Genomic DNA, 144,179 nt, shown 5'->3' with positions numbered 1-144,179 from the left:
AGTCCAGTGGCGGCGTGCTTTACACCACTGCATCCGACGCTTTGCATTGCACTTGGTGATGTATGGCTTGGATGCAGCTGCTCGGCCATGGAAACCCATTCCATGAAGCTCTCTGCGCACTGTTCTTGAGCTAATCTGAAGGCCACATGAAGTTTGGAGGTCTGTAGTGATTGACTCTGCAGAAAGTTGGCGACCTCTTCGCACTATGCGCCTCAGCATCCGCTGACCCCGCTCCGTCAGTTTACGTGGCCTACCACTTCGTGGCTGAGTTGCTGTCATTCCCAAACACTTCCACGTTCTTATAATACAGCTGACAGTTGACTGTGGAATATTTAGGAGCGAGGAAATTTCACGACTGGATTTGTGGCATCCTATCACAGTTCCACGCTGGAATTCACTGAGCTCCTGAGAGCGACCCATTCTTTCACAAATGTTTGTAAAAACAGTCTGCATGCCTAGGTGCTTGATTTTATACACCTGTGGCCATGGAAGTGACTGGAACACCTGATTCTGATTATTTGGATGGGTGAGCGAATACTTTTGGCAACATAGTGTATATACAATATATCTATGTAAGTATTTTATATACATCATTAGTGATGTAATACTTTATTATTGTGCATCATTTATCCATAAAGTATGTGTACTAACAGTAAGTCATGTGACATCATGTTCATGTGATTGTTTGAATATGATCCCAGTTATAAAAGAGTAATTTTAGAATTTTTTTTGGAATGTTTTAGAATTAATTTTTATTTATTTTTGTACATTTACTTTTGACATTTTTAATTTTTTCTATTTTTTTTTTAAATTTTTAAATAATTAATTTAATTTTTTTTATTTAATTGTATGCAGAGCTATACAATCATAGCAAAGGCTTTCTATTCTATTCTATAGTATTCTATTCTATTCTATTCTATTCTATTCTATTCTATTCTGTTCTGTTCTGTTCTGTTCTATGAATACAATAGTTGGGATGTACAATTTGGTAGAATTTTGGATTGTGAAATTTAAAAGCATGTTTTAAACAATGCCATTTTTCTCACTTCTCTTCTTCAACTCTTTGCCATCTTATAACATAGCCTTCCTCTATATTCCCTTTTTCTCTGCATTTAAGAGAAAAGTCTTTAAATAGTATTCTTTTTATAGTAGGTGGGCTTCACTTGTGCTAAGCTCTTGACATTTAGATCTCCCACAGTCCCCTTCTTTTCCACACCGAACTCAAGAGCTGGAGAATTTCTGTTATTTATCAGTTCTGCATTTTTTTTTTTTTTTTTTACTGAATCATTGGCATTTAAAGATGGTTTAAATCTATTTTTTAATAAATGTATAATATTTAGTTTAATAAAATACAGTATGTGTGGATCCACTTGATCCAGATAAGTGAAAAGCTTCAGTTGATTTGCATGAAGGTGATTTGATTCTTATTCCTTTTATTCCCTTTATTTCAGCATTACTTTGCAAAGCTTTCTTAATAACAGTTTATATTTGCTGTGTTCAGAACACGGACATGGAAATGTTTTATGGTGAGAAGGGTGTGAGGTCTGAGTCGGGTCTCCGTCATTAAACGTTCAATGGCTTCACAGGAAGGAATATATGTTAAAACTATGATGAATTTAGAAATTACACTCAGGCTCATACTCATAAGTTGGTCCAGGTTGAGCGATTGATGATAAAGTGTATAGTTATGGAAAGGAAATGATTTATAATCATACTCTCCGGTGTCAGCCAAATGTGTATTGGTTCCCGTTGGAGTCTGGTTTCTTTCAAGATTTCTTTCTCATATTGTCTCAAGGAGATTTTCCTTCCCACTACAACATCTGGCTTGCTCATTAGGGATAAAATAAATTTAATTAAAAAATTATTAATGAAAATAATTTTTAGACTTGTCCAGGGTGTACCCCTGCCTTTCACCCAATGACCCTGTGACCTTAATTAGGAATAAAGTGGGTATAGAAAATGGATGGGAAAAGTATTTTTCACTCTGAATTTCTATGTTTCTGTAAAGCTGCTTTGCGATCATGTCCATTGTAATAAGTGCTATACAAATAAAAGTGAATGGAATTGAATTCAGTAGTAAACCAATAATACAGGAAGAGTTCTTTTCAACAGACACACAGAGGCACAGGAAGGTTCAGATTATTTATCAGTTCCTAATTAAAATCTCTTAACGCTCTCATATTTCAGTCAGAGAGAGTGATTAGTTTAGAAAGCAAATACACATTAATAAAAAAATACGACAACAACAAAAAATATAATTACTCTGAATACAACCTGAACTTCTGCTTCAGAGTCAATAAACAGAGATAAAGACAACAATAATAATAATAATAATAATATTTATAAAATATTATTTCATTGTTGTATGGTCAACACACACCAAAATATATCATATGAAATAATCCATCCATCGTCTATACCCGCTTTATTCCTATTTGGGTCACGGGGGTCTGCTGGAGCCTATCCCAGTGCACATTGGGCGAAAGGCAGGGGTACACCCTGGACAGGTCACCAGTCCATCACAGGGCTACACATATAGACAGACAACCACACACACTCACACTCACTCCTATGGGCAATTTAGAATCAACCTAATGTAGATGTTTTTGGACTGTGGGAAGAAATTGGAGCACCCGGAGTAAACCCACGCATGCAAGCTCCACACAGAAAGGCCCTTGCCTGTTCGAACCAGGATCTTCTTGCTGTGAGGCAACAGTGCTAACCACTAAGCCACCGTGCTGCCCATCAAAGGAAATAATAAAACATATTTTCCATATGTGTGTATCATAATCTTTGCAGTAAAGGGTTAAATCTGTAACTGTTGCTGTTTTGATACAGTACACTTGAATTCATCACATACAATTCAAAAGGATGGAGTCAGTACTTTAAACCACGAAGCTGCACTAACAGACAAATCACGCTTGGTTGTAAGTTAAATTGGTTGTAGAACTTTCTGCAGCCGGAGCCATTAAAAATCTAATAAATAATAAAATCTTTATAACCTCGCTAGCTGCATGTCACAGACTCTGAGAAGTGAGGTATAAAAGTCCACAGCGAATCTGAAGGAAAAGGATGAAGATGATCAAACGCGTGTGTGTGTGTGTGTGTTATGGTATGTACCATTTTTTTAGGAGATGTGAGCTTTTAAGTTGTGCATTAATTACTGCAGGAGTTTATGAGTTGAGCGTTTTAAGATGGAGCCGGGATGTAACTCGGACCAGCTGTTGGGACGGATGATTTGTCCTCGTCTCATCTGTCCAAGCTGCATGCAGTGCTTATCGATTATGATTAAGCCTTCATCCTTTCTGCTTATTATTAATATTGATCGAAGAACAAAAGAAGCGAGGACAGACCAGAGAGGAGTCCGGAAGAGAAGTATGAGAGAGAGGGAGAGAGTTGTAAGTCATTAGTGAGACTATGTTTAATACAGCATGATCACTGAGCCGTTCATTAAAAGTGAGATATCTACTTATTTATATTTTAACACCACCACAGACATGTTACAGTGATACACTGTGTATTTTGTGTGTGTGTGTCATCCGTATCCGTGGCAGTTGGGAATAGCGGAGACTATCATAACATGACCACTTTTCTCTCACATTGCCCTCTTGGGACCCCCTGATCTCTAACAGCCTGTCGGCTGGTTTTATCTCTCTCTCACACACTTGCTCACACACACACACACACACACACACACAGAGAGAGAGAGAGAGAGAGAGAGAGAGAGAGAGAATTACATGCCTACAGTGTAAGTTTCTCTAGAGTTTATCTTAGCAGCCAAATTTAAGTTATGTGATTGGGGTATTATAAACACCCCCAAGACACACACACAAACACACACACGCACACAGACACACACAGACACACACACATTCAGGGATTGGTAAAATAAACAGTAAAACAGCAAAAACTTAAAATTCTTGGAAAGTACAATTCAGTATAAAAAACTAAAGTAAGGATTGTTATTGAGTTATTATAAGGAGTTTAATGATATGTTTGGAGATATTTCTATGTCAATATTTGAATTCTGCAATATAATTAGATATAATATAATCGGAGGCCCTGAGCCGCTCCGCTTTAAAGGTCTGCTTTTAGGTGTGTGTAGGCGGACACAAGATGGCTGTCGCACATATTACGTTGTCGATGGCGTGTCGTCAGAATGAACATTAAGAGTCTGTGATACCGACTTAAATATAAACACTGGGGGAGAGGGATAGAGCATCATGTGACAGTTTCTTTAGTAGACTAAATAATCTAGTGTCTCAACTTGTAAACGTACAAGTATGTACTATTGTGTTTCGTTATACACTTTGATTTTACTTTATTTCTTTTTTTCATTACTCTGTTTAACACACCTAATTCTATAGAACCTTAAATTATTGAATCTTTTTTATTTAATTTTATTTCAATTTCATTTCATTTTATTTGACCCTTTCTTATCTTTTTTATACGTATATATATATATATATATATATATATATATATATATATATATATATATATATATATATATATATATATATATATATATATTTAATTATTTTATTTAAATTTTTATTATTATTTTAAAAAAATGTTTAAGAATTTTCTTTTTTATGCCACTTTATTTGATTTTTTTTTATATGAACAGTCGTAAATAAGCATTTCACTGCACAGTAATGAATAACATTTTAAATTAGAATTATTGAGCATAAATACAACCATTTTCCTGCTAGGGTTAGTGCTTGAATTTTAAAAACCTCTCACATTGCCTTCAAGGTCTGTTCTGGTTTTTCTACAGGAGTGAACCTGCTTTCAAATGTAAGAGCTGGCAGAGTTTTGAACGGAGACACGGTTCATGATGGCAATCACGATGACGGCGATGAACAGAGCTAATCAGATGGTTTAAACGTCGCTGTTGCATGAAATCGATAACCGTTTTATAGTTCCATTGGGAAGGTAGACAGACAGGAAGTCTAGGATTGCTAAGGTCACTAGGTTTGTCGCTAGGCTCTTTTTGGTGTCTCAAATAACCAGACTATAAACTACTTTTGGTAATTATTGAATATTTAAAATGCAAATGTTTGTTATAGAGCAAGTTGGTAAAAAAAAGTTTAGCTTTATATCAGTGCATTTAGTGTGCATATGTGTGTGTGTGTGTGTGTTTAACAGACAACTTTTATTCACAGAGCAGCTGTGGTTCAATAGCATTCTATACCTAATACACTCATACTAGCACCATACACACACACACACACACACAATGATGCCACTTCTGTGCTGAGAAAATAACCAAGAAAAAAGCCAAAAAAAAGTGCTCAGCTGTCATCTGCATGATAGGTGAATCTTAAAACAGACTAATGAGTGTGTGTGTGTGTGTGAGTGTGTGACACAAAGACATACATACACACAATACACACCAGGGGCATCAGAAAACAAGCTTGAAAATATCTTTTTACTTCTCTGTATTCAGCTTTATTGAGTACATCTTTGTCACGTTAAAGCTGTAGTGCTGGATGGTGGTGAGTGTGTGAGGAGAAAGGATTTCAGAAGGTAAAACACAAAGGGAGTGTGAAGCTTTTGTCTAATACAGAGAGAGAGAGAGAGAGAGAGAGAGAGAGAGAGAGAGAGAGAGAAAGAGAGAGAGAGAGAGAGAGAGATGTAATGCTTGTGGTTGGGGAGCAGCCGAGTGGAGAAAGCTAATTACAAGCTCTAAATTTCAGCGCACTCAATTTCACACACACACACACACACACACACACACACGCACGCACACACACACACACACACACACACACACACATATGCAGACAAAATGATCTCAGGTGATGTCATCAGCAATCTCAGTTGTGTGTCTCCCTTTGGGAGGTAGGTATGCACAAATGTGTGTGAGTGTGTGAGAAATGAGGCTGGTGTCATATACACATTTACAGAATAATATCATAGGCACCTGTTTGACCTCCTCCACTGGAGTGAGAGAGAGAGAAAGAGAAAGAGAAAGAGAGAAGGAAAAAGAGAGAGGCAGAGAGAGGAATACAGAAAAATACCAACAGAATACGAGAGAAACACAAAGAGAGCGAGATGCAGACACAGAAAGAAAGAAAGAAAGAAAGAAAGAAAGAAAGAAAGAAAGAAAGAAAGAACAGTTGTGAGAGAGAGAGAGAGAGAGAGAGAGAGAGAGAGAGAGCAGACAGCATGTTTCAGAGACAGAGCAATACAGCATTGTCCAGTCTGCTATTTTGTTATTATTTCCACAGAGACATAACTGCCAGTAGGGAATATTGCTGCCATGAAGAAGTGTACTTGGTCTGCAGCAATGTTTATGTAGGTGGTACGTGTCAAAGTAATATCCACATGAATGCCCGGACCAAAGGTTTTCCAGCACTGACCAGAGCATCACACTGCATCCACTGGCTTGCCTTCTTCCCACAGTGCATCCCGGTGTCTGCTCTTCCCCAAGTAAGCGACACATTATCACCTTGCCTTCCACATGATGCAAAAGATGCCTTCCACATGATGCGTAATTTATGACGCTCATATACCCACTGTAGGTGCTTTCAGTGATGTACTGGGGTCAGCATGACCACTCTGACCACAACCTTTCTATCAAAGCCAACATTAACTTTTTCAAAAGTTTGTTCTACAGTAGCTCTTCAGTTGAATCGGATCAGATGGGCTATCCTTCACTACCCACATGTATCAAAGAGCCATGGGTGTCCATGACACTGTTGCTGGATCACTGCTGGTCCTTCCTTGGACTACTTTTGGTAGGTACGCACCACTGCATACCTGGAAAACACTACAAGACCTGCTGTTATGGACATGCTCTGACCTGGTCTAGCCATGACAATCTGGCTTTTATCAAAGTTTCCAGATCCTTATGATCGCCCTTTCTTCCTTCTTCCAACATGTCAACTTTGAGAACTGACTGTTCACCTGCTGCATCACTTATCCCACCCCTTAAATCTATCTGTAATTTATTTAAACAAACAGAGCCAAGCTCAGCACTCATAATTTGATAAAAATGTAAATCTCAGCATTGCTTAAATGTAACATCATTTTGCTTAATAGAGAAATACTGTCATTTCAAAACTGTACTATATTTTACTATATGCTCCTCTGTAGCTTCTAGGTCCTGGCCATGTGGTTGTGGAGGTGTTTACCAGACCGAGCTGTCGTTGGGTTGTATGGAATACTTGATGATATTTGTTGCTCTGGTCCTGTACTGCCTGATGTAGGTGTCCTGTAGGCTGGAGAGTGCGGACCTGGTGATTCATTCAGCCCATCTCACCAGCCTCTGCAGTCCCCATACCAGGTGCTGATGTTCCGAGAGATGATGCACTATTTAGTGGCAGTATGAAAAGTTTTTTGGATAGCTGAAGAGACGTGCCACTTCCTCAGCTGTAAGAGATGATGTCTTGCCTTTTGTATGACACATCCTTGCTGATGTGTACACCAAGATACCGGAAACTGCTCACTCTTTCCACTGGCATCCCTTTAGATGGTGAGAGCTGTCACCTTCTGAAGTTTACAACCAGTTCCTTTGTTTGCTGATGTTTATGAACATGTTACTGTTCTGGCAGCATTGGGAAGAGAACAGAGAGTGTAGCAGAGGGCTTTGAACACGGTTTTGAAGAGCTCCAGTGTTGATAGAGATGGTGATGAAGGTGAAGATGAAGATGAAGCCACCCATTTGCACCATTTGTAGTCGAAGTCCAGAACCCAGCAAGCCTATGAACAGCTCCTTGAGTTCACAGACTCGGGGGTTGGGAAATGAAAATGCCCTCCCTTATGAATTTTCACCTTAAGAATTGAAATTTGGTAAGATGTTTGCACCGGCATACGAAGCATTTTCGGCATCCGAACAAACTGAACCGAACTCCGGCTAAGGTGCGCGCACGTCCTGGGACCATTCAGAATTTGTTTGCGTCAGTGGAAAGCCAAGCAAAGCCAACCGAAGCCAACGATTTTTTTTTAAAGCTGCTCCGAAAGAGTCAACCCACGATACAAACATTGCCTTCGGCATGCCTTCAAAAGCTACGTGATTTTTCGCACATTTTTTGTTGTTGACAGATTGGTGGCGTGGGTGGCCTGTTCTATTTTTATCCCAAGCTTGGTTGCACAACTTAATGTGAGGACCCTTGACATGGAAGGCTTGGCTTGGGTCAGTTCTTTGTAAGCAGCCATACAGTTCACTTCGTATCGGTTAGATTGGTAATATTTTTTTGGTGGCTGGAACGGATTATCTGCATTTAAATTATTTCTTATGGGAAATTCGCTTCTCAATACAAATTTTTTTACCTTAAGAAGAATTAAGTTTGGTAGCCAAGGTTCCAGTGTATTGTGGTGTTAAGGAAATGGGAGATGGTGTCATCTGTAGATCTGTTTGATAAATCTTGGAACCTTTAAACCAACCACATAGTACAAACCTTTCACTGTTTCTTCTTTTAATTCTTGTTTTTCTTCATAGTTTAGCTTTTATGATGCAAAACACCAAACAACTGGATAATCTTTTTCCAGTAACTTGTGTAACTTGTGAATTCTGAAAAATATTAATATTAAGGGAAAATCAGGATCTTTAACATTACAAAAGGAATATTCACATATTTTGTCAGAGCAGTTAGACGCTGGAAATTTAGCAGATTAAAAAATAACTCCAGCGGATATTAGCCACGCCACGTCTCTTGCATTTTCAGATAATCTCCCACTCATTATGTTTGTATAATATAACTTCTTTATACTCGCGTGCTACTGAATCACATTTCAGTGATATTAATATTAAGAGCTCAATATAATTACAGAGGAATTGTTCTTTTCCTCCTTTATCCTTCAGCTACCACTCCTCAACTCTGCACTCCTCCTGCTCTCAGAGAGAGAGAGAGAGAGAGAGAGAGAGAGAGAGAAGAAGTGCAAGAATGGGCAGAGAGAGAGAGAGAAAAAGATTATGAAATAAAAGAGCAGATAGAGAGATAGAGTAGAGAGAAAGAGAGGGCAGAGCGATAGACAGAATGAGAAAGGACAGGGTAGAGAGATATACATACAGAAAGAAAAATTAGAGACAATAATAAATGGAACGTGGGGCAAAGAGAGAAAAAGAAAGGAGAGAGAGAGAGAGAGAGAGAGAGAGAGATAAAGAGCTAAAGAAAGAAGGAAAATAAAGAGGAAGCAGATACAGACAGAAAGAAATGGATAAAGAAGAAAGGGACAAAGAGAAATTAAAGAAAATGAAAAAAGTGGAAGAGATAAGAAGGACAGAAAGATGAGGGGGCAGAGAGAGAGAGGGAGAGAGGCAAAAGGAAGAGGAAGCAGAAACAGACAGAAAGAAAGGGACAAAGAGAAATAAAAAGAAGAGGAAGAAAGGGGAAGAGATAGAGAAAGACAGAAGGAAAAAGACGAGGGGGCAGAGAGAGAGAGAGAGAGAGAGAGAGAGAGAGAGAATCGGCAGATGCTAGAGAGAGACAGAAAGAAATCAAAGAAAGAGACAGAGAGATATAGAATGAGAAAAAGAAAGAAGAGGGCAGAGAGTAAGGTGAGAGAGAGAGATAGAAAGAGAGAGAGAGACTAAGCAGAAGAAGAGATGAACAGATAGTGATGCTCTTAGCGGGATTGTTATGTTAGATTAATGTGCTGAATAAATAAAGTGGCCTCATTCCTCTCTCTCTCTGTCTGACCGATGAGTGTTATCAATCTGTCCCCGCAGCCTAATGAAATAACCTCACTCTCATCATATTTCTGTCTCTCTCTCTCTCTGTCTCTTTCTCTCTCTCTCTCTCTCTCTCTCACACACACACACACACACACACACACACACCACAGTTCAATCTGATTATGGTCTAAATATTGTGGTTCTCAGGGAAATGAGGGAGATGATATAGAGACATATGGCCTGAGAGACCAAAAACTCTGTATATGTGTGTGTGTGTGTGTGTGTGATGCACTATGATCTTTTTGTGCTAAAAATCTAAGATACTCCACGAGGGCCAAAAATCACAGATGGGAATACCACACACACACACACACACACACAAACACACACACAAGCTAGCTAGTATGTGGGGGTAGTGAATTTAAGTTTATGAGGGAAATCTATTAGTGAGCAGAAGGGATAGGGTCCATCACAGGTCAAATGATGCATGCACACACACACACACACAGAGAAAGAGAGAGAGAGAGAGAGAGAACCCACTCCAGGCCTCTGAGATACAAAAAAGCCCTAATGATCTCCATCCGTCTCGTTCTCATAAACAAGAATATCATCAGGAGGAAGTGACTACCCTTAAGAAGAATATCATTTACTGTAAAACTTAAACTTATTTCAAAATGAGTTTAACATCAACAGGATGATGAAGCATAAACCGACAAAACGTTTGAGGAAATAAACCAGAACACTGAGCCGTTTCTTTATTATGGCACAAAAATAAAAACAGCCCGAATGGCCTTCTTGAACCGTTAACTGTTTCTGCAGAAAGTACAAATTATTAAACTGTCTCATAAAATAATTTCACGTAGTTGTGTATTGTGTCGTTTCCGTCGATACAAGCCTCTTCCTTCGATCCATCTGTATATCAGCAGATACAGTACATTAAACAGGCTGCATAAAAAAGTAGGTCCTCATGGCACTTATATTACATCAGATTTAAATTTAGGGCGTGTCTCAGTCAGCTCTCTAGAACCCTTGCTCATGAATCAATACACGACTTGGAGGCACTAGTTAGAACCCTGGATCACTACACACTAGGACATTGATCACTCGATGTCCAGTGGCATGACTACGTACTAACATTATAAACCCTTATCATCGGCAGTTATAAACAACAGACAGCAGAATGTTGTTCTGTTGCATCCTTGCAATGTTTCTAGCTAACAGAAATCACTTAAGGGAAGTGGTGGCTCAAGCAGTTAAGGTCACTGATCAGAAGGTCAGATCAAGCTACATCAACGCCAAGCTGCACCACAGAGGCCCTCAACCCTTTCCTGCTCCAGGGGCGCTGTATCATGGCTGACCCTGTGCTCTGACCCCAACTTCCAAAGCTGATATATGCAAAAAAAGAATTTCACTGTGCTGTAATGTTTATGTGACAAATAGAGGCTTCTTCTTCTTCTTCTTGTCAAAGTGTACAATAAAGGTAAAAAAAAATCGCTAATCTAAAGGATGGATGAGAGTTGGGGAAATATCAGAAAATATGACATCATTTCCTGCGGAGACACATACTCAGGATCAATGCTCCCTGTCGTTTGTGATATTCTCATTAGAAAGCAGTGAACTGGATTTATTTGTGACTAACTGCTGAACTAAGGAGCTGATTGAGATGCACTCTTAATCAAGCTCACATTCTTGCTTCTTAAAAAAAAAAAAAGTAGCTTCCTCTGTATCTCTAATCAGCAGAGGCGACACACACGGTTCTCTTAAACACACTATTTCTCCCAAGACAATACATTACACTACTACACTAACATGATCAACAGCAAGCCAGAGTGGGATGCAGCATATAACACTTAGAATCAAGTATGAACTATAGTAAATATAATAAAAAATCAATCATAACAAAAAAATACAACCTCTTTTTAAAAATCTCTATATAAATAAAACATTTCCAGATCCATGTTTTCGTCTTAGTTTTTGCTTGATCCTGAGTTTAAGATCGATGGCATTTGGAACTTTTATGGTTTAGAAAATATGTAATATATGAATGACTACAGCCCTGTGATGGACTGGCAACCTGTCCAGGGTGTACCCCTGCCTTTCGCCCAGTGTGTGCTGGGATAGGCTCCAGCAGATCCCTGTGACCCTAACTAGGAATAAAGCGGGTATAGACAATGGATGGATGGATGGATGGATGGATGAATGTCTACAGACACACAGACACCGATCAGCCATAATAATATGTATGTCCATCTTGTGCCACTAAAACAGTTCTGATCTATTGACACATTGGACCACAAAACACCTGAAAGTGTGCTGTGGTATCAGGTACCAGGATGTGGCCTCCATGGATCAGATCATGGTTTAGATTAAGATCTGGGGAACCTGGAGGCTGAATCAATATATAAATCCCCATCATTACATTTAAAAACGCAACCTAGTAGTCACTGAATAGTTTGTTTGAGTCAAAACACAGCTAAAAATGTTCCTGATAAAACATCTTAATACTAGTAAAAATCTTACGAACACCAGCAGATGTAAATTGACTAGTGAAATGTGTCGAGATTAGGATTGATGTCGCCATTGGAGCAATAAAAAAAGGCGGGGGCAGGAGCCAGCCTAAAGGGCGTCTTTCCCCTGTCTCTCTTTGCATTTTGCATAAATTTTTTAGTCACTACTTAATATAATAGACAATGATCAGTCTCTAATCACATTAAGTGTGTGACCGACTGACTCACACAACATGTGAATAAAGTGTGACATTTCTTCATTACTCACCAGCTGATGTCATGCCCTCAGCTCTCAGAGTACTACAGCAGAATTATTGGCACACCCCATTTTCGCCATTATAAAACTAATTACACTGCAGTGTATGTTGTGACAGATATTTTATACCCGTGTGTCAGGAAACGCTTGTTTTATAGTCATACGATAAAAGTCATTTATTTTTAACTGAGAAAGGGAGAAATCCCCAGGATCAGTTGAAATACAAGCAAACATTCTGAAAAGTGCAATTTTCATGTGGATGAGAAGCAGAGAATTGTGCAAACACTGATCCCCAGCAGCACTGCATTATTAAACAGATTTTAGTGATTCCACCGTCATTGGAATGATCCTGCAATCGACACAATATGTTCTTAAAGCTTATCATTAAATACATCAATCATATTGCACTGGTCTCAGGAATACCCTTTGGGCTTTTGCAGATTTAGGATGAGCTTTTAATTGTGAAGTGTTTTGTGTGTTATTTTTTAACAGAAAATATCAGGAGTCTTAATATTACTATTAACACAGCCATTTTGTGGTATTTCTTAAGACTTAGGAGCTATTTTAAACTCTTTCCAGCTTGTAATGTTGGTGCACTCATTAAACCTAATGCACTTTCCATATTCAGAGATCAATATATTAAAAAGTACATTCATTCATGGCATTTGGTAGACATCCTTATCCAGTATGACTTACATTTATCTAAGTATACAACTGATCAGTTAATGGTTAAGGGCCAGGCTCCAGGGTCAAGGAGTGGCAACCTGAAAGTGCTGGGATTTGAGCTCACAAACTTCCAAGCAGTTGACCAACACCTTAACCACTTTACCATTAATGCCAGGACAAGGATATACCCTACATGGGGTGCCAATAATTTTTCACACCTTATGAGTCACCAATTGACCTACCAGGATGAGAATGCAACCAGAGAACCCATACGGAACATAATCTCACCGTGAGAACATGAACAACTCCAGATAGACAGCAACATAAGCTCAACATCGAACACCAGAAGCTCTGAGTAGACAAACAGCAGATAATTAAATACAAGCACTGGTGGTATCTTTGTCTCAAAATCCACTATCAGTAAAACACCAACATCTTGGAGGGTTGCCATAAGCAAGAGACAAATTAAACCATCCCTGTGCTTGGAATCCCCATAATGGACCATAGTGTGACTTATTTGGAAGCAGTATTCACCTGTGTTTTGGACATAAGAGGCAGGATGCATATATTATAGTGTATGACCAGATGGTCTTTAATGTTCTGCTGCTGCTTTGCTGCTGGTGGTCCTGGGAGCCTTTTGAACATCAATAGCATTAATGAATTTATGAATTCTCAAAAGCACCAGGATATTTTGGCCACAAAATGGGTTCTCGCTGCCAAGCTCTGTCTTGGCTGGAAATGTATCTGTCAGCATGACAATAATCCAAAGCAACTAAATATAAAATCTTAGTGTTCTGACATGAGCAATATTGTGAGTATTTGCTGAAAAGTTTTTTTTTTTTTTACATAATCATATACCTTCAAATATTAACGATATGGAGATGTTCTAGGTGGTGAAATAGTCCAAAAAAATCTATCTTTACCACCAAGTTTTAAAGATGAAGACAAACTGCTTCATGCTGGAGAAACTGGAGGTTCTGCCAATAACCAGAGGAATGATCCACTGCCAATAATTGCCTTTCCTTCTGTGCTTAATGAACTTGATATTTGTTTTCTTTATATTTAGGAATGGGAAGCAATCATACCTTAGTCAACTGCATATGCTGGTACAGATGGGAAACTAATGGAAATGAAAAACAATCTAAAGTGTCTTAGTAAGGTGTCACCAACCATAACGAACCACCAAAACACCTTCAAAACACCTTGCCATGAATTCTACAAGTCTTTGGTGATGTACTGATAGATAAACACCATTTGTTCAAAAGATATTCTGTCACTTGGTGTTTTGATGATGATGGTGTCTAACCCTTCACACTCCAAAACATGCCATGGGTAAACAGGGTTGAGATCTGGTGACTGTCCTGGCCATAGGATATGATTATCATCCTTTTCACATCCTTTAGTGAGCCGTTGTGCCCTGTGGATGGGAGTGGAGTCATCCTGGAAGACACCATTCACATAAGAATGGAATTGTTTCACCATAGGACAAAGTGATCTATCAGTAGAATGGGGTTTGGATTCACAGGGATATTTTCCTCTGAGGTTACTTGCATACTTGGCTCCAGGACTGATTCTTTGATCAATTGGTGTTGGGGTTTTTAATGGCAGGTTTGCTTTCACACTGAAGAATTCTTTCTGAATCTTGGATAAAATGTTGGTGGGTTGGTGTGTGGTATGGTGATGTAAAGGTTACCACATTAGCATTGCACCTCTCGAGTTGATGATTAATTCCCTTCTTGAGCTCATGTCCACAGAGTTTGCATGTTCTGCCCGTTTCTTCTGAGTATGCTTCAGGGGTTTCCTCCAGGTACTTCAGTTTCCTCCTACAGACATTCATGGTAGGCTGACTGAAATTAACTGGTTGTGTGAGTGTGTACAATTGTGCCCTGCAGTGGGAACTCCATCTAGGGTATCCCCAGGTTTGTGCCCCCAGCTTACCTTTGACCCTGTGTAGGATAAGAGGTTCAGAAATGGCCGGATTATCTATACTATTTTCTCAAAGTTCCACTACTGAAATAGTGAAAAAGCAGGTGTCATCACTCAGGAATATCTGCAAATGAGGAGACCTTCACGTATAAGACAATTTTTAACCATGAAGGCTGGCCTGAGATGTATTTGTTCTCTTAAAGGTAAGCTAATTACAGTGATCCAGTTCTATGAAAGTCTGGTGTTATATATCAATAGCCATAATAACCCTTTCTCCATTATCACAGAAGTATTAATAGCTTCCACACCTGATGTTCAGTTGATGTGAACCCAGACCAACATTTTCAAGAAGACCAGGGATCAGCTCTGTGGACTGCTCTTGAGCTCAGAAACTGTATTCATACTTCAACAAATGTACCGAATTCCTGGCTCAATTGCCTTGAGTCTAGGGAAAAAAAAGCCTAAGGGGACCTAAGTGGACAAGTGGACCTAAACCATGCCAGCAAAATTTATAAATGCCCTCACTGCATAACAGAGCCACTGTTTTTTTTTTTTCAAATTAGCACCTTTGTTTGAATGGAAATCCACAAGTTCACGTGTTTACATAATGCCAGAGGAAATATATCTTTTATTATCTGTTAATGTCAGTAAAACTAGTCTATCTTTTTGCATAAATGAATGTCTGTCCACAAATATGCCTTTAAGTAAAATATATATATTAAATAAAATATATATTTATTTCGAGGAGTGTGTCTGTAAATCATTGTTTCTGCAAATACTTTTTATGGCACCTCGCTGTTCTCCCTGCCTTGTTTTTCTCCCCTAAAGTGTTGGCAGTGGAGTAGTAATGACTCATCTGTATGAAGCTGTCTGGGCTGCTGTAGCAGCAGCAGTTTACCCAACATTGGCTATTACAATAGACAGAACAGGGAGAAAAAAACTTCTCTCAGTTCCACAGCTCAGCTCTTCCTGCCTCTCTGTGTAGTGAAGAAGTCTCCTTCTGCAGCAAGTTTTTGTTCAGAGCCCAGGAACAGGCACACTCTGCTGAGCTTCACCCAGCCAAGTCGAAATCCAGCGTAAAGCAAATGGTTTGGAATAAAAGTGTTTTGTTCTACATTGGAAATGTCTAACTCGCTGTTCATGGGAACCAATAACCCTGCAGAGTCAGGCTTCAACACTTCTGGCTCTGATATTTAAAAGCTACTGAAGGCCTTCAGGTGTATCAGAGTTTCTTCAGTGTGAAATGAAAAAAATGAGAATTTTTTTGGCGTATCAATGAATGGGTAGGGAAAAAATGACACAGCACTACAAACTGGCTTTTTCTTTTTGGATTCAAATCTGTAGGCTTCGAATTTTATTGAAATTGGATTTCTGGACACGCAAGTCTGTTTGACCAAACAACTCAATGGATCGTCCAGCTTTATCTGAACAGCTGCCAAAACACAGACCGAGCTGGTCAGGCTCGCACCCATCAGTGCCGGTAGAAAGGAAGTCAGAAAACGATGTCAGAAAATGATGACGAAAATGTCAGCAAGGACCAAACCCAAGGCAGACCTTGGGGGGAAAAGTAGACCTGTCTGAGCCTGTAGCAACAAAGATATGGCATGTGTGGTTTGTTGTTTAAAAGCACTTTAGTTGCTATTGTCTGCAAGAAACATTGCACCTTATTTAGAATATAATCCACAACCAAATCTGGCTAATTTTTAAATTTTTGCTAACTATTTTTTTCAAAATCGCGCAAGCTAAGAGCTTCCGAAGAAAGCATTTTAGCTAATGTTGTTGTTGTTGTTGTTGTCCTCCTTCGGCTGCTCCTTGTTCGGGGTCACCACAGCGGACCACCTGATCCACATATTTAGATTTTTGGCACAGATTTTACACTGGATACCCCTCCTAACATAACCCTACCATTTTTTCCAGGCTCGGGACCATCAGTGAGAATTAACCCCTCAATATCTGGGTTCCTTCCTGCCTTGTGGCAGTGAGAGCACAGTATTTTTATCCGTTGGACCATCAGGGACCTAAAAGCATTTTAGCTGATGTGGTGGCACAAATTTAGTCCCAATATCGTTGATCTGACAAATCAGTGCACTGTACCAAGCACTTATGTAGTCTGGGAATTGTCACAGATGCTCAGATATTTTTATGCATGTTTGAGATTCAGAACGATGAGAGAAAAGAAGTGAGAACAGCAACAAGCTGCAGCTATCAAAGTCACAGAGCAGGTGGGAACAACAGAATCAGGTTCTGTCATCCATCGCCTCAAGAGTAACAGCAAAGGCAATTTTTACACACAATAGTAGAAAAGTTTTCTGTTCGAAAATATTAAGGGTGGTAAGAAGAGACAAAAATAATATATATAAACCAACCAAACACTATATGATTTAAGATGACCTACAGTATAAAAATAGCTTGTTTCTTTGCACTATAACTCCAGTTCTTCGCAGAACAGATCATCTTCGCTGCCCTTGTCTCCTTGACTAATCTTTCCTTCACATTTTCCTATTTTTTTTAAGGATTTTTTTCTTGTTTTTGTACAAGATAATGTAGAAACAACCAGCACTCTTTTGAAAATGCTCTTAACGATGTTACATGGTACAGCATCAGCATCAGTATTTTTATAAAAAAAAATTAAAAAAGCAGGATTTATGGATGAGATTGATGAGTTTCATCTGAGATCTCTCTCTCTAGGTGATCCCTCAGACATCCACAAAACAACAGAAGACCAAATCTCCATGTTTACAGTTTTGCTTGATAGCATACCTGCATCGGTATCTCTGTGAACAATCAAGCGCGAGTCGAAAGAAATTCAGATTTGCCAAGGAAAGTGAACAAAGACTAATCATTAGGAATGATTCAACACTTTACGGAGTTGTAGGTGTCCAGGATCAGAGATGAGAATAGATGTTCTCAGCTTTGTGCCTTTGTTGATGCTAGGTATGCTAATTAGTCTAACTAACTGTCTGCTACCTCAGAATCCAGCTGATTGTCTAGGGTTTTTTTGGAGCAAGAAAACGTCAGTGGCTTCTCGGGACTGGAGCCGAGACATTTCTATCTAGAACACGCTGGCTCTGCTCCAGTATGCATGGAGATGAGCCTGGAAGAGACTCCTGTACCTAGAGAGAGAGCTGTGTTAGGACAGCAGTAATTAGATTTCAAATAGTGTCCAGGGTTTAACTGTAACTTTATAACACTAGGGAAAAATCCAGGAAGTAACTTCAGGAATAGGCTAAATTTAGAGGCTGGGAAAAATTCTAAAGTTTTATGAGAAACAGAATGTTTCAAGGCTTCAGGTTTTTTTTTTTCACTCGAGCTTTCGAAGCACTTTGAGATGAAACCAGCTGATGTTCAGGAATTGTCCAACCTTAGCATTTTAGCTAATGTGGTGGCTAAGACTACTGGCGCTGGCTCCGTTGTGGAAAGCTTATTAAAATGGCAGTAAAACACAAATCAAAAGCAGTGGAGCATTAGACAATCCAGCTCCATTAGTCAGCATTTCAGAGAGAGCACAAACACACACAAAGCTGGATTCCCGGTGTTGGCAGGTGTAAGTTACGATAATAGAAGGAAGCTTTTCATACCATCATTTTGCCGTTCTTTGATGTATATTCAGTAGTGAAATAGAATGATGGTAGAATGCTGCAGGAGAGAAAACTAGTGCTGGGTAGCACCCTAGTGGTAAGCATTTTCCAGTTACTCCAATTTGCTCCAGTTTACGCTAGTATCTCTAGTTACTCTAGTTTATTCCAATTAGTACTGCTAATCTAGTTTACTCGAATTATTCCAGAATACTTCAGTTTACTTCATTTACTCCAGTATCTTCAGTTACTTCAGTTTACTCCAGTTACTCTAGTTTACTCCAGTATCTCCAGTTACTCCAGTATTTCCAGTTACTCTACCTTACTCCAGTTATTTCCGTTTACTCAATTTACTCCAGTATAGTTACTCTGTTTTACTCCAGTTACTTCAGTATCTCCAGTTTCTTCAATTACTTCAGTTTACTCCAGTTACTCTAGTTTACTCCAGTATTTCCAGTTACTCTACCTTACTCCACTTATTTCCGTTTACTCCATTTACTCCAGAATAGTTACTCCATTTTACTCAAGTTACATCAATTTACTCCCGTTATTTCAGTTTACTCCAGTTATTCCAGCTATTCCAGTTAACTCCAGTTATTCCAGTTACTCCAGTTTACTCCAGTTAATTCAGTTTACTCCAGTTACTCTAGTTTACTTCAGGTATTTCAGTTTACTTCAGTTTACTCCAGTTTCTCCAATATCTCCAGTTACTCCAGTTTACTCCAGTTACTTCAGTATCTCCAGTTTACTTCAGTTATTCCAGTATCTCCAGTTACTCCAGTATCTCCAGCTATTCCAGTTTACTCCAGTTATTTCCATTTACTCCAGTTACTTCAGTATCTCCACTTACTTCAGTTTACTCCAGTATCTCTAGTTTACTCCAGTTACTCCAGTTTACTCCAGTTTAGCATATTTTATCATATGTGACTTGAAATATTCAACAAATTTCACATTTTTTAAAATCATATTAATCAAATCAAAAGTTATGAACAAATTGTTCTATTGGATCAATTTAACTGAATCGATTCAAATGAATCAGACAAACTGCTTCAGACCAAACAGATTGTAAACTCTGTGGTGTCTTGTCTACAGTGTTAGTTTACTGCTGTAAGAATTCTAATACAACTCTAACAGTTAAACCTGATCTATTCTTCATGTCCAGAGCCTTGACTAGTGAATCACACAATCGACTCACATGATAAGCCAAAGATCATTCATCAGCCACCTTTATCTAACAGACATTATCCCTCTATACTCACTCACTAAACAGTCTGACCAGTTGAATTGAGGTAAAATATTAAAGGTTTAATTAAAATCTCAGAGCATATAAACTACTGCAGTGACTGACTTGTAGGAAAGGTTGTGTTTAATAATTCAATTCATTTCACTTTCACATTTAACAGTGAAGCTTGTCACAAAGCAGCTTTACAGAAATATATAAATTCAGCATAGAAATTATACACTGTAAATAAATTTTAATTTTATCTAGCTAGGATATAGCTATATTATACTATCTATCGGTGTACTCTCTTTCTCTCTCTCAAGGGAAATGTTGTGGTTAAAAGTCAAATAAAAGTCAGTTAAAATATAAGATATAAGCTGGATTCCCGGTGTTGGCAGGTGTAAGTTACGATAATAGAAGGAAGCTTTTCATACCATCATTTTGCCGTTCTTTGATGTATTTTCAGTAGTGAAATAGAATGATGGTAGAATGCTGCAGGGGAGAAAACTAGTGCTGGGTAGCACCCTAGTGGTAAGCATTCTCCAGTTTGCTCCAGTTTACTCCAGCTTCTCCAGTTACTCTAGTTTATTCCAGTTACTCCATTTTACTCCAGTTTACTCTAGTTACTCCATTTACTCTAGTTTATTCCAGTTACTCTAGTTTACAGCAGTTTATACAGTTTGATCCAGTTACTCCAATTGCTCCAGTTACTTCTGTTTCCTCCAGATATTCCAGTTTACTTCAGTTTCTCTAGTCACTCCAGTCACTCTAGTTTACTCCAGTCACTCCAGTTTACTCCAGTTACTCCAGTCACTCCAGTTTACTCCAGTTACTCCAGTCACTCCAGTTTACTCCAGTTACTTTAGTTTACTCAGATGATTTCACTTTACTCCAGTTACTCCAGTTTACTCCAGTTTCTCTAGTCACTCCAGTTTACTCCTCTTAATCCAGTTTACTCCATTTATTCTAGTTTACTCCTCTTACTCCAGTTTACTCCAGTTATTCTAGTTTACTCCAGTTTCTCTAGTCACTCCAGTTTACCTCAGTTACTTCAGTTTACTCCAGTTACTCCAATTTACTCCTCTTACTCCACTTTACTCCAGATACTTCAGTTTACTCTACTTACTCAGGTTTACTTCAGTTTCTTCCAGTTCACTCGAGTTATTCCAGTTTACTCCAGTTACTCCATTTTACTCCAGATCCCCTAAAAGTAGGTAGATGCAAAATACAAATTGCCAGTAGAAGATCTTCAACACGTCATGAGATGCAGCTTCCTCACTTCTTGCTCCCAAGAACTAATAACAGATCTAACAAGTCTATATGTGTGTGTAGATCTAAAACCAATCCTCGTATACACAGCAGAACGTATTTAAAAGTAAAAAAAGTGCTGAACTCTGGGGGGGTTTTCTGAAAAGATGAGCTGAGTTGCTTTGGTTTTGCTAGCCCGGGGACGGAGTTAGGACGAGGTTTTAGTCAAAATCAGCTTTGGGGATTGAATAAATATGTGACAATTTTATGACAATACCATGATTATGCAAATGAGCCTATGACATCATGATCTGGCCAGCTCTAGCAACCTTAGAATCATGTCTGAGCCACTGAAAAAGTGTTTCGACAAAACTCCTACAACTTTACAGCCTATTAGGTGAAAGTGACAGAAGTTGGTGTAACCGTGTGATGGTTTGGACTGGAAAGCGTTTCTGTCTCTCCACGCTACCTTATCTTTTCCTTCTTCCTTTTTTTTTTTTTAATTTTCAGCAACAAAAATGTCACACCGTGCCTTCCGCTCTGCTGCGTCTGTCTCTTCATCTGTTTTTCCCTCCTGCCGTGTTTATTTCCTTCCGCAAGCGAGCCCAAAACGGCCCCTGAAAAAGAGCAGCGATTTGCCAGCATTAGCCGCATTTAATGCTTATTTTATCATCTCCAGGGAAAATAACGTTTGAAGAGGGAAAAAAAGGAACCAAACCAACTGGTGTGTGGTAAAAATTTAATTAGGCGGAATCTGTCTTCCCCACTCTTTTGCTTTATTTCTGTACGCGTGTGTCCGGGAGAGAGAAAGAGGCGCTTGTATAATGACTAGATTTGAGACATAGACAGGGAAAGGGATTCAATTACTGCGGCCTGTTCTCACTCACACCCCCTGGCGATACAGCAGCACCCCCATTTAAACACACACACACACATACACACACACACAGAGCGCATTACTCACAGCTCAGTAATACTGCAGTAAATGTAATATATGATTGAGGGTCAGACAGCCTGAGAAAATAAAGCAAATTTTTTTCAAAAAATGGCAAGCTAATCATCCGAGCGATCGATAGTCAAAGCCCCGGCGGAAGAAGGAAGATGATCGGCGTATCGGAAAGCAATCTGTGGCCTTTTTTTTTTTGTAATTATTATTATTTATACAGATCTTTCGCTGTGGGACTGTGTCTGACTTTATGTGAATATGGCCATTGATCGTGTGAATTTCTCTGCAGGGCCACCATTGCTCATATCACACCACTTTCCCTTCTCTCCCTCTTTCTTTTTTCTTTCTGTCCGTCTCTGAGAAAAAACAAGCTCCTGCAGAATCAGAGTCACACATACTCACAAGGCGTGCTATCTCTACCAGGTTTTCACTCTGATGCCCATCGCACTATGCATCTGTCTCTCTGTCTCTCTCTCTCTTGCACGCTCTCTCCTGTGCTCTCTCTCTCTCTCTCTCTCTCTTTCTCTCTCTTTCTCCCTTCCTATAGCCTTTATCTTTCTCCTACATACTGTTTTTTTTCCACGTAATTTATTCAATCATCACGTCCATTGCGTTTTCTGTATGATAAGGAAACACGATGTTCAAACTGTTTGAGAAATGAGTCACTTTAGCTCTCGCTTAAGTACACACACACACACACACACGAATGAACAGCAGCCATTTAACCTTGTCCATCGAATGCAGTTTATCAATAACCATCCAGCAGGTCTGACAGCTCAACACCGGTCGTCTGTCAACCTGCTACTGCCTCTGATCACCCTCGCTGTGACTAACACATACACACACACACACACACACACACACACACATACACACACACACACACGTGCGGACATACACTGCCACACACACACACACACAGACTCAGAGAGAGAGAGAGAGAGAGAGAGAGAGAATGTGTGGTTTGTAATGGTCTCATGCGAGAGAGGTTGGTAGGTAGGTAGGAAGGTAGGTAGGTTGGGAACTCTTTCAAACTAAAGGTCAGCTTTGAAGCGATTCTTGTTGCCGTGTCATTGCCCTACACACTTTTGCTGTGCTAAATACAGGTGTGGAGGTGGAAAGGAGACTGGAGAGAGGCAGACAGAGCAAACAGCATGACACACCAGACGGAAAGAATGTGTAGATGAGGAAGGCAGTAGAGAATGAAGTAGGAAAATGATGAGTAGAAAATCAGATCAGATATATCTCCTGTAAAGGTCATTTTGTAGGTTTAACACGGGGTCTTCTTATCAAAAACTGGAAGGAAATAGAAGCAGGGGGTAAAAAAATAAAAAAATAATAATTTTCAAATAGAAGTTTTGTGGTAAATCTTATAGCTGATTGTTTACCAAAGAAAAAGTTTTCACTTGATCTTTGCCAGTGCTGCTGAGGTTATGTAAATGATTTTTGGAATTTTTGGAGAACTATTAGATAGATAGATAGATAGATAGATAGATAGATAGATAGATAGATAGATAGATAGATAGATAGATACATAGATAGATAGATAGATAGATAGATAGATAGATAGATAGATAGATAGATAGATAGATAGATCATAACATTAACAGACTCATTGTGACTAGATATCCTGTGACATGATATTGTCCATGTCATATTTTTAAATCAGTATTTTCACTAATCACATTTTAGCGCTTATCTTGCTAACATTCTAACATTTGCTAATAATGCTCTAATGTTAGCTACCTTAGCTTCAAATTAACTGAAAGCAAATGTTGCATTCTGGGAAGTTCGTATTTACAAGTTGAGAAGTCGTAATTACGACGTCAAGTGAGTTTGGGTCACTTGAGTCAGAGTGAGATGGAGGGTATTTAGGTATAAAAAAAAAAAAAACAGCAACTCTACTAACCCTTGCATTATGTTCACTCTTTGGAACATTTGGTCCCAAGACTGGATAAAATGGGAGTGTTGCATCAGGAAGGGTATCTGACATAAAACCTGTGCTAAAATCAAATATGTGGATTAACATCGACATCCAAACTTAGAACTTGCTCTAAACCAATATAGATACGACTTAAAGGTGCACTATTCGTTTTTTTTTTTCTTTCTCAGAACTTGCCCGGTGGTTGATGTTTGTGATGGTGAGCAGTGGATTTCTCCCAGCCTTGATCTTCCACACACAATGTGAGGGAAGTGGTGGCTAAGTGCTTAAGCCTTTGAGCTGCAGATCTAATCTCAGCATTGCCAAGCTGCCATGGATGGGTCCTTGAGCAAGACCCTTAAAACTTCCACTTCTCAGTTGTATCTGAACAAGCAAATGTGTAATGCTTGTCTGTTGGCCGTGGACCGAGTGCAGCGTCATGTCTGTTGCTTTCATCAGTGCAAGAGAAGTTCTCTAACTCTATGCTGTTTGATGCAGCTGAGTTTCCTCTGGCGGGTTTGGAGGGGTAAGTGCAGGTAGAGCCATTACACATGTTGTAGTCTGATTGGTGTCTCTAAATTGTCTGCAGTATGTGCGAGCAAGTGGGTGTATATGCATGATTATGTTCCATGTTGTGTTGGTTTCCCATCCAGGATGACCATTACCTTGTGCCCCTTGGAGTCCCCCAGGATAGACTCCAAGTTCCCTGAGAGCTTGTGTAAGATCACGCAACAGGAAATGGATGGCTGGAGTAAGAAGAAGAAGAGTTTAGGACATGCCCACTTAGAGTCTGAATCTAAAGCCCTAAATAGATGTAGTCCTCAAGGTCTGGTCAGTAGGTAGTGGAAGCCCTTGCAGCTCCTGAGCTTGATCGTGAGCTTGGTACAGAGTCCTTTGTCTCTGTAATGGATTTCTCTGAGTTCTTTAGTAGCCTCTCACCTCCTCAAAACAAAACTATAGGCATATTTTACCTAGTTATTTGATTCCCTACAAGGCAATGATGCTCCTTGCGCCCAATGACCAGGGCAAAAGAGGTACTAAAGATGAGTAATGATGATGATGAGAATGAGGATGCTGATGACATCATGATGATGATTATGATGGTGTCTATGACTGATGTGATCGTGAATGAAGTGTTTAGAAGAGTCTAGACTAGGTTAAAGTTTTCAGAAGGAATTTAAAACAGAGAGCTGGGATTGATCCAGAGGAAAGAGCTCTAGAGAGAGACAGAGATGTTTAAGGGATAAAGGAATAGAGACATTAAGGAAAAAGAACAGCGTAAGCTGTGCTTGATGTAGGGGAAAAGATCAAAATGAGGTAAGATCGTTCCGTACCTCGTTTGCGATAGAAATAAAAGACAGACACCGAATATAAATAATGTGAGTGCATTCGAAGGAGGTGAGAATTCAAATACGGAGAAGATCTGTCGAGAGGGTGAGACTTGATGAAGCAACCATGAAGCAGGAGCCTGCTGGACATACAGAGGAAAAATGAAAAAAAAAAAAAAAAAGAGTGATGTCCTTGAGTGAGAGGCATTTATGAATTATTCACCAGAATTTGCTGTACATCAGCTGGTATCGACTTCTTAATCCTCTCTAAACCCTGCACTATGCTCTCACAACTCAAACGCATTTGGAAAGTGTGTGTGGTGTTATGCACGTGTAGAACAAGTGTGTGTGTGTGTGTGTGTGTGTGTGTGTACAAAAGCGAGCGGTTGATTGTTAGTGTATGTTAATGTGGCGTGACAGAGAGCTGAGACTTCTCAGAGCGAGTGAGTGATGTACTGTACTGGATGCGAGCACTAAAGTTGTGAGAGTACGCTGACGTTTAGGATCAGAAGGAGAAGAGAAAGAGTCAGACGAAAGAAAAAAAGAAAGTTCTAGAGTATAGAAGATCACACCGACACACACAGACAGATTGATGAGGCCGTGTGAGAGATGGGATATGTTAGACATTTTATTCCAGCCTGTCTGATTGACACGCACGCTTTCTTCTGAAAGTGCTTCGGAGCGGTTCGCGTCTCACGGCGTCTCCTCTGGGAACAGGTACGAGAGGAGAGCCGTGTTGTGTTTCTCCAGTCACTTCACTAAATCATTTCCTTTTGTGCATCCTCTACCACTGACTGAGAAAAGCCCTGATGAAACTTGGCCTCCGCTCTGTTATTACCTTTAGCCGCGACGCAATTCTCGGCAGCTTGTTCGTCTTCGGGAGACGTTTTTATTTTCAGTTTGGAAAATGGTCTACGTGAAACAAAAAAAAAAAAACCCATCCTAGCTGTATACTCCTCCATCATTTGCAGCTGACGGGTAAAGTAATTGTAAAGTAATAAATACAGCACGGAAGGATTATTTATATGACAAATGCAATTGTATATACGGTAGGTTTATTTTCACAATTCCAACAATTTTCTAGTAGCTCGTGGAAATAAATATTAAATATTGTAAACATGATGTCGGTTCCTTGTACTCTGTTTTCTTTCCACTATAAGCACATTCACAATCAAGAACCAGGTTCTGGTGTATGTTCTACCCAACTGAGAGATGTTTGAATAGTCCTAGTGACGACAGCTAAAGGATCAGCAGCATTATGAAGGCATCACTGACTCCACCTTTAAATTCAACATAGATAAAATTCTCAGATAAATTCTGATCCTGTAGCTGATTGGTTGTTTCATCAAGCATCTTCTGTAGTGCTTATCCTACACGAGATCACAGGGAGACTATCCCAGGAGACTGGACAGCGTGCCATCACAGGGCACAACCACATACACACACCTCTTCACACACTCCAGAGGCAAACCTGCTAACTACTATGCCACCATGGACCCTATTAATTCATTAAGAGGAAAAAGAAGATATGTCCAACATCATCACATCCCAACTTTTGGCACTAAATAAGTGGCAGTGACAGGCAAAAGCTGACCGTCACTCAGAAGGGAGAGAGAGAGAGAGAGAGAGAGAGAGAATGTGGGAGAGTGCAGCTTTGAAATCTTTCTGAATGTGTATTGACTGTGTATTCCGGCAGTGATTCAAAACCACAGGTTTATATTAATGCACTCGTTCTAATATTGTCAGACAGTCATGGGGGCGACGGATACAAATGCAGACTTTTATTGTGCAGGGTGTAAAAATAACAACAAACAGTGAGGACAAAGCTAAGTAGCAAAACAGACAGACTATGAAAAAGGCACTAGAACCTATACAGTGAAACACTAGAACCTATACAGTGTGAAACAGGACACGAGTGAGGGTGATAGTGGGGTAAGTGGTTAAGCTGTTGGATTACTGAACAGAAGGCTGTGGGTTTAAATCCCAGGACCACCTAGCTGTCAGTGTTGGACCCTTTAGAAAGGCCCTAAACTAAGGGTGTCCAGTCTTATCCGGAAAGGGCTGATGTGGGTGCATTCCAACCAAGCAGAAGCCACACCTCTGTCTATTGTAAGCCAAGATCAGTTGATTAAACAGGTGGAATCAGGTGTGTCTCCTGCTTGAGTGGTATGAAAACCTGCACCACCTTTACGGTCTAAACCTTCACTTCCCTGGTCTGTGATGGTAGCTTGGTGGTTCTAGAGCAACAATATAGGCACAGGAGATGCTGATTCAACACTTATGGCAGGAGCGTTCACGATTAAGGGAAAGTCTTCACAACAGAAAGCTTTTCTCACCAAGTACAAGGCTTCATTTTTGTAACTTCAAGAGAAAGAAAAGAGAGAGGCAGGTGTGACGACCTGACCACTGAAGCAGCTATGAAGTAAGTGATAACAGGAACTAACTTCTCTGACCTTCGCTGACATTCCACAACAACTATACACGGATAAAATTACAGCACAGTACAGTTCCTATGAATTAAAACCGATCCTTTTGGACAAATTCCAGCGACACACCAGCCGTTGATTATTGTGCTGTAAGATCCCAACCCCAATCATTTTGCTTTATTAACATTCAACATTGTATCTTTAATACCTCTCAGCTCGCTGATAGAACAGACACAGTCCTGAGGCTGAAAAGTCCATTTCCTTTTTATTACGCTTACTGATGTTATTATTCCACTTTACTTCGGAACACTTCCACCTTCCGTTCAGTGAACCCTGTGCAGCGTCTTTCAGACAATAGCTCCCGTGGCTCGCTTCTGTCATCGTCATTAAGCGCTATGTTGTGTCATAATTAATGTTTCTCACGAGCTAGACTTAAAGTAGTTAATGCTTTTGTGAAGGGAGTTTTAGTGTAACTAGTTATTTTTTTTTTCTCTCTGCCTTCTTTCACTTGTTTTTCTCTGTGCCTTAATTACCTTCAGCTGAATGGGTTCAGGAGCTCAGTTAAGTAGCTTTTTGGCTTGGCTTCCCCAACACTGATCACTTCTTATCAGTCATCACCCTTCGCTTGCAGGAAGAAGCACTCTCTAATTAGTTTGAAGTTGAGCTGTGTAAGATGATACCAGATGTATTAGGGCAACTGCAAAGAAGAGATACCAAATAACTCCAAGCATAGGCGAGTCTTAAAGGAACAGTTTAGCTAAACAGGAAATTTAACATCGCTTTAACACCCCAAAAAACAACCAAGAAATATTTTGCATTTGATGCCTGAATCGTCACACACACTCTTCAAAGTCTTCAGAGTGCGTTGTTAGTCTCAGTGGAAAAGCATTTGCACATAAACAGTTCCATAAAATAGCTTTGAATAAACAAATCAAATCAAATTGTACGTACATTTCTAATCAACCGTTTTCAACACTCTAAGGCATTATAATATTTCGTTACAATTTAATTACTACTATAAAATATTAAGTACAGGATGTAAATTAAATAAGGGATAGAATTATACAAGTTCCACACAAGACCTACATTTTTTTTATTGAAGGATCGTAATTAGGCTGTAAATAAGCGGCATATTAAAGGCAGCTGTTCTTGAAGGGAAAATGAATTAAGCTAAATGTATTCATTTATCTTGTGTTTCCACTTTGTCCACTTCTCAGGATCCCATAGTTTATCCCAGGAACACTGGGTGTGAGGCAGGAATACAGCCTGAATGGAGCACAGTGCAGCATGCATATAGTTATAGCCAATTTTGCATATCCAATAAACCTGGGACTGAAGACAGATTTAGATCATTATTTGTGATTGTTGGGGTCAAAAGGCTTTATTTTGTTTGAACTGGTATATATATATATATATATATATATATATATATATATATATATATATATATATATATATATATATATATATAGCTTTGGAAAAAAATAAGATACCACTGCAAAATAATCAGTTTCTTATGTTTTTTTCTTCCAGGTACATGTATTGGTGAGATGAACAGTTTTGTTTCGTTTTTTGTGAACTGCTGACAATATTTCTCCTAAATTCAAAATATAACTATTGTTATTTAGAGTGTATATTTAAAGGAAATGACAACACATCAAAATAACCCAAGATCATGCAGTATTTGCAGAGCTTTAATAACTCAAATAAAACAGAATGCAAATAATCTGTAAACAAACTGGGTTAATGCTTTGGCTAAATAACATTAAGAAATCAGTATTTGGTGGAATTTGCCTGCGTTTTGGCTCCATGATCTCCACCAGTTTTTCACATTGCTGTTGGGGAACAAAAAAGCAAACAGCTCAGCTTTGCTTGATGGTTTGTGACCATCCATCTTCCTCTTGATGACATTCCAGAGGTTTTCAATAGGGTTCAAATCTGGAGATTGGGCAGCGGTCTCTTATTTTTTTCCAGAGCTGTATATATATATATATATATATATATATATATGTATATATATATATATACACTACCAGTCAAAAGTTTGGACACCCCTTTTAATTCAGTGTTTTTTGTTTAAGGATTTATTTTCTACATTCTAGAACAATACTGGAGATTTCAAAACTCTGAAATAACACACATGGACTTAAGTAATCCATATGTAATGAAAACAAACAACAGTCAGTTGTTCTTTTAAGACACGAAGGTCAGGTGTTCTGGAATAGTTCTTGTAAGAACTGTATTGTCAAGTGCATTTGCAAAACCCATCAAGCACCATGATGAAACTGGCTCACATGAAGACCATCCCAGTAAAGCAAGACCAAAACTTACTGTACCTCTGCTGCAGAGGAGAAGTTCATTTAGAGTTACCAGCCTCAGAAATCACCAATTAACAGCACCTCAGATTAGAGCCGTTATGAAGGCTTTACAGAGCATCAGTAGCAGACATATCTCAATATCAACTGTTCAAAGGACATTATTGTGTATTTTAGCTGCCTTCAGCATTGTTTTACAATGTAGAAAGAAATAAACATCAGGAAAGACCATGGAATTAGAAGATGTGTCCCAACTTTTGACTGGGAGTATATATATATGCAGAGGGGCCCAAAAAATGTATACACACTTTTTTAAAACTCAAATTGAATTATAGCAGTAATGTGTGGTATTATGTTTCCTATAAACATGTCAGTAGTGCTGCTATCATTGATAGAGTTGTGACTGAAAAGACTGTGTGACTGATCAGAAAAGAGCCAAAATAAATGGAGACACGCTTGACTTTCGCACAATGCAAGATCATTTTGAAGTGGTATTGTAAATTTGAAAATGTGTGTGAAGATGAATGACAGTGGCAGCGTGTGATTGGAGCAGAACCACCAACACAACTGACAATCGCACAAATTCCTGATGTTGTTCATAAAGTCGTCGTTGTTGCTGTTCTTTCAGCTGCTCCCTGTTCGGGGTCACCACAGAGGATCATTTGGTCCGCATGTTTCGATTTGGCACAGGTTTTACACCGGATGCCCTCCACAACCCTCCCATTTTATCTGGGCTTGGGACTAGCACTGAGAGTTAAGAGTGGCTGGGTTAGCTCACTGCCTGGGAATCGAACCTGGGCGCGGGATCCTGCTGCTGAACCACCAGTGTTCATATAGTAGTTCACCAAAATCAAAAGTGTCTAGATGTTAATGGTGACCACTTTGAGCACCTAATATGATTGAATAATTCAAACATGACTTACAGCTACCTTTTGATGTTTATATAAATTTCATGATACATTTTTTATGCATATATTTTGCATGTTGAAATGAGTGTACATTTTTTCGGACCCCTCTGTATAATGACTTTCTATGATGTTTGACACACACATGTATGGAAGAAGCTCTGGCTGAATGCATGCTGTGATGATGTCATACGAGTCGTCTCGCCCCAAAATCTCTTGCAATGCGATCGTAAAATTGCAAAATCTTGTCAGGCCTGGATGATCTGAAATGTGCAATCCAGCAGCGTACGTTAACAAATAGAGTTGCATCAAAAGGGAAATGAAGGAGAGAAACATTTCATTCATTACCTAGATAACGGTGAGTCCTACAGTGTCAGAAATCACACCAACAAGACTCTCTGTGACGGTTTAAAGCAGTGTGGCTTATTTTAAACATGTAGCTGTACACATGCACGATGTTTTCTTTTAAACACCACTAGTCTAAGTGCAAAAGTTAAAAAGCAGACCTAAAAAAAAAACCCGTCCCAGCTGTTTAGAGCAAATTCAGTCTAATGCTGTAAATGTGTACAAATTTCATTTTCACTTCATTTGTAATCCAGCAGTTTGCTCTTCACACTTGATTGCAGTTTGTGCTCTTCTCTACACAGCTGGCTACATGTGATACAGATGATATGAAATGAATTGATGCTGAAAACTATGCAGCAAACTCTGTTTGGGTGTGTTGTTAAGAAATCAACAGAGCTGCCTGAGCCTAATCTTGAGAAATCCCACATTTGGCTCGAGGAGACAGGGCTGTTTTGGCATTCTCTCTCTCTCTCTCTCTCTCTCTCTCTCTCAGCCCCAAGAGAACACCCCCCCCCCCTCCTCCTCCTCCCATCCTGGCCCTGAGCTTAACGGCCTGTTCCCATCTCTCTGCAGCATGTCTTCAGCCCCCCACCCTGCACAAACGAGTGTAGGGTTGCATTCCGGCACCTGTCAGAGGATAAAACCATGTGGCGCAAGGGAGCTTTCAGCGCCAGGCAGAAGAAGTCAAGGACTCCTTAACTGGAGCCTGAGACCGAGAAAGACTTCTCACGCTTGGCACCGAAAAAGAGGGATAGACAAAGAGATGGAGAGAGAGCAACAAATGAAGGGAACCTTGACATGGAGGTGACCCGTCTGCGGAGAAAAAAAAACGAGGAGGGAAAAGAAAGAGGGTGCCGAGAAAGACGGAGCGATAGATCTGATGTCATACTGAATTAATGCTAAAAGAAGGTGAGAGCTGATAGAGAGGGGCAAAGCACAAACAAATGTGATGGATGGAAAAGAAAGGCTGATAAAAAAGGCCGATATCCACGCTCTCCTATCGCAGACAGATCGAGAAAAGCGATAGAGGCCCACAGGAAAAGGAGGAGGGTGCGCTGGAAAAGAAGAAACAGATGAAATTAAACAGAGTGCGGGAAAAAAACGCAAAAGAAGAAATGAATTTAGCGCCCCAGGCATGAGCATGAGTAAGCGTGAGAGAGGTAGATCGAGCGAGATGTAGCGAGAGATAGAGAGAGAAAGAGCGGGAGGAGGGAGGTGGAGGAGTGACCAGGCTAGCGTGACGGTACGGCAGGTGTATTAAACATGCTGATGCCTTTAAAACAGACAACAGACCATAAATTACTGCAGCTTCTGTTATTAGTGCGGCACAGAAGCACTGGAGTATACAGACACTTCAGTTACCAGCCCACTCTCATACTAATGCAAGAAGAGTCGAGAGAGAGAGAGAGAGAGAGAGAGAAGGAGGGAAAGACTGGACAGACGAGAGAGAGAGAGAGAGAGAGAGAGAGAGAGAGCAGTAAAATAAGAGGTAAAACAAGTAATTAAAGTACCAAATGGAAAGAGTGGTTGAAATCATAGAGAGAAAATGGATGTAATGAAATGATGTGATGGATGGAGTGGAGAAAACGCAAAAGAAAGGGAGAGGTAGAGAGAGAGAGAGAAGGATTAAGAGGAGTGATAAAGGGGTAATGAGGGGGACCGAATATGAGGCTGTGCAACTGGGAAGAGCTTGCTGCTCGCCATTAAAAACACAGGCCCCATTAGACAGTAAACTACCCGTTTGTGTGAGAACAGAGTCTGAACTATTGCACACGCACGGAAAAAGCAGCCAGAAGTATATATCTGCCTCACACACAGACAGAGAGAGAGAGAGAGAGAGAGAAGAGGGAAAAAATACCGCATGGCTAAAAGTGCACATTCCATAGGCTTAGTGAGACACAAAGAAAAGACTAAAGTTAGGTCAAACACAAACACATGAGGAGAGAGAACGAAAAACCCATCACACACACACACCCAGACTTGAATAAAGAGGATAAGCGAGCTCGAGACAGGCAGTGAGACGGACAGTGAGACAAAGAGAGGGGAAGACAGCGAGCCATGCGGCTGGCCGGTAATTAGATGGACGCCGAGCAGCAGAGACGGATGCAGGGACAACCAGAGCGATGGCAGTATCTGATGAGCGCTGGCTGCACACAGATGTAATGAAGTAATGATGTGCTGGAATGATGCACAGACCTATTCCGATACAACCACACACACACACACACACACACACACACACACACACACTGAAATCAGGTGTTCACGCACTAGCGCACAGCCATAGCTGGAATATATGGAATGGAGAGACACACAACTGATAATTTACAATGCAATTATCTTAATGCACTAATATGACCATAAAGACAATACAACCCTACTAAAAAAAAAAGACTTGCTGTTGTAGGAAAATAATCAGCAGCAGGGTATGGTGACGCACGTTTCTGTCAACACGCTTTATTATATGTTTGTTTGAACACATCCTGAACATGAGAGCTCAGAGTGAGCTTAGGGTTACAGAAAAACAAACAAAGAAACAAAATGCAAATAAATAAATACAAATAGTAAATAACTAACTAAATGAATAAATATACAAAAAAGCACAAATACAAAAAATTAAATAAATAAATAAATAAAAACATCTAAATCAAATAAAGAAAATAAATAAATAAATAAATATATATATATATATATATATATATATATATATATATATATATATATATATATATATATATATATATATATATATATATATATAGTGCATGCTTTAGACCAAACAGCATGATGAGGAATTCATACAATATCTTATATTAAGTCATATATATTTCCTGAGCTTTCCTACAGCCGGTATTTATTCAAGTGTGTTTGATTTCTCTTATAACACTTACTTACCATCATTATTTACTTTTTCTATTTATTAAACAAAAAACAAACGGCATACTTCCTTAAGTGTTCGACTTGAACAAGTTAGTTGGTGTTATCGCATCAGAACAGACATTCTCTCAGCAATTTCTGTTCTTTTTCTCTCTTTAAATTAATAAGACAACCCCCCCCCCCCACACACACACACACACACAAACACACACAGCTGAGCTCAAAAAAGCAAGGCCCGCTGCTTTAAAGACGTTTATGTCATGAAACATATTTCAGATACAGGTTGACGTTTAAGATATCTCTGTTGTGTTAGATAATGCTGATACTGGAGACTCCTTCCGTAAATATAACAAAAATCTGGCGGAAAGCTTCACCATATCATCGTATCAGCTGTGAACAGTCAGAGCTGAGAAATATCACACGATTCCTTCTGAAATCCTAGCTTTCTCAGGTTCTTCTTTAGATTTCGATTGATGTGGCAATAAACGTCGTCACAATTTGTCTGTTGTCTTCCTTTGCTGGTGTATTTTGAGATGGTGTGATACACAATCCATACGTCTTTGCTGCTACATATGGGCAAAAAGCAAAGGTCGACCTCATTTAGTGAAGCTTCATTATTCCTATATCGACTGATCGTGGTAATGTATCTGAGTAAAGATTGAGGATCTGTGCTGTGCTTTAGAGCTCAGCGTTTTGGTTGAGTGATACTTGCGTTTTGATGACCATCACCTCCACCACCACCACCACCACCACCACAACAACAACAACAACAAGGGTGATATCATGACCCAGCTCTTTTCTAGGATGTTGATAGGGTATTATATAGAGATTGAATTATAAAAGGTCTCTCTCTCCTTCTCTCTCTCCCTCTTCTCTCTCTCTTTTCTATCTCCCTATTTTCCCTCCCTCTCTCTTTTCTGTTCTCTTCTCTCTTCTCTCTCTCTCTCTCTCTGCAGTGCAGTAGTCAGCGACAGTCTTGCCTATCAGTGCACGCAGATCTATGAGCCATGGAAAGTGCTAGCACCATCCTAACAGTACGAGAGGTCCAGATTCCCTTCCACTTACCAGAACACATCCTCAATTTTAAAAAGATTATCATAATAAAAAAGATAAACAGCTGAGTGACGAGTTTTACAGAACATGGTGCGTGCATTTTCCCAAATGGGATGATGGTGAATTCATACACTTTCTTACAGTAAGCAATACAGTTTACGACGAGCTTTCTTACAGTATGCAAACAGGTAAGTCCAGCTAAATCTCAAGGTTGCCAGGAGGCATTTGTCTGCCCTTTTTTGCCCCCAATGAATTTAGACGAATGCAGAACTAATTGAAGTAATTTTCTCGTAACAGTCTGAATCGGCTGGTTCGTGGCTCAGCCTATTTACAGCCTGACCGTCCTGGATTCAGCTCATTCTATATATAATGCAGCAATTTGTAGACAAGGCCGTGAAGGTCGTGTCTCGGGTAGCAAAACTGCATATTCCAGAGGAAAAAATACTGAGGAGATCCAGGGTTACGCTTGTTATAAGCTCGAGTGGGCATTTAAATAGGCAGGAGGTGCTTATGACATGGCTATAGGTGTCACGGGCCGGTCAGATTTGGTTGCACTTTGAGAAAAGATTGAATCCTTTTCTGAAAATACTGAAGAGTTATACACCAACCACTTGAATAACACGAGTGTGTGTTGGTCAACACCTAGCATCAGTTTCATTATCGGTCATCCCGTTATAGATTCAGAAAGTAAGCGACTGCACGCTGCTAACCTGACAAATCAATTGACAAATCGAGTTTGCCCCGTGAAAGTAATATGATTCATCAGCAAAAATTGACATCAGCGACATAAATGTTTAATAAGGATACGAGCACTGGCTGTTCTTAAATGCTTAAACGAGACTTACTATCTCCCCATTAACAGATTAAAAGCTTTAAAATGTCTGTCCTTCTCTTCTCTCCCCCTCCTCTTCTCCAGCTCCATCTCCTTCAGTCGCTCTCCCTCGCTAAGTGAGCATGAACAGAAAGGCAGAAAGCAGCTCCTGCAGGGACCCGGCAGGAAGGGGAGTCTTAAAACTAAACCTCTCCAGGGAGCAGATGAAGACAGAGAGAAAGAGAGAGAGAGAGAGAGAGAGAGAGAGAGAAAGAGAGAGAGAGAAGGGGAGGGGGAACATACTTCTTTTTTATATGACCTCTTTATTAAACGATAAAGCCGGCAGACCTGCCTCCTGAGTAAGAAAAGGAGACGCCTGGCAATTATAGAGAGATTGAGGAACAACAGAGGAGGAGAAAAGAGAGAGCAGATTGAGAAAACAAGAGGCCTGAAGAAAGAAAAAAAAAAGAAAGGCACACACACACACACACACACAAAGAATATAAATTGGCGAGTGAATTTTCCAGCTATCGTGTACAAAACCTACGTCTGTTTTCTGTACATCTCTTTCTGTGTGTGTGTGTGTGTGTGTGTGTGTGTGTAAAATTCCGTCTAACTGCTTTGCTGCTTTAAAAGGCGAGTCGTCTAAAAGCGTTCGTTTTCACCTTCAGCCCGAGGTGCGTTCGTTCGGTTCGACCCCAGTAACTTTGCATGGAGAGGAGATCAGGGTGGTAAAGAGAAGAAGATGGAGGAGGGGAGGAGTAGTCGCTCAGTGAGAAAGGAGAGAGCCTGTAATCTCATCAGCCGTGTTGTGATTGAACACGGTGGGACAGAGAGCAATCTGATTAATAAATAAATGGGCTCTGTGTGGCTCCCATATGTCAGAGAGAGAGAGAGAGAGAGAGAAAGAGTAAGAGGGAAAGAGAGAGAGAGGGAGACTCCGTTGGCATTGCCCTCCTAAGAACTGATGCTTTGATTGGGCATGATGCAATTACCACGCAGATACACCCTGAGGAATCGACAAACAGTGCTCTCATACCACACACACACACACACACACACACACAAACACACACACACACAAACTTGCAGAGTTTCTCGAACTTGCTCAGGGTGCATATATTTTCAAATGAAGGTGTTCCGGAAACAGAGGAAACCATCCAAGCTGGAGAAAAAGATTAGAATATAAATTAAACCCACACACAAATGCGTACATGTGTACAGTGTTACTCTAGAGTCATAGCCCTGACATTACACTGGCTCGGGGCGTGTGTGCATAAGCATCAGTAAATAGAGTATATGCTTAGAATATAAAGCAAACCCACACACACACACACACACACACACACAGAAAAAAAAACACCCAGACAGTCAAACTCAGACCGATCGTTTCTTCCTTTATTTCAGATGGAACATTATTAATGGTACACAGCAACAGTGATTTCATTCTTTTGTTTTTATTTTTTCTTAAATACACTTGATAGGAAACAGGACACAGCGCAGAACCTGAATACCAAAAGGAGTGTGAAGGCTGAGAAATGAGTTCCAGAGCCCATAAGGAACTCCCAGGCCGTGACTACTTGTGCTAATGTGACTAATTCTGAATTAGCGCTGATTGCCAGCCGACACCGCTGCATCGTCTGGATAAAGAGTCACGGCTCGGGGATCTGATCCGTTTGGGGGAAGGAGGCCGTGTTTTGCGGCACCCGTGACAGCCGAGAGTGACTGTGAACTAAAGCCAGCGTCGCTGTTTAACCTTGGCAAACTTTATTTCTCGGTCGCTGTGTCGGGTTAAACTAGTCATCTTTGAAGAAGTGTCGAAGGAGCCGATCTCAGAGGAACGGGGAAAGAGCAACTTCAGCTGAGAGACTGTAACACCAGGGATGAGGGTGGAGTTAGAGCCTGGTTTTTTGTTTTTTTTTTAGAGAGAGAGTACACCCGTGGAGTGATTACAGTGAGTACAGTAGGGGTGTAGGGTGGGTTCGGAGCAAGACAACACGGGCATCAGATACACAGAGCAGCACTCAAATCTATTCCGCCATCTATTTATCTCCAACACAAAAATACATTCCAGACTATGGAAGTGGCCGAGCGTGTTTTTTGTAGTGCTAAGGATATGTGCTGATTTTCAGAAGGAGTCTATATGGAGGGGTTCAGCATTTCTGGGGGGGGAGAAAAAAGAACAATCCTAAACCTTTTCAACCCATTTTTCTTGATGCCGTCTCGTCAAATACTAGCTAACAGTTTCCTTTCTAATAAAAAAGGTTTATTTGAACTTAAAATGCCAAACAGGAACGTTTCTCTTGCGGTAGATATCTGACACAGTGAGGTTGTGACCAAAATTCTAAATAAACACCAATTTAATTCGCTATTAATCAATCAGGTTTCTGTTTCTATAGTAACCGTATTTTTATTTTTATTTTTTTTCTAGTCAGTGTTGCACTGGAATGAATTGGGAATACATCCTACATATGGGATGCCATACACACACACACACACACACACAGTCACAGCTAAGAGTAATTTAGAGCAGTTTCTGTTTGTTTGTAGAGGGGATGAAACCAGTGAACCCATAGAAAATCCACCCAGACATGGAGAACTACACACACACACACACACACACAGAGAGAGTAACCCGATGCTGAAACCCTGAAGTGGAATCAGTTGGTAAGCAAAACATTTGGGAAAGTCGAGATATTTCATGAAGTAACTTTAGCTTTGCTAGATAAATTCTGAAAAAAAACTTAAACTGTGAAGTAAAGCTAAACAGAATTAGCTGCTGCAATGGCTTAAGATGGAAAACAGGATTTACTTGAGGATTTTTTAGGGGGGGATAATTAGAAATAATGGTTTCATGTGTGCGGTATAACATTTCCAATTTGTTTTGTTTTTGTTTTAGTTTTTCTTTTTCCATTTCTACACATTTACTTGATTTAAAGAGTGTGATTTAAGAACAAGCATCAGCCTTCTCAGGCTTTGTCCTATTTTTGTAGTCCACCATCCGACTTAAATCCTCTCTCTTATTCATTCTGTTAAAAATTTACTTATGGTTCTTTTATTACGGTTATGAATTAAGGCCTTGGAATACTGTATGGATTATGTATGTATTACTAGAATTAAAATTTTAAAATCAGCACCATATAAACGATCTATGCGTTTCAGTGCAGACTGTAGCCATTTTGTGACCTTTGCATGAAGTACAGTCGCGTCCTCGAGAAAGAAAAAAACTTTTAAGAATGCTGAAAATATTTCATGTGCTATTATTATTCTGTATTTTTATCATCTGTCTTGATGCCGTCCCGTGAGCCGATCCTGACGGGCGCTGACGTGCCGTGAAAGGCCGATCTGAACATCTGTACATCTGTCCGCGGTCTGCGGATGTGTGCACAGTCAACAGAAGAGTGCGAAACACTAAGGTCCAGTGTCAACACGGATCCCGAAAGACAAACAACATAAAAAAAGAAACAAAGCGCTAGTGTCATACCGCTTTAAAGTCGTATACTAATGTAGAACTCAACCACCCGCAAAAATGGCAGGGTGGAAAGCTGTGAGGCGTCAATTAGTACGAAATAAAGCTTTTGTGTTCTACATGCGCTCGATCGGCTTAAATACGGCCTTTAACGGTGTTGGTGATTCTGTGATTTTTGTTTTTTTTTTTCTTTCTTTTCGAGAATGTTCTTCATTAGGAAAACATTAGCGGTGTTAATTATGGTCGTGTAATTGGGGTTGTAGTGTGGGGTGGAACTGAGAGCGTTACAGTCCACTGAGCACACAGCACTGCTGCAGGACAAAGCCAGAGAGAGAGAGAGAGAGAGAGAGAGAGAGAATCCAGACGGATGTGTGTGAAAGAATGTGTGAGAGAGAGAGAGAGAGAGCGAGAGCTAGAAAAAAAGGGAAAGCCGGGTGTCTGGAAGCTGGAGTGTTTAAACGAGGTGTAGTGCGTGTGTGAGAGACAGAGACACACCGAACCTGCTATTAGTATTAGTGAAGTAGTCAGATACTCCGCTTTCATTTGCAGCACACAGCCTTGACTAGTGAAGCTCATTTCAACCACGCTGATACTCTCTTTTCCTCCCTCTCTCTCTCTCTCTCTCTCTCTCTCTCTCAGGACGACTTTTCCTCAGTCTTTCATCCTCGTACAATCTTTCCCACTCTGAGAACTCCTAATCCTCTCACAAGCTTTCTGCCTCTCCTCTGTTTATACCCTATATCTTTTTCACTCTCTCACTCTCTCTTTTTCTTCTTCACCTTTTCCTCTCTCTCTCTCTCTCTCTCTCTCTCTCTCTCTCTCTGTGTGTTATTGTTCTTAATCTCTTTCACTCCCCACAGTATCAGTATCCGTCTCACTCACACCAGCTTAAATAGGCACTCTCTTTCTCTCTCTCTCTCTCTGTCTGTTTTTTTTTCTCTATATCCGTCTCTCTCTTTCTCTGCTTATCTATCTGTTTTTCTATCTTTTCTCTCTGCCAAGCTGTCTATTTCTCGGTCTGTGTGTCTGTTTGCATGTGTCTCTATGACACTCTCTCTCTCTCTCTTTCTATCAACCGACCCATTTCTCCCTCTCTCTCTCTGTCTCTGTCTCTCTGTCTCTCTCTCTCTACCTGTTTGTCTGTTTCTTTGACAGTGCTTGTTTCTCTCTTTTCTAGTCTGTCTGTTTCTTGTTGTGTCTATCAGTTGGTCTGTCATTCTCTGGGTATCTGTGTGTCTCGCTTGTTTTTTCTCTCTCTTATTCTCTGTCTCAGTCTTTTTTCTGTCTGTTATAGTCTCTCTGTCTGTCTCTCTCTGTCTCTTCCTCTTCTCATGTCTCTTTCTCTCTGGTCCATTTTCTGCCTGTCTTTCTTTTGTTTCAGCCTCCCAGTCTGTCTCTCTTTCTGCCCGTTTCTCTCTTTTCTAACCTGTCCATGTCTTGCTTTGTCTATCTGTCTATCTTTCTTTCTGTCTGTCTCTCTCTCTGTCTTTTGTGCTTCACATGTCTCTTTCTTACTGGGCCATTTTCTGTCTATCTTTCTTTCTGTCTGTCTCTCTCTCTCTGTCTCTTGCGCTTCACATGTCTCTTTCTTACTGGGCCATTTTCTGTCTGTCTTTCTTTCTGTCTGTCTCTCTCTCTCTGTCTCTTGCGCTTCACATGTCTCTTTCTTACTGGGCCATTTTCTGTCTGTCTTTCTTTCTGTCTGTCTCTCTCTCTCTGTCTCTTGCGCTTCACATGTCTCTTTCTTACTGGGCCATTTTCTGTCTGTCTTTCTTTCTGTCTGTCTCTCTCTCTCTCTGTCTCTTGCGCTTCACATGTCTCTTTCTTACTGGGCCGTTTTCTGCCTATTTTTCTTTTGTTTCAGTCTACCCATCTGTCTCTCTGTTGGCTTCTCTCTGCTCTAACCTGTGTGTGTCTTGCTTTATTGATCTGTCTATCTCTCGTTCTGTCTATTTCTCTTTCTCTCTGTCTTTCTTTCACTGTCTCTCTCTCTCTCTCTCTCTCTCTCTCTCTCTGAATCTGGATATTATAAAGCTCAACATTAACACATAAAGCAGGACGTGTTTACACTGTATAGTAATGGCTCACACTCACATCAACACAAAAAAGGTATAAAAAAATTCAGCCTACGATCACCTCTCTGCCTCAGTGCCTCTGATATCCTGCTATCTGCAGTCATTTAACGCATGGCTTGTTTGTTTGTTTCAGTAAAAAAAAAAAAAAAAAAAAAAAACGTATTACTGTAAGGCAGAGACATCGCTGCCGCTGCCTCTTGTCTTCATGCCATGCTGTGATCTTTGCTCAGCGACAGCAATTAAAAAATTACACAAAGCCATCACAGGATCTGAGCGCCATCCGGACACACACGTCAGTCTTGCCGCCGCTAACGTGCGTGTTCTTAATTAAGGCGTCCGATTGGACGAGCTCTGCCTGCGTCAGGAGCGATCTCCACGTCTCCGTCCGAATATCAAATTCGATTTAAGAGGCAAATTAAGTTGCTGCAAAAAAATATATGGGTAATAAACAGACTCCGGGGTTCAGATCACATCACGTCTCTGGTCCTTCCGCAAAAATCCTTTTAATACCGGAGGCATGGACGTAATCCTTTCATTAATAATATTGGGTCATTTTCTTTTTGTTTCACTAAATAGCCACATTTCTCATTGTACACAGACTGAAATATACCTACAACACCAAGGGAGAAGATTCTGGGATTTTAAGAGACTCCCAGAGCTTTTCAGATGAATATATGATTTATAATTTTATAAGTTTCCCAAAGAATCCCAAAGAAATTCGATATAATATGTATATTTTAGAATATTTTTCTGCGATACACAGAGATAAAGCCAGATTTATTTTACTTAACAATTATTTATCAACTTATTAACTGGATTTATTTCTTCATTGTGTAAACGATAAATACTGAATAAAAAGAATTATTGTTACAGCAATTAAGGCTACATGAACAATACCAGATCTGCTCGAGTCTCTTCGATTAAACATTTCTGTAAAGAGAAAAATTTGTGTTTTTGTTGATCCCAATGTCGTTGTCTATTAATTTTTGGATCAGGGCTGAGCAATAGGATGATGGATGATCCTACACCGGGGGGTCACAGTGAGCCTGGAGCTTATCCCAGGGGATTTGGGGCGCAAGGCGGGGTGGGGCGCGGGGGATTGACCCTGAACAGGGTACAACCACACACATGCTCACTCAATACGGACAGTTTAGAGACTCCAATCTGCCTACAGCTCATGTCTTTGGACCGGGAGAGGAAACTGGAGTACACAGAGGAAACCGCTTAAGCAGAGCATGCAAACTCCACACACACACACACACACACACATGCGGCAGTCAGAGGAATCAAACCCACAATTCCAGAGACAAACTTGCTAATCACTAAGCCACTGTACCCCCGTCAAGATGATGATGATGATGATGATGATGATGATATTAATTCAGTTCCTGAGAGATTGTAATGATCAACTGCATTGTTATTGTTTAAATGGCTAAATGTTAACACTGCTGTTCCATATGAGTTTGTTTCTCATTTTGTGTGTGAAAAACTATCATACTGCACTTTATATCCTGTATCTGTGATACATTTACATGAACACTTCAGGTGGTGTTTCATTGTAGGTTTAGATATCCCTCAGCCCTGATAATAATAATAATAATAATAATAATAATAATAATAATAATAATAATAATAATAATAATATGTGAAGTCATGAACTAAAAACTAAAAATTTTACACCAGAGGAAATTTCTCTTTCTTCTTTTCAGTCATGTATAATACTCAAAAAATGTGGTTCTGGATCAAAGAATGTATGTTAATTAATCTCCACAATGGCCTTTTGCAGAGCCTTGATACTTTTTTCAGGCTTTTTTTTTTTCTTCATCTACAGACGACCAGAAATTGCTGAATCATGACAGAAATGATTACTTGCCCAATATTATTAACTTGTCTCTATGTCCTGTAGCACTTTCTTTCTTTCTTTCTTTCCTTCTTTCCTTTTTTTTATATACAGAAGTAATGTAGAAGCTTGATGTGTTTATTCACCTTAACTCCTAAACGCCATCATTTTTTTTCGCTGACAATTTAATTTGTCACTTAAATCGAATTCGATATATATTTTTTTATTTATTTATTTTTTTTCATAAAGAAAAAGAAATAAAGACAAGCCCACGAGTGCTGGCTGACCTTCGGCCGTGCGGCTGAACAGCGGTTCGATCAGAGATCTGCCTATTCCATTCCCACCACATAATAGACCAATTTGGGGAGGTCATTGTTAAGACGTGTACGTGGTGTAATGTGAAGCGCTTCCTCTGAAAAGCAGCGAGAACAGCGAGACATGGCAGCGGCTCACCTCTTCGCCTTCGCCATTAGATCCCTGTGAACTGGCACAATAGAGGGGGTGAGAGCAAATCGGGGCTTTCTAATAACTCTGCTACGTTAAAGGCCCTCAGGAAGAGAAGGAAAGATGCTCTGGTGTGCTCAGACACGAGGAATGAGAGAGAGAGAGAAAGAGAGAGGGGAAGAGAGAGAGAGAGAGCAGAGGAAAAAGAAAAGGAAAGAAAAAAACATTAATGTCAGCGGTAGATTTATACGACAAAAAAAATCTAGAGATGTTTGACTGTATGTTTGCGCTGGAGGGTCTCTCTTCTCCTCTCTTTTCGTCACTTCTTTTCTCTTCTATCTCTCTTTTTTTTTCGCTCCACACTCTATCAAAAGCAATTCTTCCCCCTGCAACGCACAACAAGATAAACAGTTTGCGTTATAACCCATTATCTCTGGCTGCCAAATAACTTCCACCTGCAGGTTCCAAACCCAGACTGGACCGCCAACACCTGCTGTACACTCACGTCTCCATGCCTGTGGTTATTTATTTATTTATTTATTTAAAAATAATTATTTAATTTTTCTGATTAATTATTGCATTTTATTTATTTATTTATTTATTTTTGTATAATTTCCGATTAATTATTGTATTTTATTTACTTATTTATTTACACACTTATTTATTTACTTAGACTTTATTATTAGTCGTACTGTTCCAGAATGTGTGTGTGTGTGTGTGTTTGTGTGTGTGTTTTATTATTTATGCCCCCGGTTAGACTCCACAGCCTGGTGCTGACTCAAAAAATTAAAGCACGGCGCAGATAGAGCAATAAAAAAAAAGCGCTTGCATCTGCACTGATGGAGGGTCACGCCGCACGTGTGTGTGTGTGTGTGTGTGTGTGTGTGCGCGCGTGTCGAGTGTACCTGGAGTTTCACTTAAGACAATGAACTCTGATGAGAATTGATTCTCTAACAATACATATCTACTTGCATTTTTCCGTCACCGCGGCTACCGTCTCCATGCTCGTTGTCATGGCAATCAAGTAAATGTAAACAAACCTGTGCTGGAAAATTGTCTTTCACTGAGTAAGCAAATTTATCCAAGGTTCACTACTTTGTATTCTTTCAATTTTTAATTTATTTAATCAAATTTACACAGATAAAGAACACACTGTAGATGTGGGTGGATTTGTTTGTGGGTGTTTTTTGTGGGGGGGGGGGTTGTTTGTTTGTTTGTTGGGTTATCTTAGCATGCATTAGCTGTCCACTTTGCTAGTTAGGTTAATCCTCCAATTTCATTAATTTTATCTGTCACAGTGAATAACATCCATTCATGTAGAATTAGCTTAATGCTGGTGTGGTGACTGAGCAGGAAATACTAAAATCCTCCATCTAGTTGTTGAGGTACAGATATAGTGTTTATAAGCTAACACTCAGCTAGCACTCTCGGAGCAACAGCAGCTTATTTAACGCCGCTCTCATTTCTTTCAGTGACATTCACTATCAATCCATCTACTGTTTATCTGCACCTCAGTGGAACCAGAAACCAGCTAGTTATACCTTACTCCTTAGCATAATTTGCTTAACTTTTTAAAGTTTAGCTAACCTTGTATAATGACAAGCCCCTTTTCCAACACTAGCTAGCTTGATTAAAAGCAAACCAAGGCTAATAAGCTAGCTAGCAAACAGATTCTTATCTTAAAAGCACACACTCTCACTGTAACCTGAGCAAAATGACATCTTATTTTAATTTTTTTGGCAATATTAACAAACTAGCTGTTAGGTTTAACGTTATGTTGTAATAACAACCGTCACTTGTGATGCTAGCTAGCTTATTTAATAGCATGTCAAGGCTAATTAGCTAGCTTTAGAGAAATGTTTATTTTTATTCAACTATTTAAAAAATGTCAGACCAGAGAAGAAGGAGAAGAAGAAGAAGAATATGGGGCTTATGCCTTAGTGCTCTTAGCTAACCTTTATGTGCAACACTAGCTAGCTAATTTGTACTGTAACAGATCTCAGCCTCAGTGGATTTTTTTTGTAATGCTAGTATTAAGCTAACTGGCTAGTTTTAGTGAGTAGTTTCCTTAATAGCATTTCCCATTCTTTTCAGTCTGGCACATACTTTTAGTGTAACCGGAGCAGAGCAGCTACTTTATGTCACCGTAGTCCGTAATCATGACTCCTTCTTACAACTTTTGCTAACAGTTTTAGCCAAGAGTATCCATTTTAATTCATTCAAATACATTCAAATTATTATAACATGCCATGTATGTGAGATTTAAACCGTATTTTAGCAAGGAGGACTATCGCAGTCACCACACCAGTGGAGCTGCTTCACTGAAATAAATATAATATATAAAATAATAAAGATGCCGCGCGGCAAACTTGCAAGTGGACACATATTGTATGAGGGTTTTTTTTTTTTTTTTCTGATGTTGACAAAGTGCAAACATTCTGTACACACACACACACACATACACATACGCACACATAAACGCACACACAGACACACACGGTTATAAAAGCTCCAGTAATGAGAAAATGCACAAGATGTCTAAATGCAAAGTGCGAAAAAAAAAAAAAGAAAAGAAAAAAAAAAAAAGAACAAGCTGTGCACTCATACGTAGCCGTGTCATTGGACGAAAGCAATACAGCAATTCCCAAACAGCGGCGCAAGTTGACTGACGGTTAGCCGACATCAGCAAAGCAAAGGAGAATTACACAACAGACACATCACATGACTGATTCACTGATTCACTCGATGACAGTCAGGCTTTAAAATATATCCCATTCGATTCAGTCCAATGAGTCATGAATCATGAATCGTGATTCCTAATTTTTCATAGATTTTCCAAAACAATTGGCACAGAATCAGATTCAAAGAGCGACTCCCCGGGGGACAAGCTGCGATCAGCGAGCTACGCACAGCCCTCTCACCGAGAAGGAGAAACAGAGCGAAAGGAAAGGACAGTAGTGGATAGGAGAGGACTTTCCTGTCCTCTGTCCTCTTCTTCTCGTTTCAAATCATTTCATCTTGCATTCTCTCCATCCCTCAGTATAAAGTCTTTTGAGTCTTTAGAGTGGGTGTGAGTGATTATTTTGAGGAGGGTGTGTGCAGATGTAAGTGTATATTATATGTAAGTGTGTATATGAGCATGAATGGCGCTGGTTTCTACCCCCAGCTGAGGGTAATGAGCAGCAGCAGAAGAAGAAGAAGATAAAGGGAGGCTGAAAGGGACGAGGCCTGGCCCTGAACTCTGCCCGTCTCCGAACCCAAATCGGTCACGGTGGCTTTCTCTGGGAACGGAGGGATGACGTTGAACTCGTTCACTGGATCTATCTCTTCTTCGGGCTCGTGCTTTTCCTCCTCGCTCTCCTCCACCTGACAAAAGAAAGAGAATGAAAACAACAAATAAGTGACTGTCTTAATAGAAAAAGAGACAGAGAGGAGGGAAAAAGGGGCGTCGGGGATGACATGAAAGGAGCAACCTGTCCGACACCAACCTGTGTGATGTGAGGGAGCCTGAAGACAGACAGACAGTGAGAGAGAGAGAGTGAGAGAGAGAGAGAGAGAGAGTGAGAGAGAAAGAAAATGTTACAGAGACAGGGATTAAGAAGTAGCGATAACAGGGGAGAGTGAGAGAGAGAGTGACAGATGGGCATGAATAAATTAATACTAATAAAGTCTGATTGATGCACTGCCTCCCGCAAACACCTCTGACTAATCCTTTCACGGAGCGAGCGGCAGCGAAAGAGACGAACACGTGAAGAAGAATGGGAAAGATGGAGCGAGAGAGAGATCAAGAAAAGACAGAGAGACGTTCGGTGAAGAGAGCACAGTTGGGCTGAGAAAGAGAGGTAGAAGTGACAGCGGAAACGGAATTGAATCCTTTTTGTCTGGAAGCCCAGATTATCTCTAAGCCCCTGCACTCTGTGTGCACATGCTCACACACACACACATACACACACACACACACAGACACACACACGCACACACAACTGAGGATGTACACGTGGTCCAGTGTGTAAACACATACACTCAAACAGACACACACACACACAGAGGGTGTACATGTGGTTCAGTGTGTAAAAAGATACACACACACACACACACACACACACACGAAAAGTGCCGCAAGTGATCACCAATAAGAAAGAAAGAAAAAGAAAGAAAGAAAGAAAGAAAGAAAGAAAGAAAGAAAGAACATATAAGCAGCCATGCTGAAAAATCCATAACGTCATACGAAGACAAATAAACAGCATTAGCTTTTTGAATGTGTCTCGGTCTCTGACCTTTTATTGAGCTCTGTTTAAAAAATTACATGGTGTGAGTTTTAATCCAAATTCCAGTGTAATGTCCCAATCACACCGCCTGACCCCTGTCGTCATGGAGACCATACAACCTCTGCACAACGACACAGGAGCAACAGATTACTGCATGTAATACAACTACATCACCTGCAACACGCAACACAACTACGCAACCTGCTACACAACTACACAACCTGCTACACAAAACACAACTACACAACCTGCTACACAAAACACAACTACACAACCTGCAACACAAAACACAACTACACAACCTGCTACACAACTACACAACCTGCTATACAAAACACAACTACACAACCTGCTACACAACTACACAACCTGCTATACAAAACACAACTACACAACCTGCTACACAAAACACAACTACACAACCTGCTACACAACTACACAACCTGCCATACAAAACACAACTACACAACCTGCTACACAAAACACAACTACACAACCTGCTACACAACTACACAACCTGCTATACAAAACACAACTACACAACCTGCTACACAACTACACAACCTGCTATACAAAACACAACTACACAACCTGCTACACAAAACACAACTACACAACCTGCTACACAACTACACAACCTGCTATACAAAACACAACTACACAACCTGCTATACAAAACACAACTACACAACCTGCAACACAAAACACAACTACACAACCTCCTACACAACTACACAACCTGCAATACAAAACACAACTACACAACCTGCTACACAACTACACAACCTGCTATACAAAACAGAACTACACAACCTGCAACACGCAACACATCTACACAACCTGCGCTGTTAATGGGATTCGACTTGAACAGAATGAACATTTTTCGTGTGTCTTTGAAGAATTATTAAAGAATGATCACAGACCAAAAATGTTTATTCTATGTAAATCTAGTGGTTTAAATTAAGGTGGACCAACACACACACACACACACACACAACATGAAGTGTGTGAAACTGTAAAAACATCTCTAAAAAAAAATGAAATTCTATGAATTACCGTTTTCTGAAACATCCAGAAATTTCCACTAGTCTCGCTTATAGACTTTCAGACACTTTAGTAGTTTTCATAAAGAAAGCCCTCTAGAAAGGCCTCCAACTGATAACTAATAAAAATGAAATTAAAATTAATTAGTTAAACTAACTTAAAATGAACTTCAGAAATTAATTATTAAATTAATTATTATATAAATTAATTATTATCTTGCTACTAAAAACACTCCATGCAAAAAAATATGACTAAATTCTTAAACATTACTAAAATAAGTTTTATGTAAAAAAAAAAACCATCCCCGACAAAATGAAACTCACGGGATTGAAAATTCTAGAAATAAATAGAATTAAAATTAAATAATTAAATAAAGTTAAATAATAAGTGTGTAATAAATAAATAAATAAATAAATTCATACACTGAAATGTAATAAAAGAAAATACATTAAATTGAAATGAGCATCATAAATTAATGAATTAATTTCCTCTTACACACTATGGATTTATAAACACAATAAAAAAAATACACATTATGGATTTTTCTTAACAATTCCACATAGTTAAATAAAAAGAAATTAAAATGTAATCATAATTAAATAAAATTAAAAATGATCTTCATAAATTTATTAATTAATTTCCTGCTACAAAAAAAACAAACAAAAAAAAAAAACCCACACACTATGGATTCTTTTAAAATAACTTTACTTAGTCAAATAAAAATAAATTCAAATTTTATAAATTCAAATTAAATAAAAATTAAATTAGCTTCATAAATTAATAAATGAATGAATAGCATGGAATTTCATTTCATAACTTTTTTTGTTTGTTTTAAATCTAAGAATCTTGTGATACAGAAACAGAAATATGAATAGTTTATGAATCGGTGAGTTTATGAAGTCAGTGAATTAAATAAATAAAGTTAAATTGAGTTTAGACTCCACATATCTCGCGGTTATGTGCAGACACCTAGCGCATTCTGTGAGGCAGTTTTTATGTAAAATGCTCTAAAATATAACCATTTCAACCACTATGCTGTAAAAAAAACCAAAACACTAATGTTTGTTCTGGCATTGTGTCGTTTAAATAAGAGCCCAAATGTTTTATGGTGTATTTAATAGTAGTGGAGAAAAAAAAACAAAAACACAAAAAACAACCCTGTCTATTTTGATCCCGCAGCAGTAAACGCTAATAAAGATGCAGGTCCATGAGTTGTTTCGTGTCCACAGACAGATGTTTGGCCACTCTACTCACACGAGTCAGTCTGTGAATTAAAACGTTAGGTTGAGACGTGAGCGAAGAGTCGAGCGAAATGGATACGGATTGAGATTCTGAGCTAGTAACGTTGCCACTGAGCTTTCGTCGCACTGATGAAACGTTGGCGGTCGGCCCTTATTCCGAGCCTCGATATAATCCGAGAACACAGCAAAGAGCGCAGCAGATCAATATTGATTTAATTTCTTACAAGAGTCATTAGCTTGAGGGATGGAGGTCCTGGTAATTGGACGTGGCAGCGTAGGCTGTTTGAATGTTGGGTTCTACCTACGAAGATCGCATCACGGCTCTGACTAAAAATGCGTTCCGCTCCGACTCGCTGTCCTGTTTTTAGAGCTTTATATCAATTACCATGAATTATAAACAGCAGCTCTGTTGAAAAATGAAAGGAAGGTAAGGTTCAAATGGATTCTTTCGGCTATCCGAGGACGGGATCAGAATGTAATGTGTTCCCGCAGGTTATAAGAAGGTTAGTAACGTTTACTCAACGTTCCCACTTAGCTCAAACTGAACCATAAGGAGGTTTAAAATCGTGCCATAGTAGAGAATATGTCTAGTGTGATCGCTTGCAAACTTATTTTATTATCATATTTTATTTTATTATTATGAAGGAGAAAAAGATGGAGGGCTGAGGAAAAGATGGAGGGCTGAGGAAAAATGTCCCTCCTTTCCCTACTAAATCCATAGGCGTCTTTGTTCAGGTGCTCATTGAGGAAATTACAGAAACACAGGAAAGTGAAAATGTTTAAAATGTTCTCAGAAAAGGACTTTTCCAAAAAATAAATAAAAAAATGATTCAGGAACCATTCTGCTAATCTAAAAGCTTACAGCTACCTAGCTCAAGCTATTGAGTCTGTCAGCTTCATTATTTGTCTTGGTGAAGTTTACTTTCACAGAAAAAAAAGGTCTTTTTTTCTTTTACTCCTTTACAATAATTTATTGAAAAACTTGTTGTGGATGTTGTGAACCTTACAAACTTTTGCTCAATCCAGTGAATACATCTTGTAAATCTTGAAAATCACATTCATGCCACAGTGTCCAAAAATGTAATTTCCCATCAGACTAATAAACACCAGTGTATGAACACAGCAGATAGCAATCACACAGTAACCTGCAATATTCTGATAGTGGAGAGTAGAAGCATATATAGTGTGTGTGTGTGTGTGTGTGTGAATATACAGAGAGAGAGAGAGAGAGAGAGAGAGAGTTGTATTATGTGTAGTTGCACTGCGTAGCAGTTTGTGTAGTTGTGTTAAGTGCAGTTGCAGTGTCTAGCAGTTTTTGTAGTAGTATAATGTGTAGCATCGTGTGTAGTTGTGTTTTATGTAGCACTTTGTGTAGTTGTATAATGTGTGGCACTCTGTGTAGTATTATAATGTGTAGCACTTTGTGTAGTTGTGTTGTGTGTAGTGGCACTGTGTAGCAGTTTTTGTAGTAGTATAATGTGTAACACTTTGTGTAGTTGTGGTATGTGTAGCACTTTGTGTAGTTGTGTTTTATGTAGCACTTTGTGTAGTTGTATAATGTGTGGCACTCTGTGTAGTATTATAATGTGTAGCACTTTGTGTAGTTGTGTTATGTGTAGCACTTTGTGTAGTTGTGTTATGTGTAGTTGCACTGTGCAGCACTTTGTGTCGTTGTGTTAAGTGTAGTTGCACTGTGTAGCACTTTGTGTCGTTGTGTTAAGTGTAGCACTTTGTGTCGTTGTGTTAAGTGTAGTTGCACTGTGTAGCACTTTGTGTCGTTGTGTTAAGTGTAGCACTTTGTGTCGTTGTGTTAAGTGTAGTTGCACTGTGTAGCACTTTGTGTCGTTGTGTTAAGTGTAGCACTTTGTGTCGTTGTGTTAAGTGTAGTTGCACTGTGTAGCACTTTGTGTCGTTGTGTTATGTGTAGCACTTTGTGTCGTTGTGTTATGTGTAGCACTTTGTGTCGTTGTGTTAAGTGTAGTTGCACTGTGTAGCACTTTGTGTCGTTGTGTTATGTGTAGCACTTTGTGTAGTTGTGTTATGTGTAACACTTTGTGGAGTTGTGTTATGTGTAGCACTTTGTGTAGTTGTGTTATGTGTAACACTTTGTGTAGTTGTGTTATGTGTAACACTTTGTGTAGTTGTGTTATGTGTAACACTTTGTGTCATTGTGTTAAGTGTAGTTGCACTGTGTAGCACTTTGTGTCGTTGTGTTATGTGTAGCACTTTGTGTCGTTGTGTTAAGTGTAGTTGCACTGTGTAGCACTTTGTGTCGTTGTGTTATGTGTAGCACTTTGTGTCGTTGTGTTAAGTGTAGTTGCACTGTGTAGCACTTTGTGTCGTTGTGTTATGTGTAGCACTTTGTGTCGTTGTGTTAAGTGTAGTTGCACTGTGTAGCACTTTGTGTCGTTGTGTTATGTGTAGCACTTTGTGTCGTTGTGTTATGTGTAGCACTTTGTGTCGTTGTGTTAAGTGTAGTTGCACTGTGCAGCACTTTGTGTCGTTGTGTTAAGTGTAGTTGCACTGTGTAGCACTTTGTGTCGTTGTGTTAAGTGTAGCACTTTGTGTCGTTGTGTTAAGTGTAGTTGCACTGTGTAGCACTTTGTGTCGTTGTGTTAAGTGTAGCACTTTGTGTCGTTGTGTTAAGTGTAGTTGCACTGTGTAGCACTTTGTGTCGTTGTGTTAAGTGTAGCACTTTGTGTCGTTGTGTTAAGTGTAGTTGCACTGTGTAGCACTTTGTGTCGTTGTGTTATGTGTAGCACTTTGTGTCGTTGTGTTATGTGTAGCACTTTGTGTCGTTGTGTTAAGTGTAGTTGCACTGTGTAGCACTTTGTGTCGTTGTGTTATGTGTAGCACTTTGTGTAGTTGTGTTATGTGTAACACTTTGTGGAGTTGTGTTATGTGTAGCACTTTGTGTAGTTGTGTTATGTGTAACACTTTGTGTAGTTGTGTTATGTGTAACACTTTGTGTAGTTGTGTTATGTGTAACACTTTGTGTCATTGTGTTAAGTGTAGTTGCACTGTGTAGCACTTTGTGTCGTTGTGTTATGTGTAGCACTTTGTGTCGTTGTGTTAAGTGTAGTTGCACTGTGTAGCACTTTGTGTCGTTGTGTTATGTGTAGCACTTTGTGTAGTTGTGTTATGTGTAACACTTTGTGTCGTTGTGTTATGTGTAGCACTTTGTGTAGTTGTGTTATGTGTAACACTTTGTGTCGTTGTGTTATGTGTAACACTTTGTGTAGTTGTGTTAAGTGTAGTTGCACTGTGTAGCACTTTGTGTCGTTGTGTTATGTGTAGCACTTTGTGTAGTTGTGTTATGTGTAACACTTTGTGGAGTTGTGTTATGTGTAACACTTTGTGTAGTTGTGTTATGTGTAACACTTTGTGGAGTTGTGTTATGTGTAACACTTTGTGGAGTTGTGTTATGTGTAGCACTCTGTGTAGTTGTGTTATGTGTAACACTTTGTGTAGTTGTGTTATGTGTAGCACTCTGTGTAGTTGTGTTATGTGTAACACTTTGTGTAGTTGTGTTATGTGTAACACTTTGTGTAGTTGTGTTATGTGTAACACTTTGTGTAGTTGTGTTATGTGTAGCACTCTGTGTAGTTGTGTTATGTGTAACACTTTGTGTAGTTGTGTTATGTGTAACACTTTGTGGAGTTGTGTTATGTGTAACACTTTGTGTAGTTGTGTTATGTGTAGCACTCTGTGTAGTTGTGTTATGTGTAACACTTTGTGGAGTTGTGTTATGTGTAGCACTCTGTGTAGTTGTGTTATGTGTAACACTTTGTGTAGTTGTGTTATGTGTAACACTTTGTGTAGTTGTGTTATGTGTAACACTTTGTGTAGTTGTGTTATGTGTAGCACTCTGTGTAGTTGTGTTATGTGTAACACTTTGTGTAGTTGTGTTATGTGTAACACTTTGTGGAGTTGTGTTATGTGTAACACTTTGTGTAGTTGTGTTATGTGTAACACTTTGTGGAGTTGTGTTATGTGTAACACTTTGTGTAGTTGTGTTATGTGTAGCACTCTGTGTAGTTGTGTTATGTGTAACACTTTGTGGAGTTGTGTTATGTGTAACACTTTGTGGAGTTGTGTTATGTGTAACACTTTGTGGAGTTGTGTTATGTGTAACACTTTGTGTAGTTGTGTTATGTGTAACACTTTGTGGAGTTGTGTTATGTGTAACACTTTGTGTAGTTGTGTTATGTGTAGCACTCTGTGTAGTTGTGTTATGTGTAACACTTTGTGTAGTTGTGTTATGTGTAACACTTTGTGTAGTTGTGTTCTGTACTCATCACTCTAAATTGTCCACCACAATGCAGTAATATCAGTCCAGCTTATGTAATGAAGATCACATTTATGTAGCTGAGATGGAGCTTTCACTGTAAAGCATGTTAGCGTTAATTGAAGTCTGCTCTTAAATCCATACTGTATAATAATCACGCTGCTCTTGTCGCATCCTCTATTGTATAAGATATTCAATTAACGCGGTCTGGTTCACACATACAGCTCTTCCTGCTGGAGGTTTTCAGAGCACTGGGCTGTGACTTTGTCTTGGCTGTGCTCCTGTTCAGCCATGCGTTCAGTAAAACACCTCGTTCCAAAGCCAAAATGACTGCATTTAGAAGAGCTGGCCCGCACCGGGCTTCTGAGTGTAAGCTGACAGTCACACTCTGCTGTGTGTTATTGTGTCGGCTAATAAAGTCACGCACAAGTGTTTAACAACGGTAATTTATGTATAGTGGCTTGAGTAATTATTAGGTTTTATTGTGTATAGACTTGTGTTCTGTGGGGGGAAAAAACATCAGTACTGTAGTGTGTCCAGTGTGTTGCACAATAGGTCAGTTTAGTAGTATAGCTAGTAGTTTTATACTTCACAGTGTAGTGTGTTAATTAGCATAGTGGTATAGCTTGCTAGTTTGAGAGCAGTGTTTTCAGTAGTTTTAGAGTAGTGTTAGATTTTCAGTATGTTTTGTATCTTGTATTTAATCTTGTATTTAGGTTTATTAAGTAGTTTGTTCAGTAGTATAATTTTATAGCTTGTTGAGTGCTGTGTTTAGTAGTATAGTTTTATAGTTTATTCAGCAGTATGTTCAGTAATCTTGTTTGCTGTGCCAGTGTCAGTACCCACCGAATTGAGGTCTTCGAACAAGTTGACGTTTAGCTCGTCGTGTTGAATTTGGGGGGAGGGTCGAGGGGGCGGGAGCAGCGTTCCCTCCACAGGCCGAGGATTGGCACTTCCCATGTTCTCTATGGCATTACCTGTGACAACCGATGATACAGACACAATTTTAATTCAATTGTATTCAATCAAATGCTTGATTTCATCCCTCAGTCTTACTAGAATGTAATTTTCTTGCTTCTTCTTGCTACATTCACACATACAGGAATTTTATTGCCACAGGTCTCCAGTCGCTGTACTCTGAAGTCACCAGTGGGCATTCCTACTATTGGTTGCCATAGTAATATTGTTTATCAGTAGGTGAAGCAAGTAGCATTCCAAATCAGTTTTCTTGCCGCTTAAATGAAATATTCTGGAGGGGGATTTGTTGTTTGTGTATAAAATTCAGCAGTGTATATCTGCATCATATCATATTAGATAAAGTAGCAGCAGTGTGAGCTCTTTGCCACAAATCACGTGCACTCTACCGACTTCACTCCCGTTGGTAGTCGCTGCACCGAGTCACTCCGTATTTGCATAAAGTTTAAATTTGTTGCATCACTGGACACGCCCACTTCTAGACTGCGATGCTCGCTGTCACTCATGATGTTGGAAGTGAAAATGAATGATCTCCTGTCGGTCTGTCTTAGCACAACAATCTGATGGATCAGATGTTTTTATTAACCGACAAGGTAATCACATCTTTATACTGCAGTGGTGGGATCTGCATTACAGCCACCATGGTGAGTACTTCGCACTCCAGGAGTGGCCTGTCTTTATGCATACTTGTTGCTGCTGATTTCCACAATTTTTTTGACAGTCAGATTTGGGTAAAGCCAATTTCCAGTATTACCCCATTAATGTAGGTTGCCTAGGTCAATAATATTCTGAAAACAAAAATAAACAGATCAATATATTGTGGATTTGAATGACACTCAGCTTTATTAGAAGTTTTCTCTCTAGTCAGCATCAGTAAATTCCACCATCATGGCCATTTGCCACTAATCTGAGCTATACACTCATGCATTAATAAGTACGACCATTTAAAGCAGCAACATATTTCTCAAAGTCCGCTGCTGCCAAATCTTTGAAATGAATATTGCACGACACCCGACATCGTTGCTGCAAAAAAAATATTCACTTTGGCATTCATGTGAGAATAATAACGGCTTGTTTGCTTTATGGACCATATAATGAGGGGATTCCAAACAACAAACATAATCTAAAAGAAGTTCACAAGCGTGTGTTAAAGTAGCTAGGAACATATAAAAAGTGATGATAAATACGAGCCTTATATAAAACAAGGCTTGAATGGAAGAACAAAAACAAGATAATAAGGTGCTGATCTAAAAACTGTCAGGATGTGGCCTAAATATGTTTACTGAAAGCCTTTTAACTACATTTCTGCTACAGAATTAAGTACAACAGCAAATTGCTTGTTAAAAGCTACACAGGTTTGAATTTTTCATGTTTCGGAGTAGGCTATGCTTTCTAGCTTTGTCTTCCCCTGTCGGATTTTACTTTCACTAGCTGGGCTGCTCAGACTCAAGTCGTTCTACATTTATAGCATTTCTGAAGACGCCCTTATGTAGAGCAACTTATGCTTATCTCATTTATACAGCTGAGCTGATTTTGGGGTAAGGGCCTTGCTCATGGGCTGGCTTGGTGGTCCGGGGATTCAGACTCACAACCTTCTGATCATTAGTCTAATACCTTAACCACACAACCTCTGCTTCCTAAGCAAGTAGGCATAGTTTTAAGAAAGCTTTAAGTGAGACAAGCGACATCAGCTGTGTGGTGGTGAAGCTTATACGAGCTAGCCACATTCTGGTGAAAGGTAAGAAATAAACTGTGCCCTTTAAAATAATTAATCCGTCGACATATACATTACAAATTGATTTGATCAGACACACGTATACAAATAGTTTAATGGAGGAGAGATCAAACTTTTTACATGTTTACCTTTTTACGAAGAAAGCTAAAAAAGTCATTCTCGACTGCCTGTTTTAAAAGATTTCCCAGTAGTTTGCTAATTCCACGATCAAGTTCCCACAATTGCCTTTCACTTAGCAAATCTGTGATTGTGAAGACTAACACATCCTTCCCCCTAGATATTGCACCTTTTCAAATTCTGCTCACACGACGTCATAGTGCAGTTGAATGCATTTACAGGGGAGTGCTAATTGCTCTATTTTGTATACATGAGTCAACCCACAGCCGTGACTAGTTAGTCTCATGCTAATAAACAAAGAGGAAAACAAGGCCGTCCTTCCCACGCACTGACAAAGTAGACTCTGACAGCGTCGGGATTCAAACAGACCAAACTTTGGCTGTCTGTTGTAAATATATCCTGGAAATTGATGTATAACACGTTTGAAAGGGATGATATTTTGGATTTTTGTGCTGCTCTTTTAAGCACGCTCTCGGATACGTGAATGAGTGGCGCGGTAACACTCACGCAAGCAAGTGTTGCTGTTGAACATGTGCAGGATCCGCAGGCACTCCTGCAGCTGATTCCCACTGCCTTCACAGTTACACCACTGAGACACCTCCATAGTGCTGTTACTCACGTAGTTCGGTGTCATGATCGTACCTGGCAACAAGGAGAGAGAGAGAGAGAGACAGAGGGAGAGAGAGATGAGAAAGGTGAGATACAGAAGGTATAGAATTTTCTTTTTGAAAAAATCTAAAAGACATTTGAAATGAAAAACAGAGGGAGAGAAATGACGAGCTAATCAGTCAGGCCTCCATCTGGGAGAATCTGCAGCTCGCTCGGCCCTCGGCTTTAATCATGTTAACACATGCAGCCACATCGTCTCTCGTTTATGTGACACATCTCTGACTAATTTCATTAAAGCGCCTGATGTCCTGATAGTTCAGGTCCGTGTCACACCGGGGATTCAGCACAAACCCTTGAGGCTGCCAGGACATTTTCCTAATTACTGAACCTGTGTAATGGCATCTTGTCCCGGAGGAAATGTACTCAGTAATCAGATCTATTTCAGCTCATGACAAACATGTTCATTTTACTGAAATAAGACAGCGTAGAGGAATACTAGGGCTGGCAGTCACCAAACGTTTTACAAATACCAAGAAGATTGGATAAATTGGAATTTTATCTAGGATTAGAATAGATGCAGAAAATTTGACCGCCGGATTTTTCCACCACTGGTTTGAATGGCTAACTAAAAGCAAGACATCCTTCAATATGAAGACGACAAACAACAGTTTAATCATCATTCATCTTCAGAAAGTCTTGCTCAGGGAACCAGAGCCTATCCTGGGAACACTGGGTGTGAGGAAAGTTTATCTAGAAATAGTTTTATAGCTCAGACATTCTCTTTTGTGATACATGTTGCAGGTAAGCTGTTGTTCTGTTGATTTTTCCATGCAGACCATGTTAGTGCACGCAATGCTGTGCAGTAGGGTGGTGTACTGCCACTCTCGTGTCAATCCTTAGTGTCATGTTGGAATTTTGCTTTGCTTTGTGGCCAATATAAAGAAGTTTTCTTTGTCTTCCAGATCTTGCCTTCCACTTTCCGGGTCGATTATATATATATATATATATATCAGTGGCTGTGGAACACACCCTAAATGTGATGCCAAGCCAACACAGGGCACCATGCACACACATCCACACCCAAGGATAATTTGAACTAACAGATATATACATATAAATTATGAAAAGATTTTCAGAGGTGGGAGAAAAAACAATCCTGAAGCTGTGAGGCACCAATGCTAGCTGCTGCCCCACCATGCTGCGTTAACAGGTTAGCATTTCATTTTCCCTTTTTTATTATCAGCTCAGTTTTGAATCTATTAAAGAGAACAAACTTGCCTTTTCATTAACTTGCACTTTTTTCAATCAATAAGTTGAAATTGAAATGTTTTTCCATTGTTAAACGTATGAACTGCTACGTAAATGATCGCCATTTCTGCAGCAGAACAAAAAGCGTTTTTTTTTTTTGTTTGTTTTTTTGTTTGTTGTTGTTGTTGTTTTGGGGTTTTTTTCAGTACCCTGAATTCTTGGCAGGGCCACTCTGGACTGGCAATGAAACCGAAAAACCATCTGGCTTTAATAAAATCAAGAAAAATAAACAATTATTTAAGAGCGCTTGGATTAATTTATCTCATTTCTCCTCATGCTGTTCTAACCTACAGCTGCATTGCATATGCAGGTAGCCCTGACTTGTGCTTGTCATTTCTTTTATTTTTATGTTGTTTTGGATTTTGCAATGGTATAAAGGTGCATATAATCCAGGTGCAATTTGAATTCCTCCTTCCTGTTTGTTTCTTTGATGTGAGCTTATTTAAAAGAGACTCAGGGAGGATTGTTGCATTTGAGGTTTGATTGCTTATGTTGTGCTTCTGGTCCAATTTGACTTACGCTGTTCCTTGAGGAAGGATGGAAGGCGCACACAGACGCTGTACGAGTTCAGGAGCGCCGATAAATAGCGGCATGGACCGCGTCGTATGTTTCCTCTGGATTTACATATGTTTATGTACATCCTTTACATAATTTTTAAAACTGCTTATACATAAAAAAGTGTACACAAAACTCCTTATGGGAGAAATTTTGATAATTAACCTTCAGGAGTCAGGAAAACATATTTATCTGAACATTGTTCTGACATGATACTGTAAAAGTTATCGAGATATTTTTCTTTCTTCATACATCTGGCGAGAACATTGAGGGAAAGCTCACAGGTTTTTTGCGCTGAGGTTTTAATTGTAATAAACATCTACACACACACACACATCTGCATCAAACTGCTTTACTTGAAGCACAGTGACTCGAATCATCTGTGCTCAGTTTGTGTGAGCGGGCATGGACCCGGGGCTGCGGTCTTCTGGTGGGCCGTCACAGGGCATTTATCAGCGCATGATTGCTCACCGATCAGTCCGGCGTACGCCTTCAGGCAGACCGCTCCGCTCTCACGCAGACAGCCTGAAAGGGAGTAAGAGGAGGGCTGGCAGTTCTGCTGGAAATCAGCCAGTCTAGACCTGAGAGAGAGAGAGAGAGAGAGAGAGAGAGAGAGAGAGAGAGCGAGAGAGAGAATTTTATTCATACAGGTTCATTACATTCTTTTTTACCACTTTATCCAAAAACTCATTTACAAAAGTTCTTTCTTTATTATTTTGAGAGAATATTGCATCTTTAAAATCCCTTGAATATTGAAATAAATAGGGAACTTTGCCTGTTCAAAAAGAAAATGAATTTACCAGCATTTTTTTTTTGCCATATTTAGCCATTCACCAAAATGAGAGAGTGAGAGAGAGAGAACATTTTGAATTTTAAGTCCCATTTATTAGGTTCGTATAAATGTATGAACTATAAATTCAGTACTAGAAAAAGGAAAATGCACAAGAACAGAAGAAAAGAAGTCAATAAAATATTCACAATCAGAAATAAAGTAATCTACTACCATTTTCCTCATCCCTCATTTACCCATAAGCACCGGCTACTTTCCCTCAAAGCATCACATACGTGTTTAACTCTGAGCTCTGAGCCATGCGTCCATTAAACCATTCAACACAGCTACCACTTCCACTGCTTCCTGTCCTGGCGTTCCATTCGTCTTCATTTTCCTTGTTGTCCTTGTTATGTACCACATAAACACAGTAAGCAGGACTAGAACACTTTTTCATCTTGTTTAATACACGGGCTCGTAAAAGAACCGTGAAAACGTCACCTAAAAATTCAACTAGCAGTGGAAACATGATGTCTAAAAGAAAATGGAAGTGTGTGTGTGTGTGAAGTATGTCTGTGTGGGTTTATTATGTCATTTGTGCCTCTGTCTGCTTGTGTATAGTAATAATAATAATAATATTAGAATAATAACAATAATTAATCTATATCTATCTATCTATCTATCTATCTATCTATCTATCTATCTATCTATATATATATATATATATACACGTGTGTGTGGGTGGGTATATAAAGGAAAAATTATAGTGGGCCTAAAAGAGAGCCTTGTGGGACACCATATATAATTTGCCGTGTATGGTTTGTATATGATTTATGCAAAATATACTGAATTTGTAAAAAAAAATTGTTAAAAATAAATAGTAGGAATGAAATTGTGTGTGTGTGTGTCACTGTGTATGAGACCCCATGTGTGTTTAGGTGTACACCCACCTGCACAGGTCATCACGGAGGCAGTAGCTCTCCAGGTGCAGGCAGTTGGGTTGTGCGTCTTTCTCCTCATATGAACATGAAGGGACGATGGTCTTCCTCCTCCTCTCTCCACACAGCGGCTCGGTGCAGGAGCAGAAAAGCACACCAAAGCTGTACTCTTCAGGTACACGCTCTAGAAACCTGCGCAGCGCCCGGTGGCACTTCTGTCTGTTGCAGCGTTCCGAACCTGCTACTCGCTTGGTGCACGCCAACACATATTCTGCGCGTAGGGCGCCACACTTCTCGAACAGCCCACAGTCCTGAGCCGCCTTTAAACACTGGTTCTGTCCATCTACTGGAAACGAGGACACTGAGGTAGAGAGGGAGAGACAAAGGTGTGAGGTGAGGTGTGAATTAGAGCACGATAGAGTCAGCAGGGTGGCAGACTGGGCTCCAGACACCTTCTCGGTCCAGTGCCGCAGAACACGAGGACCTGAGAATGATGGAATATAACAGTTTTGCCTTTGGCCTTTAGGGAGTTTGATAAAGATGAATGGAAAACAGATACAACTGCTCGCTGTTGCACATTCATAGCAGCGAAATGTATGCCGAGTTGCCACTTTATTAGGTACACGATGTTGCACTGAATTTATCATGGTTATCAGGTTGCTGATGCTAATTTGAATCTTGTAACTTCAAACCAAATAGAAAAAACACCCCGGACATAAATAAGTCACGACGTGACAGCACAAAACTTAAGGATGTTGACAGTCATAATGTGCACAGCCAGCAAGTGGACTGACGAACATAATAGCTAGCTGACAGAAATCGTTTTCTACTTCCGAGCTGTTACTTGCATCATCCTCTCAGGTGGTGACGGCTCTCCGCAATTCTCTTTGAGTCTCCGCTCTTTGCGCTGTAATAAATCTCAGCATGGTCCCATCAGATATGAAGTAGGTGAGCCTATTTAAAGTCTTATTTTGAAAGTTCGACAGCATTTTCCTCATGTTTCGTAGATTTCATCAGGAGAATTTTGGCGCCCGGATTCTCAAAACACACTCAAACCATCATGTCTTGCCAGGGGCCTGTAATAGGGTGGTCATGGGCTTCTACAGACCACCATTATTCATAAACCACAGCAATGTTTTGGTGCGAGAACTAGACCATAGAGACCACATAGCTCTCTTATCGTCTGGCTGAAACAACATGGTGGTAAACAAACTCACTTGGAATCATGTGACTGCTGTAATTATGTGCCAGATAAATGATTAAGAATTTAATCATCAAAAAAACAGGCAGCGTGATGGTACGACTGCTAGCTCACAGCTCTAGGGGTCGATCCTGAGCTTTGCATGTCCTTCCTGTGTATTTGGGAGTTCTCCAGTTTCCTTCCAGCATTTAAAAAAAATATGCCTGGAGGTGGATTAACTAGCGTAAATTGTCCATAGGTTTGAATGAGAATCTTAATGTGTGTGTGTGAGAGAGAGAGAGAGATAGAGAGGGAGAGAGAGATATCCTTTGATAAATTGAATATGTTCCTAGGAAAATGAATGACTGACTAAAAATACAAAGCAGTTTGCTGAACTAGCTGTAACCCTCTCCTTCTATATTTAACGTTAATATCTGATGTATAAAATTATGATTATATTCATTCATCTTTAGTAAAAGCTTTATCTCGCTCAGTGTCTCTGTGAACCCAGAACCCACCATGAACGCCATACCAGACCAGTGCAGTGCCTGTGCTCACAATTTAAGCCAAAATATTTTGGCTAATCCACCTACTGGTGTGTGGGAGGAAACCAGTGAGCCCAGAAAGAGAATCCACAGGAAGAACATGTGAAATTGATGCATACATACCGTACACACATGGTCAGGATTAAACCAGGAACTGTGAAGAAGTTGCACCATTGTGCTTCCTTTAGTGTGTTAGCTAAGCATGTAGAGAAAGTACTTTTTTTCCATCCCAATGCCAGAACTTGGACCTGAAACACTCATAGAGGTGCAACTACCATGTCAGTGTCACCATTAAGAACAGTCCATCATCCCAGTAATATGTGGCCAGAGGTGATGGTGTCAGTGATGCATGGGCTTGAGGTAGAAGAGGGCTGACACAAAGCAATAGTCGGGCTTCCTGTCAGTAATTGTAGCCCTACAAAGAGCACTTACATGGTTGGTATATGTGACATTTGAAGAGTGTTGAAAATTTGAAGTACCTGCCACAATCGAGGCCAGTTTTGTTACTTCGCTATTTCTTACGAGCTCCAGTTCGATGTCCTCGTACGGGGACGTCTCAATGTCATCATACCCTGCAAAAGACACACAATCAGTACACACACACTCTTGGAACCAAACAAGTGGCGGAATGTTCCAGCGTAATTAAGCCTGCAGAAGCGCACCATTACCTTATCGTTACAGCTAATTAAGAGAGCTGCTGCGTTTAATCAAATTACAGGGATTATATGATGGCTCTATGATGATGCATAACACATAATAACATAACTAATATTGCCTAGTTATCATCTAGACTTAGAAGACTCCTGGGGGAGAAAGTGTACGTGAGAGCGAGGTTTTCGAGAAAGAGCGAGGAGCTGAATTCTGACGGACGAGTGTGTATTCGGTGTGTGTATGATATCATTCTGAATGCCGCCTTCGCTCCGTCTAAACGGTAACGCATCATTTTTCTTATCACGATCTCGCATGCAGAAAAGCACAATGCAAATGAGTGTTTTTTTGGCACGACGTGTATCACGGCGCAATCACGCAGCTGCGAGCTGCGAGCCGCGGCCGAGATACGAGTCGCAATTTGAAACGCAGGGCTGAACACTTGACATTTCCATTTGACAGTGGCTGAAAAGCGCTTGTTTCACGGGACTGCTCGTCTCTCCTCTGACAAACTCTATCCTGACTCTCCATACGCTCATATCACCACTCTTTTCGGTCATACACGGTATGTAGATCACTATTTGCTTTTAATAGATTATACCAAATGATTTATTTTCATAGCCTCCAAGGTCAAGTTTACTGATACAGAAACTGGAGATGGAATTTTTTAACTGCCTTTTGTTATTCATTATGAATGAAATAAAAACTGGTTTAGTATTCATTCATTGCATGTAATGCAGCTGACCTGGATGTAGTAAGGGGAAAACAATACAGTTAGTTTTCTTCCTGCTAATCTAACACTGCTAATTTTGTTGTGTGATTATTTTCAGCTTTCCCACAGCACTGGTTTCAGACTCGAACCCTGGTGCATTTGCATTCAGCTTACATGATCGCAAGCGCACATGGAGAACACAACCATATCGATGTTTTATGTTTTACTTCCCGAACAAATGCAGACCTGAGTAGTTGTTGTGTTGCCATTTCAGTGCAACAGAACTCGCACCACCTCCTACAGGTAGTCTCCAACAGGGTTCGGTACCACACGACGCTTCCTGGTCCACATGACAGCTTTCACATGACTGGTTTTTTTCATATGAACTGTGCTCTGTTTTGGACTAAACTGCCAGTGTGAAAAAATGATTATGTGTAATTATAAAGTAAGCAGAGCTCTGAGAACTTGAGGACTAGAGTGATTTGACTCTTGGGTAGGAGCTGTTATGTAGACAGGGAGGTGATGGGTGCAGAAACAACATATCAGATTGTCATATCCTATCAGATCATATAATACCAGCTCTAGATATTCTCCAACACCGCATTTCCACTCAGGAACATAATCATGCCCAATGAAGCATTCATGCACATTTACACTCCCACACACCCTTAAACATACATGTACCTGTAATCACACACACACACACACACACACAGGTTCCTCACCCTGTGGGAAGCGTACGGTCCAGTACACTCGGAGACAGAGAGCCTCTTTACGTGATCCGCGCTGGCACTTGCACTCCTGCAGGGGCCGATGGTGCAGCAGGGCGTTCTGGGCGTCAGCGCAGGCCTGGCGGGCTTCGGGACCCAGCGGCGCCACAGCTTCCTCGTCCACGCAGTAATCCAGCTGCCTGTAGAGTTTTTCACACTCAGGTTGGGCCATACACTCCTGCACAGCCTGCCCACAGTCCAGTGTGCCCGGGAACAGGGGCACCACTGAGGACAACGAGCCTGAGGGACATGACAGGACACTTCTGATCACTACAGACATTCAGCTTCAGAAATCAGAGTGTTATATGTATTTGCTGCGTTTGAATTTCAACCAGGAGGAAAAGTAATGAATACTGTGAGAAAAGTACCGTGATGGCACACTCGAACTCCGCCTCCTTTTATAAGGCGCCTTTTCTATTTATTCAGTGATTACTCTCATTGCTTTCTTTCAAAATAATTTTTTTCATGAACGTTTTGTGTATCTAACTGAAATCTATTTAAGACAACACAACCGTCATCCTGTATAATGCGGTGTCTCATCACCAAATCTAAGATCCGAAGCAGATCAGTCAATGTTCATGTTAGTGAGTCTATTTTACAGAAATTTACACAACCTCAGGATTTCTTAAAGCCTACTCTCTTGCAAACAATTTACAAATAAATTTGTGGAATGGTGGTGGATCGACTGGTTAAACCACTGGGTTGTTGGTCAGATGAGTAGGGTTCAAGCCTCAGCACCACCAAGTTGCCACTGTTGGGTGGCTAAGCATGGCCCTTAACCCTCACTGTATCATGGCTGACCCTGTGCTCTGACCCCAACCTCTGAAGATGGGTTTGTGGAGAAAGATTTTCACTGTCTTGTAATGTTTATGTGACAAAAATAAAGGCTTCTTCTTCTTCTTCTTCCAACCCCTAACAGCTCAAGTACGAGGATAATGACTTCAGCTGATGTGAATTATGTTTTGATGAAACTCATCACACACACACACACGACTACCACGAATGTAAAAAGCGCTCCCGTCTCTGAGGGAACGGATTTGCATCAAGACTCTTCTCTGTTCTGGAACATAAGTGGTGGAATAAACTTCCCCTAGACGCCCGGACAGCTGAGTCACTGACTGTCTTCAAACAACAATTAAAGACCTACCGCTTCCTGGAGTACTTAAATTAGCACTTGCATTGCCTGTGTGCTGCTCTGGCTATATTACCTCCCCAAAAGAGTTTTTAGACTGATGCTATTCTTAGTCTATGATCTGATGAACCATTCATCAATCCATCAATCATTGATGGAGACCTAAAAGAACATCAGGATAAGGACGTGTGAAAATAATGGATTGTACACATATAGAGCAAAATTTTGATTAGAAACTATCGTCTTTGGTCCTGACTTTGCAGAAAAAAAGGGAATTCGAGGGAATTTATTCATGAAAATCACGTGATCTCAAAAACACGTTCATCACCTGCTCATGCTGCTTAGTGTGTGTCCAATAACATAGAAGAAATTCTTGACTTGCTTCAAATCACTTTACTGTCATTAATTCACTTTTATATAATGATAATAGGATATTTATGTCAATTACAAATGCAATGAAATGTTTGTGATGAAGTAGTTTGAGATCGTAGGTTGGAGGTGAAGGCGGATACAGGGGCAGTGGTGGTTTAAGTGGTTAAGGCTCTAGGTTGTTGATCAGAGGATCAGGGTTCCATCATCACCAAGCTCCACTGTCGGGCAATTGAGCTTAACCCTTCCTGCTCCTGTATCATAGCTGCCCCCGTGCTCTGACCCCAACTTTCTAAGCTGGGATATGCAATAATAAAGTCTTCTTGCCCTCAGTTTTTCTTTATTGGCGAAGAAACAGCAAGGACACAAACCGAAACTAAGCTAGAGTCAGAACTAAGCTACAAACAACATGGAAAATGGAACAAACAAAATGGAATAAAGCAATAAACAAAAGCTTGTATTTCTTGTTATTGGCTCATTTAAAAAATAAACTCATAAGAGACATTATTTTTGAGTGTTTCAGCACAAGAGACTTAATTCATGTGAAAAACAGCAGTTTTTGTGTGTGCTGCTTGGTGTCCACAATCACCTGGGTTCAGTGTAGACATATTTTTATTCTCCATTTGCCTGTCAAAACCGTTTTCTTTTCACTTCACTTCATTCACATCTAATTGACCCTTTAAGTAATTAGCGTCTACATTTTGGCCTTTTCAGTGCTGCGAATAAATATTTTTCAAGTCAAAATAACTTCTACTTCTGCCTCAGAGAAAATTCCTTTTCTTTTGTCCTCATTTTGTTTTTCCAGCTCTCTCTCTCTCTCTCTTTCTCTCTCTCTGAGCTTTTTCTTTTAAAGATTTTTGTGGGCATCATTAAATGTAGTCAACTTTGCACTTTACATTCAAATGTGAGTTCAATCCAATTTTATTTGTATAGAGCTTTTAGCAACGGACATGTCACGAAGAAGCTTTATAGAAATATAAATTACGGATAAAAAAGTGTAATTTTTCGCTAATGAGCAAGTCAGAGGTGATGATGTGAGGAAGAAACCTGGAGAGGATCCAGACTCAAAAGAGAAGCCATCATCTACTGAGTGACACCGGTGATTATAAATCATTTCCTTTCCATAAATGTATAGACTAAAAATCAGGAACCAGGAACTTATGAATATGAGCGTTAGAGGTACTGCAATTCTGAATCCATTATAGTTTTAATTGAAGTCTGTTGTATCACACTGACAGAGACTTGAATGGAAACTCTTCTTAATGATCCAACGGAGAACATCCACAGCCATCGTTATGGTTACCATCGTACCATCTGCAGTAATCTCGTGTCTATCTGTCCATGTGTGGTCATCCTGAGCAGTGAGTCATTCTCATGTGACGAAAACTCCAGTAAAACTTCAGTAAAAGACTGATAAATGAGGCGCATTGTAAAATGGGTCAGGAGTTGAGACTGAGTTGAGATGAACTCTATTTCCCAGAAGCCAATAGATGGAATTTGCTCCTGTTTGGTTGTATCCATGTTCAATATTGGATGTATTTGTCATGACGCACTCCACTGTGGTGGTTAATATGAAATTAGACATTCAGGGCATTAAGAATTCCCGTTTTTATCTAGCCTACTAGGGGCAATATTTTCAGAGGAAAGTCCCAAAAAAGCAAAAATTTCTTTCAAAATAAAATTTATATCAAACCTATTTCGGCTCACTGAGATGCCCCAAGTGCTTGTTCATAAGCATCTAAAATCTTCAACCACTAAAATTCTGTGTAAGGTTATCCAACAGAGAGAAAACACACATCTCACACTGAAAGCCAACAGAGTCCTGACTCATTTTATATCAGACTCACAGCCAGAAAATCATTCAATCGTTCAGAACTGATTGAAAAGGTCCCATAAGTAGATTTCTATTCCACCAGCGTACTGGTAAAAAGGGTTAAACTCAAATTATGCCACATGTTCACCCGCAACCGGTTAGTTGGTGCCATTGACTGAAAACAAACAACGACGAAGAGAAAGTCTTGTTTAAAGCCAAGGTACATAGGCACTCCTGCAAATAAGGTAAAAGGCGATGATTAAACGTGAACATAACATGCTAATCGACTACAATTACACACATCTTCACTTACTTCATAATGTTCAAACACCTCACTACCTTCATATAAACACCTCTTTAATTTCCTTATGCTTTCCTCCCTTTCTCATCTGTGTAGTAACTTATTAGTATAATTATTATGTTTTGATTTAATTCTATTCTCAGTCATTTTTCTACGATTCTATTTTTACGACACCGACAGTCGATAAAACATCCGTATGGTTGCGTATGTGAGAAATGAAATGTGAATTTGGACAAAAAATTCTCCTAATCGTCTCATAGTATTTAATTTATGTGACGATTAGGAATCGCAGCTCTATGACATGGCATATTCGAAGAAAAAAATAAAATTCCAGGCTCTATTTTACGGTACGTGATCGCCTCGTATTAAGGAACACGGGAAGACGTTTCACACTGAAGATGTATGACGTTACAGCCGGATTACGGTCAAATCGTTCTTCTGAACAGAAATCGTGTGATGATTAGTATAATTACACCACGGCACGGTTGAACGCTTGAATGAGAAGGTGTTGATAATATCAGATGTGAATAGATTCATGACTGTAATGTAAATTTCATTGGAATGCGCTCATTCTTATGACAGCCCATTAACACGGACTCGGCACATCGTCTACGCCTAATAATAGTCTATAGGTTAGATTAATAGAATAGATTTCTAATATGGTGTTTTTTGATAAAGAGAGGCGGATAACGATGGAGATTTCTTTAGGAATCTCTTGGTTCAGCTCTCCGAAATAGTCTCCTGACACGGGAGGCGTTTCCTGTTATCACACACGTTAGATCATGGCGGCTTTGTATCCATCAACGTCTCTTTTTTCCCTCTGGGTAAAAGAAACCAGAGAAGCAAACAGAAATCCTCAGTCCTGAAGACTTCCTGTGAATTTTCTGTAGGATGAAATGTAACTATGAACAGTTACACATGATGTGTTGTTTAGAGATAAAAACAGTAATAGGTGTGTTTGAGGAATATTATCGCTGATATACAAACTCAAAAAAATACTAATACTAATAATAAATACTAAAATTAAATACTCCATTTTAAGGCTGTTTATTGTTTTATTATTATTATTATTATTATTAATAATATTATTATTATTGTATGTTTTTAAAATTATTTTTTATTTATTTATTTATTTATTTATTTATTTATTTATTTATTTATTTAATTTTATGTATTTATTTTATGTTATCAGCTGCAGCTGCATCTTCTTCACACTTCCTCATTATGCCACAAATTATAACCTTTAACCTTTAAAGCGAACAATTCAGACCTCTTTTTTCAACATGTTTTCAAGAAAAGAAAAAAGCTCGCTGAATTGACTTAATTCAAATGTGTACATTGGTTCTTCGTGACTGAATTGAGTAACATGAACTCATACATCAGGCTTGATTTGTGTCTGTGTTTTCAAAACTGTGTATAAAATCATAAACCTGAGCTGAGAATCAAGCACACAACGCTAGTATTTTGAACCCAGCACATTACCACTGGCTCTGTTATATAATGAAGGATTTAACTGCTTGAATCTACTATTATCGTTACACAGTAGTTCATATCAGCGGCAACATCCACGTGAGATTTCACAGTGTAATTGGTTTACATTCATACCACGTGAATAGATCACGTTCACTCATTATGGAATTTTGCTCCTGTTTCGTTGTGTCCATGTTCAGTATTGAATGTCTTTGTCACGTCACGCTCCACAGTGGTGCTTAATATGAAGCTTATATGAAAGTAAACACTCAGAGCTTTAAGAATTTGTAATGTTTTATAAGTATTTCTGTTTTTATCTAGCCTAGTAGGAGCAATATATTCATAGACAATGACTATTATGACTATTTAGAGCCCGAAAAATGGAATTTGCTCCTGTTTTGGTGTGTCCATGTTCAGCATTGAATGTCTTTGTCATGTCACACTCCACACTGGTGCTTAATGACTCATATGAAAGTAGACACTCGGGATTTTTTGTAGTGTTTCTAAATATTTCTGTTTTTATCTAGCCTAATAGGGACGATATATTCATAGAAAAGTTCACCAAAAAATTGTAAATCATAAATCTTTAAAGTAAATGTTGATATCAAACCCATTTCTGCTCTCTGAGACGCCCCAAGTGTTTATTCATAAGCGTCTAAAATTTGAAGGTGTTTTTCTTCAACCACTAAAATTCTGTGTAAGGTTATCCAGCAGAGGGGAAAAACACACGTCTCACACAGAAATCCAACAGAGTCCTGATTCGTTTTATATCAGGCTCACAGCCAGAACATCATTCATTTGTTTAAACTGATTAAAAATAATAAGCTGATTTCCATTGCACCAGTATAATACCAGTGTACTGTGTATAATACCAGTGTACTGTGTATAATACCAGTGTACTGTGTATAATACCAGTGTACTGGTCAAAATGATTATTTTGTTTGTGTGTGTGTGTGTGTGTGTGTGTGTGTAAGATTTTGATTAAACACGTACAGAACTCATATCACGGTGGTTTAACAGTGAACCCAACTTGTAAGCTGGACTTCTACATTTCAACAAACGCTCACCAGCGAGCGAGAGCAGATGGGGTTCAGTGGGTTAGCACAGCTTTCGGGGTCAAAGGTTAATCACCACGGGTTCAAAAGTTAGAGCAGACGAATCACAACAGCAAACAGAGCCGTGATGGACTCTGTCTGTCCGAGTGACGTGAGCGGCCGCAGTGTCTTTCCTCTCTCCTCAGGTCAAATTACATCCAGCAGAAAAACGTTCGGCTCACATGTCCTGCTCAGAGATGAACTTTAACGATGTTATAATAACACTTATTTATGATGGGAAACGTTCTGAGCGACGACAAAAATGTCATCCATCTGCAAAATTTGGAAATTGCGATAACAAAGAAAGAGAGGGATAAACAGCGCTAAATCATGACGGGTCACAGCAGGGTCGTGTGTCCGGCTGCCATCGCCTCTGCTCTTCTGGCCTTTATTAGATCAGAACTGTGTAAAATTAAATCAATAAATAAATCGTTTTTTAAAAAAGAGAGGGAATGACATCATGCTCATTTCTTCTGCTGCTGCTGACATGAAACTCAGTGACTATGTGAAGGAAATAACATCCCCCATTTTCTCCCTCCTTTTTTTCCCCTTCTTCTGCACTTTCTTTCTGTTATATTCTCTTAATCTTCAGTCTCTCTCACTCCTAAAATTCTATTTCATTCTCTCCATCCTGTATGCATCTCTGTTTCAGTTTCCTTCTAAGAAAATCTCTCTCATCCTCCTCCCTTTCTGTTTCATTCTCTTTCTTCCATCTCTCCCTTTCATTCCCTCTGTTTCCTTCCTTCCAACATCTTTCTCTCGCTCTCTTCCTGTTTTTCTCTATTCTATTCTATTCTATTCTATTCTATTCTATTCTATTATTCAATGAATATTATCACAAAGCAGCTTTACGTCTCTCTCTCTCCCTCTCCTCTGTTTCATTCTTTCATCTCCATTTCCTTTCTTTCTTTCATTCATTCTCCTAATCTTCCATATCCCTCTATGCTATTTTTTCTTTCTCTGTTTCATTCACTCCATCCTCTATCTCTTTCTTTCTTTCATTCAATCTCTCCTCCATCTTCCTCTTTTTCATGATCTCTCTCTCTCTCTGTCTCCTTTCTTACTATTTGTATCGTTCTCTACATCCTCCACCTCTCCATCTTTGTCTCTCTTTCTCTTTGCCTCATTGCTTTATTCTCTCTATCTTCCATCCATCTCCCTCTAGTTCTCATTGTTCCTTTCTCTCTCTCTCTCTCTCTCTCTCTCTCTCTCTTTCTCCATACCCCTCCCACTTTTCTTCTCTCGCTTAGCCGCATACCCTCTCTATCTTTCTTTTTCTTGCCCTCTGTCTTACCTCATCTATGTCTTTTTTTCTTTCTGTTTCTCTAAACCCCCCCATCTCCTTTTTCATCCCATTTTAAAGACATACTGTTTAAATTTGTTTCTACTACAAATGTATAAATGTAGATATCAGACTTTAATCTTGTCAGGGTTGAACTGGGTCCAGAATCTAACTGGGGAACACTGAGGCAGGGATCGAGGCAGGGATCGAGGCGGGAATACACCCCGGAGTGGACTCTTCTTTGTTTCTTGTCGTTCGTCTTGACGAGCTCTTCTACTGATTTGTATTCACCATGCAGCGTTTCATAACATTTCATTTTAATGTGTTATGCATCGGGCGTAATAAAAAATTTTCTAATAATAAGTATAATTGCTCTTATTAACGTCTTTCGTTCTACCTCTCCTCACTTCTCTTTTCCCATCCCTCTCTATTTTTCTCTCTTTCTGTCTCCCTGCTGTTTTTCTCTCTCTCTCTCTCTGTCTTGCCAGAACAGCAGAGTGTCCTAATTGCTGTAAGGCCTCGTGTTAAACTATGTGCTGATTGAGTATTTGCGGCTGTGAGCTGAAGACTAAACTGCAGTGGAGGCTTTGACCTCGGCTTCTGAAAGAGGGAAAAACACACCAAACGTCTAATCACTTCTTCTACTGAATAAAAACACGTCTAATCACTTCTTATACTCCCAACACCAAACGCCTAATCACTTTTTCTATGTAAAACACTGCATATCTAGTCACTTCTTCTATTTAAAACACCACAGATCTAATCATTTCTTCTACTTCAAACAACACACGTCTAATCAATTCTTCAACTAACTGAATCAAACGTCTAATCATTGCTTCTAACAACACCACATGTCTGATCAATTTTTAAACTTAAAACACCACACATCCAATCACTTCTTCTACTTAAACCACCACACATCCAATCACTTCTTCTACTTAAACCACCACAAATCCAATCACTTCTTCTACTTAAACCACCACAAATCCAATCACTTCTTCTACTTAAACCACCACAAATCTAATAACCTCTTCTACTTAAAAAACACACATCTAATCAATTCTTCTACTGACAATACAGAACGTCTAATCACTTTTTGTATTTAAAATACCACACATCTGATCAATTCTTCTAACACCACATGTCTAATCACTTCTTATACCAACACCACACGTCTAATTAATTCTTCTACTAACAAAGCCACATGTCTAATCACGTTTAATACTTAAAAACATCAAGTATCTAATCACTTCTTCTACTAAAGACACCAAATGTCTAATCACTGCTTCAATTTAAACCACCACAAATCTAATCTTATACTACTTAAAAAAACACACATCTAATCAATTCTTCAGTACCAAACGTTTAATCATTTCTTCTACTTAAAACCCCACACATCTAATCATTTCATCCAACTCCACATGTCTAATCACTACTTATACCAACAACACCACGTGTCTAATCAATTTCAATACTTCTAAAACCACACGTCTAATCACATCTTTTACTAAAGACCCCACACGTCTAATCACATCTTATACCAACAACACCACACGTCCAATCACATCTTATACCAACAACACCACACGTCCAATCACATCTTATACCAACAACACCACACATCCAATCACATCTTATACCAACAACACCACACATCCAATCACATCTTATATCAACAACACTACACGTCCAATCACATCTTATACCAACAACACCACACGTCTAATCACATCTTATACCAACAACACCACACGTCTAATCACATCTTATACCAACAACACCACACGTCCAATCACATCTTATACCAACAACACCACACGTCTAATCACATCTTATACCAACAACACCACACGTCCAATCACATCTTATATCAACAACACTACACATCCAATCACATCTTATACCAACAACACCACACGTCTAATCACATCTTATACCAACAACACCACACGTCTAATCACATCTTATACCAACAACACCACACGTCTAATCACATCTTATACCAACAACACCACACGTCTAATCACATCTTATACCAACAACACCACACGTCCAATCACATCTTATATCAACAACACTACACGTCCAATCACATCTTATATCAACAACACCACACATCCAATCACATCTTATACCAACAACACCACACGTCCAATCACATCTTATACCAACAACACCACACGTCCAATCACATCTTATATCAACAACACCACACATCCAATCACATCTTATACCAACAACACCACACGTCCAATCACATCTTATACCAACAACACCACACGTCCAATCACATCTTATACCAACAACACCACACGTCTAATCACATCTTATACCAACAACACCACACGTCTAATCACATCTTATACCAACAACACCACACGTCTAATCACATCTTATACCAACAACACCACACGTCTAATCACATCTTATACCAACAACACCACACATCCAATCACATCTTATACCAACAACACCACACGTCCAATCACATCTTATACCAACAACACCACACGTCTAATCACATCTTATACCAACAACACCACACGTCTAATCACATCTTATACCAACAACACACGTCTAATCACATCTTATATCAACAACACTACACATCCAATCACATCTTATACCAACAACACCACACATCCAATCACATCTTATACCAACAACACCACACGTCCAATCACATCTTATACCAACAACACCACACATCCAATCACATCTTATACCAACAACACCACACATCCAATCACATCTTATATCAACAACACCACACGTCTAATCACATCTTATACCAACAACACCACACGTCCAATCACATCTTATACCAACAACACCACACGTCCAATCACATCTTATACCAACAACACCACACGTCTAATCACATCTTATACCAACAACACCACACGTCCAATCACATCTTATACCAACAACACCACACGTCTAATCACATCTTATACCAACAACACCACACGTCTAATCACATCTTATACCAACAACACCACACGTCTAATCACATCTTATACCAACAACACCACACGTCTAATCACATCTTATACCAACAACACCACACGTCTAATCACATCTTATACCAACAACACCACACGTCTAATCACATCTTATACCAACAACACCACACGTCTAATCACATCTTATACCAACAACACCACACGTCTAATCACATCTTATATCAACAACACTACACATCCAATCACATCTTATACCAACAACACCACACATCCAATCACATCTTATACCAACAACACCACACATCCAATCACATCTTATACCAACAACACCACACATCCAATCACATCTTATACCAACAACACCACACGTCCAATCACATCTTATACCAACAACACCACACGTCCAATCACATCTTATACCAACAACACCACACGTCTAATCACATCTTATACCAACAACACCACACGTCTAATCACATCTTATACCAACAACACCACACGTCTAATCACATCTTATACCAACAACACCACACGTCTAATCACATCTTATACCAACAACACCACACATCCAATCACATCTTATATCAACAACACCACACATCCAATCACATCTTATACCAACAACACCACACGTCTAATCACATCTTATACCAACAACACCACACGTCCAATCACATCTTATACCAACAACACCACACATCTAATCACATCTTATACCAACAACACCACACGTCTAATCAATTTCAATACTTAAAACTGCACACATCAATCACTTCTTTTACTAAAGACACCACATGTCTAATCACTGCTTCTGCTAAAGACACCACATGTCTAATCACTTATTATATCTCATTATTTATATCCTTTTACTGCATGTCCAATCACAGATTATGCAAAAAAACCTGTGCTTAATCACAGTTCCGTAAACAAAAATTCAAATGTCCAATCACGGTTTGTGAAGAAGAAGAAGAAAAAAAACACCACCAAGTTCAATGACATAAATGGATTTTCTGACATAAAAATGACCCTCATGTAATCATAGATTCTGCTAAAAACACCACATGTCCAATCACAGCTACAAAATACACTTCACATCCAATCACAGATTCTACTAAAAAACACCATGTCCAATCATACGTTCTATTAAACACCACATGTCCAGCTTTGTCTAAAAACAGCACACATTCAGTCATGACAAGAAAATCAGCAGATGTCTTCTTGAGCTTTATAAAAAATACATGTTTTAATAAATGAAAAACAGCACATGCTCGGTCACAGCTCTAACTAAAAACACCATACGTTTAATCATGATCTCTAGTAAAAACCCCACACATTTAATAACAGCTTCTAATAAATACACCACATGTCTCATCAACGTTTACACAAAATCAACACATGTCCAATCACCGATACTAAAAATACCTAGTAAAAATACACATCTAATGACGGCTTCTACTAAAACACCACATGTGAAATCATGGCTTCGTCCTAAAACACCACATGTCTCATTACGGCTTATACAAAAGCAACACATGTCTAATCATGGCTTCTACTAAAATACTACAGGTCTATTCACAGCTTATACTGAATACACCACGTGTTATTACTAAAACACTACACATCTAATCAAAACTTCTACTGAAACACTACACGTCTAATCAAAACGTCTACTGAAACACTACACGTCTAATCAAAACTTCTATTAAAACACTACATGTCTAATCAAAACTTCTATTAAAACACTACATGTCTAATCACAGCTTATACTGAAAAGTTCATGTCTAATCATAACTTCTACTGAAACATTACATGTCTAATCATAGTTTCTACTGAAACACTACACGTCTAATCATAGTTTCTACTGAAACACTACACGTCTAATCATAGTTTCTACTGAAACACTACACGTCTAATCATAGTTTCTACTGAAACACTACACGTCTAATCATAGTTTCTACTAAAACACTACACGTCTAATCATAGTTTCTACTGAAACACTACACGTCTAATCATAGTTTCTACTAAAACACCACACGTCTAATCATAGTTTCTACTGAAACACTACACGTCTAATCATAGTTTCTACTAAAACACTACACGTCTAATCATAGTTTCTACTGAAACACCACACGTCTAATCATAGTTTCTACTGAAACACTACACGTCTAATCATAGTTTCTACTAAAACACTACACGTCTAATCATAGTTTCTACTAAAACACTACACGTCTAATCATAGTTTCTACTGAAACACTACACGTCTAATCATAGTTTCTACTGAAACACTACACGTCTAATCATAATTTCTACTGAAACACTACACGTCTAATCATAACTTCTACTAAAACACTACACGTCTAATCGTAGTTTCTACTAAAACACCACACGTCTAATCATAGTTTCTACTAAAACAGTACGTCTAATCATAGTTTCTACTAAAACACTACACGTCTAATCATAGTTTCTACTAAAACACTACACGTCTAATCATACTTTCTACTAAAACACTACACGTCTAATCATGGCTTCTACTAAAACACTACACGTCTAATCATGGCTTCTACTAAAACACTACACGTCTAATCATAGTTTCTACTAAAACACTACACGTCTAATCATACTTTCTACTAAAACACTACACGTCTAATCATGGCTTCTACTAAAACACTACACGTCTAATCATGGCTTCTACTAAAACACTACACGTCTAATCATACTTTCTACTAAAACACTACACGTCTAATCATAGTTTCTACTAAAACACTACACGTCTAATCATGGCTTCTACTAAAACACTACACGTCTAATCATGGCTTCTACTAAAACACTACACGTCTAATCATGGCTTCTACTAAAACACTACACGTCTAATCATGGCTTCTACTAAAACACTACATGTCTAATCATAGTTTCTACTAAAACACTACACGTCTAATCATAGTTTCTACTAAAACACTACACGTCTAATCATAGTTTCTACTGAAACACTACACGTCTAATCATAGTTTCTACTGAAACACTACACGTCTAATCATAGTTTCTACTGAAACACTACACGTCTAATCATGGTTTCTACTGAAACACTACACGTCTAATCATGGCTTCTACTAAAACACTACACGTCTAATCATGGCTTCTACTAAAACACTACACGTCTAATCATGGCTTCTACTAAAACACTACACGTCTAATCATGGCTTCTACTAAAACACTACACGTCTAATCATGGCTTCTACTAAAACACTACACGTCTAATCATGGCTTCTGCTAAAACACTACATGTCTAATCATAGCTTATACTAAATACACCACATGTCTGATCACAATATACATGAAATCAACATGTCTGATCATGGCTCCCACTAAAAACACCTACTAAATTTATACATCTAATCATGTCTAATCATAGTTTCTACTAAAACACTACACGTCTAATCATAGTTTCTACTAAAACACTACACGTCTAATCATAGTTTCTACTAAAACACTACACGTCTAATCATAATTTCTACTGAAACACTACACGTCTAATCATAACTTCTACTAAAACACTACACGTCTAATCATAGTTTCTACTAAAACACCACACGTCTAATCATAGTTTCTACTAAAACAGTACGTCTAATCATAGTTCCTACTAAAACACTACACGTCTAATCATAATTTCTACTGAAACACTACACGTCTAAGCATAACTTCTACTAAAACACTACACGTCTAATCGTAGTTTCTACTAAAACACCACACGTCTAATCATAGTTTCTACTGAAACACTACACGTCTAATCATAGTTTCTACTAAAACACTACACGTCTAATCATAGTTTCTACTAAAACACTACACGTCTAATCATACTTTCTACTAAAACACTACACGTCTAATCATGGCTTCTACTAAAACACTACACGTCTAATCATGGCTTCTACTAAAACACTACACGTCTAATCATGGCTTCTACTAAAACACTACACGTCTAATCATGGCTTCTACTAAAACACTACACGTCTAATCATGGCTTCTACTAAAACACTACACGTCTAATCATGGCTTCTACTAAAACACTACACGTCTAATCATAGTTTCTACTGAAACACTACACGTCTAATCATGGCTTCTACTAAAACACTACACGTCTAATCATGGCTTCTGCTAAAACACTACATGTCTAATCATAGCTTATACTAAATACACCACATGTCTGATCACAATATACATGAAATCAACATGTCTGATCATGGCTCCCACTAAAAACACCTACTAAATTTATACATCTAATCATGTCTAATCATAGTTTCTACTAAAACACTACACGTCTAATCATAGTTTCTACTAAAACACTACACGTCTAATCATAGTTTCTACTAAAACACTACACGTCTAATCATAATTTCTACTGAAACACTACACGTCTAATCATAACTTCTACTAAAACACTACACGTCTAATCATAGTTTCTACTAAAACACCACACGTCTAATCATAGTTTCTACTAAAACAGTACGTCTAATCATAGTTCCTACTAAAACACTACACGTCTAATCATAATTTCTACTGAAACACTACACGTCTAATCATAACTTCTACTAAAACACTACACGTCTAATCGTAGTTTCTACTAAAACACCACACGTCTAATCATAGTTTCTACTAAAACAGTACGTCTAATCATAGTTTCTACTAAAACACTACACGTCTAATCATAGTTTCTACTAAAACACTACACGTCTAATCATAGTTTCTACTAAAACACTACACGTCTAATCATGGCTTCTACTAAAACACTACACGTCTAATCATGGCTTCTACTAAAACACTACACGTCTAATCATACTTTCTACTAAAACACTACACGTCTAATCATACTTTCTACTAAAACACTACACGTCTAATCATAGTTTCTACTAAAACACTACACGTCTAATCATGGCTTCTACTAAAACACTACACGTCTAATCATGGCTTCTACTAAAACACTACACGTCTAATCATGGCTTCTACTAAAACACTACACGTCTAATCATGGCTTCTACTAAAACACTACATGTCTAATCATAGTTTCTACTAAAACACTACACGTCTAATCATAGTTTCTACTAAAACACTACACGTCTAATCATAGTTTCTACTGAAACACTACACGTCTAATCATAGTTTCTACTGAAACACTACACGTCTAATCATAGTTTCTACTGAAACACTACACGTCTAATCATGGCTTCTACTAAAACACTACACGTCTAATCATGGCTTCTACTAAAACACTACACGTCTAATCATGGCTTCTACTAAAACACTACACGTCTAATCATGGCTTCTGCTAAAACACTACATGTCTAATCATAGCTTATACTAAATACACCACATGTCTGATCACAATATACATGAAATCAACATGTCTGATCATGGCTCCCACTAAAAACACCTACTAAATTTATACATCTAATCATGTCTAATCATAGTTTCTACTAAAACACTACACGTCTAATCATAGTTTCTACTAAAACACTACACGTCTAATCATAGTTTCTACTAAAACACTACACGTCTAATCATAATTTCTACTGAAACACTACACGTCTAATCATAACTTCTACTAAAACACTACACGTCTAATCATAGTTTCTACTAAAACACCACACGTCTAATCATAGTTTCTACTAAAACAGTACGTCTAATCATAGTTCCTACTAAAACACTACACGTCTAATCATAATTTCTACTGAAACACTACACGTCTAAGCATAACTTCTACTAAAACACTACACGTCTAATCGTAGTTTCTACTAAAACACCACACGTCTAATCATAGTTTCTACTGAAACACTACACGTCTAATCATAGTTTCTACTAAAACACTACACGTCTAATCATAGTTTCTACTAAAACACTACACATCTAATCATAGTTTCTACTGAAACACTACACGTCTAATCATAGTTTCTACTAAAACACTACACGTCTAATCATAGTTTCTACTGAAACACTACACGTCTAATCATAGTTTCTACTGAAACACCACACGTCTAATCATAGTTTCTACTAAAACACTACACGTCTAATCATAGTTTCTACTAAAACACTACACGTCTAATCATACTTTCTACTAAAACACTACACGTCTAATCATGGCTTCTACTAAAACACTACACGTCTAATCATGGCTTCTACTAAAACACTACACGTCTAATCATAGTTTCTACTAAAACACTACACATCTAATCATACTTTCTACTAAAACACTACACGTCTAATCATGGCTTCTACTAAAACACTACACGTCTAATCATGGCTTCTACTAAAACACTACACGTCTAATCATACTTTCTACTAAAACACTACACGTCTAATCATACTTTCTACTAAAACACTACACGTCTAATCATAGTTTCTACTAAAACACTACACGTCTAATCATGGCTTCTACTAAAACACTACACGTCTAATCATGGCTTCTACTAAAACACTACACGTCTAATCATGGCTTCTACTAAAACACTACACGTCTAATCATGGCTTCTACTAAAACACTACATGTCTAATCATGGCTTCTACTAAAACACTACACGTCTAATCATGGCTTCTACTAAAACACTACATGTCTAATCATGGCTTCTACTAAAACACTACACGTCTAATCATGGCTTCTACTAAAACACTACACGTCTAATCATGGCTTCTGCTAAAACACTACATGTCTAATCACAGCTCATACTAAATACAGTTCTTATCAGAATTTATACAAAATCAACACATCTAATCACAGCTTCTAAATAAAATACCTACTAAAACACTACACGTCTAATCAGAACTTCTACATAAACACTACACGTCTAATCAGAACTTCTACTTAAACGCTACACGTCTAATCAGAACTTCTACATAAACACTACACGTCTAATCAGAACTTCTACTAAAACACTACACGTCTAATCAGAACTTCTACATAAACACTACACGTCTAATCAGAACTTCTACATAAACACTACACGTCTAATCAGAACTTCTACTAAAACACTACACGTCTAATCAGAACTTCTACATAAACACTACACGTCTAATCAGAACTTCTACTTAAACGCTACACGTCTAATCAGAACTTCTACTTAAACACTACACGTCTAATCAGAACTTCTACATAAACACTACACGTCTAATCAGAACTTCTACTTAAACACTACATGTCTGATCATAGCTTATACTAAATACACCACATGTCTGATCACAATATACATGAAATCAACATGTCTGATCATGGCTCCCACTAAAAACACCTACTAAATTTATACATCTAATCATGGTTCCTACTAAAAAATGTTACATGTTTAATTATGGCTACTAAAAATAAAATCACACACACACGCATCCAATTACAGTTAAATCACCACATGTCCAGTCATGACCTCGAATAAACACACCGCACATCCAATCACCAATTACACAAGAAACACATCTGATCTATTCGAGTTAGACAAGGGACTAGTTATTATTTAGCCATCATCTCATGTGCATTCTTCACACTGGATGGTTTGTAAAAAAGATTTACATAATAACAAGTAAATGGATTTCTATGCTAATGGGGTATTCTGGGGGAAAATCAAAGACAAACAATATGCGAAACCACAACAAACACAGAACAAACACAGGACTGATCTGGTGGTGATGATGATGATGATGATGATGATGATGAAGCACTAACATACATGAAATGAACAGAAAGCACCTGAGGACTAGAGGAAAGTCTGAAATAAAGAGCAGGATTGAGAAGATAGAGAGAAGGGTTAAAAATAAAAAAGAAAGTGTGTGTGTGTGTGTGTGTGTGTGTGTGTGTGTGTGTGGGGAGGGGAATAAACACGGAATGACAGACAGCGGAAGCAGCAAGCAAGGAAACGGTCTCAGTATGGAGGCCGATTGCAATCAGACACATGCTGGTCTAGGTATTATGGTATGTGTGTATATGTGTGTGCGTGACTGTGTTTGTGTGTGTGTGTGTACTGAAAATACATTGGGTACACAAGAGTGGCGCGACACACTTACACACACAGACACCTTGAAGAACTTGCATTTAGTTGCCATACACACATACACACACACACACACACAAAGAGAGTGAGGGGGGTAGGGGTGGCTCTGAGACGGAAACAGCAACCGCCATTACGAAAAATTGCACAGCAATATAGAAAAGTAATGGGAGGGTTTGAGTGCAGACCGGCGTGTGTGTGTGTGTGTGTGTGTGTGCGCGCACAGATCCAACAGTGTTAACTGATCAATACCGCCAGCCTGACGAGAAAAGAATGTTAATGAGGACTTTATCAATCATAAAATCTAAGCCACAGCCTTCGCTGACCAAACTCTCTCACAGACGAAAAGAACAAAGGGGAAGAAAACAAAGTAAATGAGAAAAGTGAGAGAGGTAAACAAGAAAACAAGTAAACGAGAAAAACACCACCTTTATCTTCATTTTGTCCAGCCTCAATTTCTTAAATGTGAACGTCAAAAACTAAGGAGACTAGAATCTGGAGAGAGAAAAAATATATCTCTGGCTGCAAAATTTCAGACAGGGAAATGATGACAAATAACATTTCGGTCTCCAAAACAAAGCCATTAGCTCTAAATTCACACAAGTAACCGGTTCCAGACTAAATCTAAAATCTGAATAAGCATCTTAATTTAAAGGGAAAAACATGGTGGTGCCAGACAAACACAAAGTAGTGAGGCTAAACGAATAGTCAGTGAATTAAAGTCACGCAAAAAGAAACCTACGGTTTTAGAAATGTGGATTCAGTGGATTAAGGCTAAAGGATAACCAAGGAAGGGCTAGCTCAGTGGCTACAAGGTGACTACTGATCAGAAGCTCATGAGTTTAAATCCCAGGACCAACAAACTGCCCCTGCTGGCCCCTGAACAATGCCTCAACTGCTCAGTTGTATAAATGAGATACATTTAAGTCGCTCTGGATAAAGACCGTACAGTAAATGAAAATGTCTTCGCTTCCTTAAAAAAAATCCTGCTTGGGATATTACTCTTGTACCTTTTTATGGTTTCCCCTGGGTGATAAAAAGCTTTTTGGACCAACTTGTAGTTTGTTAGTACTTTTTTCCTCTAGCTGTAAGACAAAAAAAAATAGATTTCTTTAAGGATTCTTTGAGGGTTCACTGGAAAATTACGGCTCTCAGCTTCCTAAAAGCGGAGGAATTCACTCGATTGTAGTGACTCGATTCAATGAGATTTGACTCACTTCATATGGAGTCAGAAGAAAAGAATCATATTGATGCTGTTTAAAAACCTTTGGAACGAACGCGGTTACCTTTATTCTGCACCTTTATTGGTGCAAACAAACCAAAAGAATAACACGAAAACAACACAATTTTTGAATCCACTTGAGAGAGAGTTTTCAAAATGGCTCCATCCGTGTTAACCCGGACATGAGACCCCAATAATACACGTAGAAACGTACTATTCATTTCAGCACTAATCTATTTTCCCCCATGTTTTCCTTTCTAGCTTTCTTATTTCAAACTAATTAAAACCCAATTTACAGAAAATGACTGACTCAACCCTCCTTTTCTGCTGTGAAGTGCGTGTGAATTACAAGGCTGATAAAATCCGTTAATGAGCATAAAACATTAAAACACAATACCTACACAATCCTCACTCCCACCCGTTTAGCCGTTCAGTAAAGGGGAAAGAAAAGCGTGGAGGAATACAAGCTGATGTCTAATTACGATGTATTTGTGGCTCCATTTCTCGGCATGTGTGCATCCCTGTGTAAGTTTATTTACCTCTCTGCTTTTATTTATTTTTTTCTTTTAATTTCTTGCCTAATTTCCTTTCTAGTTTTATGTATTTTTCTTCTTGGGTCTGTAAAGACGTTTGTAACAATCTGCAGTCCGAACATGTTTAATTAATCCTACAGTCTTTGAAAAATATCCCTCAAGTATTCCTAAAGCTTCTTAGCTTCATTAAAGGGTTTCTATTTGGAGAACATGTGTTGTAAGGTTCTCATAAAAGCATGAAGGTTTCCCCAAGAGTGGCAAAGCAAAAAATATGATACTATTTCTAATAGTAAAACACTTGTAGGGTTCTACAGAAAAGATCCCTTCAGGCTGCCTAAACTTTTTTCTCCAAATTCTTAGAAAAAGTGCTCCTCGAAGTGGTCTTGGTACATTTGAAGTGCTCTAACTTTTAAGAGTTTCCCCAAAGTCACAAACAAAAGAACGCTTTAGCTTGCTAGGACTTTTTTTGTTCAATGTTGAAATTCAAAATTCTTGGAAATAGGTTTCCCCTGGGATAGACTCCGGTACCCTGTGTAGGATAAGTGGTACTGAAAATGGATGGCTGGATGGATGGATGGAAGGACGGATGGATGAATGGCTAAAAAGAGGAAAGGATGGATGGATGGATGGATGGATGGAAGGACGGAAGGATGACTGAAAAGAGGAAAGGATGGATGGATGCATGTATGGATGGATGGATGGATGACTGAAAAGAGGAATGGATGGATGGATGGATGACTGAAAAGAGGAATGGATGGATGGATTGTGTAGCACAAGAATGGATGGAGGGATACATGGATGACTGAGAGGAGGGATGGATGGATGGATGATTGAAAGGAGGAAAGGATGGATGGATGATTGAAAGGAGGAAAGGATGGATGGATGGATGGATGATTGAAAGGAGGAAAGGATGGATGGATGGATGGATGGATGACTGAAAGGATGGATGGATGGATTACATAGCACGAGAATGGATGGATGGATGGGTGAATGGATGGATTACATAGCACGAGAATGGATGGATGGATGGATGATTGAAAGGAGGAAAGGATGGATGGATGGATGGATGGATGGATGGATGGATGAATGAAAAGAGGAATGGATGGATGGATGGATGAATGGATGGATTACATAGCACGAGAATGGATGGATGGATGGATGATTGAAAGGAGGAAAGGATGGAGGGATGGATGAATGAAAAGAGGGATGGATGGATGAATGGATGGATTATATAGCACGAGAATGGATGGATGGATGGATGGATGATTGAAAGGAGGAAAGGATGGATGGATGGATGGATGGATGAATGAAAAGAGGAATGGATGGATGGATGGATGAATGGATGGATTATATAGCACGAGAATGGATGGATGGATGATTGAAAGGAGGAAAGGATGGATGGATGGATGAATGAAAAGAGGAATGGATGGATGGATGGATGGATGGATGATTGAAAGGGGGAAAGGATGGATGGATGGATGGATGATTGAAAGGAGGAAAGGATGGATGGATGGATGGATGGATGGATGATTGAAAGGAGGAAAGGATGGATGGATGGATGAATGGATGGATTATATAGCACGAGAATGGATGGATGGATGATTGAAAGGAGGAAAGGATGGATGGATGGATGGATGGATGATTGAAAGGGGGAAAGGATGGATGGATGGATGGATGATTGAAAGGAGGAAAGGATAGATGGATGGATGGATGGATGGATGGATGGATGGATGGATGATTGAAAGGAGGAAAGGATGGATGGATGGATGGATGGACGAACGTATGGATTACGTAGCATGAGAAGGTATAAGATCTGGAGCCTCAGTCTGATTGCTACTACAACGATGGCTGATGGAGCACAGCTGCAGTTTCCTGATGTTATGGACTCAAGTGCTTTGTGCCAAGAAACACCCCATTAAACCATCCAGTGATCACTGCTCTTAAAGAAATCATTGATAATGCTGCTGATGATTATTATTATTATAAATCCTCATTTCCCCTGAGCCGCTTATGAAACATGTCCATTGAGCTGCTGAAGATTGATCTGGGTCTCTGCACAGAACATGAAGGATAAGTTCTCTCCGAGCTCTAAAGAAGTAACAGAGTGCCTGAGGGCTGCTGTTCTTTAAATCAGACAGTCAGAGGTTTTAGTGAAATGTGGGTCAGAGCGCCGTCCTGCTCACTATCGGTGACACGTCACATCAGAGCGTAGCGGCTGTATTAAAGCGGGCAGGCGGAGGAGGCTGAGAGTGATTGGCAGCTCGGAGGAAAACGGAGCCTAGATTGAGGGAGGAAGTTCTCGCCGCAGCACATTAACGGGGACGCTAATTTAGAACGCTTAGCCAACACCATCCGTTTAATGATAATGAGCTGCAACATTATGCTGAAATCAGAAATGGGTGAGGTGGGAGGTTGGGGGTATATATATACATACATACACACACACACACACACACACACACACTCACTTGCACAGTTTCTTTCACATACACATTTTCCCTCCAAAGCCTTTACATAGCCCTTTCCGTTTCACACTGTCAATCTCTCACACACACACACACACACTCACACACACACACATGCAAACACTCACATTTTAGCATACACACTTTCTGTCTCTCTCTCTCTCTGTATCTCTCTCTCTCTCTCTCTCACACACACACACACACACACACACACACATTCTAGCATACTCTCTCTCTCTCTCCCTCTCTCTCTCTCTCTCTCTCTCTCTCTATCACATACACACTCACATTCTAACATACTCTCTCTCTCTTTCTCTCTCTCTCTCTCTCTCTCTCACACACACACGCACACACACATTCTAGCATACTCCCTCTCTCTCTCTCTTTCTCTCTCTCTCTCTCTCTCTCTCTAACGCCAACACACACACACACTTTTTCTGTCACTCACGGATTCTGTCTCTTGGCTTGAGTCTTGGAGCCGAGGCTCAGGCCCAACACCATCTGCCATTTTCACGACTGCGTTCCAAATCCTTGTTATCAACAAAACACACAAGCGACCCTGAAGGGCCTCGAAACTTCCCTGTCCTTCACCGTATGTCAAGATCAGGTGACTGGCAAAACAATCAACTTCGTTAATCCCTCGAGCCCCTGCGGCCCGGCCCGTCTTCCTCACCCTCTCTCTCACTGTGTGTGTGTGTGTGTGTATGTGTGTGTTTACTTGCCCCAGGTCTATTCTTTTACAATTCTTCAAAATTGCTTAAACACAGGTATTGTTTATGAATAACCCGAAGTCATTTGCTTCCGAATTCTATTATTTTTTAGCATTTTTCAGCAACAGTCTTCACACAGACTCTACCCCTAAGCACAGATTTCATGACCAACCTTCCTGTGATACATTTTTCATATTCAAAAGCAAGTGTGTCATTAATTCACTGCATGTCAAAACTTTTTTTCCCCCTAACTCTGACTTGCGTTCACACTTACATAGTCGTGAATAAAATTCGGCATAACATCTGGTAGCCTTTTCAGTAAGGCATGCATTTCACATGAGGAAAGATAACCATCTTTTCCATCATTTCCATGAATAAATAAATGAGGTGAAAGGAAACAGAATAACAGTCCGAACAAAAATGAGACGTGGGATCTTCTATCTACTATCAATATATATATATATATATATATATATATATATATATATATATATATATATATATATATATATATATATATATAAATGAATGAATGAATGAATGAATGAATGAATGAATGAATGAATAAATAAATTGGTTGTTTATATATTTTTCTGTTCTGAGCCTTCATACATTTATACCGTTGGTGAAAAGATGAATAGCTACCACTAAAGTTTGTGTTTTTCTTTGCTTTATTTTTAACAATAACAATATAAAAAACAAAAAACAACGAGGGGAAAGAAATAATCCACAGAAGTTTCATGGAGAGTGTTGATGATTCTGAAGCACATTTCTTGCATCTGCACTAAAAAAAATCTGTAAAATGTTCAAAATTTTAAGGAAGAATATTGGAAAATTGAAGTGCTTTCTACAATAATCAGTATCTAGGAATTAAATAGGAGTTCGATCCTCTAGAGGTAGAAAGTCTTAGTGAGAAATACAGGCTTGCTGTGAGGAACTGAGATATGTGGTATGATTTATTTATTTTTATATTTTTTTATTTTTTTATTTATTTAATTTATTGCATATAATTAGTTTAACTCTCTATAAGTATTTGAAAGAACATTTGTTAAATAATAATAAATAATAATATATAAATTAATGTTTAAATAAAAAATAAAATATTAAATGAAAAATATCAAAATATATTTACTATTAAATTATTTTAAAAAAAAATACTTAATAATAATAATAATAATAATAATAGTAATAATAATAATAACTGTCTTTAATATATTTGGCACAAAAGTCCCATGACACATGACACAATGTCTCATGAGACACTTAACTTCAGTTGGTTTATCACCAAACATCTTGTTTCTAATTTAGACCATATTACCCCATTCTGCTGCTGATTGGCTGATAAATTGACCATTTCTGCACCGGTTCATAAATCTGATGAAGAATTTTGTCCTCCAGCATCTCCTTCATTTCAAATCACCCCAATTACCCCATCCTTCCTACACACACACACACACACCTCTGCAGGACTTTGCACATGCATGTCACTCATGTTTACGTTGCACACTGTACTGCACAAGGCACACTGTATTTGTACTCATAGTAATTTTGTAAATTTGTAATTTTTTCATTCCTTTTGTCCTCAGAGTTTATTTTATTAGCTACTGGGAGGATTCTCATTGTAAGAATTTCATTGTAGGAGAATCTTTCATCCACATAGGACATTATATCTTCTTATTATTCTTACATGACTTTTTCCTCTTAAACATGTCGCCTGGAAAGGTTCAGCTTCTGTTCGCACATGAGCCTCCTGATGATAGATATCCCAGGAACTGCACTAGCTCTCGTCTCAGGAGATTGTCTGAGTCTAGCTGTGATTTTCAGTCTGACTTGTGATCACACTTAAACACTTTCCACTTAATAATAATTAAATTCCACAGAACGTAACAGGGGGCACATGGTGGCTTAGTGGATAGCACTTTTGCCTCACACCTTTTTGATTTCCACCTCTGCCCTGTGTGTGTGTGTGTGTGTGCACATTCTCTCTGTGCTTTAAGGGGTTTCCTCCTGACTCTCTACTTTCCTCGTCCTCGCTGAGGTCTAAATTGTCCATAGTGTATGAGTGCGTGTGTGTGTGTGTGTGTGTAGGATATAAACCCTTTCATGGAGCACAGGATGGCATGATGACATGAATCAGAGTAACTGAAGTTAGTTATTTTCCTAATTTGCGTATCTTTTTATACAAAACGGATTTGCTTTCTTATTCTTCTACTTATTTCTCACTTACGACTTTAATTTCTTGTTGCATTTATTCAGAGTTCCTCTTCCAGGTCCTTGTGAATGAGCTGTTGCTATGGAAACGATAACGCATAAAAAACGCATTAACATAAACCATAAAATGAAATGAATCAACACGTTTACAGACCAATCAGAACCGAGTATTCAACAGCGCTGTGCTCTAAACATTTTAACATAGCTTACAGTCGGATCGCTAGGATCACTCCCCTTTGCTAGCCTGTCAGCGCAGGAAAATGTTAGCGCCTTACAAGGAAGAACATTCTGCCTTTAATAAAGTGACAAAGTGGGAAAATCAAAGAATACCACAAATCCAAATAATAAAAAATAAAATTCAGCATAACATCTGCTGGCCTTATCACTAGCCCATGAATTTCACATGAAAGTGGATAAAGTGGATTTTTTTTTTCCCCCATCACTGTTAGGCTGAAGAATAAATGAGGTGAAGAGAAATATCAGAAGAAAATGAGAGACAGGATCCACTTTGGTTGAGTTTTTTCATTCACTATTGATTGAAACAATCTGCTGTTCTGAGGATTTGTCCGGTTATTCTGCGGTTCTTATGAATAAGGTGGATATATTGTGAGCAGCTCGTTTTTGGTTCGCTATAAGCAATAACAGTCAATACAAAAACATCAGCGAATAATTTATTGTACGTCTTTGCAATTTGTTGATGGATGACTTTCTCAAAAAAAAGAAAAAAATATATAATATCTGTGCTTCTGAATGATCGGTGTTTGTTTATTGTGTATTCTGATGTGAATATTTCGTTTAATGGACTTTTATTTTTCTTTATTTTTCTCACTCTGCAAAAGATTAGAGTTTTGTGGGGGGGGGACGAAAACATCATAAAACTGTTAACAATCTGTATCTAAGAAAATTGTTTGCTGCTTAACTTTACTGAGGAGAATCGAGTGACATTATTACTGCGTCTCATTACTGAAATCTCATCCCCAGTGGATTAACAGCTGCTTTGCTTTTCCATCATGAGCTAATTCAGTTACACTGACTTGGCCGTCTATATTAAAAACGGAGGTGTCATTACCTGTCTCTGGATACGGCATGTCCAGTCTGTCCTTGGGCACGTATCCATCTGAGACGGCGCTACAGCTCTGGCTTTACACAAGCGGCCAATTACGCCGGGTTTATACTTGGCACATGAGGTAGTGGAAAAAGACAGCGAGCGACATAAAAATCAGCGGCGGTGTACGGACACACCCAGCACATCTGTCCTTCCTTGTGGGTTTGAGATATAGCACCGATACAGCATCTAGCGTGTTGTATTAAACACCGCTACTTTAACCCTAAATGTAGTCAATCACCCAGGAAGTATGTGTATGTTCATCGCCTGCAGTGTAGCATTACACAAGCTGCGTGTCTAAATCATCACACACTCCTGACTCAAGCCGGTTTGTTCGGTGTGTCAGACAGGCTTGTTAAGTGGTTTGTAAACACTGTAAGACACACTGTTGTCTCTGAAGGACATCACGAACAGCCGAGTCGCGACAAGCTGAATCGTGAGATTTAAGGGTTTTTTTTTTTGTCACATACACAGTTATATAGAGTACACAACTCAGGGTGAAATGAAAACTCTTTAGAATGTGCAAGAAATTTAAGAATAAATAGAAGTGTTAGGAAATAATATATTACATTTATGGGGTTTTTTGTACGCAAATAATGTACCCAAAAAAACGTAGCACTGTATATACAATATATACTACGCAATAACTCAGGAAAGAGAGATTATGTGGTGTATGTTTTGGCCTTGTTGAAGAAACTGTTAAGAGTTTTCCTGTGTATTTTGTTGTGAATGTTTTGTTTCATGAAGATTTTTTCGCGTCTACATTGAAAATCTGTAAAACGTTCAAATTTTGAGAGAGAATATTGGAAAATTGGAGTGTTTTCTAAAATAATCTGCATCTAGGAATTAAATAGGAGTTTAATCATCTAGAGGTAGAAGGTCTTAGTGAGAAATACAGGCTTGCTGTGAGGAACTGAGATTTTCATGAAAGTAAGATAGTGTGGTGTATATTTTGTGTATTTTTTGGCTTGTTGAAGAAATTTGACTCCGGTTTTCTCCCATAGTCCAAAAACATGTACATTAGGTTAATTGGTAATTCTAAATTGTCCATAGGCGTGTGTGTGTGGTTGTCTGTCTATATGTGTGGCCCTGTGATGGACTGGTGACCTGTCCAGGGTGTATCCCGCCTTTCACCCAATATGTTCTGGGATAGGCTCCGGCAGACCCTAATTAGGAATAAAGTGGGTATAGACAATGGATGGATGGATGGATGGATGGATGGATGGATGAAGAAATTCAGTCATGTAGTAACAGTAAAGTTCAGAATTTCAATAGAGTAAATGAGTCTTTATAGAATTCAAAGAGATTTGTCATTTCGGCACATAGTGTGGTATCAATCAGACAGGAGGCGTGGCCTAAACTGTGTGGGAGGAGTGTTTATGACTATTTAGAGATCAAAAAATAGAATTTGTGTGTGTTTTGTCGTGTCCATGTTCAGTATTGAATGTCTTTGTCATGTCACACTCCACACTGGTGCTTAATATGAAGCTCATGTGAATGTAGACACTCATTTGCAGTGTTTCTGTTTTTCCCTAGCCTACTAGAGGTAATATATTCATAGAAAAATTTCCAGAAAAACAAAAACGGTTAGTTTTTTTCCACACAAATGTTTCTATCTTTAAAGTCAATGCTGATATCAAACACATTTCTGCTCTCTGAGATGCCCCCAAGTGTTTATTCATAAGCATCTAAAATCTGAAGGTGTTTATCTTCAACCACTAAAATCCTGTGTAAGGTTATCCAGCAGAGGAAAAAAAACACACGTCTAAAACACACAGAAATCCAACAGAGTCCTGACTCACCTTATATCACACTCATCTGATCAGACTATCAGATGGAACACAGTGTACTGGTAAAAAAGGTTAAACATACAGTGCTAAACTCATGGCTATTGACTTCCATTAGCCTTGAAGCATTGTTACTAGACTATAGAAGCAAAAGTCAGACTGAAATTGTATCTTATTGCCATGAATGGAAAGAGATCTCTTTATTATTGTTGTGACACAGAATAAAAACATCGCCGGAGTCACTGAATCCTGAACAGCCGCTACACACGAGAAACTGTTTGTTTAGTCTTTTGTAGGATTGATTCTCCACACCTGCTAACATCTGTCACCTAGAGTCAGAACTCAGATAGGCCTCCTACCCCCTCTATCTCTAAAACACACACTCACACTTACATACACACCTGGTACACACACACACACACATTTTTATATCGTTGTGAGGACCTTGCTCTGACATAATGCCTAATTAACGCTATACCTACACCTAGCTTTAACTTTAGCCTCAAAAAACAGAAATATAAACCTGTTTTCTTTAGTTTTTCATATAAATAAATAAATGAACAAATATATTTTGTGAGAATCAGGTGATTGTGAGGACATTTGACACTATACTATTATTTTGGGGACTTTTGGTCCTTTTTAGTTCTTCAAAACACACACACACACACATATTTTGCTATGCTACTGAGTCTAATCTTAACTTGGGTTCCTTTCAGTTTTTTAAATAAAAAACCTCAGGTTGATCCTCAGAACTCATCTCTCTCTCTCTCTCTCTCTCTCTCTCACACACACACACACACACACACACCTGCAATAAAAGGCGTCTGTTTGACTTTCTGACCTTTGCGCAGCCAGAACGAAGCAATAGCACTCTCCTTGTATAACATTTGCAGTATTTCCGTTTATATGCTAATCAACAGCCAGCCTCTACACCTGAAAAGTTCAATTTTGCAACCTGGATGATGCTGAACAAATGTAACTCTTTAAACTTCTATAAACCTGGTATATAGACCCTGTTTATTCTTTATTACATAAACAGCCAAATCATTTCAGATACATCTTTGGCGTGTATCAGTCCAGTACTGACTATACTGACTCTCGAGTTATAAAAAAAAAAATATATATGTTTAATTTACTTTGGCAAACATGCTGCTTGTAGTTTCGCCTGAAAGCCTCATAAAGCTCATAAACTCAGTCATTTGGCTTATCTGTCCATCAAGGTTCAAATTTCAGTCCTGTTATAAGTAACAGAAAAGCACACTTAAACACAATGAACTGCAAGGTGACAAAGATTTGTATAAATTATTAAATATTTTTTAAATATTTAATATTAAGATTAATTATTTTTACTATTTTTAATCATTTTTAATATTATAATATTTTTATATTTTTAATAATTAATCTTAATTATTATACAAGACTTTTATAAATTATTAAACATTTACAATCTTGGAAACTTTTATACCAAACCTTGCACATCTCCACAACCAGTCTATTTTATTTGAACTTGTCAGTAGTGTCCTGCTCAGTCAGCATTACAGCTAGAAAAATCAAAGTTTCTTTTATGTGACACTAAAAACCGTCAGTGTGTCAAATGTGTCTGAAAGAAGCAGTGCCGCTTTACTTTTGAGATGGCGATGGCGATGGATAATAAATCTTCACAATAAAATTCAATAGTCGGCTTGTAAATAGACACAAGTTGAAAACCTAAGCCTAAATTATAACCACTTATAAAACTCATTTGCATGCAATTACAGCCAAGGAACTTAATAAAAAAAATATTATCCATATTTTATTTTAATCAGGACCTTATTATTGCTGTGTTTGAATAGAAACAAATCTATCAACCGGCGTCTAGCCACACAAAATGCGCAAAGGATTGTGAATCCCTGACCATCATGCTAATATGCGATTCTTTCCTGAAGTCTGAATCACACAACCGTCTACAATGTCTTAATTGTAATTTTACTGGAACTAAGAGACTCAAACACTGATTCAGCATGACAATGCCCCTGTGCACAAAGCGAGCTCCAGGAAGACATGGTGTGTGAAGGTTCGAGTGGAAGAACAGGAGTGTCCTGCACAGAGCCCTGACTCTGACTCAACCCCACTGAACACCTTTGGGATGACTGAACCCCAGACTTCCTCACTCTTACATCAGTCTGATCTCACTAACGCTCTTGTAGCTGAATGATCACTAATCCCCACAGCCACGCCCCAACATCTAGTGGAAATACTTGCCATAGGAGCGGAGCTTATTATAACAGTTATAAATAATAATAATAATAAGAAGAAGAAGAAGAAGAAGAATAGCAACAAGTATTATTATTATTATTATTATTATTATTATTATTATTATCATCATGTAGCATTGCACCACAATTCTCAACGAATTAGTGATTCAAAGATTCGATTCATCTTACTGAATGATTCGAATCACTAAAAAGACACTCGTTTTGCACATCAATAATAGCCCTTGTTCCGACAGAGAGAGAAAAAGAGAGAAGGAGGATTTTTTTTGCAGTTCGATTCGTGTCACGTGACTGGCGCGCGGCCCTCCCCGATCCCACGGTGGAGTGGGCAAAATGCGCGCGCCTCAAATGTGCAATTATTTAAAGCGCCTCGTAAATAAACGCTGTCGCTCAGCGCGCGCATTACAGCGTGTCTCAGCTGCAGCGGGGTGCGACGCGAAAAACACCACTCCGGATGATGGATTCATGCACGCGCGCACACACACACACACACACACAGGTAAGCAGGATCGTCTACTGTGCCAAACCTACTCAAGCAACAAACTGTTCCGGATCCTTACAAAGTTCTTCATGCATATCCGATCTTAAGTGGTTTTATTTTGTATTCATGGCAGAAAGCACACTCTCAAAAAAAAGGGTGCTAAGCAGTATCTTTCGTTATCACTGTGGGTGGTACTTAAAAGATATATAATTAGACCTTATAACGTCCTTATAATGACCGTAATGACCTTATAATAAACTACAAGCACCATACAATCGTCAGAAGATACATACTAAAGCTACAAAATGTATATAGTCCAGAGTCCCACCCGAAGGACCTTTATTCTAAGAGTGCCTAGCAGAGAATAACCAAAGTGTTCGTGAAAACCCACAATGCATTGCAAAAGGTCCAAACCGACCTGCTTTAGACTAAACAAAATATACAGTGTGTGTGTGTGTGGTGTGGTGTGTGTTTATACTGTATCCTGGTACGGCTCATATGTCTATATGCACATGGATAAGAATATATGACACGTCTGACCTTGTAGGGACATTTGGCTAGTCCCCATGTGAATAATTGCCTTTTTGAGTAAAATATAGATTTTATTAGAGAGAGAGGGAGAGGGGGAGAGAGGGGTTGTTACTAAGGTTAAATGAGGTTCAAACTGTTGTTAGGTGTAAGCTGCATTAGTGATTATATGAGTGGAAGGTCCTCACGAAGATAGTAAGACTGTGCGCGTGTGAGAGAGAGAGAGAGAGAGAGAGAGAGAGAGAGAGAGATCTTCACAGACTAGCGATATATTGTCAGTGACAGAGGTCTCCTATCATATCTGTAATATGTCGGGGGAATCATATTTTAAGACGTGGATCATCTCTCAATAAATCGCGTCTGTCTGCATCCTGCTCGGGATTAAATCAGGCAAATAACCAGCCTAGACACAGCAGTAACAACAATCTCAGGCTTCTTACATCACATATCTGATCACATTCTATAAATATGGGTATATTTTTATATACAGCCTTTTTATTAAAAGCCTATATAACAACTGCGTCTAGCGACAGGAGCAATAAATGACGCGTAAAATACAAGGCTTGTGGAGAAGGGAAAAATAACACCGGCTACTTTTATACAACATAATTAAGGTACATAATTAGACCTCAAGGATCTGTGGTGTGCCTCTGAAGATAATACAAGCCACGGACAACAAAATGTATTTATACAGTATCTTCTTTCTCACAGCGTAGAGATGGCATGAAGATTCAAATAAGCTCTGTTGAACTGATGAACTAATCTAATGCGTGCAAAAACATCCACATTTGTAGAAGTCTCAGTGTGATCCCGTGTTTCTTTGTGCTCGTGAGAACTCCCAAGAACTTTACTTATTGACATTTCTGATATAGATCCCAAAACGAGAAAATAAGTATACTTCATTGTTGAATTAGCAGGTGTGCTTACTTTTCAGTTAGTATGGCGTTATGGCCTATATACCATGACACTAATGTGGGTTCATTCAAGGCTGCGGGATTTGCTCACGGTTTGGATAGCGGATGTGGCAAGCAATGCAAAGGCAATGATGCAGCTCGGGATTAAAAGTAAAATAAAATATGCAAATCGGGAGTAAAAGTAAAGTAAATGATTCAGATTGGGATTAAGAGATGAGATGCACTGACCGTCTAGATGTGCGAGACCTCCAATATCTGCAAGAATGAAAAGTAACAGACTTTTTGTGTGATTATGGTCCTGCTCTCTGGATTCGTTACAACTCTGTTCAAGCATGCTGAACTGTAGCCACTTGGGTAGGATATATATATATATATCCTATATATATATATATATATATATATATATATATATATATATATATATAAATCCATTAGCTGATGCTTTTGCGTAATTATGCACCATCTACATTAAACTCTGTAATGATGATGATGAACGCAGGCTCGCGCGCTGATTTACTGGCACAAGAAGACAAACGCACCGTAAGCACGCGCACCCGAGTGCTTACCTCTAATGAAGAGCAGGTTCAGGAGGATTCCCAGTCGGAACATTTCCTTCGCGGATGGAGACACGGTTGTTGTTGTTGTTGTTGGTATATCCGGAGTTCGCGACACGTGTGGAGACACACACGGACCTTGACAGGTTGGAGACTTTTTTTTAATCAAATGCGCGCGTGCTTTCCTTCAGACCGACACACAGCCGCCCACTACATATAGCAAGTCCATCCACGCGGACGCAATTTTACACGCACAGACACGCGCACAAAATGCGATCAAACTTCCCGAACCTCATCCGGTGCCGGTGCTGTCTGTGCCGTTCAATAACGCATTACAAATCGGTTAGAGTGTTAATGTCTCTGTAACGGTGCTTATACTTGAAGAAGAAGAAGAAAAAAAAAACGTTAAAGTTCAAAAACGTTAAACGCGTGCGTTACGCACGCACAAACACACACAAAAAGAAATACCCGATTCCAACCCGTTAAATATCTCAGGGGCGATTCAGGAGTGCTGTGGAGATTATGATCCACATTCACAAGGAGATGTAAAATACACAGAGCGCCTCGTCACAGCTGGACGGAGTAAAGGGTCTCCGTTAAGTCTCGGTTAAGTCCAGCAGCGTTTCCGGTCGCGCTCGCGCCAGCAGTCCGCTATAACCGAGCGCTCAAACTCGTGAGGGGGAATTTGACGCGCGGCGGCTGCCTCCTGATTGGCTCGGGAAAATGTCCACGCGCCTGGCCACGCCCCACGGGCGTGATTCCAAACACAGCAGGGGAGACCACCAGACCTGACCAGAGCCGACCAAACACCGGACAAACAGGAGACTAAAGGAGTCTGGTGATGCTCACTCTCAAAAGTATGTGCGCTGGACAAGGGAGAGCGATGATGTACAAGAAGCATTATTAGTGCTTTATTTATCATGCGTCTGGTGTGCGTATGGATGTTTTCAGAATTTACTGTTGTTGCAAACAGAGAGCCATAATAATAAATGAATCAATTCCCATCATCAACGAAGGTTCCACATCATATAAACATAAAGAACTGATAAAAAACGGTTGTAAAATTGCAGCACTGATCTATTGCATTGCTCTAAAGACCATTTTGTGCTAGTTAATTCAAGTCATCAGCTGAGCACCCTGTGTGTGAGGGGGAGAGAGAGAGAGAGAGAGAGAGAGAGAGATTGTGCAGGGAAATTACCACACCAACCTACAACACAGCTGGAGTCACTTTCCCACATTCTAACAAAAAGAGCCTTCAAGGGTTCTTCGATTTTTGTTTGTTCATTTGGTCTGACAGTTTGGTCCTCTGTCCTTAGCTCTTGATAGAGACACACACTTTCAGCACTGAACCTTCCAGAGAATAGATGTACATGTAAGTCATTAATAGGTTGGGGTTTTTTAAGGAGCTATAAGAATGTGTAGAAGTCTTGTCCTTTCTCAAAGAGTCGAACCCTGGTTGTACGTGTTGTACCTTGTCCTACATATTTCCCTGGCTCTCAAACAGCTGATACAACTTATCATCTAATTAAAAAGCCATTTCGGAGTTAATGTGGGTGTGTTAGGACTGGGAAAACAATCCAACCTGAGGGACAGGGGAACTCCAGGACAGGGAACCACTGCAGCAAAAGAAGTGCTTTTGGTTTTGTAAATAATATTTTGTAAGATAATAGATTTGATTGCTTTTTGCTGCTGAAGCTAGGAAAACAAACAAACAAACAAACAAACAAACAAACCAGAAATTATTTCCCAAACCAAAACTACATCAAATCTGTTAAACATATGTTTATTGAATGATTTTTCAGCTTTTTTATAGCACAGACAATAGTGTTTCTTCTTTAAAAGGTTTTTCAAGAAACCAAGGTTCTTTTGCTTTAAAACATTTTTCTAACCTGCATTCAAAAATGTACAAATTTGTTCGAAGTAATTTGTATGAAGTCCAACCACATCATTTTTATTTGTTCAAATTTGTGGCTTATGTGATCAGATTCTTCTGCTTATTAACTGATGAGTCAAATCCGGTGTGTTGTAGCAGGAATTTCTGATATAACTCATCAGTTAATGAGCAGTGTGTGTGTGAGTGTGTGTGTGTGAGTGTGTGTGAGTGTGTGTGAGCAAGGAAATCATACTGTGCTACAACACAGCTGGAGTCCTTTTCATTTATTAAGTTCTTCTACTGTCCAACGTGCAATTCTCTAATTAACTTGAAGAAAAATTAGCAGCAGAAGCGGAACACATCTCTCTGTAGCTGCTGCTGAGTTTCCAGCGTACGTAACAGTCTGAGGTGTTCACTGTGAGAAATCTACAGCAGAAAGAGGCAGACTGATGGACTGCGTTTACAGTCAAATGAAGTGTGGAGCAATGGACACTTTTCCCATGATGCACCTCACAACCAGAAGATAGAAAAAAGGCATCAGAATACAGACAGAGCCAACACACCTACTGAAATGTATGGTGTAGGAAGAAAACTGAGTACTGAGTGCGTCACTGAACACTGTCCAAATCAGAGCACAGTCCAGCACTGAACACTGTCCAAATCAGAGCACAGTCCAGCACTGAACACTGTCCAAATCAGAGCACAGTCCAGCACTGAACACTGTCCAGATCAGAGCACAGTCCAGCACTGAACACTGTCCAAATCAGAACACAGTCCAGCACTGAACACTGTCCAGCATTAAACCCTGTCCAGCACTGAACACAGACCAACACTGAACACTGTCCAGCACTGAACACAGTCCAGGACTGAACACTGTCCAGCACTGAACACAACCCAGCACTGAACACAGACCAACACTGAACACAGTCCAGGACTGAACACAGACCAAGACTGAACACAGACCAACACTGAACACTGTCTAGCACTGAACACAGTCCAGGACTGAACACTGTCCAGCACTGAACACAACCCAGCACTGAACACAGACCAACACTGAACACTGTCCAGCACTGAACACAGACCAACACTGAACACTGTCCAGCACTGAACACAGACCATCACTGAACACTGTCCAGCACTGAACACAACCCAGCACTGAACACTGTCCAGCACTGAACACAACCCAGCACTGAACACTGTCCAGCACTGAACACAGACCAGCACTGAACACTGTCCAAATCAGAGCACAGTCCATCACTGAACACTGTCCAAATCAGAGCACAGTCCAGCACTGAATACTGTCCAAATCAGAGCACAGTCCAGCACTGAACACTGTCCAAATCAGAGCACAGTCCAGCACTGAACACTGTCCAAATCAGAGCACAGTCCAGCACTGAACACTGTCCAAATCAGAGCACAGTCCAGCACTGAACACTGTCCAAATCAGAGCACAGTCCAGCACTGAACACTGTCCAAATCAGAGCACAGTCCAGCACTGAACACGGTCCAAATCAGAGCACAGTCCAGCACTGAACACTGTCCAGATCAGAGCACAGTCCAGCACTGAACACTGTCCAAATCAGAGCACAGTCCAGCACTGAACACTGTCCAAATCAGAGCACAGTCCAGCACTGAACACTGTCCAGATCAGAGCACAGTCCAGCACTGAACACTGTCCAAATCAGAGCACAGTCCAGCACTGAACACTGTCCAAATCAGAACACAGTCCAGCACTGAACACTGTCCAGCATTAAACCCTGTCCAGCACTGAACACAGACCAACACTGAACACTGTCCAGCACTGAACACAGTCCAGGACTGAACACTGTCCAGCACTGAACACAGACCAACACTGAACACTGTCCAGCACTGAACACAGACCAACACTGAACACAGACCATCACTGAACACTGTCCAGCACTGAACACAACCCAGCACTGAACACTGTCCAGCACTGAACACAGACCAACACTGAACACTGTCCAGCACTGAACACAACCCAGCACTGAACACTGTCCAGCACTGAACACAGACCAACACTGAACACTGTCCAGCACTGAACACAGACCAACACTGAACACTGTCCAGCACTGAACACAGATCATCACTGAACACTGTCCAGCACTGAACACAGACCATCACTGAACACTGTCCAGCACTGAACACAGACCAACACTGAACACTGTCCAGCACTGAACACAGACCAACACTGAACACTGTCCAGCACTGAACACAGACCAACACTGAACACAACCCAGCACTGAACACAGACCAACACTGAACACAACCCAGCACTGAACACTGTCCAGGACTGAACATAGACCAACACTGAACACAACCCAGCACTGAACACTGTCCAGCACTGAACACTGTCCAGCACTGAACACTGTCCAACACTGAACACAACCCAGCACTGAACACAGACCTACACGGAACACTGCCCAGCACTGAACACAGACCAACACGGAACACTGTCCAGCACTGAACACAAACCATCACTGAACACTGTCCAGCACTGAATACAATGCATATCTGAGCACAGTCCAGCCCCAAACACTTTCCAGCATTGGAGACTGTCCAGCACTGAACAAAGTACAAATCTGACCACAGACCAACGTTGAACACAGTCCAGCATTGAACACAGTCCAGCATTGAACACTCTCCAAATCTGAACACAGTCCAGCACTGAACACTATCCAAATCCAAGCACAGTCCAGAACTGAACACTGTCCAGCACCACATATATGAATTTAATATAAATTACGAACAAATTCTAACCATGCTCCTAATTCTATTCTATTTCAAATCTTATTTGACTTCTTATCATAATTTTATTTGATTTAATATAAAATTCGCATGAAAGTTAACCCTGTCTAATTCTTTCTTTGTAACTGCTGGACTTTAGAAATTTTGATTTTCTTCAAACAAACAAATAGATAGATAGATAGATAGACAGACAGACAGACAGACAGACAGACAGACAGACAGATAGATAGATAGATAGATAGATAGATAGATAGATAGATAGATAGATAGATAGATAGATAGATAGATAGATAGATAGATAGATAGATAGAATTTCCTACTTTCTTAATATGTATATATTTTTTGTATACAGGTTTATGAGTCATCAGAGACAAAGGAGTGCCATAAAGGACAGGAAGCTTGGGGTGACTCCAAGTGCCAAAGGGGTCTCAAGGAACCATAAATTGTCCATGACGATGAGAATGATCCAGGACAGACATCTAATGCATTAATCTGTCAGAGTCTGAGTTGTAGGGGTGGAAAGAAAGTGTCTAATATGTATGCAGATGATTTATTAATAAAATATAGAACCTTTTGATGCAAAAAAAAAGACATATGTATAAAAAGTAGTTTGAATCTATATATAAATTATTTGTATTGCAGCCTGTAGTTTTCTCACACACATTTTCCCCTGCCTTTAATCTGCTCTATCGGACAGTTTTGACTTAGAGGAGCAATAAGGAGACATTTCTATTAAATTTGATCCAATGTTATGAGAAAGGGATATTGCTCTGTGATGCCAGGATATGTGTGTGTGTGTGTGTGTCCATGCAGTTAAAAGTGACGTGAGAAGTGAGTTGGTCAGCTGTAGGGATGCCCCTACTTTTCGCTGAAGTGTGCAAAATCCAGCAGATTATTTCCTGGTCTTCGATTGCGTCGTGTAACACAAGCGGCCCTGTGATCAACAGCACACCATGTGAGTTGCAAAACAACAAGACACAAAAAAAACCAACTTATCATTTTATCCGGACCACATGTGCACACTGCTATTAAAGCGTCGAGCGTGAGGGTGGAGATTCTGGTTATAATGTTGGCTGGCAGCATATTATTTTTCCACTTGTTTACATAGTGGTCCACTTTAGGAAATTCCACTTTGGAGATGAGCCCGGAAGGATGGATGATGGATGTGCGCTGCAATATTAAAGCTCAAAGTTCAGCTGACGGGGTAAAAACGGATATGGCAAGGCTTTAAATCTTCTCCATGTGGAGGTGTAGGGTTCAAAGTCTTAACAAAGAGCTACAGCACTTACAACAGGAGCCATTATGTTAACACAACAACATGCATACATTAAACTGATTGACACCAGAAGGCAGGAGCCTGGTCATCTGTGCTTGTGTGTGTGTGGTGGGGGGTTGATTCTAGGCACTAGGTGTCATTCACTTAATCAGCTGAAGTGCTACTGAGCTTCTTTCTTCCATCTGGCTGGACATTTTCAGACACCAGAGAGTCAAATCCTCCCCAAACTCTTCCACTTATCCCTTTATACATCCTTCATTTCCTTTATGCTCACTCATACAATGCTGCATAGGTTTCTAATGGAAGACACTACATAGATTCTGCTGAAATAATGCAGGCTGTAATGGCAAATTTGCAGTTTAATACTAGCTGAAGATATGTTTTACAATTTTGGACCCACAATTAAGGAGTAATTGTAGGAGAACTGTGTAAAATTTGCTATACGGTAAACTGGTATTAATTCTATAGGACTGAATAAACATCATTTGATCTACGACTTTCTCGATAAACTAAAAAATAATCTTATTATAATTCATTGTTTGGCAAACTGTTTCTTTACTGTACTTCAGACCAGCCATTGAGTTCAGCTCCATCATCATAATTTCCCATCTGGACAAAATTAAAAATAATTTTCCTCTCATAACATGAGTTTAACTCTAACAGACTTTATATTCTTCCTTTACCGCGATGATTATCGTAAACAATGCGTAAGGACCCCAAAAAGACTTTTTTCATAAATGTGCTTCTGGTGAGCCTTTTACCTGAAAGAAAGAAAACTCTACACAGAAAGGTTAAAGATGAAGCAAATTGCAGGCTGTTTTTCTCACAACGTGTACATCAAATAGTCCAATCTACCAATAGCAGAGTTTTATTATCCACCTGTGTCAGTAGGTTGTGTATCTGGATGAATGTAATTTAGCTTAAAAGCAGATGGTGAGCTTGTTGTCCGGACTCTGAGGTTTCTTTTTGTCTGAGCAGAACACAACACTCACATGTTCCAGGATGATGGCTGTAGGGTACATAAGCAATCTGGAACACTTTAACAGACCTCAATTTCATCAAAAACTTATTTGGAACAGCAGGTGGAATACCAAAATAGCCTTGAAAATACCTTCTAACTCTAGCTGAATTGCACACCCTGTCAGTGGAAAGCCAGCTTCTTGGACAAAAAAAGAGTCTTATACAGTATGTCATTTCTTACCTAATACATGGTTATGCTCGCAGCCACATTAATAGCAGCTCAGATCCTGTCGAGAGAAAATGCCACCAATGTCTTCTGAAAAATAAGGCCGTATTAATCACACTAGACGTTTTCTTATCTTCTGTCTACTCTGGGGTCTTTGGGTTGATTACAGTATGTTTTCTTAGACAGGTATATTAATTTGATGTGTTTAATGTTTTGTACTGGCCATCCATCCATCTGTCCATCTAAACCAGCCTTATTACCACTCATCTGTCCATTCATATATCCATCAAAACCAGCCTTATTACCACTCATCCACCCAGTCATATATCCATCAAAACCAGCCTGTTTACCACTCATCCATCCATCCAGCCATGCATCCATTCATATATCCATGAACCAGCCTGATGAACCAGCCTGATTACTACTCACACATTCATTCATTCATCCATCCATCCATCCAGCCATCCATCCATCAACCTAATTTAGCCTTCTTATCGTCCAATCATCCATCCATCTGTCCACCTAAACCAGCCTGATTACTACTGATCCATCCATCCATCCATCCATCATCCATCATCATGAATTAGTACTCATTCATTCATCCATCCATCCATCCATCCAGCAACATAATCCAGCCTTCTTATCATCCAACCATCCATCCATCTAAACCAGCCTGATTACTACTCCTCCATCCATCCATCCATGCAACCATCCAACCAACCAAGACCTATCTCTTATTAGCCCAGTTACAACTCATTCCTCCAGTCATCCATCCATCTCTAATCAGCCCGATTACTACTCATTCATGAAACCATCCATCAACCAATCCAGCCTGCTTGTCATCCAACCATCCATCCATCTGTTATCAGCCTGATTATTACTCATTAATTCCTCTACCCATCCATCCACCTAAACCAGCATGCTTAATATTCATTTATCCCCTCACCCATTCAGCCATCTCTACCAGCTTGCTTACTATTAATCCATCTATCCATTCATTCATTTTTTACCATTCTGCTTTTCTACCATCCATCCATCCATGTGTACTGGCCTGAATGGTACTCATCCACCCATCCATCCATCTATACATACATGCATTCACCCAGATGAGGATGGGTTCCCTTTTGAGTAAGGTTTCTTCCTCATATTGTCTCAGGGACTTCTGTCCTTGCCACTATTGCATCTGGCTTGCTCATCAGGTATACATTTAAATTTATCCCTAATATTTCAAATTTATCCCTAATATCAATATATAAAGCTACCTGGGATTAATGTCCATTGTTAAAAGTGCTACACAAAATACATTGAATTTTAGACATACATACATACATACTGTGCATCCTAGTGGATTGAATGTTATCCAATCCATCCATCTATCCATCCATCCATACATACATACATACATATACACATCTCTTCAAGCCTAATTATCTATCTATCTATCTATCTATCTATCTATCTATCTATCTATCTATCTATCTATCTATCTATCTATCTATCTATCTATGAGAAAGTATTGTGTCTGCATGAGGAGATTATTGTTTAGTTTAGTGTTTGAGACTCTAGCACCTCTTGTTATAGTTTATTGTTTAATCCCGGGCCTCTTGAGAACCTCGGTAGATCCCTTGAGCGAGATCCTGAACCTTGAACCGTTCAAAGCTGTGTGTGGATTAGCCTCTGTCTCACTTGTAAATTCTCTTAATGATGAGCTGAGATGAAGTGAGAGGCTGCTTTCCTTAATGGCCTCTCGGAGTCTACTGTCATTTTATTGACGCTGTCATTATATTAACAAACAACGAATAACAGTATTCTAACAGTATTAAAAAACTCAATTACGGGCCCTGTTGTTTTCTTCCTCAATTTTTTATGTCACTGTCAATCATTAAGTTTTTTATTTCAGCGGATGTTAATCCATCATAATGAGGCTCTGCTCTTTCTTCCTCTTTCCTCACTCGGTCTCTGTTCTCTCATCACTTCATCTTCTCTCTCTCTCTCTCTCTCTCTCTCTCTCTCTCTCTCGCGCGCGCTCTCTCCATCATTGCTTTATGATGGCCATGACCTTTTTCAGTTGACACTCTACTATCAGCCTCTTATCTCACCCCAAGCTCAACGAAGCGGCTCTTCATGAGGTCACTTCATAGAAGTGGACATTAGAGATAATGTACTTCCTAGTGACTCAGGTGTCCTGTGAACACTTTCACAAGCACACAAACACACACACACTTACACACAGAGATCTACGTCAATGCAATAATCTAGCTTTCAGTGTGTGCCATAGAGACGTGGCCGTCGTAACAGATGAATATGTGCGTAGGTGGAAAGATTTGTGACAAGACGGAGGCAGGAAGGGAAACAAAAGTGGGGATATAATTTTTTTTTACTCTCTCTCTCTCTCTCTCTCTCTCTCTTCTGCCGTTATCACAAACTCACACACACAATTTCTCAATCCCACTTGCGCTGTATGCTTGTTAGTTCCACTCGAAATGGCAAATGACAAACAATCAGAGGCAGTGGAGCAGTGGCTTAGCAGCCCACAGACCCAGCAAAACAAAAACAAACAAGGCAATTACTGTAATTCACACTACACCGGTCCTCTATGTTACACACACACACACACACACACACACTCTTCATATTATACATGCATGCAGACCCACACTGTGTTAAACACACATTTAGCTCACGGACACTCCATGTTAACACACGTGTGCACACATGGGATACTGATCGTTAAACACTATCATCTCCATCCTTATCATTTCCCAGGAAGAAACATTAATTGCAAATAATTCAAAATAAAGCTGTTATGTGTATCGTTAAATTTTTTTGGTGGAAATGAGAACCGGAATTTGCATCCAAGAAGTTTTTGAGCGAAAAGGAGGAAAATTTCTTTTACAATTTATCTACTGAAGAGAAAACAATGGAATATGGACGAATCCTGTAACAAGACATCAAACCAAAACCTAAAGCAAATAAATATTCTGTGGGGAAAAAGTATGTTTTTAGATTTGGGTTAGAAAGAAGGTAGTGAAGGAAGTGTATCTCTCGCTATATTTTCTTTGAAATGAAATTTTACCAATTTTTTTTCCTGTTAAATAATTTTAGCAAACTGCAGGAACTGCAGAAAAACCTTAGTGCCTCAGAGAAAAAATAAAGACAAAGAGAGAGAGAGAGAGAGAGAGAGAGAGAGAGAGAGAGAGAGAGAAAAATGTTTTTTTCTCAATCATGACTTGGTAAAAGCTTAAAATATAATTAAAAAAAAATTAAAATAATTTTTAAACAATCAATGAAGTAATAGCACATTAAACGTGTATTGGTTCATTAAAATAACAAAAAAATATAATTAATAAAAAGCAAAATAAAAGACCCACTGGAGTTTAATAGACCTAGATATAAAAATAGAGCTATTGAATATTTCCAATGGACAACTATTACGAAGATTAAGGATAAAATAAGAAAAACATCTTTTACGGACTGAGCTGTAAGATTTTTTTTTTTTAATAATACTTTTGTAATATGATTATTTTGGTCATATTATCACACACAATTTATCTAACTGAACGGAAACGATGCTTTTCCTCACCGACTGGATGTCAATTTTTTTTCCCTACTCGTTGTTTCCGAGTTTGTGTTAAATAACTTTAAAGCCTAAAGCACAAGTTTATTCTGACGTTCACAGGAACACGAAAAGATTAGGGATGAAATAAGAACGGAATCTTCCACCGCCTGAGCTGCGTGAGATCTTTTATTAATGTTTCTATTGTGACATGAAATTTTTTGTCATACATCTTTACAAAGCAAAGAAAGATTCCACGAGAATCAAGCCCAACCGAACGCATGCAAAATAGACACTATTTCATTTTTACTGTTATTTCCATGCATGGATTTTCTGCTTTACTTTCAGAAACAAAAGGCACTGCAGTTGAAATGAGTGGTATTTGTTTTATGGGGTTTTTTTTCTTTAATCGGTTGCTCAGTGTGGCTCTGATAACCTGCGGCTGAAAGGGGTAGTTGGCAGATGTGTTTAGTTTACTGTCTCTGTGACTGCTTGCTTTTGCCCAAGAGCCAAACACTCTCTCTCTCTCTCTCTCTCTCTCTCACACACACACACACATGCACGTGCACACATTTACTTAGAAGAGAACATCAGATCCATACGCGTCCACATCGCTCGTTAATGGCAGTGTTGTACCTGCAACTAAATGGTTTTCGAAATGAAAGTAAAGGACATAAAATAGCACTGGGAGCCCGAGAAAATACAAATGATTTAATCTCTACAGAAACACTAACAGAGGGAGAGAGAGCGAGAGAGAGAGGGGGGGGGGGGTGAGAGAGAAAAAGAGTGTGAGGGGGGTGTGGAGTGAGAGAAAGAAAAAGAAAGAAAGAAAGAAAGAAAGAAAGAAAGAGTGTGAGTAGGGGAAGAAAGGGAGGGGGGGTGAGCGAGAAAAAGAGTGTGAGGGGGGTGTGGAGTGAGAGAAAGAAAAAGAAAGAAAGAAAGAAAGTAAGAAAGAAAGAAAGAAAGAAAGAAAGAAAGAAAGAAAGAAAGAAAGAAAGAAAGAGTGTGAGTAGGGGAAGAAAGAGAGAGGGGGGGCAAGAGAGGGAAAGAGTGTGGGGGGTGCTGGGGGGAGAAAGAGAGAGGGCTGTGTGGAGAGAGGGATAGAGAGAGAGCGAGAGAGAGACAGAGAGAGAGATGGAGAGAGAGACAGATGGAGTGGGTGCAGAGAGAGAGAGAGACAGATGGAGGGGGTGCAGAGAGAGAGAGAGAGAGAGAGAGAGAGAGAGGGGTGCGGAGAGACACTTTGACTTTTACAATCCTTTATTTACACAAGTCACACATAATAAATCAGACCAAATAAATAAATAAATACGTATTACAATAATTTCAATAAATTAGCTTAAACATAGGTGGGGGGGAGTGAGAGAGAGAAAGAGTGCGAGTGGGGGAAGAAAGAGAAAGAGAGAGGGAGAGAGAGAGTGGAAGGGAGGGAGGGTTGAGGAAAGACAAACAAAGGCCCTTTGAAAAAGTGGTTAGTACCAATATTGACTAGCGTGGTTCAGAAAACACACGCGCCGAACTTGGCCTCGGCAATGACAGCGATACAAAGAGCCATCGACACGTTTTATCAGCAAGCTGAATTAGCCGCGTCTGTTCAGCTGATTGCTAATGCTCACAACAAGGTGCGACACAGCCGACTCACCTACACACACCTACACACACTCCCAGGTAACTGCATGTAGATTAGTGTATACAGTGATGTACACACATGCCTGATTCCATGCAGTGAACAGACATATTATTTAATCAGATAATAAACTATATGAATAAAATTAAATATCAGTAACATTAGACTTGTCAGAACACACAGCGGGAAATGCCCAAACATTGCTGTCTGTTTATCTAGATTTCCGGTTCTATGAGATTTTCCCTAACTAATCTAATTGGCATATACTCTCAGATTAGGTATAATTATAGAGTGATTTTCTCAAATGTAAGCTTGCTTACTGGGAAAAAAAAAATCCCTAACAACCCTTATAGAAATCACACAGAAGATTGGAATACAGCGTGACAGGGCATGCTGGGATAGGAAAATATTCAATGATGCATTGTCATGATGCAACCTGATGTGAAGCAGAGTTATACCGGCACCATACGGTCGTTTATTTATTATCGTCCTATAACTGAACATCCCAAGAAGTTTTATTATTTATATCTTATACCACAGGAATGTATGCTGGAAAATTAGCGGTAGTTGGATATCTATGAACGCCTGGTCATTTACACAATCAAAAGTTGTGAAAGATAACAATATCTGCTTGAACACAAAACCGGCAGACCTGGAATTTTGTTCCTCACTGATAAAAAGCGAAAGCGTGAGACAAGCCGATATTTAAAGCCAATCATGGTTGTTGATGAAGCAAATATGAAGAAGTTTAAGCCAGGGGTTTAGGAATGGACAGGGTGAGACGTCAGATGATGAAGAGTCTGGGTGAATTGTTAATCCTGGGTAAAGTATGAGTAGTGTGAAACCTTAAACAAGATATCCCAGGATTCTGTTTACCCAGGGAATTATTTCACGTGTGAAAAGCCCTAAAATCTCTTCTTTTTTTTACATTTGTTGTGTCAAGCATTCACTAATACCCAACTTTCTCTTATTTCTCAGTGTCAGGTATCCCCCCGCCCCCCGTTACACCACACACTGTTTGGCCGTCTATCTACCGAGCCGTTTTTGTTATGTGTTGCGTTGTCCCGGATTTCCACGTGACATGAGGTACACTCTGTTTAATTCCTGCTTCTGTTTCTATAAGCAAAAAGTAGCATTTGTTTCATAAACCCTTTTCTTAATTACAAGAGTGAAACGCTCCTCTACCCCGGGGTTAAAAGCAGGGTTTATTTAGATAGATGATAACCTGGGGTTAAGCGCAGTGTGAAAATCCCTAATGGAAAATGAATCATTGTCGGTATGGTGAGGATTTTGTTTACTTTTTTTTTTTTTTTTTTTTAATTATGGAAGGAGTCATGAGTGTCATACTGCTGCCATGGGAACGTCTCCAGTTCAGAGGACTTTACACTTTCCTGTTTCTTGGTAACATGATAAGCTCTGGATTTATGTCTTATTAACCTCAAGACAAAGAATAAAATAGAGGCTGGTGAGGGAACTTATAGCTGCTATAACATAAGCGATAAGAGGATCTAGCTCCAGATATTTAAAGTAACTATAAACTGATTAAAAAAAGCAGTGTGAAGTAAAGTTCTTGGATTAATAATAATAATAATAATAATAATAATAATAATCTTTCTTTACAAAGCAAAGAAAGATTCCACGAGAATCAAGCCAAATAGACAGACAGACAGACAGACAGACAGACAGACAGACAGACAGACAGACAGACAGATAGATAGATAGATAGATAGATAGATAGATAGATAGATAGATAGATACTTCATTCATCCCAGTAGGGAAAATTACAACTTCCAACATTATCCACAAACATAAGTAAAATGTAATAAATAAATAAAAAAATATTATTATTATTATTATTATTATTGTTGTTGTTAATAATAATAATAATAATAATAATAATAATAATAATAATAATAATAATAATAATAAGGTAATGTGCAAGGAAACGATAATAAAGATAATAAGGTAAAAGATAAGTTAATGTTCAAGGTAATTGTTATTTTCATGCATGGATTTTTTGCTTTAATTTCAGAAACAAAGGCACTGCAGATTGGTGTGATCCAATACTGAAATAAAATGAACACTCTGGTGTGTGCTGTTATAAGAAAATAATCAACTTCGCATTGGTAACAGTGGTAACAACGTATTACACCACTACTCCATTGTTAATTATATTCTTGTGACAGTATTGATTTCATATTTCAAAGGTTTCCAGTGAGCTATGACTTCATTAATCACAAATCTGATTGCGTTCATGTGTACTCTGTCAAACTCTCAGATTCTCCCATAATTGAATCATGTAGCATTATTTTAGTATATCCTCATACCCGAGTCATCAACACACACACACACACCTGCATCACAGTTCAGTTACAGCCTCCAGCGTGTGTCTTTTGTTCTAAATCAGACTAGTGCATAATGTTAATGAGTCTATTTTCAATCAGTGTGCATCATAATCTGGATGCACTGCAGAAATCACAGGTCTATTACAAAGAAGCCGGGAAGGACGACTTCTCTAGCACATACAGCTGGAAGGAGGCCTGCGGCTACGCTAGCTGGGCACTTACTTTTTTATCGTATAAGCGAGTAGCTATGAGCAGGGGAAAAAAAAAGCTCATTGTTTCCCAGCACAGGCAGTTAAATTGCCATCCTGTTTTCTCTCCCCTGCAGACATCACGTTAGCAGCTCATGAATGAAAAAAACGAATAACGAGACGGAAAGCGAGGAACCGAGGGATTCTTTTTTTTTTTGCTTTCGACAATTAATCTATTTCACCTTTACCGTCATCAAACAAGCAACTGTCAAACCAAGGAGTTAGAGCAAAGCTGTCTGTCGATCATACGTTGCTCTGAAAGTGTGTTCGGGAAGTCTGCTCTGAAAAGTTAGCTGTGGGTGACAGCTGAAGATGGGAGATTTAAGACTGGACAGATTGCCGGAGCCTGTGGCGAGCCTTCTAGTGGAAATTAAGATCCTCCTCATCTCAAGATGAGGTTGTGTATTTGTGTATTTGTGTGTGTGTGTGTGTGTGTGTGTGGTTTAGGGCTCACAGATGTGCAAATGTGCCGACCCTACGGCAGCGGAACTCCTGTCACCGTGCAGCTGACTCCTCACAGGAATGTGACCGATGTTAATACGGAGATGAGAAAGGTCATGAATTAATCAGACAGGACACAGAAAATAAGCCAGCGACTCACTCGTGTATGTGGCAGTGTAGCGTACGCCCTTAAAAGTATAAGTACTTTGCAGAGGAGTCATTTCTGGGTCGCTACAAAATGTTTTAAAGTGTGTGATTAGAAGATTGTGATTTGTCACAGATACATTAGTGTAAACTGAAATCCTTCTATTTGCATATCCCAGCTTGTTAGGAAGTCAGGGTCAGAGCATAGGCCATGGAGAGTAGAGACTGTTAAGGTTTTTGCTTAACCACCCAGTAGTGGTAGTTTGGCACCCCAGGTGGGGTTTGAACCCCAAACCATCTGATCAATAAACCAGAGCTTTAACCGTTACTGATTAGTGCTTGTTTCACTGAACAAGATGATCTCAATAAAAATTAATTTGAATTCTATAACCGAGAGTGGGTCTTATTCATCAATCTTTGAGTAAAGTGGTGTGTAAATGTTTGAATAAGACAAAATTAAGTAAAAATTGATGCCAGATTTACCAGTTCCATAAACGCTTATCTTCTTCATATTTGCATGTATGTATGTTGATAAATATCAATCACCCAGCTGATTTGTGTTTGATGACTCCAAATTTCCAAATATTATTCAGTATTTGTAGAGGTTTAATGAGATTTGTGTCATCCTATCCTATCCTGTCCTATCCTATCCTATCCTATCCTATTGGTCTGTTTTAGACGAGGATCTTATCAAAGCTCACAGTAAAAAAAAAAGATGTCTGACACGGATAGAACTTTTTATCAGCTGTGTTTAGCCCCACTTAGCTCATGACCAAAAAATTCTTTTACAATGTGTGATTTTGTCTCTGAAATCAGGCTGAAGATGTTACAATATAAATCTGGATTAAAGCAGCGAGTCCTCAGACAGTCCATATTTATATTCTAGGCCTGTGTTGAGTGAGTTGAGAAAGATCAAATCTCTGAAACACAGCCCTAAAGAAGGGCTAATATAAAAATATCACAAAATTGAGTTTCTTTGCCTATACCAGAGTTGTCCGATCTTGTTCGGAAAGGTGGTGATTAAACAGGTGGAATCAGATGTGGCTCCTGCTTGATTAGAATAAAATTCAGATAAGGTCAGACGCCCCCTGGCTATAGAATACTTTGACAACCTTAAGAAAGCATGTAGTATGTCAACAAAACAATGGGGAAACATTTATCTTTTCTTTTCTTTTCTAAAACCTGGTCTAGGCAATTATCCTGCAAGGAGCACGTTCTGTAAGGAAGTGATTTTAAGCTGGTAAGAACAGTCAGTTTAACTAAAAATGTCTAAAAATGTGAGTTCATTTCTTCACACAGTGAATGTCACAATGTTTTGATCAATTTGTTAGATAGCCATGTGCCTTAGTCTTGTGATCATTTCATCTCCTTCCCTTCTTCTTTTATTCTATTTTAATACTATAATGTTCTCTAAATTATAAATCTATAATTGATGTTACATAAGATTGAATTTAATTGAATTAAAACAGATATAAGCCTAAACAATTTAGCCGGTAATCAGATACTGATTGGAAAGAAGTTGAGTCTTTTATTAAATAAATAATATTTGCATCTAGATAAGAAACATATTTCAGTTCAGAAGAACTACACGTATAGAAAATGTCAAAATCTACCATGTGAACAGTTTTCTCAGCATCCTTTCATCTGTCCATCCATTATTGTTAAACACTGGTATTTTCTCTGTGGCTCAGGTAAAAAAAAAAAAGCTGAAATATCTGTCAATCAAAAGTTTTTTGCAAGAAAAAAAAAAAAAAACCTGCCAGATAGCCTTAAACAAGGTTCATAACTCCCATTAGCTCAGCTCAGTGGTCTGAGGAGGTTCACTCAGGATTTTAAGGTTTGAGTTTTTTGTCTCTGTTTATAAGAGAAATGTAGTGAGTCTATGGTTCTGGCGGTCAGGGCTCGATTTCGTACAATCTGAGAAGAATAAAGAATAAAAGTTGAAACAAACCTGACGTGCCATGGGGGCGTCATGATGACCTGGAGCTCAGAAACAGGCAGGAGCAAGAAACTAACACTAATTAGTTGGATTTAGTATTTTTGGAAGTTTTCTGGTGTACAGTTATTCATTTTTTTGGGTTGCTGTAGGTCAAATGAAAAGGTTAGGGGTTAATCTTTCTGATAATAATAGGTGTTCGGTTTCAACTTGTGTTCATAATCATTCAATGAAGTTTACTTTAAGAGAAAAAAAAAGTTTTTCTAGGGTCCTTTAGGTGGTTAATGGATGTAGTCTTAAAAAGCACAGTGATAATTATATCACGTCCGGGTAAACTAAAGCTAATGTTGCCTGAAAATGGTATCTGTCTAGCTAATCAGAGTCACTTCAAGGCTCCAGATCCAACATTTTCAGTCTGTAGAAGATTTGAACTTGAGCTTGATTTAGTCAAGTAAAGAGTCAAGAAGCTGTTTATTGTCATTTCAACCATATACACCTGGTACAAATGAAACAGTGTTCAAGAGTACTACGTGAGTTCACTACACAGTAGCACACAATATCGTATAATATACAGTATAATAAATCATTCAAGGGACAGCCAGTGACCAGTGCACAGTTTTGTAATGAATAAAGTGCAATAGTAAAATGCTGTGGATTCAATGTAGCAGATATATAAAGGAACCACGTTACCAACACACTGTTGTCTTACTGTAGCGTGTTTGGAGGGTTCAGGGAAAGAGAAAACTAGAGGCAGGTTTTGAGATCATGACTTATCCTTTTTTTTCTATTTTGATTTTTATAATTGGCTTTTTAGCGCATGCATTATGTATTTGTGTACACACACACATAAATACGCACACACACACGAGCACGCACTCGACCACGCCCCTCACTTCCACACTTCACTAATTACAACTGAACAATCAGAATGACTTTTTCTGAGGCTTTCATCACCCAACAACATGTCTTTAACCAGAATCACATCCAGGAATCACTTGCACATTCCACCATAAGGAGTCCTGTAGGGTTCATTTTCGGTTACAATACAGCTCATTGAGCTGAAGGATAAGGCTACTAAATGAGCTCAGGTGCTAGACGGAACCATTTGATCTATGAGTGTACTTTTATTGGAAGGAGTTAATGGCATCCTGATTTTTACTGTGTCCCTGAAATCAAAATAGGCCTTTCAGAGCTTTAGTGTGATTAGTCATGGGGTATCGGGGGCTAAAAAAAATATTAATTTTGGTGATTTCATTTTATAGTTTAGGACTTCCAAGAAAACCATGAAAAAAATGATGAGTCACTCTGACTTCCTGTTTCAGCAGGAAATACGTCAACATATAGGCTGTTTAGAATTGTAGCATGGTGGTGCAGTTGGTAATTTTGCTGCATCACACCTCTCAGGTTCAATCCTATCATCGTGATATTAGGTGGCAGAAGCGACTCACGGGTGCCAAGCACCAAGGTCATGATTCTCTTGAGAGCTCTGGGGCCGCTGTGGAGGCTGAGATTTCAGTGCAGAGAAGTCAGTGTAAAGGTTTGTATGTGCACCCTGTCTCTGACAGGGTTTCGTACATGTTCTCAAAATGACATCTAGATGTGTGTGTGCGTGTCAAAATGAGTGTGTGACCCTGTGCCCACATAGTGTCACTGGATGGACCACCATCACCATCACATCCTGCCTGTTTTCCTATGTCACAGAGCCGTATCCACCGTGACCAGGACGAAGCAACAAGTCACCCCCTTATTGATGGCATGTTCTCATATTTAATCTCATGTCTATTTGAAGAATGAGTGTTCTCCAGGTAGTGGGATCCTCAGTTGCTCAAATTTGGGCCTATGGTTCAGTTTTTGACTTTGGACTGGATTCCGCCTCATTTGCAAGTCACTTCAATAAAAGCATCTGTCAGATGAATAAATGTGATGTTCAGCACTATTTGGCTACGCTTAATTAATCCTGCTGATTGTCTATTTATCCCTGCCTCCATGTTTCTAACATTTCCATTATTGTCTGTGTATTTACTTCCTGTCCACTGATGCCTTACTCCCAGTGAGGGCTGGCTAATACAGTCAGGAGAATCGATAGGCAGAGCTGTACGAGTGGGAAATGCATAACCACACAGTCAAGGTCGCTACCGGACGCTTTAATATGCTTATCAGCGCTCCTGCTATGCGTGTGTGATTGAGTGTTATGTGTTTGCCATAGTGACCTTCTCTGCATTAAGAGGTGTTGATGAGCATGCAGTCCGTCATAAACAAACAGCACCTACACACGTCGTCCCATCATTCAACACTGCCAGAGATGAAAATGAGTATGAGAGAGAGAGAGAGAGAGAGAGAGAGAGCGGAAGAGAGTGAGACTAGCATAAAAGATCATACATTAAAAGGTGCAAACAGCATTTTATCAAGAACACAAAGACGAATCAGAAAACTGCTGGAATATCCTTAAAACTTTTCATATGCAACAGAATGATAGAGAGAGAGAGAGTTCACAAAAGGAAGCAGGGCAGAGATAGGATGCAGAGCGATGGAACCCGGAATGAACTCAGCAGGCTAAGTGCTGTCCTTTCTTTTCCTCTCTCAAAAGTGAAAAGGCCTTTGTAACTGCTGCTCTGCTAAAAGCTTTTTAAATAACTCTCATGCAAGAACGAGGGATGTGGCTTACAATGCGATCTGAGCCAACGGGCACGGCTCTCAGCACGCCACAGTGCACTGCTGCAGCCATATGCCGCACTGAAGACATCAGCAGCAGCCCTGGAGTTTTTTACTGTGTTGGTTAAACGTTCATTAACAAAGCTCGTTTCCCCCCCAGTGCCTTAATCAGAGATAAAAGACCATGAGCTGGAGAACATACTCATTTTGTTTAAATCACCTTTATGGTGCGAACGCATTTACTCTTACAGACAGCTCGTTCTCGACGCCCCCAGTGCTGAGAACAACTGTCCTGCTCGATCAGGACCCTCTGAATCTAACAATTACAAAGTAAACAAAGGAATTAGAGATGTAAAAGCCTTTCTCTGTAGGCTGTTAACAACTGGCTCTTGCATCAAGAGCTCTGGCTATAAGAAAGCAAAACATTCACAAGTTTAAACACATGGCTGCATTGTCACTTTGTTGTTCTAAACTTGTAGCGCTAACTTTTATTGATTTGTACCTAATGGCACATTAAAAATCAGTTTAAAGGGGTGGTATGTAATTTCCTGCAATGCAACTGCTCTGTTGAAGCAATGCATTTTATGTTGCTTTTACATCTGTTTGTCCAAACCAGAGCAAAATATAATACATTTGGTTTGTTTGCTTTTTATATTTCATACTTTTTACATGTTAATTAAACTAAACACAACGCAGAAAAAAGTGTGTGTAACGCTGGAAAACACACTTGTGGAACTCTTTCCTTTATTGTGTGTCAGACCAAATATCCAGAACACGTTGCATTTCTGCAGGTCTACAGCTTTGTCCTTTGGCTCAGTTTATGCCTCCAGGCTCAGTTTAGCATCTTGTAAATAAACACTATTAAAAAAATGCTGCAACCCATGCTGCTCTAGCTGTGGGCGGAGTCGTACACACAGAAACCTACCGGTTACATTTCCTTTTGACTTTCTATAGAGACAGAAGGAAATCCTGCATTAAGAACTAAGAGAGAAAGAGTTTTGCAAAGCAGGTAATGAGATGAATGAAAAAAACGAAACTAGAAAATTTTATGCAAAGTAGAAGCAAATATCACTGGAGGCGGCAAATCAGATTATTGGATGTGACAAGATCAGGGTTTTAATAATATTGTTACATGCTGAAATCATTGCCGGCACCAATTGGAAGCAAAATTAATAACAGCCATATCAGGTTTTCTTGGACTTTGACACGTCTCTGTATGACAACATGTTGAGAAAGACGTGTTGAAAAAGAATGAAGAATTAAGGAGAAGATTGTTGGTGCTTCTGTAGGGTTTTTGATATGAAATTGCTCAACAATGAATAGAAAATGTAGGAATATAGCAAATGCATGACCAGGATTCAGCACATAGATACATTCTACGCACTACAGCTAAAGGAAATTTTGACTAAGTATTTTTGTGTTTTTTGGGGGGGGGGTTTTGAGAGCATTTTTATGTAATGACCTTAATATATACATAACTAGGCACATTACATGGACATTATTATTATTAGTAGTAGTAGTAGTTAATGATCTAATAAAGATCTTTTTCCATTCTACCAAATGGCTGTAGAATTCTCAAATCTGATTGGTGTTTTGTTGGTGATTATTTTCTATAACAGCAGTCATGTCACGTAACATCACAGGCTCCGTTTCACCACAGCTGGCAAACATGGCCTCCACAGACTCCAGCTCCAAGCAACCAGCAGCACGCCCATGTTTCAAGTCATCAAACATTTGATGATGTTCACCTGTTTCCCATTATGTATGTTATCTCTCCAAAACAGTTGTTTCTACTGATTGAAAAGTCTGCTAAGATTCTGTTAATGGACTGGAACTCCCTTGTACTGGGTAAAAAGGTTAAATACACCATATTGCCAAAAGTTTTGGGACACCCCTTTAAATGATTGAATTCAGGTGTTCCAATCACTTCCATAGCCACTGGTGTATAAAATCAAGCACCTAGGCATGCAGACTGCTTCTATAAACATTGGTGAAAGAATGACTCGCTCTCAGGAGCGCAGAGAATTCAAGCATGGTACTGTGATACGTTGCCACCTGTGCAATAAGTCCATTCGTGAAATTTCCTCACTACTAAGGTCAACTGTTAGTGGTATTATAACAAAGGGGAAGCAGTTGGGAACAACAGCACCTCAGAGACGAAGTGGTAGGCGCACAGTGTGCAGAAGTCAACTTTCTAGCTACACACCTCCAAACTTCGTGTGGCCTTTAGATTAGCTCAAGAACAGTGCATAGAGAGCTTCATGGAATGGGTTTTCATAGCTGAGCAGCTGCATCCAAGCCTTACATCACCAAGTGCAATGCAAAGCATCGGATGCAGTGGTGTAAAGCACGCCGCTACTAGACTCTAGAGCAGTGGAGACCTGTTCTCTGGAGTAACGAATCACACTTCTCTGTCTGGCAATCCCATGGACAAGTCAGGGTTTGGTCCAGGGGTTACCAGGAAAACAGTACTTGCCTGACTGCTTTGTGCCAAGTGTAAAGTTTGGTATAGCATCAAGATATACTCCTGATATATAAACGTTTTCTGTTTCCGCTCACAAGAGTCAGTCTGATTTAAAATCCCCAGCAGATGCTCAATTAAATTCAAAATCTAGCCATTGGCCATTTAGTGTGAACAGACCTAAGCCATCTCACATCACCACATGTCCACTTTTATCCTGAATAAGACATTCGAAAAGAGAATGTCAAGATGAGAATTCCTTAGCGGATGAAAAATACATGCTAGTGAACATGAGTCTCGATGTGCAAATAGCAGCAGCATAAAGTCAGAGTAGGATTATTTCAACTTTAGAACTCACGATGAGGTGCTAGCTCCTTCTTAAGCTCTTCGATTCACAGCTCAGAAAGTGAGAAATTAGATTTTTGTAAAGTTCGCCATCTGGAATGTCACTAGGTCCAAATCTCTGTCATAACTCAAGAGTAAAGTCAAAAACTTTCTTTGAACGTGTGGTAAAAATAAACATGAGATCTTCATGTGAACTCACTTTCTGAGCTGTGAAGTGCGGATGTGAGAAAAAGGTGACAGAATATTTTTTGTGTAAGTATTTATCAGAAGTTGAGATTTTCCTGTTCTGGCACCTGCCCAGTTGAAACTTCAGGGCAAAGACTGGATTCAGTAATAGATCATGGTGGGAAAAGAAATCATTTACTTAGCAAATATAGAAATTACTGTATATACTTGGAACCTTGATAGACTATTTGTGAGTATTTAAATCATTTAAGCATGACTGGATACCTCAACCACAGCACTACTGAATTCTCAGTTCTGATTAGTCAAACGGTATTGACTTCCAGACAGTATCGTGGGCTGAAAGTCAAATCAGGGTTCAAGCCCCAGCACCACCAAGCTGCCACTGTTGGGCCCTTGCACAAGGCCCTGAACCCCCTCTGCTCCGGGGCACTGCTTATGCGAAGAAAGGTACACTGTCCAGGCATAACATTATGACCACCTGCCTAATATTGTTTGGTCCCCCTTTTGCTGCCAAAACAGCCCTGACCCGTCCTGCACTGTGTATTCTGACACCTTTCTATCAGAACCAGCATTAACTTCTTCAGCAATTTGAGTAACAGTAGCTCCTCTCTAGGATCGGACCACACGGGCCAGCCTTAACTCCCCAACTGCATCAATGAGATTTTTTTTTGGCAGATTACAGGGGTATAAGAGAAACAGATCACAGCAAGGTGTGCTGTTACATGTGCTGACATAACCGTTGGGAAAGAACTGGTACAGGAATAGATTTTAACACCCATTCATATAGGTATCATTGTGCTTGACAAAGGAAATGGCTACAGAAGTTGTAAAGGTACTGATGATTATTTTGATACTGATTGTACCCAACTCCATCTGGCTAGACACGTTTCCGTCTTTGGTGTACAATGTTGTCTAAATGACTTAACAGTGAGGTAGAACACAAACATGCTGAGGGTCTTGGTTTATCACTTCTGGGGTTTAACACACTGTACACTCTACTAACTTCAGGTAATTTGGTAAAGATGAATCAGTAGATAGAAGACTGGTGATTTGTATGTTTGGATAGATAGATAGATAGATAGATAGAGAGAGAGAGAGAGAGAGAGAGAGAGAGAGTGAGGGTGAGGGTGAGAGAAAAAGGCAGACAGGCAGACATACAGAGAGAGACAGAGAAAGAGAGAGAGAGAGAGAGAGAGAGAGAGAGAGAGACAGACAGACAGACAGACAGACAGACAGACAGACAGACAGACAGACAGACAGACAGACAGATAGATAGATAGATAGATAGATAGATAGATAGATAGATAGATAGATAGATAGATAGATAGATAGATAGATAGATAGATAGATAGATAGATAGATAGATAGATAGATAGATAGATAGGGTGAGGAAGAAAGACAGAGAGGGTGAGAGAGAAAAAGGCAGACAGGCAAACAGACAGAGATGATGAGAGAGAGAGAGAGAGAGAGAGAGAGAGAGAAAGAGATGAGAAAAGCATGCCAAGGTAAACAGTGTGTCACTGCTGATCTATTCAGAGACTCAAGGAATAAGAAGCTAATTGTTCATTCACGGGACTTACTACTGCCCCCCCCCAATAATTCCTTTATTTTTCATTATACTTACTGTCCACTTTATTAGGAACAGATGTACAATCATGTGGCAAGTTCATACAGATGCTGGTCAAGAGGTTCAGTTCAAATTCACATCAAACATTTGACTGGAAACATACTGTGTGGACGTTTCCCACTCATCAACCGTCCACTTTCTGTCAGTCTGTGCCCACTGTAGCCTCAGATTCCTGTGCTTTATACGCTTCTTTGCTCAACACCGTTGTAAAGAGTGGCTATTTGAGATACTGGAGCCTTAGTGATGGCTCATGTGTTTACTGAAGTTCACTGGAGTCTCAGGGTTAGGGGATGAAGGTGAAGTGCACTTTGATGGGTTTTTAGCATGTGCTTATAAATCATGGGCATCATCAATCACTTGTGAAAAGCCTATGATGAACATGCAAATTTTTTTTTCCATGTGTAGAATTACAAGAATTGATAAGGGTTGCTTTGTAGGGCCATTTGGAAAGTATATTAACATAATTTGCTAAAAAAAAAAAAAATCATTGATAATTCTGTTATAAAAAATGAACAGATGGTTGAAGCAACAAAAACCTCCCTACAGTGCAAGCACTTATATTTAGGAGCTGCTGATAAAGTATATGAGAACAGATTCAATTCCATGCTTATTTGTATAGCACTTTAACAAGAGACATTGTCACAAGGATTTAGAAAAATCTTCTTAATAAGCTAGCCAGAGGTGAGGGTGAAACGGAAAATATCTCTGAGACGACACGAGGACGAAACCTTGGGACTCAAAAGAGAACCAATTCTTTGCTAAGAGACAGTAGATGCAGCGTAATCATTCCAGTATTCTAGAGACAGACAGCCAGGAGTGTGTTTACTGGATGCTCAGGATGAGTATATTGTGAATAAGTGTTCTGGGATGAGCACAGGACAGTGTTTGTGATTACAGCAGCAGTTCAGAATCCAGGGGAGATTATCCACCCAAGCGACAGTGAGACTCGGGTATAAACTGCATCAACACATGGTGTTATCCGAGCACGAAACCTTTATTAAAGAACTTTTCTTTCCGCAATAGAAATGTCAGCTGTTTATGTTCGAATTTAATATTACTGAATTCACTCTTTCACGCTTGGAAAGCTCACTGTTGCTTCAAGGATCCAAATGTCCATTAGTTGTTCGATTGTTTTAAATTGGTTTTGATTGAAGTAAATGATCCTCATCACTTCAGTTTGGTGTAAAACCCTGCAAAGGACGTGTCCCCTTTTCCTAAGTCCCCTTCAGGATGGACAGCAGTGTAAAAAGAAGCCCGAATAAACAACGTGTAACACATGCCTGACATCTTGTGGTGGACAGTAGAATAATTCATTCATTCAGTCAGTGTCCAGTTACATGCTTCTCTCCTGCATGTCAAGGTGCCATGGTTTTATAACAGAATTCTAGCAAACCATCTCATTAACTGGGAATTCAATTCAACAGACAGATTCCTCAATACAGACAGATTGTTTAAGTATGTACAGCATCTTTATTCAGTCTACATTATCATTCCATATTCACAGCTCACAGTCTCATTATGCAATCATTTTTCGGCACCGCACGACCTGATTACAGCAAAATACACACTTTACTCAGAACAGGCTTCTATGCCGCTAGTTTTGGTGATAAGGCTTTCATCTTTAATCACACACTCTTCCAGTCACTGTGCTGCAGCTTACTGTAAGCACGGCCTTAACTATTTATGAGGACGTTATGCTGAAGCTTCATAAACTGAAGCACATGTTAAGAACATTGCTATCATTTGTCATCAAAGTAAGATACTGTAGGCTTGAATGTGAATTTAATGTCATTTTTTTAATTGTAAATAAGGTTTTATCTTTTTTTACTGATATCTTGGATGCACAGAATTTATACACATGAACAGTAAAACAATTAAAATACATGAATAAATAAATAAATAAATAAATAAATAAATAAATAAATAAATAAATAAAATTAAATAAATAATGTTTGGGGAAAAATCTATGAAAAATTTTCTGAAAATCTGGACATGTTTTTTAAATCATTTATGTTTAACATGTTTGAATAACCACTTTTACTTTTTAGTTTTTGTATGTTTTAGTAAATTTTAGTTTATTTTACGTATTAGCTCATTTTAGTTTAGTTCATTTCAATATAGTTCATTTTAACCCTTTCATGTACAAATTTAAAGCTGTTTTAAGATACAAGAACTACACCATTATCCTGATTTTTTTACTTCAGCCAATTCAGAATGGCTAATGGTGACACACACACACCATGTCTTTGGCATTTATAGCTAAACTTTGTACACTAAAAGGTTTCGGTTTAAAAACCAGTAATACCAATTAAATACCATTTTTTGAAAATGTCAATTGAATTAAATTTGCTAGTTTGATTAATAGCTTCGTCCAGAACATCAAGAGCATGATAAAGTTCATTAACATCTAATAGATTCATAACGTGTACTGAAATTTAATTCAAAAGCAAACTAAAATATTTAATCCAATAAAATAAAACAGCTTGAATCAGAGCAGTTTTTGGATGTATGGAAGACCCATGGATCCATTTATTTACTATGTATCTGTATATGGATCCATATATTTCTGCATTGCTATATTATTTTATATATTAATCATGTGACACATTTCTCCTTTATATAGCCATGTCATATATATATATATATATATATATATATATATATATATATATATATACAGGGGTTGGACAATGAAACTGAAACACTGGCCAATTTAGTGTTGGAGGTTTCATGGCTAAATTTGACCAGCCTGGTGGCCAATCTTCATTGATTGCACAGTCCACCAGTAAGACCAGAGTGTGAAAGTTTAATTAGCAGAGTACTAGCACAGTTTTGCTTAAAATATTGCAATGCACACAACATTATGGGCGACACATCAGAGTTCAAAAGAGGACAAATTGTTGGTGCACGTCTCGCTGGCGCATCTGTGACTAAGACAGCAAGTCTTTGTGATGTATCAAGAGCCACGGTATCCAGGGTAATGTCAGCATACCACCAAGAAGGACGAACCACATCCAACAGGAGTAACTGTGGATGCAAGAGGAAGCTGTCTGAAAGGGATGTCCGGGTGCTAACCCGGATTGTATCCAAAAAACCTAAAACCACAGCTGCCCAACTCACTGCAGAATTAAATGTGCACCTCAACTCTCCTGTTTCCACCAAAACTGTCCGTCGGGAGCTCCACAGGGTCAGTGTACATGGCCGGGCTGCTATAGCCAAACCTTTGGTCACTCATGCCAATGCCAAACGTCGGTTTCAATGGTGCCAGCAGCGAAAATCTTGGGCTGTGGACAATGTGAAACATGTATTGTTCTCTGATGAGTCCACCTTCACCGTCTTTCCCACATCCGGGAGAGTTACGGTGTGGAGAAGCCCCAAAGAAGTGTACCACCCAGACTGTTGCATGCCCAGAGTGAAGCATGGGGGTGGATCAGTGATGGTTTGGGCTGCAATATCATGGCATTCCCTAGGCCCAATACTTGTGCTAGATGGGCGCGTCACTGCCAAGGACTACCGAACCATTCTGGAGGACCATGTGCACCCAATGGTTCAAACATTGTATCCTGAAGGCAGTGCCGTGTATCAGGATGATAATGCACCAATACACACAGCAAGACTGGTGACAGAGTGGTTTGATGAACATGAAAGTGAAGTTGAACATCTCCCATGGCCTGCACAGTCACCAGATCTAAATATTATTGAGCCACTTTGGGGTGTTTTGGAGGAGCGAGTCAGGACACGTTTTCCTCCACCAGCATCACGTAGTGACCTGGCCACTATTCTGCAAGAAGAATGGCTCAAAATCCCTCTGGCCACTGTGCAGGACTTGTATCTGTCATTCCCAAGACGAATTGATGCTGTATTGGCCGCAAAAGGAGGCCCTACACCATACTAATGAAACAGGAGTTTGTTTCATTGTCCAACCCCTGTATATATATATATATATATATGTACAGTACATCATGTCCCACACTGTCGTGTAGTGTATTATATTGTGTAGTATATTCTGGGTCTACTTGCTCAGCATGTATTTATTGTCTTGTATCTTGCTGTCTATTTGCACTGCAACTTTTCTAATTTGCGCTCCATGTTGTCCGGTGATTATGGTGTACTGCACTGTTGTTATTTTTCTAGAATATATTGCACCCGGGAATTGGAGAACTATTTCATTCAACTGTATGAGGCTAGAATGACAATAAAAGCTCTCGAGTCTACTCTTTTCTTTTGTCTATAAGCTAAAAATGAAACATGACTGAAGCGACAAGACGACATTCTTGAAAATAAAAATTTATAAATGAAAGAAAGTGATGTGAAATTTATTGTTAAATCCTTTTCAGAAGTAAAGAATGAAGTGGAAGATATTATGCAGAGTTACAACAGATTTACCAATTTTATTGGCTTGCTTTATTGGCATGAACTGTAGTTAACTGTTGCCAAAGCGTTGAGTGGGATAAGAGAACAAAAAGGAACAAGAAAACAATGGTGATAATGGACTGTTTTTATTTATTTATTTATTTATTTTTAAAGAAATACTAATATTGAAATCAATTAATAATCATATAGCTAGACACAAATTGTACAAATTCATAAACGTATATATTTGCTATATACACACACTTTTTACATGTGTATTATTGGGGACCTGGTGGCCTAGTGCAAACACAGTTGCCTTGGCTGTATAGGTTTGGGGGTTCAATTCCACCCTCCATGCATGTTCTCCCAATTGGCTGATTCCACCCCCAGTTCAAAGACATGTGTTGCAGGCTGATTGGCATCTCTAAATTGATTGCACTGTGATGGGTTGGTGCCCCATGTCCTCTGTGTTAGACACCAGGTTCTCTGTGACCCTGTGTAGGATAAGCAAAATGGATGGAAATGTACATTATTGTGTTGTAACCATTTTAATATTCACATGGAACAAGCTTCTATTTGTCTATTTGATTCTTTTCTTTTAGACTGTGACAGTTTTCTGTCTACAAATTTTGTTGAGAATTTGGTTGGGAAACTCTGCTACTGCATTTTGTTACCTTGTACCCATGTGCAATGACAAAGTTGAATCTACTCTAATCTAATCTACACCGATCAGGCTTAACATCCTGAACAGGTCAAGTGAATAACACTGATGATCTCCTCATCATGGCCCCTGTTAGTGGGTGGGATATATTAGGCAACAAGTGAACATTTTGTCCTCAAAGTTGATGTGTTAGAAGTAGGAAAAATGGGCAAGCGTAAGGATTTGAGAGAGTTTGACAAAATTGTGATGGCTAGACCACTGGATCAGAGCATCTCCAAAACTGCAGCTCTTGTGGGGTGTTCCCGGTCTGCAGTGGTCAGTATCTATCAAAAGTGGTCCAAGGAAGGAACAGTGGTGAACCGGCGGCTAAGGCTCATTGATGCACGTGGCGTGCTAAGGCTGGCCCGTGTGATCTGATCCAACAGAGGAGATACTGTTAATGCTGGTTCTGATAGAAAGGTGTCAGAATACACAGTGCATAACGGGTCAGGGCTGTTTTGGCAGCAAAAGGAGGACCAACACAATATTAGGCAGGTGGTCATAATGTTATGCCTGGTCAGTGTACTTTTCCAACGTGAATGTCTGAAGAATGGGCAAAGATCAGCAATATGGTAGTCAGAACAATTAAGTCAGGGAAAACATGCATGTGAATATTACAGATGATCCAAATTTGCTCAGACATTTGGAGGCAGTTATAAGTCATGTCATGAGTGGACATTATGCATCATACCAATTTTTAAAACAGTCATATTTAGAAATGTGCTGTAAATTTACTGGCATTTTACTTAAATATGAATAATTTTACCAAACCTCTGTACATGGAATAATGAAGGAGCAGCTGTAAAGTTTCTTTTAGCCTATAATACACTTCCTTCTTGTATTTTTAACTTTATCATGAGGGTATGCAAACTTTTGCGTTCAGTTGCCATGTGCACCAACATCTATAGGGATGTTATTTGACTGAAAGGTTTGTTTCCTGCTCCTGAGTTTCCCTATACTAACCCAGCCTATATTTTTTGTGTTTCAAATAAATTGACTTAGAACAGCTTTCATGCCAATATATTCAGTGTTTGGGGAATTAAAGATCTGGAGAAACAATTTCAGTTCTTATATGCATTACATAGTTTAACTGACTGATCACTACTGACTGGTTTCATACTAAACTTATAAACAGGGATAAAAACGAAATGTATCATACTTGAATCTGCATTTTAGTGCAATGTAACGTCTTTGGGTTTCCATTGATGGGAAGTTCAGGAATAAAACGCTTTAATGACTTTAATAAATAACTCATGGCATATCATTTATATGATAGGATGGGTTAATGGGTAGAGCTGATGAACACAGCTCCAGAGTTCCCTGTACAACCCAGAGTTTTAAGTGACTCTGTTCACTTTCACATGTTCTCTTGATGTCTGTGTGGGTTTACTTCCCAAAAACACAACTGTAGGTGGACTGGAGATCCAGTGCCTGGTGTATTCTGCTTCGATCAGCCATTACATTAAAACCACCTGCCTAATATTGTTTAGGTCCTCCTTGTACTGCAAAACAACTCAAATCCTTAAAGGCTTCGACTCCACAAGACCTCTGAAGGTGTGCTTTGATATCTGGCAGAAAAGCCTTTAAATCATTTATGTTGTGAAATGTGGCATCAATGGATCAGATTTGTTTGTCCAGCACATCCCACAGATGCTAGATCAGATTGAGATCTGGGGAATGTTGCAGCCAGACTCTTCATCCTATACCTTAAACCATTCCTAAACAATTTTTGCAGAGTGTCAGGGCGCATTATCCTGGAGTACTGTCGCCATAAAGGAGTGCACGTGTCAAAGTAACATCCATATGAACACCAGAACTAAAGATTTCCCAGCAGAACACTTACCAGGGCATCACACTGCCTCAATTGGCTTGCCGTCTTCCCGTAGTGCCTACTGGTGTCATATCTTCCCCAGGTAAGCGACCCACAACATCGCACATGATGTAAAAGAAACGTTATTCATCAGACCAGGACACCAACTTCAATAAATTACTGTTGACTTGCTGCCTAATATATACCACCCTTTGGCATGTGCCATTGTAAGAAGATAGTCAGTGTTAATCACCTCAGGGCTTTTAATGTTATGGCTGATAGATAGATAGATAGATAGATAGATAGATAGATAGATAGATAGATAGATAGACAGACAGACAGACAGACAGACAGACAGACAGATAGATAGATAGATAGATAGATAGATAGATAGATAGATAGATAGATAGATAGATAGATAGATAGATAGATATTATATGTTAAAGGGATTTGAGTCAGTTGTGATAAATTAGACTAAACATTGCTGTATGTGCAATTAATGAATACAAGTTGATTATTTTGTTCTCAATGTCGAGAAGGCAACAAAAAAACATACCTCAAGTCAAAGGTAATCAGAAAATCCAGGATCAGATTCCAATGTTACTCAAGTTATCTGACTAAGCAATAAATCCGCGTTTGGTGAAACAGGCCCCTTCTCATTTGTGGGCAAAATCTGAGCTTTGACTTCAAGCCACGCCCACTTTCCCTGCAGCCGTTTGGTGGACATCAGGGGTAGAAAAGCGCAAAAAACAACTCGTTTACTAAACCTTAGTCTTGCTACAACTCTGCTGGAAAATGGAGCAAAATATGTTGCAGGTAATTATTGATAAGTTCGTTTGCGCCATTGGATGGAACAGAGGTTTTGGAGTGTTTTATTTATTTCTGAAATTTCCGTGTTAATGTTGTGAAAACATTACAGGAAACTTTGTAGTCGAAGATTTGTTTTCATTTACAGCACGGATTCACAATCTGTCGAAGATTATTTCATTTTTTTATTATTTCAATTTTCCCCTAAAACTTTTTTAAAAAAAAAATTACACGCGTAAAACATGCGCAATTGAGGGTGTAATGATTTAATGCGCAGCGGTAACGTGTGGAGGAATTTTCACTTGAGCTGAATGGTGAAAGGATTCTGGTTTATTTATTCCTGCAGATGTTGAATCCACAGAAAGTGGAGTCTCTGGAGAAGTGGATTGAGGAAACCAACATCACTTTAACGCAGATTAACGGCCAGCGCAGATATGGCGGTCCTCCTCCGGGTATGTGTGTGAGACGATAAAACTAGTGCGCACTGGGGTTGTTTCTTTCCAGTTAAACCCTTCATTCAGCTCCTTTTCACCAGTACACTGGCTGAAACGAAAATTTCTTTTCTTCTACCTTTCCTTTACAACCTGGTTAAGGCTTAAAAAGCATCAAGCTTGTCGTGTTTAAAACTTTCATTAACTAGAAAATTCCATCATCGTGGTCAGGGACTGAAGTACTGTGCGTTAACCATGTCTCTATCAGTTCCTTCAAAGCTGCAAGTAATAGCTGTTAGAAAAAAAACAAGCACTCCTATTGGCTGATCACATAACCAGCTAATTAAAAAAAAAAAATCTTCAAATTAGTGTTTCCCTCTTCCTGCAGTTCTCCTTCATTGCCCAAGAGCTTTTAGTCCTTGATTAACACACCTGATTCAATCCATTAACTCCTTAACAAACCTTATTAGTACTTCTAAGCACATTAGAAACCCTCATCATGAGGGTGAAATCTGTGTGTTAGTGAGAATATAATCATGAACCGTGTGGCTTGAGAAGTGAGGCAGAAAAACAGCAAGCTGGACATTTTATATTGGGATGTGTTTGATGATATAAGGAACCCCATAAAACACCTTCATTAAATTGTCTTGATTGTTGATGTCTGACTTTAAGATAATTTTATCAATATAATTTAAATTTCCTAATTTGCTTAATACACTTTTAACCTACTTCTAAACCCCTGTCACATTCAGCCCTCAAACTGTTCTAAACCTTCACATTATGTTCACGCTGCAAGGCAGAAGTCCAGTGTTATCCGAGTCGTTTTCATGGAACAGCAAAAGAAAAGGAAATTATTGTGCTGGTTTCATTCACTGGTCACGAAATCTGCTACAGATCCAAAGAGAAGACTAGAGTAACTGTTTCCACCTCCACTGGTGAATAGAAAAGCATCTTGGCATGTATATCCTACAGGTGGATGAGCTACAACAGCAGAAGGCCACACTGGGTTCCACTTCGTTCAACCAAGAACAGGAATCTGAGGCACAGAGTGACCGAAGATTGGGAAAAATATTGTCTTGGAATGTTTCCAACACCTTATGGAATCTGTGCCATGAAGCATTGAGGATGTTCTGAGAGCAAAGAGAGCTCTTACTCAGAATTAATAATGGTTAATATGCCTTTAAACAAATATTTCCACATTTTTAAGCATCTGGGACCTCGTCTCTGCTCACAGTTTGTTCTTGCAGTTTTGAAATAGATTAAGTGTCATCGAGTCATGGGCTGTTACCGTAGAAACAAACTCCCGACTAGTTGTATGTTGTGTTGGGAGCGAGGTATCGTCACGTCCTTTAAAGTCGGTCTTTGATTAATGACCGGAGATTTCCTGCCGAAGCTCTACTCTGAGATAAGGCTTGAAGCAACCTTATGTGTTTACTTTAAAGCTTTGGATATTTATCATGCTAAATAACCGAGTGCTTGTTGTGAAAATAATGAATAATCCTGTCACATTACGCTTTTTCTCAATTGCTTGCACACGTTTCTGGAAAATGCCTCAGCGTCTCGAGCGCACTAACACATTTTCTTAATCTGTAATCTGTTTTTCACACTGCACAGATGACTTGTGAATGCAGCTTTGTGTGTGTGTGTGTGTGTGCACACTGGTGTCATGGTTACATATATCAGCTAGAAAATACTGCATAGAAATGCACTGGTGTGTTTATTTAATTAGTTTTTACTGCTACAGTGTTTGCAAGTGGGGAAAAATAAATGTTAAACTGGCCGGGAAAATGACCGCTTTGGTTATTCAGAATTGTTTATCTGAGTGCAACAAAGGTGTGTGAGCAGCCATGAAAAACTGAAATGGCAGTGGCATTGTGTGTCTGGATGTGATGATGGATACAGCAAGTAGTGTAGATGCCTCACAGTTGTCTCTGATTGGGTTTTGTGTGTCCTTGTGGGTTCTCTTTCTGGTTCCCTCCTCCCAAAAACACACCATAGGTGGATGATACTCTAAATACTCTCTTGGTGTGAATGAGTGTGTGTATTCCTGTCTCTGCTAATTGCTTGTATAGCTCCTTTAGCTAACTTAGCCATTTCCTTGTGTTAACTTTATTCATGAATTCCATCTATTTCTCTTCTCTCTTAATCTTTTTGCCTTTCACATATACCAGGATGGAGAGGTCCAGCACCAGGTCCTGGCTGTGAGGTCTTCATAAGTCAGATCCCGCGGGACGTGTACGAGGACCAGCTGATCCCGCTGTTCCAGAGCGTAGCGCCGCTCTACGAGTTTCGCCTCATGATGAACTTCAGCGGGCAGAACCGGGGCTTCGCCTACGCCAAATACGGAGATACGGCTAGCGCAGCCACCGCCATCCGGGCTCTAAACATGTACCCGCTCCTGAGTGGCGTCAGGCTCACCGTCAAGAGGAGCACGGAGAAGAGGCAGCTGTTTCTCAGCGATCTGCCACCTACCGTGGGCCGCAGCGAGCTGCTGACAGTGCTGCGGCAAATCACCGACGGAGTAGAGGGCGTCACCATGAAGACCACCGGGCCGAAGGAGAAAGATGTCACTGCACTCGTGCACTACTCATCCCACTACGCCGCCTCCATGGCCAAGAAAGTGTTAGTGCAAGGTATGCTGGGTTGCGGGGGCTAAAACAGGGGAGCATACTAACGCTCCAGGCGATGCCTCATTTGTGCCTCATTTGCTTTTCATTTCTTAAATTGCACCTCTGTGCTTTCTTTCCTCGCATATTATTTCCTCCGTGTGAGGAAGTGAGGAAAGGAATCAAGGGCAAGCAATCAGGGACAAATACATTTACCAGATGAAACATCCTTGTTCACTGAAGTGTCACTTTAAAGTAAATTCACTTATTGATGACAACTCCCAGCTATAATGATGATGTTTCCCCAGATTTATTTGTACACACACACACACATGCAATTCTCTGTAGATAAAACATTATTTCATACTTAAATATTAATATTTTTGCCTAATATTCTACTTTTTAACTGTCTTTTCTTACATGGCTCATAAACCAATGTATATTTTTCTTATACTTTCACCCAGGGATTGGTTCCCATCGTTTATTTAATTGATATGATTCATCTTGTGCTTGTTATTTATTGTTAGTCTGCTGTGAGTCTCACTCTTTCAGATGATGCAATATGCGACGATTGAATAGTTCAGTGCTGCTCTGATATGATTTGTTTCAGCACTGATATTATTCAGTTCAGTAATGATGTGGTTCAGTTCAGCACTGGTGTGATTCAGTTCAGCACTGGTGTGATTCAGTTCAGCACTGGTGTGATTCAGTTCAGTAATGATGTGATTCAGTTCAGTAATGATATGATTCAGTTCAGCACTGGTGTGATTCAGTTCAATAATGATGTGATTCAGTTCAGTAAATGTATGATTCAGTTCAGTAATGATGTGATTCAGTTCAGTAAATGTATGATTCAGTTTAGCAGCAGTGTGATTCAGTTCAGTAATATGAGTTAGTTCAGGAACAATATGCTTCAATTCAGCACCGATGTGATTTCATTTGGTAATGATATGATTCAGTTCAGTAACCATATGATTCAGCTCATTGACAATGTGATTTAGTTTATCATTGATGGGATTCGGTTAAGCAACAATGTCATTCAGTTTAACAGAGATGCGATTCAGTTCAGTAATGATAAGATTCAACTCGGTGACAGTTCAGCGACGATATGTTGTAGTTCAGTAACCATGTGATCCGCTTCAGCAATGACGTGATTCTATTCGCTAATGATACGATTCAGATGGGTAATAGTATGATTCAGTTCTGCATTGATGTGATTCAGTTCTGCACTGATATGATTCATGCCTGTTTTTTCCAGTTTGAATCAACTCTTCTCTACACCCCTGTTTATTATTGTATTATTTCAAAAATATTTATTTTAAAGGCTTCACAGGAAGCACCTATGTATCATTGATTTCCTCTTATCTCCTTGTTTCCTTTCTTGATTCCTCCAAGTGAATCTTAATAATGTTGTGTCCTGAAAGATAGGGACTTTTACTGATTTTTCATTTACAGGCTGAAGGGTAAGAGTAAAGGGGGGGGGGTAGTCAGTATTGATTAGAGATATATCTTAATAAAGATGTATTCTAAGAATTTGAGTCCTTGGGGGAAATGGGAGTCTTCTAGTGTAATGCGCAGGAATAGTTTTGTTTTAACTTTTAAATAAAAATAGAAATGTAAAAAGTCAGGTAACGAGTTGACTTGGAGGTTATTTAAGTTAAAACGCCAACATTATTGCATGAACACTTGTCATTAAAGTGTAAAGGACATGTGAAACTGCAGTAAACAAACAAGTAAGTGAAGTTTTGAAGTGACGCCCCAGCGAGCAGGAGCGTTTGTCCTTGATTTCTCCTGTCCTTGTTTCCTTTCATTCATTTCTCATGTCCTCAGAGTGAGGAGCTTAGAAATAAATAAACCAGATAAATGTCTGGAATAAATAAACCAGACACGCATGCAGTGGTGACATGGGTTCAGAATAATCTGAGTGACCAATACAGACAGTTTGCACCATACACATATAGTTAAATGGAGAAAAATAAAAAATACTAGTTTTCAGTTATCAGTTTGCTTATGAGCTTCTGTTGATGTTAAATGCAGCCGAATATTTTTTTACGTGACACTCCATGTCCAGGTATCTTAGGGTCTGCATCAGACATTCAGAAAAACTAAGTAGACCCATCAAAAACTAAGGAAGAGAAAAAATAATAACTGCCGTATGAAAGAATTTGTTCTAAGACAAAAATCAGTGTGTAGTTTCTCGCTAATGAAATAAAAAGAAATCCCTGTTGTTTTCTTCATTTGGTCCACATAGGGGTGGGCAAGATGACAAAAATAAGATATTATGATGTATAAAGGGAACAAAAAACCTGTTTATTTAATGTCTGGAAAAGGCATTCTTTTAAAATATATATATTTTTTGTTGTTGTTGACAAGTATTGAATGAGAAGCGGGGAAAAATTCTAAAAGAGGTAACATATTTTTACAGTTTTACCATCAGATCAGCTGCTTCCAAAATTTCTTTCCTAAATATTAAATAAATAAAATCTTACAATTCCTGCGAAAGGTGTGTCATGTCAGTGATGTATCATATTGCCATGCAGTACTGCCACTAATGGGTAAGCTCAAATATTTACATGGAGAGGGCCTGGTTTTCTGTTTAGTGAGATTTAACGTTGTTTAAATGAACAATCCCCACGTTCATCAGCTGTACAGATCGGAATTTAGCTTTTTGTATCTACACGCCAAAAGAAACAAGGCTGAGGGTCATGTTTGAAGCACATGCTATTAGTAGGAATTTCCGATTATTTAATTTAAGTCCGTCCTGGATTTCTTTTGGGATTTTTTTTTTTTTTGCAGCCAAAATGCTTTTGTTTGTTTGTTTATTTATTTATTTAACAAAATTTGACCTCCAGCTTAAGTTTTTTGTTCTGTCTTTTTATTTATATTTTGTAATAAAAAAAAAAAATAATAATTTTTTTACGTTTAATTTAAAAAAAATTGTGGTAAACTTTTTGGATTTTTTTTTTCTCCTAGCAATCATGATACATGTATAATTACTGTCTCTGTACTCATGTTTGACGCACACAAATCGAAGGAAGCTGAATGCTTGTTGTGATGTCATGCATCGTCTCTCAGCCCAAATCTACAGAAAATCTGTCTTCATTCCTGCTATAGAAAAATTACAAAATCCTGGCGGGATCAATTAATTAAGCATGCTTTGAGGCTGTTAGCTTTCTGCATGCTCTGTACGCTGCTGCCTCTGGTGCTGCCACCTAATGTGTAAGAAAAGCTAGAGCTCATGCTGAATATCAAACACAAATATAACGCCACGCGTTACGGGCGGCGAATCCGTCTCTGCAGTATTATTGCATCACGATATTTCGAGACGGCGATATCGCGTGTCTCGTGTCCAACGCCGAGCTGATACGGAATCAAGAAACGGACTGTGTGTTTCTCAGCTCTGTAATTTTCCCAGCAGGCCAAAGGCTCTGAATGAAATCTATGTAACAGTCTGTAAACGTGATGTGTATAAATCCGATACTGAAATTCACACAGCACGCTTTTTACATATGCTGTAATTAGGCTAGTGGAATCAGACAAGCCGTTTGAGACCGCCTGCGGTTTGATTACCAACGTGATTCAGACTGCAGGAAGTGAACTAAACTTGCTCCTTATTCCAGGATGCAGACGACAGTTGTTGATTTTTTTTTTAATTATTTTTGGTTTGTTTTTGTTTTTTTGCTTGGCTTTATTTGGTTATTTTAGTTTTGTTTTTCTTGGCTATTTTTAGTTTTCTTTAGGCTTTAGCTTGTTTTTTGTTTGTTGCTTGGCTTTATTTGGCAAGTTACTTTGTTGGTTTTTGTTTTTGTTGACTTTATTTGGTTTTTTTTTTTTTTTTTGGGGGGCAAAGAAGTGATGTATCTAGTTTACATAATGCCAGTGCTTTGAACTAATAATCGGTATTTTTCTTTATTTCTTTGCTGCCTAGCTCTTCATTTTCACTTCATTCAGTCGCATCTGCACATGACGTCTTATTTGCTTTTCAGTCGTTTCATTTCTAAACGGTGAATGAAAGGCTTTTACAAGGACATTTTAAGCCCCTCCCACTTCCTCCACAAAACCAGTCTGATGGTGAGCTTGTGTATACACACACACACACACACACAGTTATATAACACTTCAGCATCAAAGTTTCATTAAGAAGAAAACAAATTCCTTCATTCTGGAAGCTCAAGTTTTCAGCCCCGTTTGAGCCGGCGTCTGATTCGGGCGTAGAACTCGAATATCCGTCTCTACAGCGGATGGTGTGTGAGCGGCGTGCGAAACACAGGAGGTTTTCACGGCTGCATCAGGCTGACGGTTCGGCTCGTCACGTTGCGCCGCGGAGAGCAGGGTGCCTGCGGCGCACGTCTCTCAAACGCCACGCTGAGCAGATCCTCCACTGACGAGCTTAATGCTAATTTATGCTAATCTGATGCAAATCAAGAAAGCTGCTGTTCCACATCATGACACAGCAGAGGTGGGAAAATAATTAAGGCCTAGCAAAGAGCAATCAAAATCCGAACATAAATCACTGAATAGTATAACAGGATGACAGGAATTATTCAGATTCATATTGACTTTAATTGGTTTTGCCTGCGATACTTTGATGTGCGGCCTTAGCCTAGTTTGTAACAGTTACAGCAAAGATTAGACAGAGACGAAACTTTTGTGGGAGGAGCCTCTCGCAGCGACGTGAAGACGCAGCCGGAATACTTTAAAGACGCACAGATGTAAAACATCTGCAGCTAATGAAGCATGGGCCGTCAGTCGGCATCACCTACAGGTTTACTATATAGGACCAGATGGAACAAAAACAAATAATTTGTGTATTTTTTTTAATAAATATATCTCACCCAATGAGGTTTACGGGATCAGAGGTTTAAAAATTTAAACCTTTATAAATATTACTTCATGTATATACATTAGTAGTGGAAGTAAATTCTTTCCAGTTATTAGCTCGTATCGACTCGGCCTGTTTTGTTCCCCCAACAGGAGCAATAGTAAACTGTTAACATTATTCCTGATCAAACCGGTATAATACCAAACTCGGGTCCAGCGCTGTAGATGGAGCCGCAGTCGGCTTTAACTCGGTGAAATGAAAGCTAAAAGATGAACTTTGGTGTCGTCACAAGCTCAAATGGACCGAAAACTCATGTTTGTCGATCGAGTGATTCCGGAGTAAAATCAGAAACCATGCTTGATTCTGCTGTATGTAAGGAGCCATGGGTCTTTATCATAGGGTTGATACAATAATGATTCGACTCTTGCACAAATAAACACTGAAGTTCACAAATTTTGAGAAAAAAAAAATTTTTTAGGCTGAAACAATCACAGAAAACTGTAGAATCCTGGAGGAACGATTCTGAGCATGCTCCAGAATCGCAGCATTGGAACTACTGACTTTTTTGTGAAATTCTTTGCACATTTTTTTTGTCGTTCTTGTAAGGAGTATCTAGAGTCAGAGTTTTTAACACTGACTCAGGGACGTTTCTTAGCCACATGCCCAACTTTTTTAGGATAAAGTAGAAGTCAAGGCTGGTGAGAGGAAGGATGTTTGTAGCTGCTATAATGTAAGTGATGACGCCTGATTAAATTATCTTGTTGAAAATAATCTCTTTCTGGGCAGGTGACTAGCTTCAGTGTAAATTCAGAAAAGTATATTGCTTGTCCCCTGTTCTTTATTTTGGTTATCTGTAGTTCAGGACAATTGCACAATAAATTGTATAAGAATTTTTATTTTTTTTTCCCCTATATAAAATCTGCTCGGTGAAATCTGGAGGCATTTCTCCGCTGAGGCTTGACCCACTTTTAAAGTAACAGGAGTGAATTCTCTCCTTCACTACTGCAGCTAAAAATAGCACCAGGTTCCCTAGTCGTCATTTTTTTTTCTTTCTTTCTTTCTCCTCTCCTCAGCCTTCAGGAAGCTGTACGGCATGTCCATCTCCATCCGATGGATGCCCGGAGGCGGTAAATCCAGACGCGAGGGACATGGCGAAGAGAGAGTTCACGTACCTTCCCATCTGAATTCTTTAACGCCGCCGCGCTTCCAGCTCAGCCGTGACCCCGAGCATCCTCCACCTCTTCCTACTCCACCCTCCACCTTTCACCCGCAGTCTTTCTCACGGGCAGTAGGAGGTCCGACCCCGCAGACGATGAGCGTGATGTTACCCGGGAAGCCTAGGAGCGGTGTGGAGGAGCCTCAGCACGACTCGGTAATCCAGCTGCGCTGGCTGTGCGAGCTGCACGGGTTCGGTGTGCCGATCTACAACGTGCGCTACGACCACACCGGCCCTGGCGGCTTCTTGTATTTTGCCTACAGGGTGGTGGTGCCAGGGCTGGCCGTGCCGTTCTGTGGCGTCGTCCACATCCTGCCCAGCACCTGCACCAACAACATGGAGGCCGAGGTTCACCAAGCCGCCGCCAAGCAGCTCCTCAGTGCCCTTTGGCAGGCCAGAAGTCTGTGAGCTTTGACCTCGGGGTACGTAAGTTTTGGTTGAGAATGTGAGTTCCTAAAGTAGAACGTGTTACTGGATCAGCTTTCCTATGTTTCAACCGGTGTCACAGTCACAGACGGAGCTCGTCGATGTATTAGCAGAGCAGTTAGCATCTCCTTGTTTCTTTAGCTGCTTGCTAGCTAATTACAGGAGATCTACATGACCGGAATATGGATTGGCAAAAAAATATGAAGTAAGAATAACCAAATATAAATAAGCAACTAACAATGAAATAAATAAAATCTCCCTGCATCACAAAGCGAAGCTATTTTTCCTGTTGACTGCCAGAGGTCATCCGTCTCGCACTGATGACATCGTAGTACAACAATTGGTTATTACAGAAACAACGAAATTCCGATCAAGTCACATGTTCAACTTTAAAAAGAAAGAAAGAAAGAAAATAACACATTCTCCTCCAGTTTCATGTTCAGAATTAAGACGAGAAAATACGGCGAGTTGAGTTTCCACGGTTTAGTTTTTCCCTCGATTACTCGATGTTTTATGTTTTACCTTTTGATATGATGTTTTATAATGTTTTAATTGTTTTATTATCATTTATTTATTTGTGTGTTTGTTTCACATCTCTTTTTTTTTGCTTGATATTTGGAAAATTGCGTGATTTGGTTTTCTGAGTTTGGGGTGATTTTCGTGTGGTTATGGTGTTGTGTTGCACTTATTAAAAAAAAAATGTTGTGTGTGTATATGAGTCTGCTTGGTTTTAATATGCTTTCAGGGAAGCTTTCGGAATATTCTGTTGAATAACGAAAAGATTCGGAGTGATTTTTAGAAAATCGTATGGTTTTTAAAGATTTTTATTGATATTAGATGTTTAGCTTCTTTACATAAACAGAGCGATGCAGCGGCGCTTTAGTCCATCTAGCTCGCGCCTCGTAATCTGTACACACTGTTCACACAGACCAGCTTCGTAAATCTTCATTGCCGATACCGCTGTTAACACCATCAACCATTTCTATTGTTTATACTATGAGATTTTAGTAAATTTAAGAGTTTGTCCATAAATTCTGGAACTTTCCCCACCTCAGCTGAGTTATTCACTATCGCCACGTCTGCTCTCATGTTTCTTGATCAGTCAGGTCGGAATTTGCAAACGAAAAAGTTTGCTTTCCTAAAAGCTAATAATGGTCTAAATATAGACGACCCCCTCCCTCCCAAAAAAAAAAATCACCCTGAGTAATATTTATTCAAATGTATTCAGGTTGAGGTCTCCTCTCAAGAATCGTTCGTCGGTGAAAATGGCAATGGCAGAGTAAAAAATAAAAAATCCCACAGAGTGTGAAATTGATCTATTTGTCAGGGAGGATGATGATGCTTCAGTTCAGAGAAAACAATCAAAAAAAATGAAAGGTGCAAAGTGAACGCTGCATCCTGAAGTCTTAAGGATCTTCATTTTTTTTCAGGAGCAGAAATCCAATATGAGGCCAAAGTTAATGGGCTACTGGTTGAAACGAAAGCAAACCAGAATAAGGCTAATGTTAGCTAACAGCTTGAAATATCGCTTAGAAAAGGCGTGTCTGATTTTATACGGAAAGTTCTGGAGTGTGTGTGGTGCAGTTTTACATTCTAACCAAGCAGAACCCTCACCTGAGTTGAAACCCGAGATCGACTGATGCTTGAATTGGATACAAACTTCAACAAATCATGCATGGAAAAAGATTTTGACCTTCCTGAAGGGTTGCGGTGGGTCTGAAGCAGTAGGTCTGAGGCAGGAATGGAGCTTGGACGAGGCAGTTTCAGTGTATTCATCAGAGGGGCATGTTTTTGAGAGGTTTGCAGAAACGGATAGGTGCAGCTGTAGCATTATGTATTTAAAAAATAATTCAACAATAATTTCGGTGCCCAATTAAGCCTCATATTCATGTTCATGGCTGACAGAAAAGGAACCTCAATATTAGGCATGCTTTTTGCTTCTTCACCAGTTTTATAGAGCACCTTTCTGTATAGACACTAGCGTCTGTTGTCTGAAAATCCCAGATGAGCTAAAATACTCACGTCAGCCCATCTGGTAGCAACATCCACGCCACAGTGAGTCACTTAAAATCATGATGTTTGATATGAACATTAACTAAAGCTCTAGCTCTGCTTGATTTTATACATTGCACTGCATGAACAGGCAGGTGTTCCTAATAAAGTGTCCAGCAAGCAACAGTGCCATCTCGGTAAACACTAAAGATGATGATTAAGACCAAACTAAAAAAAAAAAAAGCCACCAGTAGGATAAGAGCACATTTATTTAGCATATTTGTCTGGATCAGGTATCGATATTTATTACAGGCAGGAAACAGACTGAGAACAGAAATGCTAGAGTAATGCATTGTGGGTACATGTGAAAAGTTGTGATGGGACTCTCGGACCCTGCGTATATCGGTGCATGATAAATAATGATAAAGGAAGTGCGTCTCTGCTGAGTGGTCACGGTTTACTCTCAACAAGCGATGTCCGCTTCTTGATTTCGTGCACCAGTTCCGCCCGGGATACGTCCACCTGCGAAGGACAAACGTGGTTTACTATTTGATACGCCATTTCAACCGTTTAAAACTAGTCAAACTTTGGTTATGTTTAATATTCTGGAGCATCACATGACCAGAAGTGAGAATCTTGGCAGAATATCTGTAAAGTGAATGTAAAGCATGGTGGTGGGGGCATCATGTTCAGTGAAGCCTCTACATGTGTATTACTAATGGAATCTCAATCTAGGCTCACGGCGTAGTAAGGGAATGCGTCTGAGACGAGAGCTCGGGTACAGTAATCCCCTGTTTAACGCAGGGGTTACGTCCCAAACCCACCTGCGATAAATGAAAATTGGCAATACACGGACGCCACCCCCAAAATTTTTTTTTATTGTTTAAGCCGTTTAAACTGTTTAAATTGTTTAAGCCGTAAATGACCCTCCCACACACTTTAAAACACACACACAAAAAACATTTTTGTATGTATGTTCCTTGTAGGAATCCTTAGAAGGTGCAGAGCATTTGGGCGACATAAGGCTTGGAGAAAAACTGTAAAAATACAGCGTACACAGAACACAAAACACTCGGGACAGTGACACACGATAAACTTGGATGCCGGATCCCTTTCCCCAACTTAAAACATTACCAGCAGCCAATCACAACCGTGATTAAATGAATGGGGCATTCCGATTGGCCGGAGTCGTTCCTCTAGCCGTGCTGTATTTAGATTTTCAGCACCCCCGCACCGCTTTCCTAAATGACGCTACGTTGTACAGTATTTTAATATATTATTAACATTTTAATTCATGTTTATATTTTGTAATAAGTATTTTTATTAATAAATTACCTTATTTCAACATAAAAACAATTCACTATAAGGTTTGCAGATACTGGGAAAATCCGCAAAAAGAATTTGTTACGTTCCAAATAAAAATCCGCGATATAGAGGGGGATTACTGTAGTCCGTCCTCGAAGGATGAAACATCTAGGGGGCGTTTTCTTTCACTGTAATCACAATGACTGGCTATGAATCCACAGTCTGGGTTATAAAGACATCAGCCACATGTGTTTTTTTTTTTTTCTTACGATCGCTTGCTAATTTGATTTTTGGTTCTACCGAAGTGATAACGAAAACTTTCCGAGTTCTTACTAAAAGCGAACAAAAACAAA

At 39.3% G+C, this 144,179-nt stretch overlaps 3 protein-coding genes across 5 annotated transcripts in view; 1 reads left to right on the top strand and 2 right to left on the bottom strand.

Moving 5' to 3' along the window:
• Window positions 1-41,632: 41,632 nt before the first annotated feature.
• Window positions 41,633-99,316, bottom strand: gfra3 (GDNF family receptor alpha 3). 2 transcript variants are annotated; one of them, XM_058408864.1, is made up of 9 exons: window positions 98,702-99,316; window positions 98,364-98,390; window positions 65,438-65,722; window positions 63,832-63,924; window positions 61,640-61,988; window positions 60,392-60,501; window positions 57,956-58,090; window positions 55,468-55,598; window positions 41,633-47,146 (listed from the first exon to the last, which is right to left on the bottom strand). In XM_058408864.1, the coding sequence occupies exons 1-9, from the start codon at window positions 98,742-98,744 to the stop codon at window positions 46,937-46,939; spliced, it is 1,383 nt and encodes a 460-aa protein (XP_058264847.1). In that variant the 5' UTR covers window positions 98,745-99,316; the 3' UTR covers window positions 41,633-46,936. The 2 variants fall into 2 exon arrangements, with proteins under 2 accessions (XP_058264847.1, XP_058264848.1); XM_058408865.1 differs by lacking the exon at window positions 98,364-98,390.
• A 31,601-nt stretch (window positions 99,317-130,917) lies between these two features.
• dnd1 (DND microRNA-mediated repression inhibitor 1) lies at window positions 130,918-141,175 on the top strand. The gene is made up of 4 exons (XM_058408762.1): window positions 130,918-131,037; window positions 131,375-131,480; window positions 133,631-134,092; window positions 139,961-141,175. Exons 1-4 carry the CDS (start codon window positions 131,017-131,019, stop codon window positions 140,509-140,511), a joined length of 1,140 nt encoding a protein of 379 aa, XP_058264745.1. The 5' UTR covers window positions 130,918-131,016; the 3' UTR covers window positions 140,512-141,175.
• Window positions 141,176-142,770: 1,595 nt separating this feature from the next.
• The window catches only part of hars (histidyl-tRNA synthetase), a 16,984-nt gene continuing 15,575 nt past the window's right edge, over window positions 142,771-144,179 (bottom strand). Inside the window, exon 14 of one of the 2 annotated variants that reach the window (XM_058408761.1) lies at window positions 142,771-143,043. In XM_058408761.1, coding sequence (XP_058264744.1) covers window positions 142,972-143,043 — 72 coding nt within the window. In that variant the 3' untranslated portion in view covers window positions 142,771-142,971. The remainder of the gene's footprint in view (window positions 143,044-144,179) is intronic. The other variant, XM_058408760.1, reaches the window with a different exon arrangement.

This window comes from Hemibagrus wyckioides, linkage group LG14, assembly GCF_019097595.1.
Source record: "Hemibagrus wyckioides isolate EC202008001 linkage group LG14, SWU_Hwy_1.0, whole genome shotgun sequence".
NCBI lineage: Eukaryota > Metazoa > Chordata > Actinopteri > Siluriformes > Bagridae > Hemibagrus > Hemibagrus wyckioides.
The sequence above is the reverse complement of the archived record's forward strand: the minus strand, read 5'-3'. Positions and strand labels throughout refer to the sequence as shown.

Excerpts from the sequence above, each read along its gene's own strand:
- gfra3 (XM_058408864.1), bottom strand. The coding sequence starts at position 98,744 with ATGTTCCGACTGGGAATCCTCCTGAACCTGCTCTTCATTAGAG. Across the intron at positions 63,925-65,437 it reads GACCGTACGCTTCCCACAGG|GGTATGATGACATTGAGACG; the intron begins GTGAGGAACCTG and ends TGTCTTTTGCAG. Across the intron at positions 55,599-57,955 it reads CAACAGCAACACTTGCTTGC|GTAATGCCATAGAGAACATG; the intron begins GTGAGTGTTACC and ends CGGTTGTCACAG.
- dnd1 (XM_058408762.1), top strand. The coding sequence starts at position 131,017 with ATGGAGCAAAATATGTTGCAG. Across the intron at positions 131,481-133,630 it reads ATATGGCGGTCCTCCTCCGG|GATGGAGAGGTCCAGCACCA; the intron begins GTATGTGTGTGA and ends CACATATACCAG. Across the intron at positions 134,093-139,960 it reads CAAGAAAGTGTTAGTGCAAG|CCTTCAGGAAGCTGTACGGC; the intron begins GTATGCTGGGTT and ends TCCTCTCCTCAG.